Source organism: Drosophila biarmipes, chromosome 2L (genome assembly GCF_025231255.1).
Source record: "Drosophila biarmipes strain raj3 chromosome 2L, RU_DBia_V1.1, whole genome shotgun sequence".
Lineage (NCBI taxonomy): Eukaryota > Metazoa > Arthropoda > Insecta > Diptera > Drosophilidae > Drosophila > Drosophila biarmipes.
Window position 1 is genome coordinate 2,857,678 of NC_066612.1, and position 138,541 is coordinate 2,996,218.

General features: G+C 43.3%; 16 protein-coding genes across 20 annotated transcripts; 9 read left to right on the plus strand and 7 right to left on the minus strand.

Annotated features, from left to right (window-relative positions):
- The first annotated feature begins 1,748 nt into the window (after positions 1 to 1,748).
- LOC108029189 (leucine--tRNA ligase, cytoplasmic) lies at positions 1,749 to 5,992 on the plus strand. Its single transcript, XM_017101362.3, has 5 exons — positions 1,749 to 1,881; positions 2,034 to 2,872; positions 2,937 to 3,508; positions 3,571 to 5,270; positions 5,328 to 5,992. The coding sequence occupies exons 1-5, from the start codon at positions 1,879 to 1,881 to the stop codon at positions 5,763 to 5,765; spliced, it is 3,552 nt and encodes a 1,183-aa protein (XP_016956851.1). The 5' UTR covers positions 1,749 to 1,878; the 3' UTR covers positions 5,766 to 5,992.
- A 250-nt stretch (positions 5,993 to 6,242) lies between these two features.
- Positions 6,243 to 7,165, plus strand: LOC108028951 (trypsin-1). The gene is made up of 2 exons (XM_017100990.3): positions 6,243 to 6,522; positions 6,583 to 7,165. The coding sequence occupies exons 1-2, from the start codon at positions 6,245 to 6,247 to the stop codon at positions 7,136 to 7,138; spliced, it is 834 nt and encodes a 277-aa protein (XP_016956479.1). The 5' UTR covers positions 6,243 to 6,244; the 3' UTR covers positions 7,139 to 7,165.
- A 1,727-nt stretch (positions 7,166 to 8,892) lies between these two features.
- On the plus strand, positions 8,893 to 24,704 carry LOC108029148 (protein timeless). 5 transcript variants are annotated; one of them, XM_050884828.1, is made up of 16 exons: positions 8,893 to 8,962; positions 10,207 to 10,406; positions 12,597 to 12,807; positions 13,053 to 14,095; positions 14,216 to 14,763; positions 14,822 to 14,963; positions 15,380 to 15,888; positions 15,947 to 16,145; positions 16,201 to 16,328; positions 16,824 to 16,977; positions 17,040 to 17,192; positions 17,274 to 17,634; positions 17,870 to 18,122; positions 18,553 to 18,654; positions 22,777 to 23,187; positions 24,130 to 24,704. In XM_050884828.1, exons 3-16 carry the CDS (start codon positions 12,711 to 12,713, stop codon positions 24,230 to 24,232), a joined length of 4,203 nt encoding a protein of 1,400 aa, XP_050740785.1. In that variant the 5' UTR covers positions 8,893 to 8,962; positions 10,207 to 10,406; positions 12,597 to 12,710; the 3' UTR covers positions 24,233 to 24,704. The 5 variants fall into 5 exon arrangements, with proteins under 5 accessions (XP_050740785.1, XP_016956767.1, XP_050740786.1 ...); XM_017101278.3 differs by having other exon boundaries at positions 8,912 to 9,154; XM_044093951.2 differs by lacking the exon at positions 8,893 to 8,962 and adding an exon at positions 9,766 to 9,829.
- A 3,723-nt stretch (positions 24,705 to 28,427) lies between these two features.
- On the plus strand, positions 28,428 to 39,863 carry LOC108028999 (uncharacterized). Its single transcript, XM_017101044.2, has 2 exons — positions 28,428 to 28,648; positions 38,674 to 39,863. The coding sequence occupies exon 2, from the start codon at positions 38,674 to 38,676 to the stop codon at positions 39,649 to 39,651; it is 978 nt and encodes a 325-aa protein (XP_016956533.1). The 5' UTR covers positions 28,428 to 28,648; the 3' UTR covers positions 39,652 to 39,863.
- A 1,385-nt stretch (positions 39,864 to 41,248) lies between these two features.
- Positions 41,249 to 42,481, minus strand: LOC108029290 (eukaryotic translation initiation factor 4E-binding protein). Its single transcript, XM_017101488.3, has 2 exons — positions 42,136 to 42,481; positions 41,249 to 41,696 (listed from the first exon to the last, which is right to left on the minus strand). The coding sequence occupies exons 1-2, from the start codon at positions 42,278 to 42,280 to the stop codon at positions 41,488 to 41,490; spliced, it is 354 nt and encodes a 117-aa protein (XP_016956977.1). The 5' UTR covers positions 42,281 to 42,481; the 3' UTR covers positions 41,249 to 41,487.
- Positions 42,482 to 45,633: 3,152 nt separating this feature from the next.
- Positions 45,634 to 48,374, minus strand: LOC108029279 (N-acetylgalactosaminyltransferase 4). The gene is made up of 4 exons (XM_017101477.3): positions 47,787 to 48,374; positions 47,277 to 47,619; positions 46,788 to 47,216; positions 45,634 to 46,733 (listed from the first exon to the last, which is right to left on the minus strand). Exons 1-4 carry the CDS (start codon positions 48,329 to 48,331, stop codon positions 46,071 to 46,073), a joined length of 1,980 nt encoding a protein of 659 aa, XP_016956966.1. The 5' UTR covers positions 48,332 to 48,374; the 3' UTR covers positions 45,634 to 46,070.
- A 459-nt stretch (positions 48,375 to 48,833) lies between these two features.
- LOC108028995 (putative polypeptide N-acetylgalactosaminyltransferase 10) lies at positions 48,834 to 51,109 on the minus strand. Its single transcript, XM_017101037.3, has 4 exons — positions 50,577 to 51,109; positions 50,172 to 50,514; positions 49,689 to 50,102; positions 48,834 to 49,567 (listed from the first exon to the last, which is right to left on the minus strand). The coding sequence occupies exons 1-4, from the start codon at positions 51,020 to 51,022 to the stop codon at positions 48,947 to 48,949; spliced, it is 1,824 nt and encodes a 607-aa protein (XP_016956526.3). The 5' UTR covers positions 51,023 to 51,109; the 3' UTR covers positions 48,834 to 48,946.
- A 165-nt stretch (positions 51,110 to 51,274) lies between these two features.
- On the plus strand, positions 51,275 to 53,908 carry LOC108029227 (ATP-dependent DNA helicase PIF1). Its single transcript, XM_017101420.3, has 2 exons — positions 51,275 to 52,317; positions 52,383 to 53,908. The coding sequence occupies exons 1-2, from the start codon at positions 51,373 to 51,375 to the stop codon at positions 53,430 to 53,432; spliced, it is 1,995 nt and encodes a 664-aa protein (XP_016956909.1). The 5' UTR covers positions 51,275 to 51,372; the 3' UTR covers positions 53,433 to 53,908.
- Positions 53,909 to 54,000: 92 nt separating this feature from the next.
- Positions 54,001 to 55,386, minus strand: LOC108029228 (NADH dehydrogenase [ubiquinone] 1 beta subcomplex subunit 10). The gene is made up of 4 exons (XM_017101421.3): positions 55,285 to 55,386; positions 55,099 to 55,199; positions 54,312 to 54,587; positions 54,001 to 54,233 (listed from the first exon to the last, which is right to left on the minus strand). Exons 2-4 carry the CDS (start codon positions 55,178 to 55,180, stop codon positions 54,112 to 54,114), a joined length of 480 nt encoding a protein of 159 aa, XP_016956910.1. The 5' UTR covers positions 55,181 to 55,199; positions 55,285 to 55,386; the 3' UTR covers positions 54,001 to 54,111.
- Positions 55,387 to 55,594: 208 nt separating this feature from the next.
- On the plus strand, positions 55,595 to 59,050 carry LOC108029118 (E3 ubiquitin-protein ligase msl-2). The gene is made up of 3 exons (XM_017101231.2): positions 55,595 to 55,642; positions 55,770 to 57,862; positions 57,915 to 59,050. Exons 2-3 carry the CDS (start codon positions 56,032 to 56,034, stop codon positions 58,334 to 58,336), a joined length of 2,253 nt encoding a protein of 750 aa, XP_016956720.1. The 5' UTR covers positions 55,595 to 55,642; positions 55,770 to 56,031; the 3' UTR covers positions 58,337 to 59,050.
- A 168-nt stretch (positions 59,051 to 59,218) lies between these two features.
- Positions 59,219 to 60,907, plus strand: LOC108029119 (uncharacterized). The gene is made up of 3 exons (XM_017101232.3): positions 59,219 to 59,454; positions 59,521 to 59,792; positions 59,850 to 60,907. Exons 1-3 carry the CDS (start codon positions 59,373 to 59,375, stop codon positions 60,834 to 60,836), a joined length of 1,341 nt encoding a protein of 446 aa, XP_016956721.1. The 5' UTR covers positions 59,219 to 59,372; the 3' UTR covers positions 60,837 to 60,907.
- LOC108029117 (exocyst complex component 2) lies at positions 60,838 to 63,911 on the minus strand. The gene is made up of 4 exons (XM_017101230.3): positions 63,719 to 63,911; positions 63,034 to 63,648; positions 61,160 to 62,981; positions 60,838 to 61,095 (listed from the first exon to the last, which is right to left on the minus strand). The coding sequence occupies exons 1-4, from the start codon at positions 63,825 to 63,827 to the stop codon at positions 60,957 to 60,959; spliced, it is 2,685 nt and encodes an 894-aa protein (XP_016956719.1). The 5' UTR covers positions 63,828 to 63,911; the 3' UTR covers positions 60,838 to 60,956.
- Positions 63,912 to 64,339: 428 nt separating this feature from the next.
- On the plus strand, positions 64,340 to 67,758 carry LOC108029214 (conserved oligomeric Golgi complex subunit 3). Its single transcript, XM_017101405.3, has 8 exons — positions 64,340 to 64,567; positions 64,627 to 65,139; positions 65,195 to 65,679; positions 65,736 to 65,875; positions 65,938 to 66,098; positions 66,155 to 66,284; positions 66,342 to 67,084; positions 67,145 to 67,758. Exons 1-8 carry the CDS (start codon positions 64,403 to 64,405, stop codon positions 67,508 to 67,510), a joined length of 2,703 nt encoding a protein of 900 aa, XP_016956894.1. The 5' UTR covers positions 64,340 to 64,402; the 3' UTR covers positions 67,511 to 67,758.
- LOC108029215 (AN1-type zinc finger protein 2A) lies at positions 67,682 to 69,101 on the minus strand. Its single transcript, XM_017101406.3, has 3 exons — positions 68,879 to 69,101; positions 68,257 to 68,807; positions 67,682 to 68,030 (listed from the first exon to the last, which is right to left on the minus strand). The coding sequence occupies exons 1-3, from the start codon at positions 68,931 to 68,933 to the stop codon at positions 67,863 to 67,865; spliced, it is 774 nt and encodes a 257-aa protein (XP_016956895.1). The 5' UTR covers positions 68,934 to 69,101; the 3' UTR covers positions 67,682 to 67,862.
- Positions 69,102 to 105,971: 36,870 nt separating this feature from the next.
- LOC127010633 (uncharacterized) lies at positions 105,972 to 109,664 on the plus strand. Its single transcript, XM_050884932.1, has 2 exons — positions 105,972 to 106,198; positions 109,454 to 109,664. Exons 1-2 carry the CDS (start codon positions 105,984 to 105,986, stop codon positions 109,662 to 109,664), a joined length of 426 nt encoding a protein of 141 aa, XP_050740889.1. The 5' UTR covers positions 105,972 to 105,983.
- A 16,589-nt stretch (positions 109,665 to 126,253) lies between these two features.
- On the minus strand, positions 126,254 to 132,467 carry LOC108029299 (T-box protein H15). The gene is made up of 4 exons (XM_017101502.3): positions 131,986 to 132,467; positions 129,581 to 130,031; positions 128,401 to 128,686; positions 126,254 to 127,914 (listed from the first exon to the last, which is right to left on the minus strand). Exons 1-4 carry the CDS (start codon positions 132,182 to 132,184, stop codon positions 127,078 to 127,080), a joined length of 1,773 nt encoding a protein of 590 aa, XP_016956991.1. The 5' UTR covers positions 132,185 to 132,467; the 3' UTR covers positions 126,254 to 127,077.
- Between the last annotated feature and the right edge of the window lie 6,074 nt (positions 132,468 to 138,541).

A 138,541-nucleotide genomic window follows, 5' to 3' on the forward strand; every position in this document is an offset into this window, starting at 1 on the left:
AGCAACACGGTTTGTGGCATTCAAAAGCGATTTGCACCATCAGATCATCGAGATAAGCATTAAGAATCTTTGACAGAAATTGGTTAGCTTCGAGATACAATATGGTTTGGCAAGGGGTATGGGGACTTTAATGGTGGTTTGAGGGTGTTGCAAGGAAAGTACATAGAATAGAAACTGCACTATGTGGCAAGTTTTTAGTCTAAAAATTTTAAAATACAAAGACGTTGCTTGGAAGTGATGAAAAATTAAGTCTTATTTAATTACAAAGCTTAGGAGATTTTAAATCAATCATTTAGATAAAATATTTTATTAGAGGGTAGGTCTATATTTTTATACGAATATTTTAACACATTTTCTATGCTTCTAAAATGAGTTATATGAAAGATTTTCTTTTGAAACATATCTCAACGACTTATAACTAACCCGGAATTCAAGCTACCCTCAATAGCTACTCGAAAGGGTATGTGATTTTCCGCTGCTCCGCCGGAACCTATTGCTTTTGGGGTGCCGCCGGCGTCGATTGGCAATCGCTGGATGGAATCGCGACCCGGCGACCCGCTTTCTGGGCTTCCAGCTCAAAGGGCTTCAGCCCTGACAGTAGCACCCACTTCAGACTCGGATTTGGCTGCCATTTTTGGCATCTCTTGCGACAATTCGGCAATCATTTGCATATCGATGCGGCGATCGGTGCGGCTTTTCCCCTTCTTGCCGGGGAACGTGTTGGCATTTTCCGTAGGCTTCGGCAGGGCCGAGTTTCCAACGTAGTTTCCACGTTGTTTACCCCCAATTGAGATGCGGCGCATAATGAAATCGAAACCGAAAGACCGAGGGTTCAATGTTTTGTTTTCAAAATGTGCTCTGGAAATCCTTGAACAGTGTCATCGCCCAAGCGCCGATTCATTTACAAAATAGTCGAAATTCTTCCGCAACGGAGGGGAAGAAAAACAAAGGTCTGCGCAATGGAGATTATCTGTTTAAGAGGCGAAATCCACTGCCCGAGACGTGTCTCCTTGCCGCCGAGAGTCAACGCCCTCGGCAACTCATGAATTTTACTACAACTGCCGCTTTACGCACTTTTATCTGAATATTTTGTGGCTGATATTCTGTTTTCCTCTTCTTTTTCGTGAATTTCAAGACTTTTTATTAGAGTGTTGGCGAGACGGAATTTGTGCGTAAACTTAAGGATCCTGTGACGTCCAAGGGAAAATGGAAAAATTAGGCGGCAAAAATAAGCGGAGGATTGTTTCAACAGAATTGGCTAAGACCTGATCACTAAAAATATTTGAGACTAACATAAGCAAGATATAATTTGAGAGTAATATTAGTATGAAAACGATATAGACATTTAAAAGGCGATACAAATATTTTGAATCTTTGAAGGAACTTCACCAAATTTGTGCTCTAAAAATGTTATTTGTTTATTTCCTAAATTCAAAATAAGTTAATAATGTTAAAATAAAAAGTGTAGCTTTGAATTCAAGAATTAAATAGGAATTATAACATTTTTCCGGGAAAATTACATTCACTTAAAAATTACAATTAAATCAATTTTAAATTTTAATGGGAGCGCCATCTGCCGCTCAGTAGCTTTACTAAATCAAGCAGTTCATACGTACTACCAAGCAGTTTACACATGTAAAATAAAGCAGTTTACCCATTTAAATCGAAGCAGTTTGTGTAGAAAATCTAAACATATCGATATTCGATATACTTCTGCCTTGCGCATCTCTAGTTATAGCCAAATTTGGCGTGTAAATAGCCAATCTGGCAGCCCCCGTTTCGGTAAACACGTTGCACTGTTTTTGGATTTTTGCAACTGCGGTGATTTGAATGAAATAATTGTTCTAAACAATTAGAAGGAACCCTAATCGAACCGAAATGGTGAGTACCAGAGGGAGGGGCCGGTGGCCCTCCCACGGATGAGTCACCGATGGAGCCACGCGGGCAAGCCGGCTGATGCAACTTTCCGCCGGATGAGTGCACCATGCAAATGCAAATTCCTTGCTAATTACGCACTTTTCTCCCAAAAACAGGCCACCAGTGAACGCAAGGGCACCTTCAAGGTGGAGTACCTGCAGAAGATCGAGCAGGAGGTGCAGCAGCGCTGGGAGAGGGAGCGCGTGCACGAGTCGGACGCCCCGACGGCGCCGAAGAAGCGGCAGGCGGAGAAGTTCTACGTGACCTTTCCCTTTCCCTACATGAACGGCCGCCTGCACCTGGGCCACACCTTCTCGCTCTCCAAGGCCGAGTACTCGGTGCGCTACCACCGGCTGAAGGGGCGGCGCGTGCTCTGGCCCTTCGGCTTCCACTGCACGGGAATGCCCATCAAGGCGTGTGCCGACAAGCTGACCCGCGAGCTGGAGCAGTTCGGCTACCCGCCCAAGTTCCCCGACACCGAGGAGGCCGTGCCTGCGCCCGCGGAGAGCACCGCCTCCGAGGTGCCCAAGGACAAGTCCAAGGGAAAGAAGAGCAAGGCGGCGGCCAAGACCGGGACCGCCAAGTATCAATGGCAGATCATGCAGAGCCTCGGGCTGAAGGACGAGGAGATCAAGGACTTCGCCAATGCCGAGCACTGGCTGAACTACTTTCCACCGCTGGCGGTGCAGGATCTCAAGAGGATCGGCGTGCACGTCGACTGGCGGCGCAGCTTCATCACCACCGATGCCAATCCCTACTTCGACTCCTTTGTGCGCTGGCAGTTCAACCACCTGAAGGCGCGCGGCAAGATCATGTACGGCAAGCGCTACACCATCTACTCGCCCAAGGACGGCCAGCCCTGCATGGACCACGATCGCTCCTCGGGCGAGGGAGTGGGTCCCCAGGAGTACACGCTCATCAAGATGAAGGTGCTGGAGGCGCCCAAGGCGTTGAGGTGCGAATACGATTCCTTGCTGTATGAGCATTCACTAATCAAGTTTATTTACGATCCCTTCTAGCTCCATCAAGCAGCCCATCTACATGGTGGCCGCCACACTGCGTCCGGAGACCATGTACGGCCAGACGAACTGCTGGCTGCACCCGGACATCAAGTACATCGCCTGGCAGACCAGCAAGAACAACGAGGTCTGGATCAGCACGCGCAGGGCGGCCAGAAACATGACCTACCAGGGCTTCACCGACGTGGAGGGTGATATCAAGGTGCTGGCTGAGCTGACTGGCCAAGATCTGCTCGGAGTGCCTCTCTCGGCTCCCCTGACCTCGCACAAGATCGTCTACACCTTGCCCATGCTGAGCATCAAGGAGGACAAGGGAACTGGAGTGGTCACCTCAGTGCCCTCAGACTCCCCCGACGATTACGCTGCTTTGGTGGATCTGCAGAAGAAGGAGGCTTTCCGCCAGAAGTACGGACTGAAGGATGAGATGGTGCTGCCCTACGAACCCATTCCCATCATCGAAGTACCCACGCTGGGCAAGCTGAGTGCCGTGCATGCGTATGAGACCCTCAAGATCCAGTCGCAGAACGACAAGGATAAGCTGGCCGAGGCCAAGGAGATGTGCTACCTCAAGAGTAAGTGCACCCAAGTAATCATTCAAGAGTTTCTGTTACTTAGCTTATTCCCTAAACCGCAGGTTTCTATGATGGCGTGATGTTGGTGGGCGAGTTTGCCGGGCGCAAGATCCAGGATGTGAAGAAGGATCTGCAAAAGCGCCTGGTCGACGCCAATGAGGCTGATCTCTACTATGAGCCGGAGAAGACCATCATGTCGCGCTCGGCCGATGAGTGCGTGGTAGCTCTGTGCAACCAGTGGTACCTCAATTATGGAGAGCCCGTGTGGCGGGCTCAAGCCACCAAGATTCTGGAGGACATGGAAACCTTCCACGAGGAGGCGCGCAACAACTTCGAGGCCTGCCTGAACTGGCTGCACGAGTACGCCTGCTCCAGGACCTACGGCCTCGGAACGAAGCTGCCTTGGGACGACAAGTGGCTGATTGAGTCCCTCTCGGACTCCACCATCTACATGGCCTACTACACTGTGGCTCACCTGCTGCAGGGAGGCACCTTCCGCGGCGAGAAGTCAGGGCCTTTTAACATCAAGCCGTCGGACATGACTGCCGAGATCTGGGACTACATTTTCTTCAAGGAAACCCCACTGCCCAAGAAGACGACCATTAAGCCGGAACATCTTGCTGTGCTGCGTCGCGAGTTCGAGTACTGGTACCCGATGGATCTTCGCGTCTCTGGCAAGGATCTCATCCAGAACCACTTGACCTTCTGTCTCTATAATCACGCCGCCATCTGGCCAAACGATGAGACCAAGTGGCCCAAGGGAATGCGAGTCAATGGCCACCTGTTGCTTAATTCCGCCAAGATGTCGAAATCGGATGGAAACTTCCTCACCCTGACCGAGGCTGTGGACAAGTTCTCCGCTGACGGCATGCGTCTCTGTCTGGCCGATGCCGGCGACAGTGTAGAGGATGCTAACTTTGTGGAGAGCACGGCGGACGCAGGTATCCTTCGTCTGTACACCTTCATTGAGTGGGTCAAGGAGATGCTGGACACCAGGAGCAGTCTGCGAAAGGGCGCTGAGAAGACCTTCAACGATCAGGTCTTCCTGAGTGAGCTCAATTTGAAAACCCAGCAAACTGATGAGAACTACAGGAAGATGCTGTTCAAGGAGGCTCTGAGGAGTGGCTTCTACGAACTCCAGTTGGCCAGGGACAAGTACAGGGAGCTCTGTGGCGCCCAGGGAATGCACGAGGATCTGGTGCTGGAGTTCATCCGCAGACAAGCTCTTCTGGTCTCCCCGATCTGTCCGCACATGGCGGAGCATGTTTGGGGACTGCTGGGCAACAAGGAGTCCATTGTTCACGCCCGCTGGCCAGAGGTTGGAGCCATCAACGAAGTGGATATCCTGTGCTCGGAGTATCTCATGGAAGCCGCACACTCGTTCCGTCTGAACCTCAAGAACTTGCTGCAAGTGAAGGGCAAGGCTGGTAAGGATAAATATGCCACTGTGCAGCAGGAGAAACCGAATCGCGGACTTGTCTGGGTGGCCAAGACCTATCCCCCTTGGCAGTGCTGCGTTCTGGACACCATGAAAGAGTTGTTCAACCAATCGCAGTCCCTGCCGGATAACAAAGTCATCGCTGCCACACTGCAACAAAAGCCCGAGCTGAAGAAGTTTATGAAGCGCGTGATGCCTTTCGCCCAGATGATCCGCGAAAAGGTGGAGTCTGGCAAGGGAGTAGCTGCCCTGGCCGTCACTCTGGAGTTCGACGAGCGCCAGGTGTTGATCAGTAATCTGGAGTACCTGAAAAACACACTGGATGTGAGTTATCTTATTTGATTTAATATTTCCGTTTAATATACTATTATTTGCCTTCAGCTGGATGTCCTGGAAATTAAGTACACCGATGACCCCTCGGCGCCGGAGAAAACTCGCGAGGAAGTGCGTCCCGGCTCGCCCTTCATCAGCTTCTCGGTGGCTCCCAATGTGAGCGTGGAGCTGACGAATCCCATTGAGCGCTCTTCGCTCTTCCAGGTCAACACCGTCATTTCTGAGGGCGACACCGTGCAGTCCCTGCGGGAGAAGCTGGCCAAGATCATTGGGCTCAAAACGGACACGGCTAACCTGAAAATCTGGCGTTACGAGGATCCCGTTCTGGGCCCCCGGAAGATACCCAACTTCCAGGACTACAAGGCGGGAAAGACTGTGCTCAGCGATGGCAACTTTGTCCTGGATGTGGCGTCCAAGAAAGTCAGCGTGGAGCAGGGCGGCAAGCTGACCGAAGTGGGAAGAAATCTTATCTATGTGGTGGATTAAATCGAGAAGCATCACAAGCCTAATTAATTTATTCATAGAATGAAATTGAAACCTTGTAAAACGAAATCTTGGCTATTAAACTGTACTGTGAGACGCTTGTGCCCAATTCAATTAAAGTAAAACTTAATCTAAGGATGGTTAATTGTAATAGATGTCTGAAATGAACTTGAAACCAGTCTGGCTGTATGTCTAGTGACCCAATTAAAAAACTAAATGAATACCAGGCCTATGTACTTGTAATTCATGATAAATAAGTGTCGTTAAGGTGAGAGTGTGACCCATGCCACTTAAACTAGCAGTCTTTAGGGTATTTAGTGTGTCAGTGGGCTGATAGGCTGCACAGTGGTTTCCCAGCAGGTCTTCTGCCCCATGGGGGGCTATCGCTAATCCAAGAAAAGAGGAATGAATGCGGGGAACACCTATATAAGGCTTTGCTCTGCTTTAGGCCATAGCATACTTCGGTGTCTTGTGGAATAACCATGTTGGCCCTTCGCTTGTTTCTGGTGCTGCAGTGCAGCCTGTTGGTTCTGGCGGGAGTTTGTTTAATACCGCAGCCCATCAAAAGACAGCGGTCGCTTAAGAATGTGTTGGAGAAACCCTGGAGACTGTCTCCTCGCCTGGATGGTCGAATTGTGGGAGGACATCGCATTAATATCACCGATGCACCGCATCAGGTTTCCCTGCAAACTTCGTCCCATATCTGCGGCGGCTCCATCATTTCCGAGGAGTGGATACTTACAGCTGCCCATTGCACTTAGTAAGAGGAGAGTTTGCTTGAACTATCCATCGATGTAATCCATATTCCTTTGAATTACAGTGGCAAAACTGCAGATCGCCTGAAAATACGCCTGGGCACCAGTGAGTTTGCCCGCAGTGGCGAGCTCCTGCGGGTCCAGAAGATCGTCCAGCATGCCCAGTTCAACTTCACCAATGTGGACTACGATTTCTCCCTGCTCCAGCTGGCGCATCCCATCAAGTTCGACGAGACCAAGAAGGCCATAAAGCTGCCCGAGTCGCAGATGAAGTTCATGGACGGGGAGACCTGCTTTGTGAGCGGCTGGGGCAACACGCAGAACCTGCTGGAGTCCAGGGAGTGGCTGCGCCAGGTGGAGGTGCCGCTGGTCAACCAGGAGCTGTGCAGCGAGAAGTACAAGCAATACGGCGGGGTCACCGAGCGCATGATCTGTGCCGGGTTCCTGGAGGGCGGCAAGGATGCCTGCCAGGGCGACTCCGGCGGTCCGATGGTCAGCGAGTCGGGGGAGCTGGTGGGCGTGGTCAGCTGGGGCTACGGCTGCGCCAAGCCCGACTATCCGGGTGTCTACTCCCGCGTGAGCTTCGCCCGGGATTGGATCAAGGAGCACAGTGGTGTTTGAACTTAAAAACCTCTTAAATGTACCTAGTTCGGCAAGACATTAAATAAAATCAAAATTGACTAAGAATATCACATTGATATCAATGATAAATATCTTTAATTTGGTATGTTGGGGCTGCGATAGTTTAAAAAAGTTAACGAATGTGGAATTGTTATTTACTTTTATCTTTAAAAAAAATATAGAAAATATAGAAACAATATAAAAATAAATCGGGTTGTCTTAACGATACTTTAGTTTATCCTAAAGATATTATTAGTTTATCAAAACACCTTTATTAAAAACATTACAAATAAGCTGTAAATAAAAAATCATGTATCTTAAAGTAATTGTAATCTATCTTAAAGATAGTATAGGTTGTCCAAAAGAAACTTAATAAAAAAATAAATAAATCTAAGAAATTTTAACTATATATTTCATATTATGATAATTTATCTTGAAGACATTCATAATAATCTTTAAGATATTATTGCTTAGTCCAAAATATACTTCTACAAATACGTACATTAACCATTTCTTCTTAAAATACTACGTAACAGTTAATGAATAGAAACCCTAAAGTAATTATTCCGCAACTTTGAAAATTATGTATATATATTCAATTCCAAATATATTCAAAATGCCACGCGAGCAAAATAAAAATATAATCTTTAATATATTTAAATTAGCAAGATATTGACCATGTATTGCAGAACCATCGCCTGAATATTTCCGCATTGATCATTCCGCAATGTGCTCCTGCCCGGGAGCACTCCCACACGTTGCCAGCACACAGCCAACTTGCCAGACACGCGACCCTGCTGCCGCTCGCACACTCTGCCGGCGCATGTCGCGTTGTTGGCAATGAGTCCAGTTGGCCACGTTAGGAGGATGGCTGTCTGTGTTCGGTCCTCCAGCTGCTGGCAGGGGGCCTTGCACCCGGCGGCTGCCGTTCGCATCTAATTGCTTTGCCTTTCCTTGGGAGGCTTATCAGCCAGCTGCCTTGGTTGCTGGGCTGCGTCCATGTGTTACATGCGGCGTATACGCAATTAATCGCATTACGTATACGTCGGGACCACTTTGTAGGCTGTGTGCACAATTTCATAAGTATTTCTGTTGACCGCCTATGCCCTTTATTGTGTTTGTCCAGTGATAAATTAGCTTGAAAATCTTGGTGTGTGTAGGTAAATAGCCTTGGCCTTGGTAAGCCGATCGCAACTTACGTCTCTCTCTCTGGAAAGTTTTTAACTCACATATAGAAGTGGTCCAATCACTTCGATTATACTGCTGTTGTTTCACCACTGACACTTTCTTTTTGCTGGTTTTAATTATGCATAATATCTAACACATAGGAATCAATTTGGTTACAACAGAGTTCGCACAGGGAATTTTATGAGTACTTGGAAGGTGTGATAGAATAAATAACCCCTACACGTAATTGCATTTTTGTTCCTGTTATGTATTCATTTGAGGTTTTAAATACCTTAAACAAATTTTTACAGAATTTAAAAAAAAAATACCAGAATACATATTTTTTACAATTTCTGAAAAGTACTTTTACTGCTAAATAAATTATCCAGAAGTTGGAATATCTTTTTTTAATGCTTCAACTGCAGTTAGGGGAGTATCCAACCATTACGGAACTTTAAAGCCTGCACTCCGGCAACAAGTTGAATAACATTCTGACCAAGTCGAATGGCCTTTGTTGTGAGTGAGTGACTTTGTGACTGGAGAGTGCCAGCTATTCATTCCTAGCGCCGCTGGCCGGGCAAAAGTGAGCTACGAACCACCGTTTCCAGTTGATTTGCAGCAGCGATTCGGTGACGACGTGCCGAGGAAATCCGCCTAGTAAATATACTATAGTGTTCGGGTGCCCTGAGAATGAGAGTGCGTATACGCCGCGGGTGCCCGTGCCGCCAACCAATTGTTGATTCCGTTCCCAAAAGGATTATTCAACAGATCATCTGCGGCACTCAGAGCCGAGCAAAGTCACCCTGACGAAGCCTACGACCGAGTCGCTTGAAGGCGAGATTCAGCTGGGTAAAAACGTTTACACTGCACTGAGAGAAATCAATAGACTTTTAATAAGACAACATTTTTTAAATTTGGAGTGGTTTGAATATTGAAGAATTATTATTTGGTGATTTCGTTTACAATTACAAATAAAATTACAATATAAATAATTAAATATATACAATAATTTTTACATAAAAAATAATTTTTAATCCTGAAAAAGTATTTGTTGTCTTTCCAAACTCAATGGCTAGAAATTGTTTGTGATACGCGTTACATAAATCATATTTTGCCAAGTCAAAGACATTTCTCCGAGTGCACTGAATAGCTCTGACTGTTGCTGTTGTGCCCAGAGGGTTCTCCGTACTTTCCGGCGCTGGTTATTCATGGTTATCGAACATTCGCCACCGACGGTTGGCAAATAAACGTGCGGCACGTTGCGAATACACGTGAGTCGCGCTCGGCGAGAGCTTTCGGCTCGGCTCTCTCACTCAAACAGACGCCGCCAGCGGCACGTTGGCACTGTGTGAGTGGGTGTTCCGCTCAGTGGGCGTGTATCCGTGAGGTGCATTCCGTATCTGACTTCGGCGAGCGAGCGAAACCTCAGATCGCATTCAGCATTGTGCGTTCCAAGTAAGCGGTTCGTTGAGCGGGTCGAAATTTATCCAATAAACAAATATCTCACAAATAAATATCTCTGAAGTAAACAGTAACTTAATCAATACTTGCATTAAGTTAATCTTATGTGAAGTCGCGTAATTATTTGAATAAATACAACTGAAAAACCGAGCAACAATTCAGAGTCTCCAAAAGTGCTAAGCTACAGTATTGGGAGGGTGCTTATCGACTGCTCTTTCTCCCAGTGTCTCGCCTAGATTGCAATCGAAAAACTGCAAATTAATTGTTATTGTTCAAGTTGTTGTTGCTGCGCTTTACATAAGTCAAGACATGCAACTAAAGTGCAAAGAATTTTTTGTGCCGTGTTGACAGAAAAACAAAGTGCTAAATAAACACGTGAATCCCCTGAGTGCTCCTACAAGCCCAATTATAATTTTAAAATTTTCTAAAACTACTTGCAGATACTGAAGAAAAATATATTTCCACAGTGAAATTTAAAAAACACTAAAACAAGAACTGGCTCTAGTTCAGAGAAACCCAACAAGTGCTTAGAAAAGCTCACAAAACATTTATAAACAAACAGTTAAATTGTTACAAACAACTAAGTTGACTAAACACACAACTTATAAACGTTAAACAACAATAGAAAATACCCCAATTGGTAAGAAAAATAAAGAAATAATAAAATAGACAACGTAGAGATTAGACACAAATTAACTCGAATCTTTGTAGATTGGCCCGCTAAAAATTACGCTTTTTAAGCTGTAAGCTCGCCAAAAATAGCTTTCAGGGGCGCAAAATTTAAAACGTGCCCCTAAAAGAAAACTGCACTTTACATTAAAGCTGAAAACGAAACACTTTAAAATCGAAAACAATTTAAGGCAATTTAGACCAGCTCTTATGTAAATTGCACCCGTTGAAGTGGCAAAAAAGAGGCTTGGCCTTCCGCAGATTCTCTGCCAATGACAGGATAACAAACAATTCCGGGAATTTCCCCATGAGGACTGGCAACTGACAGATTTCGTCGCAGGACACAGATGTCGAGTGTGTTTCTGCAATCAGTTTGTGAGGGACCTAAGCAACCCTCAGGGCCTCAGATTTATTGGCATTGCAAATGGAATTTCTTAAATATTTATGCGAGTTCTATCTCTGCTTTCCGTTTGGAATGCAAATTTGCCTTCGCCTCAATGAATTTCCTTTTTGCGAAAGAATGAAAAATGTTCGCACTCTCTACGCGAAAAAGTGCCCAACTCGAAATTTCAATGCGCATATCATTTTGTAGTTCTCGCCTTGCCTTTATGTAAGTTGTGTCTTTGATTTCATAACCAGTCAGCGGAAATGGTATTGGGGTTGCTAGGAATCCACCATGGATGTGTGCATAGAGATGGCCAAATGAAATATGATCATCAGATGGTTATGTAAATAATGATTTTCAAGTAATAAAAATTGGTGGGTGTGGTGTATGTACCAGAGGCTTCTGGAAATTCTAAGGCGTTGTACTTTAATTTATATTTATTTTATTGGAAATCTAAAAATATTTAATTGCACACTCAAAGTGCAGTCCAAGCATTTTCTTTAAAATTTCAATTATTTCAATTTAAAAGATTGTGACCTAGTAGTTTAAATAGTATTGGGTCACCTACTTCGTAATATTACTGAACTAAAAAATAACATACGAGATAACTTAAAACTAGAGATCATAATAATAATAACAAAAATATAAAACATAAAAATTATATTTTGTATTACCACAATTAGGCTTTTTTTAATTATTTAAATATTTAAACAATTTTTCCTTCTTATTACCGCTTGCTTTCGGCCATTTAACGTGCCTTTTAACGTGTTCGCCCAAAAGAGGGCCACAAAAGCTGCATGCAGCTCAGCTGCACTGGCATTTGGTCGACAAATATAGCGCGGAATCGTTCAAAGTCAGCAACCTGGAAGCCAAACAAAGACCATAACCCACTGCGCCATCCTGCATCCCGATTCGTGTCCTATAAATATCGCCAGGGGGGGCCTTTCTAGGTGAATGCAGCCTTTGTTCCCCGGAGTCCGAAGTCCGTGGCGCCCAGATCCACTGGCTTTGTCCTCCAACTGTGTTGTTTACACAATCACCATCCGAATGTCTGTCACATGCGGCCACCGGGTGCCGCCTGTTGAGGATTTACCTGGTTATGTGATGGTTGAAGGTTGGGCTTGGGCTTGGGATTGGGATTAGGTGCCCCCCCCTTGGGGCGGAGATGGTAATGGCCCTTAAGTGTGGCTTCCTGGAATTTCGGGGCTCGTCTCGTAGGCATTCCCTTGATTTGACTCGCCGCGGGTGGTAAATGGGGACACGCTGTTGGGACACGTGTGTGAGGTGATGTTCGCCGGATTAAATGGGGAATTCATTCGGGTTTCATCCCCAAGGGTCTGCAATTGCAGCACATTGCATCGACTGCGCCCTTGATGGTCACATGGACCGATTTGTCTTGCGATTGTAACTATTTTTGGAATAAGGTGATAGGGGTTGGGCAATTAAAATTTAAGTGGATTAATCTATTTTTAAACAGGAATCGAGTTGAGGTGATTTATTTCCACTTAGACGAAGGCAAGCGACCTCAACTTTATTTTTGGGACTTTGCTTATGGTTATAGGAACAATCTAGGATTTGTTTTTTTCTATTTTTACAGTTAATATTGGATTTTTATAAAGTTTATGGTTCATATAAAAATAGGTGGTTAAAATATTCATATAAATATAGGTGGTTAAAATATTTTTTTTATTAAATGTTATACAGTACCAAGAGTAATTCAAAACAATTTGTTCAATCACAAATTTATTTTTTTTATTTAATATCATCTAATTACAGTTTCTGGACAAATCCGAAAGGGGTACCTCAATGATTGGATTCGACAATGAGCAGAAGTAGGCAGCTCAAGAATCACATCTGGAATAATCAAAACTTCGTAGAGTAAAATCGGTTATGGACTGGTTACTAGCAACCCCGCAGTTGTACAGCGCCTTCTCCTCGTTGGGATGTCTGGAGGGAGACACCTATGTGGTCAATCCGAATGCATTGGGTAGGTTCTTAAGTGATTATTTTATTATAATTGATAAATTAAAATCGATTTCATAATCCTAAAACTATAAAACGTAAAGTATTTGGAATATACTATTATCATTATAACATTCTGTTCGGAATTTAATAAATTAATAAATGGATAAAAGATATGACAGATCATATTTTGGAAATTTATCAATTATTATTTTTAGTTAACTAACAATATTTTTTGGGATCATTTACTAATAAAATTTATTTTCTTAGCCATTCTCGAGGAGATCAACTACAAGCTCACCTATGAGGACCAAACGCTGCGCACCTTCCGGCGAGCCATTGGATTCGGCCAGAATGTGCGGTCCGACCTGATACCGCTGCTGGAGAACGCCAAGGACGATGCGGTGCTGGAGTCGGTGATCCGGATACTGGTCAACCTGACGGTGCCCGTGGAGTGCCTGTTCTCCGTGGACGTGATGTACCGCACGGACGTGGGCCGCCACACCATCTTCGAGCTGAACAAGCTGCTCTACACCAGCAAGGAGGCCTTCACCGAGGCCAGGAGCACCAAGAGCGTGGTGGAGTACATGAAGCACATCCTGGAGTCGGACCCCAAGCTGTCGCCGCACAAGTGCGATCAGATCAACAACTGCCTGCTGCTGCTGCGCAACATCCTGCACATCCCGGAGACCCATGCCCACTGCGTGATGCCCATGATGCAGTCGATGCCGCACGGCATCTCCATGCAGAACACGATCCTGTGGAACCTGTTCATCCAGAGCATCGACAAATTACTCCTGTATCTGATGACCTGCCCGCAGAGAGCCTTCTGGGGCGTGACCATGGTGCAGCTGATTGCCCTGATCTACAAGGATCAGCATGTCAGCACCCTGCAGAAACTGCTGAACCTCTGGTTCGAAGCCTCTCTGTCGGAGAGTTCTGAGGATAACGAGAGTAATACCTCGCCCCCCAAGCAGGGCAGCGGCGACTCCAGCCCCATGCTGACCTCGGACCCCACCTCCGACTCCTCGGACAACGGCAGCAATGGGCGCGGCATGGGCAGCGGGTGTGGCATGCGGGAGGGCACGGCGGCCACCCTGCAGGAGGTGAGTCGCAAGGGCCAGGAGTACCAGAACGCCATGGCCAGGGTGCCGGCCGACAAGACGGATGGGTTCGAGGAGGCCAGCGATATGACTGGCAACGACAGCGAGCAGCCGGGATCCCCGGAGCAGTCGCAGCCCACTGGCGAGTCCATGGAAGACGGCGATTACGAGGAACGACAGCAAATCCAGCGGGACGAGAATGAAGATGAGGTATGTGAATGTCACCGCATATTTCAGAAAACTTATGTTGCTGATTATTTTTTTATAATTTAATAAAACTACTTCACTACGACGTCACCAACTTTTAAATTTCTTTTCAATTTTTTCCAGGAAGAAGCGGAGGAAGAGGAATACCTGCAACTGGGCGAAGCCTCGGAACCCTTGAACCTAACCCAACAACCAGCTGACAAGGTCAACAACACTACCACCCCGGAGTCCAGCCCTCCGACTGGCTGCCTGGGCAACGAGCCCTTCAAGCCACCACCACCCCTGCCGGTCAGGGCCTCCACCTCGGCACAAGCTCAGATGCACCAGTTCAACGAGTCGTCTTACAAGACCCACGTGTCGGCAGTTAAGCTGGGCCAGAAGTCGCCACATGCCGGGCAACTCCAGCTGACCAAGGGGAAGTGCTGCCCCCAGAAGAGGGAGTGCCCCTCCTCGCAGTCGGAGCTTTCGGATTGCGGCTATGGCACCCAGGTGGAGAACCAGGAGTCCATTTCCACCTCCAGCAACGATGACGATGGGCCGCAGGGCAAGCCGCAGCACCAGAAGCCTCCGTGTAACACGAAACCAAGGAATAAACCCCGCACCATTATGTCACCCATGGACAAGAAGGAGCTGAGACGCAAAAAGCTGGTCAAGCGCAGCAAGAGCAGTCTGTAAGTTGATGGAAAAGACCCACAATATACATACCTATTAACTATAATCCTATAACAGCATCAACATGAAGGGTCTGGTGCAGCACACCCCCACCGACGATGATATCTCCAATCTGCTGAAGGAATTCACAGTGGATTTCCTGCTCAAGGGCTACAGCTATCTGGTGGAGGAGCTCCACATGCAACTGCTTTCCAATGCGGTAGGTTTCGATTACCAAAGATAATATTACGAATTACTAACTTTATTTTATTTGATCGTCCGATTATATGGAAATAAATCAGAACAAGGTGAAATTTGTGAGAAACTTCTTGTTAATCGTTTAAAAAAATCACTTCAATTTTATAGTGCTAGTGCCCTGAAATGTTAATTTTTTTAAACTGGTTGAAATTTCTTGATGAGATCCTTAATGTAGACAAAATATAATCTTCTATAAAACATCTCCACGACACTATTAAATAATGATTGGTATCATAAATCTAAAAACCTTTTTACTATTAAATTGAAAATAGATTAAAGTATATTATTTATAAAGTATATTCCTCTTACTACTATATTTGTAAATGCTTACATTTTATTTTATACATTTTGAAATACTATTATTCGTATTTCCTTCAGAAGGTGCCCATCGACACATCGCACTTTTTCTGGCTGGTCACCTACTTCCTGAAGTTTGCCGCCCAGTTGGAGTTGGACATGGAGCACATCGACACCATACTCACCTATGATGTGTTGAGTTACCTGACTTACGAGGGTGTGTCCCTCTGCGAGCAACTGGAACTGAATGCTCGACAGGAGGGCAGTGATCTGAAGCCCTATCTGAGGCGGATGCACCTGGTGGTGACGGCCATCAGGGAGTTTCTCCAGGCCATCGACACCTACAACAAAGTTACCCATCTGAACGAGGACGACAGGGCCCACTTAAGGCAACTCCAGATGCAGATCAGCGAAATGTCCGATCTGCGGTGTCTCTTTGTGCTCCTGCTGAGGCGCTTCAACCCCAGCATCCACTCCAAACAGTATCTCCAGGATCTAGTGGTCACCAATCACATACTCCTCCTAATTCTGGACAATGCGGCCAAATTTGAAGGAGGCACATCGATTCGCCTATCAGAGCACATTACACAGTGAGATTTTAAATCATTATTAATATTTTAAAATCTAACCAAAATATTTTCTTTGAAGGTTTGCCACTTTGGAGGTAATGCACTATTATGGCATCCTGTTAGAGGACTTCAACAACAATGGGGAGTTCGTCAACGACTGCATCTTCACCATGATGCATCACATAGGCGGTGATCTTGGGCAGATTGGAGTGCTCTTCCAACCAATTATTCTAAAGACCTATTCGAGAATTTGGGAGGCAGACTACGAACTGTGTGATGTAGGTTATTTACTGCAAAATAATTTTCCATATATAATTTTATGGTATTTTTCAGGACTGGTCCGACCTTATCGAGTACGTCATTCACAAGTTCATGAACACTCCGCCGAAGTCGCCTCTAACCATTCCCACAACTTCTTTGACTGAAATGACCAAAGAACACAATCAGGAACATACCATTTGGTAAGGATTTCAGATGTTTTCGTTCAAGCAATATTACACATAGGGTGTTTTTGTTGTATACGCAATATATCATTCAAGTGAATCCTAATACTTTGCCGAACTATTAAGCAATTTCATTGATCTAAGACACAAATAACGTTATTAATAAATATAAATTTGAACATCTGTGGATCGTAGGGATCGGTGTTAGTGTTTTCTTTTAGAAATATGTAGTCGCATTTACTCAAACTCCTTCAGCGGATGTCCTTCAACTGTTCTTAATACTCATTCATTTTTAGGGAACCAAGTATTTATGTGATTTTTTACTGCTACTAACCATCCTTTCCTTAAGAAAGAGCTTACTAACAAAAATATACAAATTGAAACGCCTAAGGTCCAGCCTAACTTTGGAAAAAACTAACCTTTAACCTGCATTTTAAACTTAGTTAGCCAACTTAGTTTGTAGACAATGTTTGATGATTTTTACAAAACTAATTTTAATTTAAATGTTATTAGCTCTTGGTCGCAGGAGGAAATGGACACCCTTTATTGGTATTATGTGCAGAGCAAGAAGAACAATGATATAGTGGGAAAAATAGTGAAGCTCTTTAGCAACAATGGCAACAAGCTGAAGACTCGTATTTCTATCATCCAACAGCTTTTGCAACAGGTAAGGATACTTACAAAGCATATGCCACAACGGTTCTATTTTATTTTGTATTATTTTTTCAGGACATTATTACCCTGTTGGAGTACGATGACTTGATGAAGTTCGAGGATGCCGAGTACCAGAGAACTCTGCTGACCACACCCACTTCCGGAACAACAGAGTCTGGAATTGAAATTAAAGAGTGCGCCTACGGAAAACCCTCTGATGATGTGCAGGTATGAGTTAAACATAAATCCTATTAATTTTTTCTAATATCACTTTAACATTTTGCTGTATTTGTTCATCTACTCTTTCAGATCCTGCTTGATCTGATCATCAAGGAGCACAAGTCCCAGCACCTGGTGTGGCTGCAGAAGATCCTGATCGAGAGCTGCTTCGTCAAGCTGACGCTGCGGAGTGGTCTCAAAGTGCCGGAGGGCAATCACATCATGGAGCCGGTGGCCTATCACTGCATCTGCAAACAGAAATCCATACCCGTGGTGCAGTGGAACAACGAGCAGTCCACGACGATGTTGTACCAACCATTTGTATTGCTGCTGCACAAGTTGGGCATCCAGCTGCCGGCGGACGCGGGCTCAATCTTCGCCAGAATTCCCGACTACTGGACGCCGGAGACAATGTACGGACTGGCCAAGAAGCTGGGACCCCTGGACAAACGTGAGTTGAACTCATCCCACTCAAAAAAAAAGAAACTGTCATGTCGCAAAGGTGTTGTGTATACCGTTATCAACAATTTTTACTCTCTCTCTGTGTGAAATTTTGATCATGGGAATCTCGCCCGAATCCGAATCCAAATCCGTACTTCCGTCCATTCCCATTCTCATTGTGTGTCCGTCGGTGTATCTCGATATGCTGTGTGCCTCTCTCCTTCTCCTCCTTTGGGCTCTTATAGTCAACCTCAAGTTCGACGCCAGTGAGCTGGAGGACGCCACGGCGGCGAGTCCTGCGCGGTACCACCACACCGGGCCGCGGAACTCCCTCAGCTCGGTGAGCAGCCTGGACGTGGATCTCGGCGAGCCGGAGGAGCTGGCCCTCATCCCCGAGGTGGACGCCGATGTGGAGAAGGCGCACGCCATGGCATCGACGCCCTCGCCCAGCGAGATCTTCGCGGTTCCAAAGACCAAGCACTGCAACTCTATAATCAGGTAGGAACTATACCCAAAAAGTGTAGAAGAGCTTTAAACAAATTTGTATAATTCTTGGAAATACTTTAATAAATAATAATTTCACCTTGTATTCAAAATACAGGGTTTATAAATCTAAATAATTCTTAAAATTTGTCACTTAAAAGTGTACTACAATTTTTTTTTACAATGTATGATATCCAAGTTTATCTCACCGATTCATTACTTTATTGTATTTTTAAAATCATTAGCCCTTTCTGTGTTATTTTTAAATGCATTTTTCCATATCAGAATAGTTATTAATAATAGATATAAAATAAAAAAGTCAACAAAGTGATAATATTTTGTTTTTCTATCAATTCTTTATCCTATAATATGTTAAGGAAGCTCTGCATACTATTTCGGTATACTTTTAAATGTGATTGCTAATTCCTCTCCATTCATTTGTCAGATATACGCCCGATCCCACGCCTCCAGTTCCCAACTGGCTGCAATTGGTCATGCGCAGCAAATGCAATCAGCGCTCAAGTCCGGCTGGTGATCCCAGCGATTGGTAAGTGCACTTTGTCCACATGCATCCCCATACCTATCCCCATCCCCATCCACATCCATATCTTAAGCCAAGTCGCGCGACCTAGCCCAACCTAGGCGAAGACAATGCCGAAAATCTTCAGATTTATGGCACACGGCAGCCGTTAAGGCTCTCCAAAAAACTCCGAACATATTGTTAACACGACGCTCTCTCTCGGCCAACTGAAATCAGCCAGCTCCAACGTTTAGACCGCGATTTATGAACTTTGCGGCCCCTGGTACATTTACTTTCCTGTGTTGACAGTCGTTGTCGCCAGTTGCGCACTAAATGTCAGCTCCGTTTTGGCCATTGTGTCTGTCGGCCGGCCAGTCTCCCAGCCTTCCACTTAGAACTGGCGGCACTGGCGTTTCTTAGAAAACATAAAATAATAATATTTATTAAATAAATTTCAAGAAAATTATCGGATTTCACAATTATTTATAAAGGTGTCTAAAAGTATGCAGTCAAATATAACTTCGTCTGTCAAAAGAAAATTTGCGGGCATATCGGATTGAAAAAAAAGTGTTGCATACTTTTAAATACCTTTATAAGTTATTTCTACACCTCAGCGGTTTCTGTGATCGGATGAAATTTAAATTTTTTGAAATATTGTTTAAATATTTAATTTAAACCTGGAACCTTAAGCTTGTAGTAAACAAAAGTTAGTTCAGGACGGTATAGGTATGGTATTTTAATAAAGGCCTGTCAGATGACAATAGATAGAATAGCTTAGATTTTCCCAGTGCACTTAAGGCCACCGCTCGACTATCTATCTAGATGCATATAGAGTGTGTATCTCATCCGCTTTGGCCATGTGTGTCCGTATTACTCGTACTTTTGGCCAGACTCCGACTCCAACTCCGTCTCAAGACCCCACACGATCGGATTCTGCTCACCCGCTGGTGGAGCGCTCCTGCAGTTTTCCGATTCCGATTGCGACGGCTGCTGCTCATGTTGAACAGCATTTTGCATTTGGGTTTATGACTTTTTGTATGGCATTTTGTTGTTACACCAAAGCTCTCAGATCCGCGATAAATAGTCGGACCTGCCGATTAGAGGATAACGCAAAGTATATTCGGTCTGCTGCGAAACACGCCTGGATTGATTCCGAAAAGGGTGGGGCTGCGTTTAATTTGGGCATTGGAACTAGTTTGTATGATTGAAATCTGGCAATTAAGGCTTTAATTTCAAATTGGACTGTGAGAACATAAAGTATTTGATTGTGATTGCAAGAACTGAAGTGCCGAGTCTGGCTTTGACTTACTTTAGAGGATTTGATGCAGCCATATAATTTGGGTTTTATACATTGTCTTACTTTTTGGGATATCAAATTTCGTAAGCCTAATCAAGATGATATTTACATAAAATCATTAGTTTAATGAATTAATACAAAGCCTTGTTTGCATTTCGCGTTGTTTATTAAAATTTTGCAGTTGTATTCTTGCTCAGAACACATATTTGGTTTTAAAAGAGATATATACATTTTTTAACATTTTTGTGATATTTAACTTTTAATGAGGGTGCTGGCTGAATAGATATTTTTGAGTCCTTAAATAAAAGAGATAATAGGTTCGAAATATTTTTTTAATGTTTAGAAAGCCGTTTTGGTTTGTTTTGAAAACACAAAAATCTAGGATTTTTAGCTAGATTTCCATTTTAAAAAAAATGAAAATGGTTGGATGAAATATATCTAGAACCTAAACTCCCTGAGCTATACCTCTACTTTCCACTCCCTCGCTGGACCTAAAAACTAGACGTTTTTCCTAAGAATCATTTACACCTTCGACAAGTTGGCCGTGTGCGCCACAAGCGAACTCACAGCTATCCGGCAATCATGCAATCCGCGAGATACGTTGGCCTGACCTCTGTCAGCGAACCCAGCAGCAGCAGCAGCAGCAGCAAAAACCCAGCAGCCACATGAGCAACAGCGGCAACAACTGCTGCAGCAACACCAGCAACATCCAGAGCAACACGAAATGAAGTCATCGCGATTAGCACGCGCAGCTGAGACAGAGCCTACGAATGTCGGGGCAGTTGTATCTGTATCTGATGGATACCCGCTAACTGGAGGACAGTGGCTACACTCGCGCCCTGTCTGCATAAATTGCCTTTGTCGCATAAACAAGCCAGAGATAATCTCGCCGCCACAGCTGCTCGGAGTCAATCAATTCATTAGGCTTATAGGGCGGAATCAAAGCGTTTACACCGAATTAACTTTAATAAGCCGCCTGAATAATTGCCCATTGTTTGGGTAATTAGAAATCGGAGGTGATCCGCAGAGACCGCCATTAATCACATCGGGAGATGTTGACATTTAGCTGGGCTTACAATCATCTGACATCTGTTGTTGCATCCTTAGGAGAAACTGTCGTCGACCCCATGAGAATTTCCAGTGAACTGAACCAGTTTCTCGACTAAAATTTGCATATTTTTTTGGCCCCCCGATCTGCCTTTTGCTCTCCGAAGGCATGTGAAATATTCTTGCTGATATTTTATTTATTGCTGCACAAACGCCGCGCTTCCTCTGCCTTTGTCGAACGAGTTTTTGTGTTTACAGTATGTTACGGTTTCTCGGTCTTTTTTGCGTGGAAAGTAAAAGTCAAAAGTTACGCGATCTTTGGCCCCCCGGGGGATCCCCGAGCTAAAAAGGCAGTGCGTGCGGCACAGAGTGCAACCAAACAAGTTCTTTTGTTAGTTTGGATAGTATATAAAAAGCTGCCGCGGTTGCTGACTCAGTAGTTGGGTTAGATCACTGAGGATGAAGTCATCTAAGTATTTTTTATAAAGTTGGGAAATGCAGGTATTACTTATAAAGGCAACAGATTTTCCTTTTGAATTTTTTAATTTTTTAATCTCTCAAATATGAGTTATGATATAATTATATTAGATTGTTTTTGAATTACTTAGGATTCGAATTTAATATTTGGGTGATTGCTTTTTTTATTTTTTTATACTTTCACAACGTTTTTAAATATTTTAAAATTATATTTTATTTTATTATAAGGGAACAAAATATTTCATTCTCAAATAATGTTTAAAACATATAAGCCTTTAACTTCATTGCAGCAGAGGAGTAAAAGTATCTCACAGATACTTTAGGTAATTGCACAACTCTCTCAAAGCCTAGGCAAATTAACACAATATGTGGGCACGCTCCTTGGCCGTCTATTTTATTTCTTTTTCTTACTTTTTGCCCTGGGGGCGTGGGCGTTGACAAAAGGCAATTTTCCAAAGTAATTTACTCTGACGCCTGGCGAAAATTGAATTTGACATTTTTCTCATTTTTTGCTGTTATTTGCCGAGAGTTGTAGCTACGTATAAAATGCAATGGCCAGCCCACAAGGAAGCCAAAGTCAACAGCTCAGGCTGGAGTTGCACTTTTCAAGTGGCCCGTGGGCTGTGTTCGGCTCTGCAATCTGTCAGGCACAGCAGCAACACCAAGAGCACAGCAGCAACACCAAGTGCACAGCAGCAACATCGGGCAGAAGACTACTACCAAGCATATTTTTTCCATTCGGTTTTCCCAGCTTCAATTGGCGACCTTCTTGCTCTGACTTCGTTTTGGGTTTGGCCTAAGATTTGTTGCTGCTTCTACATTTTGTTAACATTTTACATTATGGCCAATTCTTTTGGCCGCCGCTGCAGAGCAATAAGAGCAGCATGCAGGCGAAACATGGACACCAATTGCACTCCGGTGGACTGCTGCTGCCACCACATCAATCAGGCCCATAAATCATTTTAATTATTAAATAAACAAGTTCCTGAAAAAAATATAACTGCAGCAGCCATGCAGTCTTGTTGAGTCATTCAATTCAGTAACTGCTACCATGGCTGTAAAGTGTGAGAATATATGGGCTCGAGTACCAAAGGGTTAATTGGGCAACGATCTGTGAGGTTGCTTTGAAAAGGGAAGGGATATATTACAATAAATGGGGAGTTGTAAAAGAATAGCAGCAGGGAGGTGGAAAAAGTTAATAAAAAGGGTTATTTTATGTAGAATATTTAAATCATTTAATAGTCAATATAGAATTCTGTGATTTTAGATCGATAAATTTTCTATTTCAGTTGACTAACCTTCCTTTCTGTGCCTCTTTCCCCTTACAGCATTGGATCCTCGTCGACCACCGTGGACGATGAGGGGTTGGGGAAGTCCATCAGTGCGGCCACTTCGCAGGCGTCCAGCACTTCGATGAGCTCGGTGAACCCGACGACCACGTTGAGCCTCAACATGCTGAACACCTTCATGGGCAGCCACAACGAGAACAGCAGCAGCTCCGGATGCGGGGGCACCGTGTCCTCCTTGTCCATGGTGGCCCTGATGAGCACGGGCATGGCGGCGGCAGGCGGAGGAGGCGGCTCCTCCGGCCTGGACATGGAGGTGGATGTGGAGGCCTCCATGAAGTCCTCCTTCGAGCGACTGGAGGTCAACGGATCGCACTTCTCGCGAGCCAACAACCTGGACCAGGAGTACAGTGCCATGGTGGCATCGGTGTACGAGAAGGAGAAGGAATTCAAGTGAGTGCGATAGAAACTGGACACCAAGTTCAAAGGAGGCCCATTTAAGAAGTCGCACTTTGGGTATTTCTAATTGTTTTGTTTTGCTTTTTACTTATGAAAAATATGTTTAAATATGTTAATTTAAATACGAGTCCCAGACAGATTTCTTCAATGCAATATTTTCTTTCTCACCTTCTGTAATCTTCCCATAAAATGTTTTCTTCATTTTATGATGCCTCCTCCTACAAGTATTCAGAAAATATTGTTTGAACAGATTTTCCTTCTCATATACATAAACCTCGAAATAGGTATTAATGCTGCGCATTTTGCATATCTCCCCTTTACCAAGTACTTATTATAAACAGAAATAGTTGTTTGACAAATTTCTTCAATCGAATTCGCCCCAGCTTTGAAAGCCTAAATTAAGATGAACAATTGTTATACATTAAGGATGGGGAAATGTACCACTGTCTAACATACTTTATTAATTTATTTTGTGACCCAAAACTCCCTAAGATTACGTTCCCATTGCATTTACCATTGGCTTTGTATAAACTATGGAGGACTTTTCGCCTGATGGCAACTGATGTATGAAGGAAATTGAGGCCGACGGAGGCGAGGCTCGAGTCAAAGCCAAGATTTCGACCCGGCTAATTGACAATTAGACAGATTGCGCAAATGGCAGGCCGTCAAGCTGTCAATATGTCCGCAAAAGCGGGGAAAATCTGGAGAATACCGGGCATGGCCGAACAGTGTCTCACATAAATTTATGGCAAGCAATTATTCAGTTTCGGCCATTTGCGGCTGCCAAACATTTGCTCCCAGACTTCTTATTCGATTCCAATGGCTGTTTTTGGCCACGAACCCAATGGAAATCGTCGTTCTTGGCCTTTTTTTGGGCGGGTATTTTCATAAGTGTGTCTTGCTCATGTTTCGACTTTTGGCTCATGATCATTGCAGCAGCGATAATGTCTCTCTGGCCTCGGACCTGACCAGAATGTATGTGAGCGACGAGGACGATCGACTTGAGCGAACCGAGTTCCGGGTGCCCCACTATCACTGAGGATCCCCTGCCGCGATAGCCCGATCAGCGATCTTTGAGTGAGGCCCACCAGCTGGAACGAATTGTACCTTTAGCAAGCAAATCGAGTAACCCTTAGTACCACACAGCACAAGGATTGTACATTAATATGACCTCTAGATGCAAAAGTATACCTGATTAATTAGAGTTAACGCAAGTCTAAGCAGAAAGTGAAGTGCATTATACGGTTACTAGACGTGAGGCTCCTAGGATTCTATTCGTATCGTATCCCTAAGCTAACCTTAGTTTCCCACTGTATTCTGTATACTTACCACATACACATGTATCAAAATGGGCAGTTCCTGGTTGAAATAGTGCAAATATACACAGATAATCTATTTACACGAGTAAGGGAGAAGAGCGTCCGTATCCGAGTCCATCTGTATGTATATCCTTAGTCGTAAGTTATGCTTAGCAATAATAAAGCTTTCTCTGTAGCCGAAAAGTCCACAAATCTCTGTCTTTGACTGGGTGCAAATCCAAATGTGAATAATGTGCAGCAAATTGGCGGAGCCGCAAGATAAACGACCGGTGGGCAACGCGAATTAAGGTCATCTGGCGGATCGGGGGAGCTGGGGTCAGGGGCTTGGCGAGGGGCCAGTCTGGGGAGACTCCACGCACGGTAGCCGATAGCACTGGGCAAAAACAACTGCACAAAATTAATATTTGAAAAAAAGAACACTGGAAAAAGAACAAAGAAATTATCAAAAGCGATTGAGCATATAAGTAGGTATAAGTATTGATGAATATTTGTCAACAATATTGGCATGATATTATATATTATTCCTTTTGATACTAATTGATTCTTATTTTAAATAGATATTTTTTGCATACCTCTTCCATGTTTCACAAATAGCATTTATTATTAATTTAAGTAGTTAAGAAGCTTTGTAGTTTAGTAATTTAGTAGCTTAGTATCTAAGTATTATAGAAGTTTTGTAGCTTAGTAGTTTTCAGATTTCTAAATCTATAATTTCATTCTTGATTAAAATTGATTTCCAGTGCAGTAAATAAAACTCAGGCCACTCGCTTCCAGTCACATATTCGGTCTTGGTCTGGCCCATACATAAATGCCAAAACATGGCTAAAACAATTACCGAAACGCGGCGGGCACAACAATCGGCCATCGGAGCATAAGCATACTACTCGTACAAGAAATAATAATAATAATTGTGGCCAATTGCTGCTTAGTTGGCTAGTTAATTGCAACACGCCAAGACGACAGTCCACTCTCTGGACCAACTCTCGATGGCCACGAGTTCTTGACTTGACTTGGCTAGGTCTCAGAATGGCGAGAGGCTTTTTGGGAGGTAGGCTAGTGATTCACTGTGGTTGGGAACCAGTTCGGAAATGGCTTAATCTAGCTGTGTTTAGTACCGTTTTGGCTGGGTTCATTTCCTCATTTTAAGTACTTTTAATTAATTGCATTGTAGGTATATGCTTAAGTATAATTAATAAATTTAATTGGACCTCCTTGTATTTATTTCAAATGTTATACGCCCACTGCTATTATTATTTCCATCAATATTTAATTTACTTAGAGCAGTTAAATTGGTTTATTATAAGGTATTGTTTAACTTCCTTATTGTTTCTTTTGCTTTTCCTTTTTGTTTAATACATATTTAATTTATAAAATTCTGCATGCCTTCATTATTTTTTTTATTAACTACTTTATTTATTAAGAGAAGCTTTACTGCTAATCAAAAGTATTTATTTTTATTTTAGTCTGTATTGAAATATACATTTTTTGAGCAGTAAAGCAAATAGTCTATCTGTTTAACATTAATCATGGAGTATTTTGTGAAAACTTAATAATAGATAAACATATTTATATTTCCTGAAATTATGATATATGTAATTATGTAACTTTTGTTTATAAATTTCAAAGTAAAAATGTTTTAAACATAATCCTCTTTCTTCTTTTTTATCTGATCTAACTTGTCCGACAATTGTGTTGGTGCACCCATGACTCCAAGACTGCCCATTCATGGAGTCGCCTGTGTTTTCCATTGTGGTGGGCTGGTGACGGGCTGGCCCACTATATGTCTTCGCCTGCAACCTGGCCCGCAACTCCTAGCCAAAATGCAGCCGGCAGTGCAATTACCAAGACAAGCAGCTAATTTTATTTGCTGTAAACGTGCGCCTCCGTCCTCAGATTTACTCCGGCCTCTTGGCTGCGATTTTCCAGTGTTTGTGCTTGTGGAGCTGACTTCAGCTTAGTTCGGTGGGAATTATTCGATGACTTTTGTTCGAGAACCCGCAGATTGCGTGTCTGGGGCACATTAGACTCCTTTGACGGGCACCCGCCGCCCTCACTCGTCAATTGAGTTGTCAGCGCCAGAAGTGAGAAAACACATTAATCGGGGTGGTCTGTGCAGTATTTTTCAAGATGAGATTGGGCCAGGGTGCTAAGTGGCCAAAGAGGCCGGGCCCATATGCAAATCGAACCGGAAGCCCAGGCGTCTGCGATTTGAAAGTGAAGAGAAGCGCTTCTCGCCACAAAAGAAGCGATTGTCAAAGGCTGCGGCCAGATTAAATATAGCACAATGAATTGGCCGATCGCGAAACTGGCTCGTTTGAAAGTTGAGTTCAAGTTCAGAAATAGCAATGGCAACAGCAACAGGTTGCTATAATTTATTTGCCACAATAAGCTATTATCCCACATGCACAAATAGTTGTCAACGGGAACGATAAAGCGCAAAAAAGTTTTTTGTGGTTTTCGGGAGGTTTAATACCCTAATCGAAGAGTTTTTTGCAGTAACTTAATTTGTTTGTGGTTGCTTCAGAAAGCAATCATTTTTTTAAATAATTGGGCATTCCCAAGATTGGATTTAAATTGCCCGAAGAAAAGTAGGTAATAATTTTGATAGGGGGCTGCCCCTAAAAGCTACCATTTTAATATAATATAAAAGTACTTTATGGTAGATTACCATTTATAAATTGATTTTTAATAAAATTAAAATAGGCAAGCTTTTTGAAGATTATGAAATAAAAATCAATTTAAGTAAAAGGAAAATATATTAGTTATCTTATCATTATTAGTATCCATTTAATATTTTTTTAACTTTAACAACCTACTTCCAAAAATCACTATACCCCCCAACTCACTAACCAACTTTTTCAAAGCAAACGGCCATCCTCAATGCCCATTCCATAATGACTTTGATCTTTAACCAGGGAACAATCGAATATTATTTTTGCATAGGCATGTGAAAAGAGACGCGAGGCGAGCTTTATGCAATGGGGAAGTGTGAGACATTTAGATAACATTTGGCCAGGCCTCTCGCCACGATACGGCTAGTAAGAGTACTCGAGGCTCTGGGGGCTGGGGAATTATTTTGGGCATTTAAAGGAGGGCCAGGAGGACAGCAGAGCAGCAGCAGCCCGAAAAGTCGTGTCAAGACAAAGTGCAATAATTCACACTCACTTTCGGGCTTGACGGTTTATAGGTGGGAACCCCAGAAAACACCAGAAACATTAGCAGCCTGGCCACATTTCAGCCTGGCGACTCGCAGAATCGACAGCCCCAACATGCCCCAGACACTCCACTGTGATTATGAAACTTTACATGAGCACGGCTGACACTTTATATAGTTTATGACTTGATAAACTCTCGCCGATCGATCCGCGAATAACCCATTGTCCAAATAAAGCCATATGCCTGCGCAGGCGCAGCGGCAGTAAGACGAAATTCAATTTACGATTTGTTTGATCGGGCATTTGAAATATGAAATGTTGGACCAATTTTGCATGGCCACCGGCGGCAGTTTTCAGGTCCCAGATTTATAGTTCAATTTGATCATGATTTATCCAAACGCCCATAAATAATAACCGCGATTAGGCGGCCAGGGAGTGGCCCCTGGCAGACCGAAATTTAATTAGCCAAGAGTTTAGAGGCCAATGGGCAGGTGCTCGAAGATGACAATCTCCGCGGTGGTTTGCATACGATTCTGGGTTTCAATCCTCTTTATGGAGCCGCTGTCGCATGGATCCCATCTTCGGAGCCTCGTCAGCGGATACCCGAACCCGCAGAGCCGGAGATCCGAAGATCCGAAGAGAAGCCTGCTTCGTTTCTTCGGGCAGTCGGCTGTTCGGAATACCGGACTTTCGGAGTCGGCGGCTACTTCTACTTGGCGTTGCATAAAAAGTGGTTCAGTGGAGCAAACGCCTTCAAACCGCAAGCATCGCGAACGCCTCTTATACGATCTCCGACTCCTGAACGCGCGGAAGTGAAGTGCAGCCGAGGATCAGGCTTCTATATCCTTAAAGAGGTGCGAGTGTAACACTCCCCTGTGCTTTAAGGTTCTGAAAAATAAATCCGTGGCTTAGTTTCTAGCCCTTGGGAATACACACTTCATTCGGATACATCATATAATTGAGTTCTAAACGAAAGTAAAGGTAAGAGAACACCTGAAATGAAGAGTAAACAAGGCGTACGTGAGCCTGTTTCTGGCATAAATTTCCAAAATCGGCGGATTATTAATTAGCTTTCGCACGAATGTTCCCGAGCATCGAATAAATCGTTTATTTATGGTGCAATTTTTGCGGCTGTGCCTTAATTTGTGTTATGTTTTTGACTTTAGAACATTTGATATGGAAAATATTTGGAATGCTTATAATGTGACAATTAGAGAAATACAACTCTAGAGTTAAAATGCGGAATGCTGTTTAAAAATAAATACTCTACTTAACATTTTAATTCATTCACTAAAATATAATTTTTTCTTGTTGTGCTAGGCATTAAACCATATTTTTCTAAGCTACAATTTAAAAAAAGTCATTGGCATTCTTGGCTTGTTGTTTATAAACGAGCTCCCTTGAAACCGAACCAGGAAAAAGTCAGCTTTAATTATTTCTTCAATTACTTATTAATTATAAGCAGCTATTGTTAACTTTTTTGAGTCTGAAATGTTATTTGAAGTCCAAATGTCAACGAATGCATAAAGAAGCCATTATGTCATAAGACTAGTTCTTTCATAAATTATACTTTATCCGATAAGCGTTCTAAACATATTTGCCAAATTAAAAATTCAGTTTCGTTTAAATAGGAATTAGAAAAACTTGATATAGAAGTCTAATTTATGAACCAATTCTGTGCTAATGCTTATGCTTTGTTTTTCATAGAATGCTTTCTATAGGCCAAATGTCACGGATTGCATAAACATGGCACCATAAAAAATGAAGAGGATCTCCACCTAGATTAACACAAAATCTAGCATTGGCTCACATTTATTAATATTCATACCAGTTTGCCTAGTTTTTGCTAAGCTCTTGCAGTGCGGAAATATGCTGTCTATAATGAATACAAATTGTGCTAAGTAGTGTGAAGAACAGAGTTCGGTTTTCATTGGGATCAGCAGTAGCCGCCATACTTAAGCTTGGACTTTGTTGCCGACTGACAATGACAAGTGTCTTTTCATTGCGGATCATTTTGATTAGGTTCCATTTAAATTGAATTGGCCACGGAAATTGCCAGCGAATTGCGCTTTAATCAGCCTGACAGACGTCACACGGTGGCAGACAGACTAATTTGCATATTAATTTTAATTGAGTGCACAGCGACCGGCAGGAGACATCCATCGATAAAGTTCATTCGGATTGAAATGGAAAATGTCAGCCCCCAGACCCGAACTCAAATCGAAATGGAAGCCGAATTGAAATACAGCCATTGCCGTTGCAGCTGCCTTCCTATGTGGTGGGTCCAAAAACTCAGGCACAGAATAAATTTAAATACAATGCAGCCACAGATTGTCCAAGCAAATGTGGTTACAGCAGAAAGTGCTCTTTCGCTCCCGAAACTGAAAGCAAGTTCGTTGCCTAAGTCTTTTGATTGATTGACTAAACGTCGGCGAACTTATCGCAGCATCATCTCCCTCTCATTTCTCTTTCTCCTCGCGGTCATAAAAACCCCACCTTTCAAGCTTCCGCTTGGCGGGTGACAAGCTTGGCAAATTGTTACACACTAACCATTCAATGTCATTGGCCAAAAAAATGTAGTTTGGCGAAACCAAAGCAAAGCAGACCCATAAAAAAATTCGCAAGTCTCGCACTGTCTTCCATCATCGAATTTGCATATGCAAATCCCATTCCCACGACTTTTAATTGCGATGAAAACACCAAAACTAGAAAAACGAATGGAAATGCCGAGAAGAAGACCTGGAACTAGCCGAACGATACAATTCTCGATAGTTGTTTGTCTCTCAGGCGGCCGAAGCCAAGGTCAGGTGCGTGATGTTTATCACCGATCAAGGCTCATTTGCAGCTTCTTAAGTATAGCTTTTCATTGACAGCAATTAATGGGGTCTAAATTAAAATTTGATATTTGATGTACCGCTTGTCAGACATAAAGAAGACATAAACTCAAGTGAATTGCATTTTTGTGCTTTGCTATCACTTGGGCACTACAAAATACTTTATTAAAGATGTCTGCACCTTTCGTATTAAAAATGAAAAACAGTTTTACTATATGAAGCAAAAGTTTTTCTTGGAACTGTTCAATTTCTTTAAAAAATATCTTGTAACACCAATGCTTCTTATAAACCTCTCTCGCAGTGTAATCATCTTAAGTTGGATTTAATAGCAACTCAGGGAATTTATTTATTTATGGGTTTTTACAAACCATCTTAGAGTTAGCGCCTTATTTATGTAAGACAGCTGGCTCTCTCTACTTATACACATAAATCTAGTAGACAAAAAACCCTTAATGGTTCTTGATAAATGTTCCCAACCCTATGATTTGTAATTCTAATTTTTGTGCATTTTTAACCCATAAATCTTTCATAATGGGTACCTTTAGAGTATACAAACTTCGCTTTACTTATCCCATCTTTTTGTTCTTATTGCCCGGCACATCTTTGCGTCTTTTAATTAGCACTTTTAGCAAGGCCATCAAACATGGCTAATTAATGAAGCAAAGTTAAATGACTCTTATTCGAGTTTAATTCGAATTCCCCGAATATAATGTGTCATAATCAAGTCAGAGCCCTGACACTTCCCCCCAGGCAAGTGGAGCAGGTGAACACGGGCCTGAAATTGCAGTAAAAATTAATAAATGTAAGAAACCAGACCGGGCCAGACCAGAAGAGAACCATGGGTGAGGCACAAGCCAAAGTCTGGGCTGCACCCAGAAATGCGTACAAATCCGTTGACATTTCGCCCGACAACCTTACAAGACACTCCGGCCGCCGAGTGGAAGTCGGAGTCAGAAACAGCGACAGAAACACGAGACGGGCCCTGAGACAGACAATTACTAATTGAGTTCCCCCCTCCGGGACTTACATTAATTACCCTCTGAGGTGCTCGATGTGGAGTGACCGAGGTCTGAACTTTGGGCCCGCTAAGGGTGGGCGTCGCCCAGTTGTGGGCCCTGGATTATGTAACTCTTCTATCTTCGCCGGCTAAATGTTCGCCTAAAAAATTAACCAAAGCCAACATTTCGGTGCAAAGTTCAATTACAACAGCAGCAGTTCGAGAAAAACAAACACTTATTGGGAAATCCCTTGTAAGCGATTCCAATATCGAAGTCCAAATCGAAGTTGAAAAGCAAACAATAACAAGGGCAGGCCGACGAATTAATTGAAAGTATTTACAAAACTCGCGAGCATTTAAAATTGAATTGAATTGAAGAGCGCGGAGAAGCAGTCAAGCAGTGATTGAGCCCAGTGGGATATTGGCTTTAAAGGCTGGAAAAATCTTCAGGCTGATGAAGGGGTTTCCACCCACTGACCTCTGGGTAATTAAGCAGGTTATTGAATATTTCTCAAAAGGGCTTACAAATACGATAAAATATCAAGGATTTTAGTAGAGGTCTAAGTTCATTAAAAAAATCCAATAAATTAGATTTATAGTTTCTAAAAATTTTCTGCAAGGTTAAGCAGCGATGAAAATACTACAAATCCGGGCATTTCCCAATATCATATTGCTTTTATTTAAACTCCCACTAGCATTTCGCAACCATCCAATTCCATCCAAAGCATCCACAGCATTTCTAAGAAGAAACCAATTTAATCCGAGCCATGGTGGCCCTGCCTCTCGTTATTCACATTTTCCCCGAGGCGTCTATTATTGTCGGTCAGTCAAGAGTTCAAATTGGCAAAAATATTGATTGTGGGCCGAGTTCAGCGCGGGTTGAGTTACTCAAGTCAGGCAGTCACGCATATGCCCCTTTCGATTTCGTTTGGATCCGAATCGGAATCTCTTTTCAGCGATTGCTCAATTCAAGCTTCGAGTGGGTATAAGTGCTATGCAAATCGATCGCCGGAGCTACTGGAGCCCAAATTCAATTTGCATTTCCCGAACGGAGTTCGTGATATGTCAGCGGGCGTTAGAATGTGTTGGAGGTCACACCGCCCCCTTTCAGTACTGGGTAGTTGACACTTTTTTCGTTGCCTGGAACCTCGCAATTAGCAGAACCTTTCAACATAAAGCGTCCAATGTCGGCTGGCATTTTGTGATGAATTTCAGTTGAGCTTTGTTGGTGGGATTTCGGCTTAATTCTGATTTAATTGCTATATCAAAATGCCACAGCCCGCAATCAGAAAACGAATGACTGAGGCAACGAACTTGATTCGAAAACGGGTTGAATCTGCCTTTTTGCTCGCCGTCAGCTGTCCGCTCCCCTCATTAATAGTTTTAACTCACCGCTTCGGATCTATAATCTGCGGATCTTAATTGTTGCTTCCTCCGATTGTGCAGTGATGTCTTGCTGCTGCTCTCGCATTTGCATACTTACCTGCTGGCACCTGTCCCGACTTATTGGAACACTTTTATTGGCATTTATATAGCGTACACATGTTACTTCTTGTTTATGCTGATTTTTCACTCTCGGTATCCAGGTCAAGTCGGCTGTCATTTGATGCAAGTTATTAGGCAATGGTCCTCCTTCTCTTCGCGCAGCTTGTACGGCTACAAATTGCGTTTTGCACTCAACTTGGCCCAAGTCGACGCACAAGTGGGCGTGGCCCGGCCACTAAGGCGTAGCTTTTGATTAGAATTTCGGTTTCGCAAAGAATAAAGGCTGCACAAAGTGTGAGCACTCTGCGAAGTTTGCCTTGAACTGCACTTCGGGGTGGGGAAGTGGTTTCTCCCATTGGAAATATTTATAAGAATTAATTCACTTAGCTTATCGGAAGTTGGTTTTATAATTGCATTGAAAAATACCTATCATTAAAATAAAAAAACGTATTTTATTATATCTTAAAATCTTTTAAATATCTTTATTTTTACCAGATTAATTTGTCAATAATTTTCAAGTGTACATTTCAAGTTTTTCTTGACATTTTCTTCGACGTTACTGACCCAATTCTCTAACTAATTACAGCTGACAATTGTTTCCACTTAACTCTTGTCTTCACTGATTAACTTTCCAACTGTTACAGATCCGGCTTGTTTTTTGTAATTAAAAAATATTCAAGGCCAACAATGGTCTTAGTCGACTCCAAGGCATTTTAGATTTCTTTAAAACTATTTTAGAATGCAATGGAAAAACGCGGCTACAAATCTAGTGAATATTTTTCAAAATGAACTAAACCATTTGTCACCTCTAGACTGCCAACAATATTTTGTAAAATGCGACTCGCTCGAACACCCGCTTTAATTGCCAAAAAGAATTTAAGCCGCCACCGTGGGTGATTAGGCAAATTAGCATTGGCCAGAACGAGACAGACCCACTCAGATAAAATCGGATTTGATCCCAGATGGATGTTGCAACTAGCCGATACAACCAGCAACAGGCAACAGGCAACAAGCAACCTGCAACAGCGTCGCTGCCTGCGAACGACATCAATTAGCGGCGTTTTAAGTGCGTTCCACATTTGGCGTGAAAAAAGCTGAAAAGCGCAAGAGGAAAATGCGTCGAAAAACGCCTCAAGTCAATCAATTTTCCTAGTTCGGTGCGGAGTGCACAGAAAATAATATTTCATTGTTGTTCAATCTTATATTTGGGCTAAAAAATGTTGTAGTAGTTTACATAGGTCTTAGTGAAATTAAAACTTAAAAAAAATCCATCCAAAAGATACTTATCTTATCACTACATTTTCAGGAACAACAAAAATCAAATATGTCAAAGACCAGTTTCAACTCCTTTTCAAAGTTCCTTTAATATTTTTTGGATAGATATAAAAAAAACCTACCTCTTTTCCCTGTGTACTGGCCAACAAGGAGGCCCGATCCCACCGTCCGAGCCTGGTCAAGATTGCGTGGCCCGATTGGAAGCCATTTGGAAAGGCAGCGCTCGAGTTACGCGCCGGCAACTTACGCAAATTTTGCAGTCCTCAGTGGTCCGTCCCCCGGACTCTGCGTATCCCCTAGTCCCCAGATCCTCGATCTACGATCTCCCCTAAGGCCCGAGTGTCCAAGCCACTAAAAGCCGCCTCATCAGAGGGAGATACCCAGCGACACACCCTAATCGGGCCATGTGTTTGGATCTCGGTCTTGGACTCTGTTTTCGAGTGCCAGACACCGTGTGCGAGTTGTCTGGATCTCGGGTTTTCAGAGATTTTTAATTGAAATCTGCAATGGTCCGACTGTCTGGCAGACAACTAGTTTACGCATTTGAAAGTGCATTTGCTGTGCTGTGCTGTGCTGGTAATTAAAAACTTGTCGTTCGATTTGATAACTTTTTTGCTGAGTACCCTTAAGCGTTTGGGGAGAGGAGATCTGAAGGAGGGGTTGGTTGGCCTTAGGATAGTTAATGGGGTTATAAAATGATGATTTAACTAATTTGATTATACGTGGGAATTTTTATTTGCCTGCCATTTAATTGCCTAAGTTTGTTGGTTGTATTTTGTGGAAATTATAGAGGCAGTAAAAAGCGCTGAACCGAGAAAATTAACCAAATAATTATTTTATATGAAGTTTCCTTAACTTTTGAGAATTAATAACTGTTAATAATTAATTCATTTTAAAAAACCTGTTTATATATTTTTATTTTTACTTTAAAACTATTAATGGATATTAATTTAACTCGCAATCAATAGAGTATTCCACCTTCAAGCGGTGCCAACACAGTTCCTTTCACGTTTCTCAGTCGGTCAACGCGGCGCATACGCAACATTTGTCATGATATGTCCACTCGGTCTGGACATGCTCATTTTCGGCGTGTAAATCGGCGGTAGAAGGATGTACAGCCGAGTGATTAATGTGCTGGCGACTGTGCCAGTGCTAGCCAGCTACCTCCCACCCCCGGGGCAATTACCAATCCGCATTCCGGCCCTGCTCTCCATCTTCCCCAGATTTTAAGTAGCGATGCCAATTGATACCAGTTTATTGAAACCCGTTTAGACGCAATGCGAAAACCCAAATACAAAACGCCCCTCGGCTAATCCGAAAAACCCAAACAAAAATATCTAAAGATTGTGGCATGAACATTGCACAACTTTCAGGGAGGAGGAGGCCATAACGTGACATCCTGGCTACCGGACCGCTGGAAACTTAATATTCATCGCACCGATTACGTTTTATGTGGCCACAACTTCTTAGCCTTTGGCTCTCGGCCGAAAGTGAGTGGGAAAATCGCAGTTTCTTGGCGTGGTCAAAGGATTTTAATTAACCGATTGGCTGAAAATCTAATTTCCGCTGGCGAGCAAAAAAGTGCCCCACAATTTCGGTGATGCAATATCATCCGAAATGTGCCACGCAAAAGTTATCAACAAATCAAAGCGACTTCGAGCCGCATTGACACACTTTTCCCGCCCGCTTTCCACCGCCCACTCCTGGGCTCCATTTCCCTGCTGGCGGAAAGTCCGCATAAAATTTATAGAGCACTGTGGACTTGGACCGGAGCCGAAAGAGCCAGGCCCAAAAGCGAGGTGCGTGAGTCGTTCAATCAATGCAATTCATTCATTGAGCCTGAAGTGGCCAGCAACACGCAAGTTGACTTTTTGCCTGCTGGCCAAGTGCCTTTCAAGTCCAGTGGCGTAGTGCAGGACGGGGTGAGAAAAATATAAGGTATTGTTAACAATGATTTAGAAAAAGGAACTCACTATGGAATTTATTCTTTTATACTTTTGTTACTTGTAACTTAAAACTATAATTTCCTTTAAGAAATAGGAAACTTTAAACTTAATCCCTTTTCTTGTCACCTCCAAAAACCCCCTTTCCCCTTCTTATGTGGCATGTGTTGTTCCCTGTTTCCAATAAAAAAAACCCCCCTTCTGTCTGCTTGGCACACGCTGTCAGCTCTGAAAAAGTGCGTTTTCGTAGTATGCTAAAAAACTTGAGCGCACGCAAAAAAGATGAAAAAACAGCAAATCGAGCCATCGATGACCAGTAAAAAAGTTGCGTATGGCTACAATTTATTGATTTATTATGGAGCACATGGCGCATAATTTATTACAAATCTATTTGAGTTGGGCCGCCAATAAGTGGTCTTAAGTCAGGGGAAATTCGTGGGTGCCAAGAGATTTATTCGCCAGGGAGGCACATAAACAAAAGACTTAGGCAACGAACTTGCTATCTGAACAAGAAATAGAATAAGAAGAAAATATAAAGAATACAATGCGGAAGCTCAAGCTGTGATTTTTGTATTTATCTACAAGTAGACTTTTTAGCAACAACATAATAAAGTTTAAGTAAGCTAATAACATACAAAGTATCTTTATGATGGCAAGTCTAGCAGCCAAAGAACTTTACTCCCTCCAAAGTCCGCAGTAAAAACTCCTTTGTAGTCATGTGGTGGCACACATAAATACATGCTTTATTATCTCCCCTTGTTAATGACTTAATTAAACGCCTTTTATGTAAACAACGGCGGGTGAGCCGGCAACAACTACAACTACCACTCGATGCATGATCTGAACCCACAACTGACACCGAGCAACGCCCACGCAGCAACAACAACTGGAGTAGGAATAGGAACCACAACAACAATGACCACACGCCACTTGGCTGCACACTTCCCACGCCCCCTTTCCGCCCCTCTGTCCGCTTTTTAAGCATGCCCCTGAGTTTGAACCTGCTGCCAGTTACAGTGGCCGTTTGTTTTTGCACCTACACGGGGAAAAACAGGTTTCAAACTTAAAAAAAAAATTTTAAAAAAATACAAAAAAAATGTACAAAATTGATATTAGAACTATTTAGATTTGGAATAGGGGTCATATAAAATATTATTCTTTGAATTCGGATTTTAATAAAATATGTAACAAAACCTAGCTAGAATCCGCTAGATTTTGTTGGTTAAAATATTGTTTTATAAAATCATAAATAAATATAGGCCAAATCTAATCTTAGGTTTATATAAGGGATGTCTGAAAATCGGATAAAAAGTATTTCGTATAAATTTTTACTTCTGATAATAATATTTGTATGATATTGTAAACTATGAGGGAAGCAATATAATTGTTATTTGTATTATAATTAAATATTCATCAATGGGTTTCCAGTTAATTTAATGTAAACTACAATTTGGATATGGAAATAAAATTAAGTCTAAATAATGCTAAGTGCCTAGTTGTTCATTGGTGGCGACTGCCACTTGATAAGTATCATTAAACCGCCCGCCTGGCTGTTCGCTTTTGTTCAGAGCGCCCAAGAAGATTGATAATGCCGCACAAAAGGAGGGCAATTTGTGTGGGAGGTGTTAATAGGACGAATGAATATAAACATCCAATTAAGTGTGGCGATTTGATTTAATTGGCTGGCGATTTATGGGGAGCTCTGAGTGGAGTGAATGGAGCCCAGACCCCTGGTGACTAGGAGATGTTTGCGATTCGGTTTGCTAATTAGCCCGGGGCTCTCTTCTGGCCACCACCCTCCATTATGATCGCCGCCTTGGGCAACGATATCTGCGCATGAAATATCACGCCAATTACAGTGGCGGTTACCCCGATCCAGCCACTTAACGATTCACAGATCCAACAATCCACCGATACACCAGCAGAGCCAGACCACAACCAGTTACTTATAACTCGGCGCACTGCGAAATTAAATCAATTAAATAAAAAACAGTGGGGCTTATAGGTCTAAAATCAATGAAAATGCTAAATACTCTGTAAGGAAATTCCAAAAAATATATAAATACTTAGCAAGTAATAAATTAAGATTAACAATATTAAATTATGACATAGATTAGGAATTTAGGCCGTAAGAATAGATATTATTAAACGGTTAGAGTAGTTGAAAATATGCATTCGAACTTTCTTAGTTTGTGTTTTTAGATACTATTTTATTAAATTCATAATTTTTGGGGATGTAAAAAAATTATTTAACTTTAACTATTTGCGAATATACCCCATTTGAAGCACAGAGTGTAGACATCTCTAGCCGCTGGAGTTGAGTGATTTTGGATCAATTATGTTTACGACTACTCATTAAATATTTATCGAATTGATTGAGCGGTTATGCGATGTCGCAAAAACAATTACATGTGTGCTAAGATATATTTCCCCTTTTAATTAACTTTTAATTACCTTCCATTTCAATTACAGATGCCTTACCACCGACTGAGTACACTGGGCCTGCTCCTACTATCTTTGGTCTGCGCCAGAGCCGACGTGGGCTACCATTACAACAGACCCACGGCACCTTCGGCTCCCTCGGGACACGGATCGGTGTACACGGGTCACCAGTTCAGTGCCCTGCCCACAGTTCAGCCGCTGCCACCGGTTCCGGCCCTTCCGCCCCTTCCCACGGCCAGGGTTCCGCTTCCGAGGAGTCGTCCCACAGCTCCTGCCACCAGCATTGTTAGTCACTATCTGCCTTCCAAGCCAGTGGTTTCCACATACATTCCACCGCCAGCGGCTTCCCCTATTTCGTCCATAAGTTTCCATGGAACGCCCACTTTCAAGCCCGTCTACGGACCTCCTTCTCCTCCTCCGTCTGTAGGGCTGAGCCAGCCGATCCCCACACTGGCCACGCCCATTGTGGTGCCGCCCACTGGACCAGCTCCCCTGAACCAAGGAGGAAACCTTCGCATCCCCTTCGGCAAGCAGGCCCTGATTTCTCCCGGAGAATCCTACGTGTCCAATGGAAGGCATCTGAAGCAGTATGCCGTCATCGAGATCATAGACAACGACATCGATGAGACGCCGGCTCCCTTCCTCTCGGGCTCCAGTTTCTTCGATCGCTATGGCGCACATGTGGGTGCTCCCTCGGGGAATGGAATCCAGATTGATTCTAGGGCCAATTCCCTGCTGCTGGAACAGCAGCAACTGGCCATCCAGCCGAGATCTCAGGGAGGATCGCCGGGAGGAGATGCCATCGCCTTGGGATCGGGTGGTCTGGGCTTTGTGCGATTGCCCAACGGAAATGTGTACCTGGGCTCCGGATCGCTGGGCTACATCAGTGGCCAGCAGCGGGTGGCTTCCCTACTGGAGGCTCGCACTCGATCGGAGTCCATCCAGGACGCCCTGCACTTCGGCCATGGTCCCCTGGGCGGAGCCGACAACCTGCTGAGGTTCAAATAGAGGGCTGAGGCAGAGGCTACCTTCCCTACCCACTCGCACATCGCCACACCTACATCTATTGAAACATGTATATTTTATTGTAAATATGTAATTAAAAAACTTTCTTGTTTGTGTAGACTGTAAGCTTGCTTAAACTATTCGAGGTTCTTGTGCGTTTGTCCTACGCGAAACATCGAAACATGATCAAATAAAAACAAATATGGTTAAAAATAGTATCAATATCTTTTAATGGGTTAAATGGGTTATATATATGGGCAGCAAAGGGATTCTTTAGGGCGGCAGATTTACATCTTATTTATCTCCATTCTGTAAACGCTATGTTAACGGATAATTTCAAAAAGATACCTTCCACAAAAAAGACACCTTCCACAATGGTTTCATTTCTTGGGTATATTTTAAAATCAGTGGCCCAAAAGTAGACTTTAATTTTTGAAAATGGCTTCTATATGCAAAACAATTAAAAAATACTAAAGTTAAAGGGCGCCAAGTTTTAAAATTATAAGTACTAATTGTTAATTTTATGCATAATATAAATGATTATTTAAATAAATAATTGTTAGTCACTAAAAAATAGTTTAAACCAAACAACTCTTTCGAGAAAGCTAGTTTTTAACTGTTTCAATTAGGTTCCAAGATTTTTAGATTAATAAACTACAAATAATTAACCACCACCAAGGGGTAATATTCAATTTTTAAATTTATTTAATATATATATATTTTTTATTAAGTAACCATAATCCATTGCCTGTTCAATTAAACTTCCGCCTGAGTAATTTATAATGCAAATGTCTCGAGCTATTTGTTTTGACTTGCTTGCGCATTTTACTAATTCAGCTTAATTGATTGCCTTATATTTATAACTCGGTCAACATCTGCTTAGGTCACACAGTATCACTATTTGCACTATCTCGTGCGGTCGAATTTTTGCACGGCGATGCGAAATCTCAAGATCTCGCGGAGCAAACACTTCGCCGACGCCTGTTTGCCATTAGGTAATTACCCATGCGCGGTATTCAAATGGGGCCGGAACGTGCCGGGATCTGGGCAGTAGTGGCTGCTCCGGCCCTAGGGATCGGTCTATCTGAACATGTGCTCGGCATAATACTTCTGAATAAATAATTATAATGGGCCAAGGGAGGCCGGGGGCAAAGGCGAGTCGTTTCCGAACTGCGCAGTTTTGAAGATCTATTTTTTGGGCTTGTTTGCCGGTTCTAGATACACACAAATGCGTTGCTGATCTCCTGTTTGGCCCGTGCTTAGTATAGATACATATGTGTTCTCTCCGATAACTGGGACACGCGCTGCCGGGGCCACTGACTGGCTAACTAGAAAAGCCGGCCGGTATTTCCAGCTGCCTATAGTGCCTGCCCCCACCCAGAACCCCCCTTCGCACTGGCTCTCTTCAAACAGTTCAACAAACTGCCAAAAATAATACTAAACCGAAACTGACTCAAGGTGAAGTGGAAAGTGTTCTGTCGCTCGCGTGGCCTCCCAAGGTTCGTTCGCTGATAAAGAAAGTAATTTGGGATTGCGTTTCTCAAATTTACAATTTATACCACCAATTAAAACCTACCAAACCAGGCGAAAACCATTCTAGTTTCCTTTTAAATAGTGTGTTTTTTTTATTGCTTTTCACTTAACACCTAGAGTTCTACAAGATACAAAGTCAATATGACCGAAAGAACGAAACAATGTGGAAGAACTAAGGACTTAGCAGCTAGTTAATGGGTATGGCTAAAGCGATGCACACTAAGCTTACAAGATCGGTTGCAGTGGGTGTATCTATTGACTAATGATTTTGGCAGTTGCTGCTTGGAGGCCCTTCGAGCCTGCCGCCTACAGGTCCAGCTGGAACTGCTCCTGATCCTCGATCTTCAGGGACTTCGTCTTCTTGACCAGTTCCGTTGGCACGGGCACGCACTTGCGGAAGGGAGTGCGGGGAGTGCCCCTCAGCAGGCAACTGGGCACGTTGGGCGGCGGCGTCTGGCTCAGCGGGGAGCCCCGGAGATTCTTCATGAAGGCCCGCTCGTAGATCAGCTTGGTGCCTGGAATAACGCGAAGATAGAAGTGCTGATTAGTCAGGCTGTCTGCGTTGCATCAGAAAGGCATGCGAAGTCCCCAGTGATAAGAACAGCTGCGTAAACATTCTTGCCGCGATAGTGAGTCACGAACCTTGGGCACATGTGCTGGGATTATCATTGAACTGACTGACTCAGGGAGCTGGCCAGGTTTCATCAGCCAGAAAAAAGGTGAGATGGGTAACAGAAGCTTGTATTGGTTTAAAGAGAAAGGGAAAACCCGTCAAAAAAGCTTGAGTTCTAAATAGTAAGGAACTTAGAAGTCTTGTAAAATTGGATTGTATCTTGTATCTTATCATTGGAAATACTCAGCTCAGCTCGAAAAACAAAATAAAGTCTTAGATATTGGAGGCTCCTAACTTTGTTGATGATATGTGGCTTGCTAATCCCTCTGCCTGAGACTTACCTCCGGGAGTGGTGGAGTACAGGGTTCCTCCGGGCGTGGAGGAGTACACCTCGGGCATCTGGATGGGGTCCGAGATGACAATCTTCCTGGTCATCACGGGCAGGGCCTGGGTGATGGCTTGACGGGCGGTCGGCGAAGCAGACATCTTTGTTGATTGATTTGTTTGTCCTCAAGTGGTGTTCGAAAAACTTTCCGCTGAACTTGTAAGCACACTCGATATGGCTGCGACAATTCGATTGTTTACACAAACTGCGTTGTTTGGAAGGTGGCCTTATCAGCTGCAGAGCTAGGGGGCTGCTATGTGTCGACCGCTGGCTGTTCGCTAGGCGATTGCTGGCGGTACTGCGAAGTCGGGCGGCATTTATACCCCTCAGATACTCGTGCTCTCGGATACTCGCGCCACACGCTCGCTCTCTCCTCGGGTTTCTTGGGGAGACTCTCTGATTGTTTTGCTTGCTTCGGTCGGCTGATGTTTTTTGTTTTTATCTGGGGGTATTTTCTGCGTAGTTTATGACAAACCGGCGATGTTGCTATTGCCTTATTCTAATAACCCCTATTGTTTTTGCTTTTGCTGCAGAGCGGACGCGGGACCGCTGCACACCTCAGACGTTTCCGAAGGCAGGGGGGCTGTCTTGAGGGGCTTCTCGCCTTGAGCTCTGTTTATCTTTAGCCATTTGTTATTGTTTAATGCACGGCAATATTATTGGTAAACAAGTTAGCCAGCAATACCAAACGGCTGTGGCATTCTTTTCTTGAAAAGCCCTCTATTATCGATCTTGCTGGGGAAATGTGATGACTCAGGTGCATCTGAGGTGTTATCAATGGGGGCCTGTAGGTGGTTCAGGGAATCTCGGAAGTACTTGCCGTCTGCTCTCTATGGGGCCATTAATTTGCACTCGTTTTCACGAAATACAATTAACTAGCATAACGACACGTAGCCGGCAAACGTTGACGCAGGTTCTCAGTGTTTTTCTATGCATGTGGGGACTCGGAGAGCATAGCAATAAAGTGTACGATTTATTAGATGAGGTTTTGGGCTAGAAAATACTCATTATATATTTTTTAGCATAACGACAATTGGAAGAAAATACTATATCTTAACTTAGGTTCATAGCTTAGTTGACATTTTTGGAATTTTTAAATTTTTTATAATTTTATTTTGCCAGAAAAAAATATGCTTAGGATGCAGAAATATTTAAAACGCCATTAAATTATATAAAAAGTCTAGAACAATCAACTTTCTGAGTCCATCACTTTGTTCCCTGGTTTATTGAGTGAAGAAAATAATATGAATTATTGATGTTTTTTTAATCATGAGATTGAAAGTTGAAGGTAATTTGCTACTGAAATTCCAGCTTTGTTCTAAACAAACTCACATACCAAAATTAGAATCCGAACCTCCATTAGTTCCCAAGTTCTTTGAGGTGGAAAAACGTATCTTGCGCAAAGTGAGCATACCCCACTGACCACAGGGTGTTCCTGAGAAGCGGCACGAGCGGTTTTCGCCATGCGGGGGCGATGTTGACGAATTTTAATCGTTGGACGCATGTAAATAGTGCTAAAGAAACTTTTGCTTGCGTCGGCGCCCACGATTCGACGTAATTCGGTTTTTGGCCCCCGGCCATTCCGAGGGACTTGGGGTTAACGTGGGGTTGCCACGTGTGTTGATCTACAGCGATCACGATGTGGGACAAGAGGTGGCGCCCACCTAGGAATCTGCACAAGGTCACCGCCTAAGCGTGCTGATATTTATGACCCGTAAACAGGGGAAGCTCTCTGGGCCTTGAAAGATTTTCCGGCCGGGGTATAACATGTGTGTAGGGAAAGCATGACCCACTTCCATCAATTACATTTATGGGGTGGGAGCAGGCTAAGTGCCAACTGACCCCCAAAAGGCAACGGTAAGCAAGGGAGCTAGAACCCAGGAAACACCGAGAATTATGCCGTGTCATCTGGCACGTAGTCCACAGCATAAACCGCCCTACGTGCCGGCAGATATGTTTATACACTTATTTTTTGGGTGAGAGACCGGCTCTTCTCTTGCATTTCCACGTCCATTAGGGCTTATCAACCCTCGAAGAACCAGTTCGGATTTCGCTTTCGGTTTCATCAGATACAATTTACCTGCGCAGAGAGAGAGACGTGTAGCCACAGTGGAGAGGCGGCAGGAGGTTTTCCTATTGCGCTGCAGCCAAGTGAAAATGCGTCTTGAGAAATTCCCCGCCAGAGGGGTGTCCTCTCTATCCGGAGGGGCTTATGGGTAGCACCTAGTGAAATTCGGCAGAAATCTGTTTTCGGGGTGGCTGACGAAATTGCACCATCCGATTGCGTGCTGATGTGCGCGGTGGGTCATTACCATTCGTGGGATCTATTTCTAAACGAGTCTGAGATAGTTGTGAATGAGCTAGACGAAGTCAACTTGTTTTTATTTTTCGGCCCGAGCGAATATCATGAAAAACGTAAACATATGGAAATGTCATTTAGCACAGGGTCTGACGATATGTGGATGCTCTGTATGATACGTGCGGTGAATAATAACCAGCATTAAAATTAAGATGGTAGCAAGATTTTGTGCTTTTTTGGCTTTATTAATAATTCTACTCAATGAAAAATAATTATTTTAGTTTAAGAGTTATGATTATCAGAAAATATCATAGTTGTCACTTTTTGTCATGTCTTCGATACTAAAGTGTTTCTTATGAAGGAAATCAAGTGTATAGCACTAGGTAGTGTATAAATTTTCGAAGAAAACTTCACAGATTATAAGAGTACAAAACTGTAAACAAGTTTTATTGACTAAATCTTTTACCTAAACCCCTCCTAACTCGCAAACTGCCTCATAATAGGGATCCTAAGACCCAAGTAAGACCCACATCGATCACATCCCGCATCTCTGTTGACGTCGATGACCCACATTCTGTGAATTCGAATGAGCAGCGTTGTCGTAGTCGTCGCGTTGGCCAAAAACTCAAATCACTTGACTTTGTTTATGCACAAAATATGAAAATCAGAGGAAATTACCAAAACAACAACATATAGCTGGTCTATAAATTAGCATGTGCTTTTGTCTGGAAGATAATGAACTGCATAGACAAGGATCTAGCCAGCCCAGATCGAGACTGCTTGACGCTAAGTCATCGCCTGCTGCCGTCCAGGGATCTTCGAACTTCGTCCTCTCCCGGGGCAATCGCGTAATTTGCGTCTTAAGTTACATCAGCTAAACAATGGGATCCTATATAGTACATCTGGTGTTGGAGGGGTTCTGGGACCTCAGGGGGTGATACCTTCTAGTCTATCTGCTGTCTGCTACCTCTTCTCGGCTCCTCTTTCGCTTTTGCAGAAGGTTCAACAGCCCCGCTGATAAGGATTCCGACAGCCGAATATTTTAATCAGAGGAAGAGGAATACTACAGGCTGTCTTAGATGCCCTCACCACATGTTCTCTCTCTTGCTCTAGGAATTTTCGGACTTAGATATAATCTTATAATACACCATCGGCTTAGTTTATTATTTATTTTCTTTTATCATTGATACGTCATATATTTATATTAATGCCATATACATATTTTCAATTATTTTTTCAATAATTTGAAAGCTTTATTTTATTTTTACAACCGATCTCTTCGGAACTGGAATACCTAAACATAGTGTATATACAGCCAATAAAGAGCAGAAGTTGAGGCCTGCGATCGGACAGAATCTTCGCTGCGACTGCGATCTGATCTTTCATCCAGATCTTTCACTTTCCGCTGTCATATATCAATAATGCATGGGGCAAGAATTAATGGAAAAATGGAATTTACTTGGCGAACTTTTCGTCGAAACCTTCACAACGATCAATGAACTAAGCCCGTGACGCGTGAGGTCCCCGAACTTAGCAGATCGACATGTGGCCTGCGGTTACTTAGGAGGGTGTGGTGTTTACTAAACAGATGACTACTTCAAGCCCACGTGGAAGGTGTCCAGCATGGTGTGGTTGAGGAATCCGAACTCCCAGCGCTGGCGATGGTTGTTCGTATCGCAAAAACTGGCCACCACCCTGGCAACACCGTTCTCCACGAATCCCTCCAGACAGCGATTGCCGTGCTCTCCGTGGTGCAGCATCTGGCTTTCCCTGTCATAGGACCAGAACTGATTGCCACCCTGACTGTGGCAGTTCCACATCCAGACGGTGGCGTTGGGCGGTGCCTCGTGGACATCCAGGCACACTCCGTCCTGGTGCTTCATCCGCAAGTCGCGGTGAATGGAGAGCTCCCAGAATTGATTGGGCTGGGGATTGGTTTTGTTTTCCGCACAGCTGAACATGCCCACCGCCTTCTCGGTACCCAATCCCATGTTGTCCAGGCAATAAACAGGATTGGCCATGTTTTGAATGACCCCGGAGGCATAGGAAGGAGGTTCCACGGGCGGGAATTTCTCTAGGAAATCGGGTGCCACCTCCGTCATGAACCAGTGGAAGCTCTTGCACTTCAAACGCTCTCGAATGCCCCGCTGGCTGGTAAGATCCCCGGGATCCACATTGTCGTAGGTGGCAGGATCGCGGGAATACACATACTGCTTGTACTCGTCCATCCAAACCTCGGCCACGCGTTTGTGGTTCTAAAAATATATAGTGCTTAGTGGTATGAAAATTAGAGATGTAATTCAACCCACCTTGGCAACGAAGTTGAATCCCCTGGGATTTCCCCTGGGTTTCATGGGTCCTCGGAATATGTGGGCCACCCTCGAGCAGGGAACATCCAGCAGCATTCCACCGCACATCCAGATCTTAAAGCTCAGCTCGTACTGCTCCCCGCCCCAGATGTCCAACTGGTCGTCGTAGCCACCCAGATCCCAGAAGAAGTCCGTGTTGATGGCAAACAAGCCGCCCATCATCACGGGACTCCGATAGGGCATGGACTTGTCCACTGCATCCTCGGGTAAGACAGGCAGTTGTTTGTACAGCATTTTCCAGTCGAAGCCCCCACGAGCTCCTGCCTTTAGGTCACCGGAGTAAGAGAAATCACCATGTGCTATGCTATCCACAATGGGGCAGGTGGAGATCTTGGGATTAATGGCTATGGGCTCGATCAGGGGAGGTAGCTGAAAGGGACAGGGCAAACATATTAAAGGTAATATTTTAATTGGGTTATAAAACCTTACCCAATTGTAGTTAACTTCGATGTGCGAATCGAAGAAGACCATTACTTCTCCGATGGCCACTTTGGCTCCAGCTATCCTGGCTCCAATCAGACCCTTTCTCTCCGGGTTTCTCACTATGGTTACCAGGTGCGGAAAGTGCTTTTCCACGTACTCGTCCAATGGATGCTTCAGAACTTCCCACTCGCTGCCATCGTCCACGAGGACAATTTGCTTTAGTAGTTCCGGTGGAGTGCGATTGATCACACTGTAGATGGACCTCAACAAGGTGTTGAAGTGCTCGTTGAAAAAGATGAACACCACACTGATGTTGGGCAACTTCGCCAGATACTTCCGAGTCTTGCAACTACAGACAGACAAAGTTAGATAAGAATAGTAATTACTGGAAACTAATATCAAGTAACAAGAGGGAAACTTTAAAAGAAGTATTTTCAGAAATTAATAAAGGCTTCTTTTACTTTTTCTATAAACGTAGTATATTAATAGATTAATCTCTTTTAGGTCTATACTCACGCCTCGTGTCTGATATCCGGCACGGATCGATTGACGGATATTCGGTCCGACAAGAGGCCATTGAAGCCGTTCATCTCGTACATTTCGGTTTCCAACTGCTTTTCATTGGGATCCTCGACCTGGACGGCCACTCCGTGCTCACCGAAACCCACACGTTTCTTATCCGCCTCCATGTACGCGTAGTCATGCCAATCCCTGCGCTCTCCCTTGGGTTCCGGCAGTCGGAAACCCTCCAATTTGTCACTCTTGGGCAAAACCACCACGGAGTTGCGATCCTGATAAGGAGGACGTGGAGCCTTCCGCGTGGGATGCACATTGGCAGCCCTGAAGAAGGGCGTTACGGGATCGCCGTTCTGGTCCAGCTTTTCTGCGGCCTCCGGGGTCTGCCGCATCCGCCGCTCGACAATCAGGGTGGTGACCAGGGAAACGCTGACGATGACCACCAGGAACATCACCACCTTGCGCACCAGGCGCTTCACATATCTCCTCTTCATGGCCATCTGGACGTCTTGCCGGCGGTAGTCCAAAGTGCTGACTGCTGGCATGGCGATGCGGCGGAGGAGCAGCTACCTGGCTGCCGGGTGACACCTGGCAAAAAGGCACAGCCATTAGTGTAATTGGGAACCTCGCATCTGAAGTGGGGGAAGCTCGTCGATAAGGCGGCGGAAGGGGCTCGATTTTCGGTTGGCCAAAACAAGCTTCTCCACTATCAATCAGTGACGTGTAAGAGCCAGATGCCGCACTCACCTGAGCAAAAGCTGAGCGAAAAGAATATTAATACTCGTAATCTAAATGTTACCGCGTGCGAATTTAAATTAACGCGCGTCACGGTGGCGACATCTGCTGGGGTATTTGCACAACTGTTGTGCACTATTTGGCAACGGAGGAAACCGTAAAATTCTAGAATTTAAGATCTCAAAAAATTCTTTAAACTTTTTTAAAAAATCAAGTTAGATTGCTTCATCTTAAATAAAATATTTTTTTTATAGAAATTAAAAACCTAGGAAATAATTTATTCAACAAAATCAACACAAAAACACATAGAAACTTATTATAACTTATTATCTTATTAATCATTATTTTAAAAATTTTTTGTTACATTTTGTACTAATATTTTTTTGAGTATCCCCGATAATTCATTTGCGGTTATACCCAGCTATTTATCCAAACTTCCACTGCTGGCTCTGTTTGTTTTTGTCGCAAATATTGTTGGAGAACACCTTGCCAAACTCTTTGCCCCTGGGCAAATAAGCCTCGAGGCACCAGACCCACATCTGGCCCTGTTGGAGCCACCGATGCCGGCGGTTGTAGTACCAATACTGGTTCCCACCGTTGCCGTGGCAGTGGAAAAGCCACACGGACTTCGTCTTAAGGCCCTGACTTTCCAGACAGTCTTCTTCGCTTTTAGTCAGTTGAATCTCATGGTCCTTCGTTAGAATCCAGTTTTGATGTTCCCCGGGACTCGTTTTGTTAGTGCAGCGGGAGAGGACTACAGGCTTAAGGTGTTTCTGGTTCAGGGAGTCCACGCAGAAGCCGGGAAAAGCCACACTTTCGATGAGCCCGAATAAAGTTTCCGATGAATCCACAAAGGGAAATGCCTTCAGAAAATCCGCAGCCACTTGGTTCATGTACCAGTCGAAAGATTTGCACCCCAGCGAAGCTCTTAGGGTCTTCAAATGGGAAAGGTCTCCTGGGTCCGGCTTCCTATAGAGCTCTGGGCTCGAGTGGTAAACGTGTTCCTTATACTCATCCATCCACACTTCAGCTATTCTTCTGTAGTTCTAGGAAAGGTATTTAAGGTATAACATTTTTATAGAAATTAATTAATTTGTAAATTAAAATAAGAACTCAATTGCAGGACGATCTTTATACCTTATAAGGTATGCCCTAAGAGACACTCACTCTAGCTTGACTCCTTGGACTCGTCTTCGGTCGCATGGGTCCTCTCCTTATTTGGCCCACTCGGGAGCAGGGTACATATAGCAACATGCCGCCACACATCCAGACCTTGAAGCTCATCTCGAGCTGCTCGCCGCCCCAGAGGTCCAGTCCCTCATCGTATCCTCCCAGTTTCCAAAAGTAGCTTCTGTCTATCGCCAAGGGTCCTGCTAAAAGGGGTGTGCGGTACGGCATGGAACCAAGACCTTCTTCGCCCTGATAAAGCGGTAGTTCCTTAATCTCAAGCAACCAATTAAAACCCGAACGTGTAAATGCATTATACTTCATATAAGCGAAGGTTTTGTGCAGGATTACATCTGAAATGGGACCGGTAACTATATTCCCATTTACAACTATGGGTTCTAGCAGAGGAGGTAGCTAAAAAATAAATTGAAGTATGTATTATTATTTCTTATTATTTTAGTTTATTAAAATCAAGTGGCTCACCCAATTTATATTGACTTCGATGTGGGACTCTAGAAAGACTAAAACTTGGCTGATTGCTTTTTTGGCTCCTATCACCTTGGCTTTAACAAGACCACAACGCTGTTTAAGTCTTACTATCTGTATTACTTTGGGAAAGTTAAACGCCACAAAGTCTTCAAGTTTTTGTCCCAAATCCGGCAGATTGCTGGCATCGTCCACGAGGACAATTTGCTTGAGTAATTCCCGAGGAGAGCGGTTAATGATGCTGGTTATAGATCTGAGCAGCACGCTGAGATGTTCGTTATGAAAAGCCATTATTACAGTCACATTGGGCAGAACCTCAAGATACTTGCGTTTTGAGCAACTAAACTTATTAAAATATATTTAAATTTAAAAATTTCCAGGATAGTATCCTTAAGAACTTACCCCAAGGGTCTGATATCGGGCAAGGACCTGTTTAGGGCTATGAGATCAGAGAGTTTGGCATTGTAGCCATGAAGTCCGTAGAGGATATCCGTAGCTTCTTTATCCAAGGTACTTGGCAACACAGCTGCTCTTCCCTGTTCACCCAGACCTGTCCCAATCATATCCTTAGTAGGAGAGTAGTGCCAATCCTTATTAGCTTCTTGAACTGGCAAGTGAAAGTTTCCATGACGAAGGACTTTCAAAATATCCAATTTGTTTTGGGTTAAGGTAAATATGGGTGGGGAAATCCCCGCCTTCTCTCTAGGCATACCCCTTTGGTTGATTTTAATGGCAATGGACTCGACTATTCTTCTGTGTATCTGGCTTCCCATCAAAATTGTGGATATCAAAGAAGCCAACAGAATGGCGAGCAGAAGGCGCACAATCAACCTCAAGTCCATATTCATAATGATCTTTATTAACTCGTTTTATATTCTATGTAATGATTTTTTCTAATCATTTTACATATAATAAATTTGTTTTCCTAGCCTACTTAATAATTTAAAATAAATAAATTCAGAATTCCAACGGAAATAAAACCCTGGTTTGGGTTCGAAACTCAGCTATGCATTTTGGTATTTTTATTGGCAACGGTCATGCTGGCTTTGGTATTTTAGAAAATTATGGCTTGAAATTTTGCCGCGACTTTGCGGTATTTAAATACTCATTTAGTACTAAGACCAAGCGCATGGAAGGTTTACAATTTTAATTTAAACTAATTTAAACGAAGTCTGACTAAAGCCCAGGTAATACCGCCATGGATCTCAACGACGCAGTGCTCACCTGTGCGGTGAACATGCAGTGGACCAATTCCGTGGGCATTACGGGCCGCAAACTGGCCTACAAGACGGCCACTTTGCGCCTGGTGCGGAACGATCTGCGGGAATTGTTTGTGGAGGTGACGCCCGAGAAGCTGAAGCCCCTGAAGTTCAAGCTGAAGGACCTCATGGTGCACAAGAAGTTCATGGCCGAGGGCAAGGCCACCTTCAACTTCAAGGCGGAGAACTGCACCCTCTACTTATCCAACGCTCCGCCAGGCACATTGATGTTCTTCCTGCGCACGATCTACATCAAAATGAATGGAACCGAGGGAGGGTCTCAGCCAGACGATGCCTCCTTGCAGAAGAAACTCAGGGAGCATCTGATGTCCGGGAAACCCAGCACCTTCGACGAAGTCTCGCCCGTCACCACTGCCGAGATGATTTTGGCGCGCAAAAAGGCGGGTTTGATGTCGAAAGGTTCAGTGACCACGCCTTCACCCCAGGCAGCCAAAAAGCGGAGATTCGAGGAGCTCAAGGAGGAGAAGGACCGGGGCAGCCTGCCAGCCGCCAAGAAGCTCTACCAATCGACCACCGATGAGTCCCTCAGACTGAGCGAAGAGCAAATGGAGGTGCTGCGGGCCTGCACCTCCGGCAAAAGTGTATTCTTCACCGGCTCTGCGGGCACTGGCAAGAGTTTTCTGCTCCGCAGGATCATCTCCGCCCTGCCGCCCGATGGAACAGTGGCCACAGCCTCCACGGGAGTGGCAGCCTGCCTGATTGGCGGCACCACTTTGCACGCCTTTGCGGGCATCGGAGGAGGAGACGCCACCATGCAGAGGTGCCTAGAGCTGGCTTCCCGACCAGCCAGTGCCCAGACCTGGAGGAAGTGCAAACGACTGATAATCGATGAGATCTCCATGGTGGACGGGCAGTTCTTCGAGGTACTACTTCTCCTATAATAATGCTTTTTATAGAGAGTTTATTCACCTTCTCCCTTTTCCCGTAGAAAATCGAAGCCGTTGCCCGGCACATTCGGCGCAATGATCGACCCTTTGGCGGCATCCAGCTCATCCTGTGCGGCGATTTCCTGCAGCTTCCCCCCGTTATTAAGGCGGATTTCGGAGCTGCGCCCAATGCCACGCCGCAGCAGCGATTCTGCTTTCAGTCCAGCGCCTGGGAGACCTGCATCCAGTGTGTCTACGAGCTCAAGCAAGTGCATCGTCAATCGGATCCGGAGTTCGTTAAGATTCTCAACCACCTCCGCATTGGCCACGTGAATGATTCCATCACCAGCCGATTGGCAGCCACTTCCAAGCAGAAAATCGAGGGAAATGGCATTCTGGCCACGCAACTGTGCTCCCACACAAACGATGCCAACTCCATTAACGAGTCCAAGTTGGAGAACCTCGAGGGGGACAAGATTTTATTCAAGGCTGATGATTCGGACGCGGGCATGACCAAGACTCTGGATCAGCAGATTCAGGCTCCCTCTCAATTGTACCTCAAAGTAAATGCCCAAGTGATGCTGCTCAAGAATATAAACATAGCCAATGGTCTGGTGAACGGAGCTCGCGGCGTGGTTGTGAGAATGGACAAGGATCTGCCAGTGGTTCGGTTCAAGAACAACCAGGAGTACGTTTGCAAGCACGAGAAGTGGATCATCAAAACCGCCTCGGGAGGCATCATCACACGGCGTCAGGTTCCATTGAAGCTGGCCTGGGCATTCTCCATACACAAAAGTCAGGGCTTGACGCTCGACTGCGTGGAGATGTCCCTGTCGAAAGTATTCGAGGCTGGACAGGCCTACGTGGCCTTGTCGCGCGCCAAATCCCTGCAATCCATTCGCATTCTGGACTTCGACGCCAAGCAGGTGTGGGCCAATCCGCAGGTGCTGCAGTTCTACAAGGGATTCCGACGCAAGCTGATGGACACAACCATGATTCCCCTGGGTCCCAAGAACAAGGACAAGAAGCCGGGAGACAGCAAGGCCGCAAACAGCACCCTGGCCAAGCTCAAAAAGAGTCTCATGAACAAGCCGCTAGTCTCAATCAGCTAAGGCGGAACTGATTTTAGGTTAGTTGAATTGTAGTGAAAAGAATGACTTAAAAGTTTTACTAATGACTAATATTGTATATCTAATTCCATTAGGAAAGTGTAATTTTTTCTTTGTTTAGAGAAAAACAATATGGTCTATAGACCTTGAATTCCTTTTCTTAAAGAAACGAAAAATTATTTCATATACTGATGCTACTTTAAAATAATATAACCTTTTACAAAGTATCACAAATTATTGTAATATTATTTTAAAGAGTCATCAATATTTCATGCTAAGTTCTTGGAGTGCTCGAATTCAAACAAAATAATGAATTTTAGAACTCAAAACCCGACTCTTTCTCTCTTGAGAATCTACTGTCTCAAATAGTTTGTAAGTTATTAAAAACACTAGAAACTAGTATTATGCACAATTGTAAATCAAACATTTGACCTTAAAATGGAATTGAGAAATAAAAACTGTAGACAAATAACTTTAAATCCTGTTAAAATATTATCGAGTAAGAAGCTCTACCTTCCGAATGCGTACATACACGGGGGTTCCACATTTACCTCACTTAAAACAGTTTAAATCAAGCTCAATCCTCGGGATTACCATTTCAGGGCGTGTATATTTAGTTATAACGGATAATGAAACTAGAAAACATCAGCTCAGATCGGCGCGTTGGACACATAAAGGCAGTTTAATGGGCGGCCTCCTCCTTCATGCCACTGCCCACGGGTCCATGGCGACGCTCCCAGATCAGGCGATGCTTCTGCTTCATGTACGCGGTCTTGGCGTTGGCATAGCCTCCCAAGTCGCCATCTGAAAGGGGAGGAAATCGATCAATTGATTGCCATTTAAAGGTTTGGACTAGGTGTCTCAAGAAAGGATTCCACTCACACTTGATGAACCAGTTCTCGGTGGCCTTTTCGTACTGTTCCAGCAGCGGCTTGCACTTGACGATGTGGTCAGGGGCCTCGTAGAGGGTGCAATCCTCGAAGCGCTGGCGCAGAATGTTCACGATCTCGTTGTCCACCATGCGGTCCCGGCGGAACTGCTGATCGGCCTCAAAGCGGCAGACGGCGTCGTCCGTGTAGCACTGATCGATCGTCGGGACGCGGCGGAAGCGCTGGTGGTACCAATTCTGCTTCTCCTGGTTGGGCTCCACAATGCTCTCTGTGGGGCAATGACAAGTTAGTCTTTGGGGGATTCATAAGATCAGCATGGGTCTTAAAAGTGCTGTTCTAATTGCAATATAGGGCCGATTGCTATGAAATATGGATAGGAATTTAAATATGAAATGTTTATTTGAAGACAAAATATTAAAACAATCAGTTGAATTGTTTGAAATGATGTTGGAAAATAGTCCAGTATAATTTCATCCGGCAAATTCTCTGCTCTCAGATTTTTAGTGATTCTAAAGTTTTAACTAGTTAAGGGAGGAATCTACCAAGTTTCCCTAAATGCTGACATCTTACTTTTCTAAAAACCCTAAATAATATAGCTTTTAGCATTTTAGCAGAGCCGTGTAAACAAAAACAAAAGCCCAGACTGTTGAGGTTATGTCATTATGTAATTGCCTGGAGTTTTTCCACTTTTTCCCTGCCCTGGCTGAAGGATACCCGTCTAAACAGGGTCCAGAGGCTCCTAAGCCCATTGTGGATGCCCATCCTAGAGGATTACGTACCGCGGAACCAAGTTATGGGTCCATCGATGACATTGAGCACCGACTCGGCGAAACTGGCCATCGGACTGCGCGGCTCCGGCATGTTCTGGCTTTTCCTCCACCTGCAATAAGGGGAAGGCTATAGGTCTGCAAATTCAATTGATTCCTTCTATTTTGACAGGAAATACGCTAAAAAACCTTAATTACTTGAAAAACTTAGTGTTAAAATTTGGAGTAGGACCGCAGGCTGGATAATCGAAAAATCAACAAGAGCCTCCCAACGGCGATTGTGAACGGTGGGAGTGGAACACCGGAATGTTTTTATTTTTTAAGTTTGAATAACTTAGGCAAGCATGAAAAACTTAATGGTTTTTGGTTTTTTAGGAAAACAATCAACTAACAATATACATTTATAGTAAAATTTAATTTATTAAAAATTAAACTATCACTCGACTTACGAATCAGCTGTTTGGCACTTTGGTATAACGGCTCTTGCGAGGAAGGGTCCCACAGTTGGTATATCGCCACGCTGCGGTCACACTGCTTCGCTCAGCACCTCGCTTGGGTAAATTTTTTTTTTAGTTTAATTTATTATTTTAAAGTGTACACTGTCCAGTGTAACCACTTACAATGCCCTGAGCCCACCAACATAAGCCCCCTAATTTTTTTTTTTTTTTGCACGTGAAACATAGTGATAAGGATATATACAGCGACGAAAAAGTGAAACCGAGAAGAGCATTCCTGTGAATTTAATGCGATTAATGAAGAAATCGAGCATTTGCGCGAGTTGAGAATGTGTGTTTGACATCCCGAGGCCAGGCGATTGCAGGTAACTAGCCAAGGAGGCAGCAGGTAGCCGAGGAGGCCGACCCGGCCAGCGGAGTCCCACCCTGCGGGGAGGTAAACAAACCACAGACACCGGCGTACAGTCCCGGCCACACGAGTAGAGCCACCATGCTGGCCCAGTCGGTGTACTTGAAGGTGACGCGCCTCTCGCTGCGCTCCGCCTCGAACCTCTCCAAGCGCCGCGTGGACGAGCTGAGCTCCGGCATCGGGGAGCTGCGCCAGCTGCTGTCCTGCGTGGTCTGCTGCCAGCTCCTGGTGGATCCCTACTCGCCCAAGGGCAAGCGGTGCCAGCACAACGTCTGCCGGCTGTGCCTGCGCGGCAAGAAGCGGCTGTTCCCCCGCTGCTCACAGTGCGAGGACTGCTCCGACTTCAAGACCTACGAGGAGAACCGCATGATGGGCACCCAGCTGCTGTGCTACAAGACGCTGTGCGTCCACCTGCTGCACTCCGCCCTCTTCGGCCAGCTGAGCGGTCTGCGGCCCCAGGTGGGCCGGGAGCTGGTGTCGCGCATCCGGCTGCCGCCCCTGAGCACCCAGGACTTCATACGCGAGGGCTCCAACATCTCAGACACGGGCGACACCTTCCTGCCGCAGCCAGATCTGCCCTTCCTCAAGGACCTGCCCACCTCGCTGCCCGCCGAGACGCCGCCCACAACGGCGGCCACCACGCCAGAGCTGCCCTACGACCGGCACCTGAATATCAGCGACATTGAGGCGGAGGCCGCGGCCACCGCCGAGCAGGGCCACTTCTCGCCACTGCCCCTGCTGCCCACGGGATCGCGGATGGGCCTGCTCGCCCACGGCGGGCAGATAGTCATTGCCACCGAGTCCTCGGAGTCGGGCTTTATGGATCACGCTTGGACGGACCAGGTGGACCTGTCCGGCGCCGTGTCGGTCTCCAGTTTTCCCGGCAACAGCACCAACTTTGCCGTGTCCTATGTGATGCCCACCGCTGCGTCCACGCCGTTCAATCCTCAGGATCTGCAGATCGGCCAGGTGGTGCAAATGGCCAACTCCGCGGAGTTGGCTGTGCTGGCTGCCGTGGAGGAAACTGATGAAACCTCTGCCCAGTTGACAGAGCTCCCCGCTGAGGAGCCCGAGGAGGCTCTGCCCACCATTGAGGAAGTCGAAGAGACCTCGATTACGTCGGAGACCCTGGCCGAGGAGCACAAGGAAGTCAATACACATGTGGAAATGCACACTTCACAACCTCCTAATCTGGAGGAGGTTCAAGAGCCACAGGAAGAGCAGGTTACTCAGAAGCGGAAGTTGGGCGACATGCAAGCAGAGTGGCAGGAGGAGGAGCAGCAGGCACAGGACAAGAACCTGGAAGAGCTGCAAGCAGCCGCCGAGGAGGAGGCGCAGGACGTGGAATGGCAGCCCAGCTGTGAGGTGCAGCAGGAGGATAACAGCACTGAGTCCCAGCCCAAGCGAAGGAAGACCCGCAGTAAGAAATCCTCGACAGCCGCCAAAATCGAGCCTGCTCCGGCTGAGGTCAAGGCCAAACTGCAGTCCGGCAAAGGGGCCTTCCGCAAGATCCGTGGGAAGGAGGCGGAGGAAAAGGTGAAGCCGCCGAAGTCCAAATGCCGATGCGGTATTTCCGGCGCGGCCAATACCTTGACCACCTGCCGAAACTCACGTTGTCCCTGCTATAAGAACTTCAACAGCTGTGCCGACTGCCACTGCGTGGGATGCAAGAATCCCCACAAAGAGGACTACGTGGAGAGCGACCACGATGACGACGACTTCGAAGAAGTACTTAAGGAAGCACCAGAGCCAGAGCCGGTGGAGCAGGCAGCAGAAGAGCCCAAGCAGGAGGAAACCAGTGTGGATATGGTGCCAGCCACGAACGGCGCCATCCAGTTTGTGCTGCTCTCCGACATGATGACCGCGCCGTATCCCGTGGTGCTGATGGAGAACGAGACCGGCGGCGTCCAGGGTAGGTTTCTATGCAGCAGTGTCGAGTCCGTTCTAACCCCATCCCATTGCAGGCTTCAACATATTCCAGGACAACAAGCCCGTTGATCCGGCCACAGCAGGCTACATCTACGTGCAGGTGCACAACAACAATAGCAAGATAAGCCTTCCCAAGTTCGCCTACGTGATGCCGCCGCCTGCTCTGCCGGAGCCACCGGCTCCATCGCTCTCGCCACCACCTCCGCCGCCGGCTCCTTCGCTCTCGCCTCCCCCTCCGCCACCGGCTCCGGAAAGGGAGGTCATCGAGCCGCCGGCCAAGAAGTTCAGGACCAGCAGGACGCGCCGGGGCAGGGCCAACTTCTCGGCCCTCGACACGGTGGACGAGCTTGTCAGTGGCGGATCCAGGAGTAACTCTGCCGCTGGCGACAGACTCTCAGCCACTGACAACGCCCACCTGCTGTTCGAGGAGATCATGTCCGGCTCGGACGACCTGTAAGCGAGGCAGCTCACCCGTAGATGTTGTTATCGTACCTTTTTTTGTTTACTGATGCCCAGAAGTTGTCCTTAAGAGGATATGTGTGACACATGTTGGGGAGCGGAAATCCCTCCTCAACTAGTGGAACTCCTTGGTGTCCTCCTCATTGATCCTCTTACTTTACTTTCTCTTGATGTCGTACCCGTAGCATATTTATTTCCACTTGCGCAGTTCCTCTATCTCAGCGAAGTCCACTCAACCAACTCCCAAATGTCTTTTAGGAGCATTCTACATCCAGAGGATTTTCCAGACTTTTTGTAACCAACCAGCAAACGTTTCTAAAACTCCCTTTTTTTTCATATGCATAAGAAACAGTCGTGTAGTATTAAGCGATTCTTCAGCTGCCGCAAAAACTATGTATTCGAGGGCAAAGCAATAGTCAAGAGTTAGGAATAATTATCGTTAAACGAACAGCGAATTATGCTATAACTTAGATGCTTTGCTCGAAGTGCGGAGAAACAATTTTTTTCCTAGGCTAAGACAATTTTTTTCATAGGCTAAGACAATTTTTTTCATAGGCTAAGACTTTTTTTTGAGCATGAATTTTTTTGAGCACGTGAAACCATAAAAACAAGGCCATATATAGCCGTATTATATATGCGAAAATAATAATATTACTAAAATATTAAGCAAAGGCAAATAAACATGAGCTTTGCTACTCTGAGAAATGTGGAGTTTCCCTCTTTGAAAGGCGGTTCGAGATCTCTGGAACAGCGTTCTCGAAAGCGAGTGGAATGAGTGCCTGCAGACCCTCCATTTCCGCTCACTTGAGTCACTCGGGCTCAATTCCGAGTTTAATCAGCGCTCCGCGAGAAGAGTCGCCCTTAGATAAGCGCTGCTGATCGTCGGATCGCCGCCTGCTGGCTGGCTCATCATTATCTCTTGATTAACGCGCCAGTCGGCAGTGCGTGTTTGTCCCAAGTCGCGAACGGAGGCAGCCGCGTTTTCTTGTTCTTTCCTCAACTGATAAGCAGAGGTTCAGCCTAATCCCCGAGAGATGAAGCCCCTGATAGTGCTCGTGCTCGTGGGCCTGCTGGCAGGCAGCTGCCACATTGCCCACTCCCAGGAGCCAGGAGAAGGTAAGCCCCATCCTGGAGCCAGCCATCCACTCGATCGCAGCCACTCACTCTTTGACCTTTGAGCAGTGGTCGTGGAGCAGGAGGCCAGCGAGTCCGATGACGCACTTAAGGTCAAGCAGAGCCAGGCCACCATCGCCGCCCAGGTGGAGGCCATGCTGCAGCACTTCCAGCAGGAGGACCCACAGGGCCTGCCCGGCGTGCCCGTGCCCGATCCCCTGGAGGTGCCCAATGTCAAGAAGAGCATGGGCATGGCCAATCTGGACATGAAGCAGGTCAAGGCCCATGGACTCTCCAAGTTCCGCATTGACAAGATGAACCTGGACTTGAAGGAGATGAAGGTGGGTCTCCACATTGATTTGAAGCTCCTCTGATGTTTAGTACCTCCTCTTTTCCAGTTCAACGGTGGCCTCCAGCTGGATCAGATGCTGGTCAAGGGGCAGTACACGCTGAGCTCCTTCTTTTCCAAGGCCAATGGACCCTTCACCGTGGTTCTGAAGAACGTCTATGCCGAGGCCACCGCCTTCTTGGCCGTCGAGCGGGACGGCCACCTGGCCACGGACCGCATCAAGATCGACATCACCTTCTCGGACATGACCATGGACTTCCAGAACCTCGGCCTGGTGGGCAGCGTCTTCCAGAGCGTGGTGAACGGGGCCCCCAATCTGGTCTTCGACGCCATGAAGCCCTTCATGCTGCAGGAGGCGGACAAGAAGCTGCGCAGCGAGATCGACACCATGATCCAGAACACCCTGGGCGAGCGCCGGCTGCCCAACTCGATAACGCCGCTGGACAGCGCCATAGCCATGGCCCGCAAGATGGTGCGGGAGAAGGGCTACGATCCGTACCACCTGCCCGATGTGAACCGCACCATGGGCGTGTTCAGCGTCCAGCTGGCCCACACCTGGATCAATGGCATCTCGAGCTTCTACCGGGTGGGAAACATCACCGCTGGCATGGCCAACAAAACGGTGTCGGTGGTCCTTCAAATTGGCACGCAGCAGGTGACTGGAGCCGGCCAGTGGGAGGTGGGTCTGGGCATGATGACCCGCGTGGGCCACGTCCAGTTCACCGTGCAGCACATCCGCGCCACCGTGGGCGTGAGCCAGTCCCTGGACACGCGCAAGCGGGCGCAGATCACCGACCTGCAGTTCGACATGGGCAACATACAGGTGCGATGCGACGGAGCGGGTACGCTGGACTACGTCATGGAGTTTGCGGTGAACGTGATTCCCAATCTGCTGCGCTACCAGATCATGGACGCCATCGAGAACCCCATCAAGCAGCGCGTCCAGGAGAAGTTCAACACCATCGACGTGGAGCAGGTCATCAAGAACATGGCCCAGAATGATTTCCAAGTTGACCCAAAGTTGTTAGGCTTGTGAGTCGTAGTGAGTAAGTGAGTTTTTGCAATCGAATAAAGATTTATCCCCAGAACGCGGGGAATCACAAGCTAGTTAAGGTATAAGCTATCTACATGGACTACGTCGGGCAGTGGAATGTGCCTAGGGATCCTTCACACTGAAGCAGAGCAGCTGCAGCCGCATGTTCCGCTTCACCCGCTCCAGAATGTCGTCTGCCTTGCGCTTCTGCTCGCCGCTCATGGGAGGATTGATGGCCTCCAGCGCCTCCATGAAGTAGTTCCTAAGGGAGGAGGGGGAATTAGTAATTGTAATCCTAGAAAGTGCATTGGGCATCCCCAACTTACTTGGCTGTCTCATTGACGTAACCCTCCAGAGAGTCCCTCAGCAGGCGTATGTCCACGTGGGCCTGAATCGCTCCCGTGAAGCTAAACCGCTGGACGCAGCTCATCAGGCGAGCCAGCTCCTCGGATATGGTCTGCACAATGGACTCCAGGATGGGTCGCAGCAGAGCCGGAGAAATACTGTAGATCTCGGAGTAGACACCGACCAGATTGTCGCAACACTCGTGGGCGTAGGGACGCAGCTGGCCGATCTCCATCTCGTGGTCCCACTGGAAACGACCCAGGTACATGGAGGGCTCTATGGTGCCCACCAGGGGATCACCCTTGTGCTCGACGTAGTCTTCCAGCAGGTTGGTAAACAGTTGATTAACCGAGTACCGCGCCGTTTCGATTGCCAGAGTGGGCAGGGGGTAACCGTATCGCACGAAGATCTCGCCGATGCGCGCGAAGAAGCTCTTGTTGCAGTACGCATAGTTGGCCAGGCAGCAGAGCATGCGCTGCTCCCAGGTCACTGCCGATCCTCCGCCGCTTCCGGCCACCGAATCTGGTTGCTGGGAGTTGGGAAATCCCAGCAGCTGCGACACATTGTGGGTGGGCGTCTCCTCGTCGTGGGAATGGAAGGCTAGCTCCTCGATTACACCGCTGAAGGCGGACAGGAACTCCTGCAGGCGCTGGGTCACCTCCCTTTGTCCATCCGACTGCGGCTCGAGGAGATTTCCCTCCCGCGTCTCCCGCTGCATGCACACAGACTGCACCTCGTCCAGCGTCTCGGTGAGCAGGGTCTCCAAGGCGGCGGGCAGCAGGGTGGCTCCTGGATACTCCTCCACGCCCAGCTCCCAGGTTTCCTGGCTGCCCAGCTTCTTGCACCGATCCGTGGCCCGCTTGAAGATGATCGAGAAGCAGAAGATGCGCACCTCGTCGATCAGCTTCTGTATGATGTCCAGAGCTTCGGAGGGCAAATCCAGACTTATGAGTGTGGCATAGGCGATCCTCGTGAAGCGCAGGCACTGCGGAATCCAGGGAAGGAACTGATGAGTGGCCGAGGCGGAGCCAGTGGGCCAGGACAAGCCGCTGGACTGCCGCAAGGCGCGCTGATCGGCGGCAATAAGGATGGCCAAGCGCAAATAGACGCAGAACTTTTCGATGGCGTTCAAAATCATGCGCTTGAAGTCACCCGGCTTGGGGTCATGGGGGCCGCGCAGCTCTCCGGTGAAGTACAGCTGGCCCAGTCGCCACAAATCTGGCAGCTGGGAGGCTGCAATGTCGCACAGCTCCTCGCAGAAGTTCACGCGACTGGGCGCCTGGCTGGGATCCCTGTTTTTGGCCTTCTCCTGCGCGCTCGTATCCTTGTTGGCGTGCTGCTCGAAGGTCTGGCGGAAGGTTCCCTCCAGGTACTTGGCCCTGGCCTCGATGGCATCCCAGGCAGGATCGATGTTGCGCAGCTTGTCGCCAATTGGAGTTCCGCTCTGCTGAAGCTCCAAACTAATCAAAGCCTTGATCAATTTCTTCTGCTGCTCCACGCTCTGCGGCATCTTTACCACCTTCTCGTGCAGCTGCTTCCTGATGGACAGAATTCTCAGGTCCACCTCCTCAAGCACCTTGCGGAAGATGAGGATCTCCGTCTTGCCAAAGAGATTCTTGGCGCGCGAATAGTCGTTGACCACAATGTCGTATTCGCCAGCCTTGGCACGTCGGTCCACCGAGTTGGGCAGGCAGAAGAGGAACTTGTGCCGCGACAGGGCGAACAGGACGGACCTGGTGGAGTCGGCCTTCTCCTTGCGCACCAGCACGTCCGTGAAGATCTTCTGCGACTCGCTGATGGTGTCTGCAAAGAAATACATGAGGATGGAATCACCTTAAGGGAAAACCCAACTCACTCTGAATGGATGTTTCTAGGACGTTCAGGGTCTCCTTGCCGTACAGCTTCTCATCCTCTTGCAGCTTGTCCCGGATGTTCATCAGCGTGTCCAGCTGGTCAATCACAGAGCCCGCATTGGACTTGAGGAAGGACAGCTGGCCCTCCTTCTGGCTCTCAACCTTGCGCTTCAGAAAGGACAGGCCCGCCTTGAGATCCTCAAAGGAGGTGGCCAGGTGGTTCTCCAGCAGGAACCAGGCCGGCGAGAAGTGCTCCTGTGACAGATCGCCGCAGGCATCGGGAAACAGGTCGCGCAGATCCTCGGGGATCTTCTGCTCGTTGCCCTCGATGGACAGACCGAGGGGATCCTCCTGCGTCAGGCCGGACTGGGCCAGGGTGCGGCGACCCCAGGCGAAATTCTGCGAGGGCGACTCCTCGATCCACACGGCGGACTCCTTGAGGGGACCGATGGTCTCGTGGTAGGCCCGGAACTGCACCGTGGAGGTGCCCACTCCGCCGCTCAGGGTGGTCACTATGATGTCCCCCTTGCCCTTGGCCGGACCAGTGCGTGCGATGATCTTGTTGGGCGACTTCCACTCCGCGGACAGCAGGCAATCCGAGCCGCAGATGTTCAGGCCTTTGGTTTTCGGGAAAGATAGGGGAAAGTCATCAGAAAACTGGGGATGGGTGCGTCGGACTACGCCTACCAATCAGATCTTGCACACGGGTGCCCAGGAACTCGCCGCGGATGATGACGCGGGTGCCAGGAGGACCCTCCTTGGGGGAGAGCCCCGTTACCACCGGCTGCGGGGCCATCGTGAGCTGTATTACCCGAAAAAGCTGGTCAAAATTCAATAAAAACAGAAGGAAACAGAACTTTTATTAATGCCGCAGTGTTGGAAAACACTAGCTTAGTGCCGGTGCTAACAGGTTGGCTATTGAATCGCCAAGCTTAGCTAGTATTTTTAGTGGTTTTGGTGGATTGGATTTTAAGTTTAATTAAACAAACTATTAATCGTTGTACCTTGTTTGGGATAAGCAACTCAATTTAGGCTTTCGTGTTCTGAAAACGAAATTAAATTTTGCTTAAATTTAGGAGAAACTATTAAGAGTGTTTCCTGTTTTGCTTAAAGTGGCAATTGAGCAACACAACAGTTTGGGAACAACCAAATTAGTTTAAAAAATTTTAGAATAATAGAAAATGTAATTATTATTTTATCGCAATTCCAAATTCCTTATGAATAAATATAAATAATATCTACGTCTCACCAAAAATGGCTACCTGCTCAGCTCTAGCCAGCGCTGTCTGCCGCAGCTGGGCATCACTGGCCACCTCCGACCTGCCATCTCTGAACAGCTGATCGATTGTTTCCCAAATCCGCCGCAGAAAAATGGATGACGTCGAACGAATTCAGAGCGAGAATGAGAATTTGCGCAAGATTCGCAACCGCCTGATGCAATGGGAGTCCAAGACGGACCCGCTGGCGGCGCTGAGTGTCCAGCAGGAGGAGCACCTGGACGTGCTGACCAGTCTGTGGCGCGACAGCGGGACATCGGTGAGTGAAATCTGGGATGGTCAGCAAAGATCAGTTCTTACCCTGTTGTTTATCCCCAGGCACCGCCACCGACCACGCCCACACAGCCAGCTCCCGGCGAAAACCTGGCAGCAACGCCTCCGCAGAACGGCGATGAGGGAGAGTTGCCAGCGGAGGGTCTGCAGAACACCAACGACTTCCTGCTCTGGTTTGCGGACGTCAGCGCGGAGATCGAGCAACGTGGCGACGCCGACTACCACAAATACCTGCAGCAGCTGGAGCAGCGCAAGGCGGAGTGCTCCCACATGCTGGACCAGATCGCGGGGGCCATGGAGCGCCTGGGCGCCCTCTGCGACGAGTATGACTTTGTGTCGCAGAAGACGAGCGCCCTCAACACGGCCAGCGAGCAGCTGATCGAGGAGCAGGAGAAGCTCCAGGAGCTGAGCCACGAGATCCAGCGCCGGCTGCACTACTTCAGCCAGGTGGAGCTGCTCAACCAGCGACTGCAGAGTCCCACGCTCTCGGTGGCCAGCGAAGCCTTCCGGGAGTGCCTCAACAAGATCGACGAGTGTCTCAACTACATCGAGGAGAATGTGAGCAGTGGTCTTCCCCTTTGGTAATCCATATCCTAACTACCTTCCCTTCCAGCCCAAGTTCAAGGACGCGGCCACCTACAACGTCAAGTACAGGCAGTGCCTGGGAAAAGCCTCGGGTCTGGTGCGCAACTATGTGACCAGCGTGATCAACCAGGCCACGGAGGCCACACTGCATCCCAAGAACGTGCCGGATGCCTCTACTGCCATCAAGGCGCCCGATGCCGCCTTCGCTTTGTACTACGGGAAGTACCAAACGGCCGCGGCGAAGGTGAAGCGCGTGGCCCAGTTGATCGAGGCCCGTTCGGAGCACAGCCAGGACTACGCCCAGCTGATGGCGGATCTGCAGCAGCACTACTTGGCGCAGCGGGCCAGCGTGATGTCGCCGGCGGTGAATCTGTCCATTCAGAACGTTAAGCTGGCTCACAAGGGGGATCACTGCTCGCTTACCCGGAGTGCCTGTGCCTTCCTGGTGCACGTGTGCCAGGACGAGCAGCGTCTGTTCTACCAGTTCTTCAGCACGGGGGCCCCACATTTGACGTAAGCTTAGAGGGGTAACTAAATGGACCTATTACTCATCATATCCTCCTTTTTAGGGTTTATTTGGAGGGCTTGTGCACCATTCTGTACGACACCATGCGACCCTTTATCATACACATCAATCACTTGGAAACGCTGGCCGAGATCTGCTCAATTCTGCGCATTGAAATGCTGGAAGAGCACGTCCAGCAGAACCGTAAGTTGGTAGAACCATTTCCTATACAGAAGCTATATTAGAAACATGCCTTTATGGTCTAGCTGCTGCCCTGGAGGCCTTTGCCACCATTGCGCATCAGCTGCTGCAGGATGTGCAGGAGCGCTTGGTCTTTCGAGCGCATCTATACCTCCAGTCGGACATTCAGAACTTTAATCCCTCATCGGGGGACTTGGCCTACCCGGAGAAGCTGGAAATGATGGAGGTTGGAGGATTACAGATGATTTAAACTGGCAGAAATATAAAGTGCATTTATTTCAGAGCATTGCCCTGTCGCTGCAAGAACCTGCCCCCTTGCGACGCTCCGATTCTCGCGCCTCCATGATATCCAGTGTCTCGAGTGTCGTGGAGACGGAAAGCGTGGACACCGCCTACAGGGTGAAGCAGATGAGTGAGTCGCAAAAGCAGCCCAAGCTAGGAATCCCAAGCTAACGTGTTTCCTCTACAGATTCCCCCGCTGACCTGCATGGCATGTGGTATCCCACAGTGCGTCGCACGCTGGTGTGCCTCTCGAGGCTCTACCGCTGCGTGGATCGACCCATTTTCCAGGGCCTGTCCCAGGAGGCTCTCAAGCTGTGCATCCAGAGTGTCTCCCATGCGGCGGGCAAGATATCAGCCAGCAAGACGCCCATTGACGGCGAGCTGTTCGAGATCAAGCATTTGCTTATTCTGCGGGAACAGATTGCCCCGTTCCGGGTGGACTTCACGGTGAAGGAAACCTCGCTGGACTTCAGCAAGGTGAAGACGGCTGCCTTTGGCCTGCTGCAGAAGCGCAAGCAGCTCTTCTCCATGGGCAGCAACAATGCCCTGCTGGAATTCCTGCTGGAGGGCACGCCGCAGATCAAGGAGCATTTGCTGGACTCGCGAAAGGAGGTGGACCGTCAGCTGAAGTCGGTGTGTGAGAAGTACATCAAGGATGCGGTCCACATGCTGGTGGGACCGCTCGTAACATTCCTGGAAAAGGCGCAGAGCCTGTTGGCTCAAGCCACTCCAGCAACGCCCCAGTCGCCGGAGTCCGCGAAAGCCAGCTACGTTTTGAGGCAAAGCCCTTGGGCCAGCCCGCAGCAGATCAGCAGTATCATCCAGGAGACGCAGCGCCTCATCAAAGCCAAGCTGGCTGTGCTGCAGCGCTCCATGCAGCTCTACCTGAGCAATCGTGATACGGAGTTCATCATCTTTCGGCCGATCCGCGTAAGCTTTGTCAAAGTTTATTTGAAGTAGACCTCTATTAACTTCTGTTTCCCGCATCAGAACAACATCATCCAGTCCTTTGTGAAGCTGGAGCAACTGCTGACCACCAATGGCTACTCCACAGATGATATGATCATCACGAGTTGTCCGTCGGCGGAGCAGGTGTCCATTCTGTTGTCCAGCGCCAGTATTTTGGCCGCCGAGGGAGTGGCCAGCTTTGCAGCAGCAGCCCGGAAAATCAGCACCTCGTCCTCGGTGGAGGGTCCGGCTGTTGGGCGCAAGCTCAGCACGTTGTCCAATAGGTCCGAGCTGGTGGAGGAGCCCAAGGCTGAGGCAGCCGCTGCCCAGGTGGAGGTGGTTCCCGCGGAAGGACCACCGCCGGAGAAGATTGCGGAGGAGCCACCAACGCAGGCCAATTCCGAATAATTTGCAATGTATCTTGTATAACTACCTATGTGTATCTATTTATGTAGCTAGCCTTGTATCATATTTATCTGTTTAGCGTTGAGTAAGATCGGTTTGCAATAGGGTCGTTTTCCCTTGTTTCCTCTTCAAAGATCCGTGTTACACAACTCTCATCTATGCTTTCCAAAAATATAGAGTTAACATTGATTTATTTTTGCTAAACCACGTAGAATGTGACGAAGTCGAAGTAAATTACCAACAAAATATTACGATAACAGAGTTTGATTAGCAACTAGTAGTTGGGCAGATTCCTTGCTGCTGGTCAAGTGATGGATATGTTGAGAGGGGGCTGTTGTGGTGCTGACCCTGTGAACTAGGACAGCAGGCACTTGTCCTTGGCGTTGCCCTGCTGGTTGCCAGCCCCGCCCACCGAAACCTGCTGGGCGTTGTTTGTGGTTGGAGCTTGGCGGTTGCGTTCCGCCGCGTCATCCTGCTCCATGATCGATAAGGCTAGGGCTCGCGCAAGGGCCTCGTCTTCGCTCTGAAATTGATAAAATCATGGTGTAAATGACTTCGGATAAAGGTCTAGAATGATCTGGGCAATCGGAGAACTTTTCTGTTTAATAAGCAAACGAAATTCTGTTCTTTTTCGGTAAAGCAATATAGGGGCTTACTATAAATGTGATGTGGCCTAACTAGCTTCTCCTCTTGGATTTGTTATAGTTATCTGAATATGAGTATTGATCTTCAGAAGATCCCTCACTCACCATGTTGCCCTGTATGTTTTGTACTTGGGTGGCCTGCACAGGCCTTGGTCTGGAATTGGTCGCGTTGCTGCTGCTGCTGGTGGGCTTGCTCTGCATGCGCCTTTCGGCCGCCTGGGCAGCCATGGATCGCGTGTCCGTGGAGGTCTTGAATATAGACTGCCATCCCCCAGTGCCCGAGGAGGAGCTGGCTGCCGCCGCTGGCCTGGCACTTGGCTGGCAGTCGTGGTCGCTGGTGTGGCGATGACGCAGGCAAAAGTTCAGGTGGCACTGGGAGCAGGTCACCGGGATGAGCTCTTTGCGCTTGCAGCCCTTGGCGTGGCAGCGATTCGTGTAGATCTTCTTGCTCTCCGACTTGCACTGCTGGTCGATGTGCTGGCCCACGGTCACGTCGGGCTCCACTCCCGGGGGCGTGGGCACGGGCTCGCGGCACAGTGGACAGATGGGCACCTGGACGTTCTTCCTGTGGGCGGCGGGGCAGCTGTGCCGGTCGTAGTTGTAGTGTGAGGCGCAGAAGACCTTGTCGCAAGAGTCGCACTTCACGGGCAGGAAATCTGGAGACGTGGATCGAAATTAATTCAATTAGCTTCCCACTTCCTGGTTGCCCAGCTTCGCGTTGTCTCACCCAATCTGTTGCAGGTTGGCTCGCTGCAGTGCTGTCCCAGGTGAGGAAACTCCATGGCTGTAAGTTCCGGTTGCTGAATTCCTTCAAACTGAGAGGTAGGGGCGCTGAAGGGCCTATTATATGGCTGTTTTTGGGAAAACTTCGAGAAACAAATTTCTTTGAAAATGACTAAACACTTCTCTCTTTTTGGTTGGCGTAGTGTGGCTGTAGCTTTGATAGTGCAGAATGCCGTTTGGGAAACTAGATATGGTAGAGTAGCGAGTGCACTCTCCGTGCTTAGCCAATACACACACCCTCGTGTGGCCTTACGTTATGATAAGTAAACGTTATACGTTACGTACGTATACTTAAAATAGTTATTTTTAATCATAGGAAATCTTTTCAAAACTACGTTTTCTAATTCGTTTTATCCAATTTTATTGCACTGCCAAGGTTCAGGCTCTAAAATTCCAGCATCCCCTACCCAAATGCCTTACTGCACTCAGCTTATTCATTTTATTTTTTATTATTTTATTTTATTTTATTTTTTATTTTATTTCTCACGATGAACAATAAATATTTAATGGAGAATGGAACAAATATTAAAAATGTTTTTTTAACTATCATTTTTAAAATTGAAAATATTATTTTTAAGGACTAGAGTTTATATGTATATTGCAAGGTTGTAAGTATATAAACATTTCCTACGGAATATATCTTTTATATTTTTATTTTAATAGCCTAGAACCTGTTGGGAATTATAAGCAATTATCTTAAAAATCCACCAAGAAAACTATGTTTTATGTTACGGTAAAGAATCATTTCGTGGGTTAGTAATTATTTTACAAGGCCACAAACAAGATACTTTTTTTAAAGCAATACAAAAAAGAAATTGACTCTTTACTTAATCAAGTTTGTGTACCGATGAATTTAAAAATTGAAACTTACTTTCGTGTTCAAGAAACAAATTATATTTCCGCATTAAGTAACCCCTCTTTCGTTTTCCACCTCCATTGCGAAGGCGACTCTTCAATCGCTTTATTAGCCACCGACCAACGCAGACCCATCGTCTCCCGGCAGAAGTCCCACCCCGAACTCCGTTCCCGTCCAGTAGATCCGTTCCGGCTTAAGCCGATACCAAAAAAGTATTGATTGCACATAATTATAGGATTTCGATACGGGCCTCTCGAAGCTCGCACAACCCACCGACCGAGGTGAAAAGTGAGCCTGCCAAGGGGGAGCCTGGGGAGAGCTGCGAAAGTAAGAACGGAACGCATAACTTGACCAACATTTGCTCATAATTAAGACCGCCAACTGGTTTGCAGTTTTCAGTTTGGCTGCAGGAGGTTCGGGACGCCTTCGTGTGCACCGCGTAAAAATCGGAAGTTGCAGCTTTGCATTTAATGCGCTTATTTTAAAGAGTGTTGAAAGCGGAGTGCTCAAAAAACTGTATGCATAAATGGTCAGGCGAAAGCAGAGAGCCCGAAGAAAGAAGGAAAATTATGGAACATAATGAGCAACTTGATGCCATATCTGACACAATTTTTAGGGAACAAAATAATGAAAACATAACCGGAATTTGATAAAGGAAAATGTTTTTGAAATGCTAAAAACAAGTCTTTTTAAATTTAGAAATATAGCTATTTTGGGAAGAAAGTTATAATTTACCATTATATTTATTTATATTTATAGTTATTATATAAAATAAGTAACCTCTGTTTCGTTGTTGCTTTGGATTTTATTTTAGAGAGCTAACATTGGGACAGTACTATTTCCTTGGTCAAAATAACAATTCATGCTACTGAAATATCAAACACTTTAGATCTATCTTTATAAATCTTTTACCTGACACAATTTCCCCAGAAAAGAATGAGGACTTCAATCTCATATTGTCACTTGCCTGTCACCCCAGCAAGTCTGCCATTTAGTTTGTTTAACCACAAAACTTGCACATTTGATGGGATTGTTTGTCTTGTATTATTTTCCTGGCCGCGTGACATGTCATGTTGAGTAACAAAGTTTTTCCGATTTGCTTCTGACTTCTGCCGTCTGACGTGTGTTTTGTGCATATTAAAAATGTGTGGTAAAAATGATGGCCTGCCAGTCGGTGTCACAACTACCGAAAAAATGATGAATAAATAAAAGTGAATCGCAATTTGACAGCCGCCTCAGCTGATCTCTTCTGACAGTTGCTGCACAATTATTCGCCTGATTTAACATTCTAGCATCCTGAATTTAAGTGACTTGAGTCCGAAGGAAAATCATCTAAAAAATCAATAAGTTTTCTACATTTTCTCTTCCACATTGCCACGCCATTTTACAAAAAAGTAAAAAAGGGCGAGGAAAAAGAAAACGGGGGAAAAGTCGGTATGTAAAAGCCAAGATGGCAGACAGGCAGACGGATAAAGTGGGGGTACCATATATATGTGGGTATATACATCGCAACGCAGTTGGAATTCAGAGCACGGCCCCAGGACAATGCCAGCTCTGTGCCCATATATCCTTTTTCAACGAAATTTCAGCTTTCACTCGTTTCGCGTACGTGACCGTGTTGCCACCAAGGAGCTGTTGAAGTGGCAAATTCGCACAGCGCCACCACTCCACTTTGGGGGGCTAGGGGTTGGGCTTCCCTTTTGGGTGTTCAAGGGGGTTCCTTGTGGGTGTTCCTGGGGGTCAGGGATGGTGGGCGGGTGCGCGCCAGGTGGGCGACGGCAAAAAGTAGCAGTTTATTAGGCGCACCAAATTAACATAGGACTACTAATGACTGCCTCGGCAAACTAACTAAGCAGGCGAAAAGTTGGTTAGGTGGTTGGTGGGCAAGGAGGGGTTTTCGGAGGTGGGAGGCTGCGATTCGGGTCCCTGGCCGTGTCCTGCTAATTAAGTTTTCTAAGAGGTGGTGGAAGTCTGCCTAAATTATAGCCCAGCTGATAAGAAAGGACTACTACTCATCACCTTTAACTGTCCTTGATAATACTCCAGAATTAGTTTTAGGAATATGAATACAATTCTATAAAATATTTTGTCCTTGGTTTAACAGTAGGATAGGTTGCGTTTAGTAACACACTTAAAATAGTAAAAAGCAGCAAGAGTGTTCCTTAAATACTACATTTTAAATGAGAAATTATATAATTTGTAGGATGTGATAGTCCATAATAAGTATCAGAATCACTTTAAATTTTAATTACAGTCATTTTCCATCACTTCAGTAAAATTTATCAGTAAAGTAATAATCAAAACCTAAAACTTGTATATTGAGATTAAAGAACTGGTTAATAGCTACAAGAAATCTGCAGATTTAACACTATTGAAAGATTTTTAAAATTAAGTTGTTTAATTTCTTTCTCTTTGAAAATACATGTACATAAATTTACAACCAACTTTTTAGATCATTTTATGGTAAATATAAAAACTAGTAACATCATTGAGCAGATGTAATATTTCTTAGTAAAATATCCTATTATTCAAAACCGTGCAGAAGTATGCAAAAAAGTATGCTACATAATTATTCAAATATTTTTAAAGAAATAATATTAAAACCTGGCCCAATAAAATTTAATATAAATATGTTTACCGTCATTATAAGAAAGCAAAATACACCGCGTCAATCCATTTATTCCACTCACCCGAGGGCGTTGAGCATTGCAATGCCGGTTGAAAAATATTACAACGCCTGCGCGGATTTACGTCCTTTTTGTTCACTTCAGACCGATTCCAATCCCCAAAGCCGACACCCCTTCTGCTGGATGCTGGAATGGAAGGAAAACGGGGAAATGCTTTCCCCGAAGCTTTTCTTTTTGCCTGCGCTCAGCTCCCCAAGGAAATCAAAGGGAAACACAACGTATGGAGCACGCTGTGGTTGCTTTAATATTTATACCGAGTTCATGTCTCTATCTCAGGAAAATTCCCCTTACAACACTCAAGTGGAAAAGTGTTATGTACGGATGAGTGTGTGTGTGTGTGAGTATCTGTGAGGGGCACTCACTCAAGGAGGCCGCAGGACGAGGGCGGAGGAGGATGTTGGTGCGAAGTTCCTTTGGTGAACTATATTTGACAATCAAGCCGCAAGCATATGTTACCCGATAATTTGCCGAAAGTTTTAATGAAAGACATGGGACTCATTTTTCCTGCCACTCTCTCTCTCTCTCTCTTTTGCGTATGTGTGTGTGCATGAGCTAATGTCCTGTTTGTGTGAGTGCGTTTTCCGCTTGCCGTGTCGCCATTTTGTTCGTGTCTGTGTGAGCCAGCATATTTTGATGAGCTCGAGAAAAGCAAGTGTCCTTTTCCGAGAATTTTCCTTCCTTCCCCGAAAGGGTGTGGGTCCTGTCCTCGGTTTATGCGTATAATTTCCATTTTATAAATGACTTTTCCGGAGAATTTTCCGACCGGCCGCAGGCCACTGTAATCACGCCATATCTGTTGAAAGTTTACAACTTTTTGCCAGCGTTTTCGGAATACAAATTGTTGGGGGACTTGCCCCCTTGCTTAGTTGCCAACTTTTAGGAAAGTATTAGGTGCCTAGTTATTGGATAAGAATTATTTAAAAATGTTAAACTCTTTCATTTCAAGTTTGCTGTCATTTCCGTTGTGACAAATCAGTTCAGTTAGTATCGTACTTGCATTCAAAAAATATAAGAAAGGCTTTCGACAAAGAAACGATAATAAACGATAATAATTATAAATGTGTAAGTATTTAAATTAACAAAATATTGTGTTTATTTAGTATATTCAGGGTTATAACTAAAGTAGTTGTTAAATGTTTTTAAATAGTTATAAAATAGTTTTTTTTCGTAGTACCTTTTTTTCATTAAGGCTTGGGATTTCTTTTAATCAGATTAAAATTATTGTTTTAATATATAAAAAATACCTTTCTTCTTTATCAGACTGTCAATCGGTTTTTTTTAAGGGCATGCTAAAAGAGTCGATTCGAAAACATGGATACACCCACAAATTCGCAGCGCATCCCGCTGGGCAGTGGAGCAGACGACTGAAAACTGGACAGGTTCGTGGTCCCTGGAAAGGGCCACCAAATCGGGGAGGACGGGGCGACACTCTGTCATACATTTTTCAGTTGTTGTTACTTCCTTGGTCCCGGTTTATGTTTTTTGCCCTGCTGCTGGTAATAAGCGTAAAACTTTGACAGTTTGTTATCCGCATTTGTTTGGTGGCTTGCAGTTTTCATTTGCCAGCTTTTTTCTCCCCTCCATATTTTTTATTTATTTTTTGGCTCACTGCCGCTGTTTTTTCCCCCCCAGCGAGCACCTGTTAAAGTTGCCGGAGTGACAGCAGCGGCACTTTCTAAACGGCTCACCCGGGAGCATCCGCATGATAAGCGTTGTTCACGAATGATCTGCCAGGTCCTCATCCTCTTATCCTGCCATCCTGTTTTTTCCTTCGTTTTTGTGGGTGTTCCAGGGCAATTAGAACAACAAGAAACATTTAAACAGATGCCTGTTATTTGCGGTTTCCCAAAACAATTTTTTCCATAACATTCTCGTACTCCGTTCAATACTTTTCTCACCTTTTTCCGAACGGAAGGCAGCGGTTAAGGGTTATCCTAACCACTTTTCCGCTTTTTTGGCTGTAATTATGAATATGAACCTTTTATTGATGGACAACTCATAAGGCAACGTATAATTGCGGTTTGGCTTTGTGAAAAAGTGGGCATGTTGACCACAATTAGGGATCACTTATGTCAAATTTTGGGGCACGAAATGAAATGCATTGAACACTTTTTCAGGGAACGTAAATTGTAGTCGAGCAATTATGGAAAGTATGTATGTACATTTATTGTTTTTAGGTTTTTTTTGTTATTTATTTATGTTGCCATAGCTTAAATTCGTCTGAAAAGTTTGTTAAAATTACTATAACTAGTTCTTAAAAATTCTTAACTGAAAATCAAACTTTCGTTGGCTTGGCGGAGACTAGAGACAAAGGTAAATCCACTTTGGACTGCGTACAACGATTATAATGGGCAAAGGGTGCTTAGAACGGAAGATTCATCTGCGATACGTGTTCGGGGTCTCTTAATCGCCTCGAAAACAACAATGCCGCCAGCAACAACACCGTATCCTTGGGCCACTATATCCTTGCGCTAGTCCTGCGACATCCATAGTCTGACCAACGAACAGCAATTAAAACGGATTAAAAAGGCAGCGAACTGATTTATGAGCCAAGGAACTCAAATAACGACAATACGACCACTGAGCCCAGAGCCACCACCGAAACCCCAACCACTGACCACTGCCCACCGACCAAGTGGCTCTATACGGTTTGGGTTCCGTTTCTGCATCCTCAACCCAATCCTGGTGGCTTCGGCTTGGCCAGCCTCAGTCGAAATTGAAATAATTGCGCAGCGAAGCAATTTAGAAGAATCACTTGCCATTTTCCAGTGCGTTCGATTGCTTCTCTTGTCTAATTGAAAACTGGAGGGAAAGTCGGCGATGGGGATTCGATTGTGCAGATACTGTATGAATCGAAGGGAAACCCTTTTAGAATTTGAAGGATTGCTATAATTGTTGTATAAATAATACGATATATAAATAAATAAATAGTTCATTAAAGTCTTAGAAATAAAATTCTCTATTTAGGAAAGTTTTATTCTATAACAAAACACAGTTTCCTTAAATCAAGACCAATTTTGGACGTGCTCTTGATTTAAGATCATTTTGACTTAATTCAAGAAGAAAGATTTCTTTTTCTTGTCCAAACTCTGTAAATCTTTTTAATATACATTTTTTGTCTCCAAACTCTGTGTGTCTTGTACATATATTTTTATTTCTTACACCCAGAGCACCTTTTAGTTATATCCTTATTACACGGTATAAATATTAGGCAACAAGCCGATTGGCTTTTGCCCGATTACGACTCTAAAAAGAAAGCTCTGTCGCTGCTGCTGGTGTTGCTGCTGCTGCTGCTGCTATTGTTGCTGCTGCAATTTGGCGCATAGATCTGGCCGAGCGGAGTCGTTCATGTATTTGGAATTTATAACCGCATATAGCGCACATAAATCCAGCAACGGCCACCAGCGTCAGCAGCAGCAACAACAAATCGAACTTTATGTGCTGCAATGGCAGTGGCCGGCCGTCCGGGCCATCCTGGCCATTCTGGCTATCCACGGCGCAGCATACCATTTTGGCCATATGCTGCCACGCCCCCAGGAGGCTGGTGGGGGACTGTCGCCAAAGCTATTGCCACTGTTAGAAATTGCCGGCAGAGATTCGGATTGGAATTGGTTTGGGTTCGGCGAGGATTGCTGTGTGTACAACGCTTATAATTGCTTGTTGCTGGTGTTGCTGCTGTTGGTGTTGCTGCTGTTGGTGTTGCTGCTGTTGGTGTTGCTGCTGCTGCTGCTGCTATGTGGCATTGGTGCTGCTGGTGGGCACGCATCTCTATCTGCGACACCAGGGGCCTCCCACGCTCGGCCGGCGTGCTGTAAAATGTAAAATTCCAAATAAATGGCCACGATGTTGCTGTGCTGCTGCCACTTAAGCGCCTCCACCATGTGTGTTATGGCCTAAAGTAAATCTTCATTAGATTTGCCAGAGTAACCAAAAGGCTGATGCTGCTGCTGCAACAGCAACAACAACACCAATGGCAACACCAATAGCAACAAAGCCATAAAAAGCAGCGCAACTGGACATGAGTATTTATGGCCTCTTTTGTTGTCATTTTAATTGATTTCAATTTTTGTGCATTGAGCAGCAGCTCCTGGCAGATAAGGATGAGTTGCAAGACGATTTCCCCTTCAATTGCCCAGACTTGTGTTCGCATGGCTTTAGATATTGATTAGTTTATGCTGCTAATTTATGCTCCCGACCCCGGACAGTAAATATTGGCTCAGAATATTCGCCAGAGAGCTCTCAAAATTCAATTTATATTTATTTCATTGCTTATTGCTTGCGGTTTGTTTGAGTAATACGGATTTTATTGGTTGTAAAAATAAAACATTTTAAGTTGTGAAAGAAAAGGTTGCTAACATAATTTTCAAACATTTTGTTTGGCTTTTGGGTGGGCAAATATTTGGATGATGGCTTTATGACACTGCAATTGGACCACCTTATTGGACTTATTTACTTAAGACGGTCAAAGGGACAATATATATATAACAAGACTTTTTAAAATATTTAGGTGTCATAAACAGCAATACCAAGTTATTTTTTTTAGGAAATATCTTTAGTAGTGTCGTATAAACCCCTTCCAAAGGATCTCAAAACTTTCCTTTCGACCCTTTTCCATCTCCTGTTAATCGACTGCGGCCCACTGCCGCCCCATCTGCTCCTTGCCAAAGTTTCCCCAAATTGAATTCAACTCAAATTAAATGGAATGTGACTCGAGTGACCGCCGAGTTCAACGTTCAAACTGATCCGCACAGTAAATGACAACAGCTGGTGCCAGTCCGGTGTCTTTAAGGCCCGAAAGTGCCACCCTCCCCATCGGTTACCCACCACTTACTCCACTCATTACCAATTGATGAAGCGCACACGGGAATAAAATAACAACAAAATGCGAAGCAAAACTTTATGAAATTTTGTGGCTGCTACCGTTTCTGAAAAATGCCTGCGGTCTCTGCCATTCCCGAGTTCGTTCGTTCTCGGCCCATAAAAAGCCCAACCGCATTGGCCGGGCCAACCCCTAATTGTTGTGGCCAGTGGCCCCATGTAAACCCGGCCATGTACCATGCAAAGCCGTCTTGTACATAGCAGTAAACTTGTGAAAGAGCAATAAAGATGATTAAAATGTAATTATCCTTAATATTCTGATGAACGCACGGCGCTCTCACAAAAAGGAAACAAACTTTCGGGCTGGTTAAATTTTAATTGATGAGCCCGGGGTTGAACTTTTTAAACTTTTTCCACAGGGGAGGATTCTCCTCCTTCCTGTTCGAGCTACCTGCAGTTGAGTGCAAATTAATTTGTGTTTTGAAAATTTGCCAAAAACTTTTGTTGCCCGGCAACCTGGGAACCTTTTTTAACGATGGGAAAATCCTGAAATAGGTCTATTTCTCGTTATTTCGTGCCAAAAGAAGTGTGCACTTGTTACGGCAATTATTGATATTTTTCCTGGGTTCATTCCCTCAGGGATTTGCACACCATGTAAAATTAGAGGGAGTTTACTCGAAATCCACCCTTTTTGGGGTGGAATTCGGTCAACATATTAATCACATATAGGCACAAAATAAATGTCCTGCGAGTGTGTGGCAAATTGATATGTACATCGGGGTATCAATTGCCTGGTGAGCAGTGCGGTTTGATTTTGGCATGGGTGGGAAATTCTTTTCCACTTTTGCGGCTGCAGGTTAAGGGAAATTGACACATGTGCCATAAATTGTGGTCGGGAATCATGTGAGTCATGAGATCTAAGGGTTTTCGATAGAAAATTAATAATCTTAAGTGACTGTTGGGGAGAAATGCATAACGATTCCATTTATTATCATACAATAAAAACTGTAACTAAATATATGTGAATTTCAACTGTTTTTAATATCAAGTCTAAAGCAAAACCCCAATAAAAATGACTAAATTAAACGTTAATTTTTCTTTGTGGCTAACTTTAATGACAATCCACTAAAGAACCCATAACTCCAAACTTCTCGATTATACGGCTTTATGCTTCGACGGAACCATAAAGGCCAATCAATGAATTTATAATATCCATCAGAAGTGTGGAAAACATTAAGGGCTGCCAGAAGAAAGAAGTGAATAGTTATGGCCCCAGAAATGTGTGATAAAATATGCAGTTTGAACTCGGGTTGGCAGAAACATAAAGAAAGGGGATACGGAAAAGCACTAAGGCCGAAAGTGTGAAGAGAAATATCAAATAGCTAAAAAACATAAAATTGGCGGCCTTTTCAAGTGACCCCCTCGCGTCATGGATGGGCTGTAAAAATATAAAAAACGCTACATGAATCCTTGTGCCGATCGAAATTAAAACGGCATTGTTCGATTGCTCCGCAAGATGGAAACACATTTTGATGGGGAATTTTCCACCCGCTGCGAAATGGAAATGGCCGTGAAGCAATGAAAGAAAATGAAAGAAAACCTAACTGAAAAGTAATAATGTGCGCCATAAGCATGCTTCCTCATTAGCATTTATAGCGCCGGCTCTGCTTTGTCGCTTAGAACTAAATATTTACGATTTAAGGGCTGTCTAAAGTGTTTGAAAATCAATTGGAGATGAGGAGATACAAATTAAAAATAACAGCAAGATAAGTACTAATTACTAATATAAAGTTAAGAACTAAGAAGGAAAATACTGATTATTTGATTGATAAGCATTATTAATTATTAATATATTAAAATCTTGGAAAAATATCATTATATCTACAATTAGTTCAAGTTTATTGGCAAGTTTACTAAAAGTAAACATTTTTTTATAATTTCTCAACCATAAGTGTTTTTCTTAGAAGTTTTTGTTGAATTTTTTTATTTTTTTAATTTCCTAAGTTTGGTATACCTTTCCTAAAGAAACTAAGAATTTTATTTTTACTATTTCTAGGGGCAAATTGTGCTTTTGCAAATACTATAATTTGTATGGTAGAGTGTAGGCACAGTAGTAAGCCATATAATTTCTCACTAATTGATGGGACCAACCCTGCGCGCACCACCCACTAAATGATGGCTGGTACGTGCCCACGGCGATATCCGATCAATATGCACAATCGGCGTAATCAGTGCGTTAGTTCTGGTGAGAGGGGACGGGGTGGGATGGGATGGTATGGATGGTTATTGGGGGGACGTATGCCGATGAGGTGTGCTGCCGTTATAACGGTGTTATGTCGTTAATGTGCAATTGCCATGTTGGCAATACCAATTGCGTTCGCACACTCGCACTCACACTCGCAATCACGCATCCAGAAGCAGTTGCCTCGAATTGAGGCTGTTAAATTGTTAATGGGGTAATTCCTTACCCAGGAGGTACAGTACGTGCTGCCTAAGAACGCAGGGGCTGGAGACTTCGTTCCTAAGCCCCCTGGCTAGCGAATAGTTGGCATATTGTGTTTAGTTGGCATATGGGTCTAGGAGTGTTCTGTCTTAAGCACCATATGTCAATTTTCAGCTAATTATGATATAAGATATTATTTAAAATATTTGTAATGAGATAGTTAAGCTATAAAGCTAGATAGCTTCATTGTTAAATACCCATCTAAGCCTTACAAATAAGCCATGAACTGGTAGGAGGACCCCAAAATAGAATCAGCTCTTGGTCGGACTTATAAAGTTCTCCATTATGGTTCCCCTATTTTTTTTGCAAGATGTAGACGCCCACCCACTCGAAGGCTGTCTGCCTTTGCTGTCTTTGTTACTGGCGGCGACGACATGTTGAAATTCGCGCGCCAATTTAGCACTTGTCATTTGCCTCTACACTCTGCATCTCCCTCATCTTTTCGTTTTGAAATGGGAGAACTGCGATGCGCAGACGTATCATTTTCATTATAAATATAACACTAGAGAGGGTTGCAATCGGGCTGGGGTGGGGTCTGGGGTGGACAAGGCTGGGAGGGAGGTCCAGGCATAAGCCACGAATTTATGACATTTTGATTTGCGTGAAATTTGCTTTTGGCACGCATGCGTCCTCCACAATCCGTGCTCGTGGGTCCACCTCAGCCACAGTGACAAAAAATCAAATATAATATTTATAATGAGAATAAGTATATACTAAAGTTACTCTTAATATCTTTATAATATATTTGTTTAATAGATCAAGGTAATATCTATAAAAAATGATCTTATAAATATTATAATACCTACTGTAAAGAATTGTTTAGATTATTAATTCATGGTGTAAGGTAAATTGTAGTTTAATTTGACCAGTTTGTAAAGTTCTTTTAGGGAACATTTATATACTATTTTTTTTGTTATAATATTTTCTCTCAGTGCCGTCCACCTCATCCACCTTTGTGTCACGTGCTGCCGCGGCTGCTCCCTCGACTGCTGCTGTCGTCGTCGTTATCCTGTTCGTTCTGTGTCACATTAAATGCGCTTAAGGCGCTAAACAAACCCGGCCGGATCTCTAGAAAGGCCTGGGCTGGATTCTGGCCGGGATTCGGGAGTGGGGACTGAGGAGCGCGGACTGGACCCGAGAGCCCACCTATGTGTGCGTGCGCTTGCCACATTTAGCGTCATCGTTGGAGGTGCCCAGAGCTGGGACTCTTCTTTTTTCCCGCTTGCCAATTAAAGCGAAATATGCGCGCATGCGCAGCAGATCCCGATCCTGGAGTGCCTTCTCCTCCAAGGAGGGGAGAGGAGAGTGTGGCCTGAAGTGCTGGGACAAAGCCCTGTATGCAACACACCATTTTTTGACATTTTTATGAGCAGGCAGCGCATATATCAAGTTGGAGCAAACACTGGAACGGACTCGGCAGTTGGATTCGGCTTGAGCTTTGGGTTTGGGTTGGCAGTGGAAATTCCTCGCATCAAGTTTTTTGTCTGTCTATCATACTCTTTAATTTTGGGAATTATTTTGGGTTTATTAGAAGGTTTTATTTTCAGTTATATATTAAGTAACCTTTGGGACATTGAATAGATTTTTTACTAAAGATCAAAATGTATTAGATAATTAGCATTATCCCTCTTAAAATGTGTTGGTGTTCCATTTGTTAAAACATGATGATTGAGTAATAAAACAAAATAAAAATCTGTTCTTGAACTTATATATTCTAAGTATATTTTCCAATATTTTTTTTTTTAATTATTCATATTTAAATATATTTTGAATAGAGTGTGTTTTACAATTCGACCTGAAAAAATGTTTCCAACTTGTCATTTATTTATTTTTTTTGCGGCGCCCACGTAGAGGTTAAGGAGGCGAGAGGCGCGTTTTGCCCGGGGGCGCCAGTTTAGTCCATTTCGCGCCTGCGCAGACAGCGTCGCAAAAAAGAAGGACAAACCCCCTCCAGAACTCACTGAATCTTCCTGCCAAGGGGACATATATCGTGCGAATATTATTTATATATGTTCCGACCACAAGGCACAAATGAAACGCAAATATTTATCACCATTTTTTGTTGTGAGCCCTCCGCCCGAACCACCTCCGATGGTTTGAGGCCTACCCCGCCCCATGCCCACTGCCGATCCCATTCCCCCCTTAACCAGGTCGAAACAAATTGAACTGTAGGTGGTTGCTGACCGCTTGGCCTCTGCTGTGTTGGCCCTTGTCATCTCCCGTTGTTATTTGCCTCATAAATTTCCTCACCGATTTTTACGCGCTTTTTTCGCGCTTGATTTGTATTTGTGTTTTAAGTTGGGGGGAAAAACTTTCCGGGACCCTGAATTATTGAACACGGCTGCGATTTATGACCCAGAGAATTGTGTGGCCAGCGGAGGGGCAAAAGGCTGCAATGGTGGTCAAATGGTAGCACAGACCCTAACCCGATTGGCTGCAATTTATTTGTTGTTGGTTATGGCCATGTCAAAATATGTGTGATATGCAAAATAATGAGTTGTTGTGGCTTACAGACCCCGCCATTCATTTAATTTTTTCCCCTTGATTTTTTGTGGCGGTTGATAAAGTTTTTTGGCATTATTGATTGGCGGCAAGAGTAAATTTGATTACATTTTTTAGCGTGGTTGGGGCTTCACCAAAAGATATATAATATATTTAATGGCTCGAAATAACTTTTTAGTTATATTTAATACAGGTATATAACTTAAATCTTAATAATATTTAAATATAGAAAATAGTTAGAAATAGCCTTTTTGGTAAACTAGATTTAAATTAGTTTACACTGAATTTCTGAAACTCTTCCTTCATATCATTAGTTGCCCTCTCTAACCAGATTGAAAGGCTGACACACATTTTTCATGTTCCAACTTAACCTCAATTGCCTTATAACACATTACCACATAACCCGGATTTCTGATCGAGAAAACAGAACAGATTGCGTGCCTTGACAAACATATAGGGGCAGAGACGCACGAAAGATACCAATCAACAGCATGAAAAATCCGAAGAAAACCAAAAATGTTTATTAAAAAATTACGTTACGTTCCCGGGGCCCTTGATGGCGATCTGTCCAGCGATCCACTGCGATCCGAGGCGATCTGAGGCGATCCGAGGCGATCCTATCCCTTCGAGAGGCTGGAGTGCACATTAAATTGTGATGCATCAATAAAATTTGCCTGCAGCAAGTTCCCAAAGCCATGCTACGAAAGTGTTAACTTCGAAATACCTCGCCGCTCTATAATTATGGATGGTTTTTCGGTATAATTGCAGCCGGGTATCGTTTTGGGTTTCTTCGGGGCTTGGGTTGCCTTTCGGCCCTCGTCTCTGGACCGGGCTCAGTCTGGTCTGGTTTTGAGTGTTTCAATCACAGCCGCTGACGAATGGCAGTCGCTGCTGCTGATAGGCCCGACCTAAGGTGAGCCAGAACCCAAATCCCTGGGCGTCTGGTATCCCCCTCTGCGGCTGTGCGTGCATCTGTATCTGTGTCCGAGGCAGTATCTGTATCTCTCCGTCTGATGCACGGCAGCCGCTTGAAGTAGCGCAAATTCATTTATCTAAAAAACAAGAAAAGAACACCGCTGCCGACACGCCAACCGATTCTAAGGTGTTGGCCGCTGCTCTGGGCCACAAAAACTAAAGGAGACCCAAGTAATTCCGGTAATTTACGAATATTCCCAAAACAGAGCACTGCAAGAAAATACTGTTGAATTCTAAGAAATATATTTAAACTGAAAGTTAACTAAAACAAATTTTTTAGGGAACATTTATTTTATAATATTTTTTAGGGTCCATAAAAGCTTGTTCTATGAGGTCCTCTTTTGGTCTACGTTTTGAAAACAAATCTTTAATTATAATAATTTAAAGAACCCATTTTTCAAACTTAAATTTTGATAATATTTTTCATGAATTTAATTATTATTATATCAGAAGGACATACAATGAAGTATTCAAATACTTGATACTAAAATATATTTAGGTATATGAAGATATTAAAAGAAATGATTTAAAGATATTTCCTAGATTTTTTCGCAGTGCCAGCAGCAAACTCCACACCGTTGTCGACGCTTATGAATCATAATCACAATTTCTTCTGGGCCTGGGTGTGTGATGATGATCAATGATCTGAAAAGTGTTTCTTGGCCGGCCAGTTGGAGAGTTGGAACTCCAACTTTATGACGCTGTTTCTGGCCGGCGGCTAAACGTGCGCTCGCCTTAATTTTCAATATGTCTGGCCGTCGACGATTCCCCGATTCCCTGATGACGGGGCCAGAAACTGGCGACTGGGTCAATGCTGATGGCCTTTCGTTTTTATGGCAGACACATAGGCACCTTACGGCCAATTTATCGAATAAAAACAGGCCTTGCCGAACCCGAAATATTCGTGAGGCATTTTCGAGGGATATGCAGGATATGCGTGTCGCAAAATAATTTAAAAGGGGAAGGAAACGGTGCGAGACCAGAGGAATTTTCAGGTTTTTTATTAAGCGAATTAGTGTTGAATATAGGAACGAGTTTGGAATTTAAAAGTATTCAAGAAATTGGGCTACAATGTATGGGTAAATTGAAATTGAAATTCACAACGGGAATGTAATAGATTATGTTAAGGCTAAAGAATATTTAAAACTTATTTACCATTTCTAAACGAATAACAATAGTTTTTAATGTATCGCTAAATGTATTAGATTCTGAAATTCAGCCCTCTATGGCCCCTCACTATATTTTGCCTCCTTTAACTTTATTTTGGCTTGTGATTTCGTAATTTGAAAGTGAAAAGAGCCCGCATATTCTGGCCAGTTTCAGCAGCTACCAATTTACTGGCAGCAGCTACACGCATTCCAGCAACCATTTACGCAATCATTAAGCACGAAGCTAATTTGTGTGCCACAGATTTCAGAGACGCTGGCATGTTGCACGTGTTGGCCAAGTCGGTGGACCGAGAACCGGGAAACCTCCTCTCGGACACTGACGGCCGAGTCGGCATAAACCCCTTGAATTATGCACAATTATCGGGGGCCCCGGAAAGTAGGTGCGATGAGCGCCTGTCCGAGAGCTGAGCCATAAAATAGCAAAAATAATTGAAATGTAATTTGGTTAAGCTGCGTTGAAGCATCCGATTGAACCGTCTTCATGGCCATTCGGATGGAACATCGGCGTGTCACTAATTGGAACTGCCTGCGAACACTTGGCGCCCAAACAAAGTAAAAAACACTCTGCAGCTAATCAAAATTCCATAAATTCATGCATTTAACGCTGCATTTTTGGCCGCATCGAATGCTGCGGAATCCGTTGGTAGTCCACTGGTAGCATCTATCAATTCGTGTTTTCAAAACATCTCAAACACCTCCGAAGATGGGAAAATATTGTGCGTGGCAAAATGCGCGTGAAATCGTAATTGCCAGCAGTGAAAATGGTTGTGCAATTACCTTGATTAGTAACGTGTGGAAAATGCTGTTTTCCTACCATGCTGATAATGTGTTGAAATGGGGATTTACTGAACAATTGATTGCTTCATGCGATTCGCTTTGTGTGCCAAGAGCATTGAAGGTCAAGCGGCGGTTTCACCTCACTACTTTTATTGGTTTTATAGAAAGGTTGAGAAACGTTAAGAAAAGGTTAAAATATTTTATTAATGATTTGAGACTGCTGATTGTAGGAAGCTCCACCTGTTGATACATATTTTTGTATTTTTGAGTCACCGAAAAAATGTATTCTGCTCCCTAATAAATTCTTTTATCCCATTCATTCAATTCAATCTCACAGCCTATACAACATTTCAATGCCAAGATCTTTCAATCACATTCGCATATCTCTGTTATTTGACAGATCACAGCTCTCAATGCTCTTGATGGCTCCGCTGATGTGTCCAATCCAGTTTTAGTCCAATTTCTATGCCAGACGAAGCCAGTTTTTAGATTACTTAATTATATATGTAGAACACGGCTAATTTATGGGCGCCTCAATCGGCAATCTTTCCGCATATCAAATGGCACAAAAGACATGTGTTTAGCTTCGAAATTGGCCCAACAAAGGCCATAAATTTCGCCAGTCTTATCGAATTTATTTTGCATATATGCCAATCAACGCATTTCACCTTTTATCGCAGAGAGAAAGAAGAAATATGGCACTTATTGATAAAAAGTATTATCGAACAAATGATATTGCAAGGCGCAGATTCAAAACACAGATACGCCTTTCATTCAAATTAATAAATATTATATTGAAATCGACGGAAAAAAGGGAGAAACAGAGGGGCAGAGACAAAAACTGATACAAAATCCATAACTCTGCCACTTTACGAGCAATTAATTTATGCGTTGACAATTCTAATGACTCCTGATATATTCTCCCATCTCCGTTGTGGTAGTTATTGCCGTTCCGATCGGCATTAATATGTACATATGGATACGAATTCACGGAGTGTGTTGGCTGTTTGGGGCCTGGACTGGATTCCCGACTCCGAACAAAGCGACAATCAAGCCGGGAATAATCATATAATATTAATAATCATAAAACGTATTGAAATGGGCGCTAACTAGTTGGTTTGATTAAAGGCCACGCGGGATGCTCACTTTCAGATAGCCCGATCCGAATATCGAGCTGTCCCCGTTCGTAATCTGATATTGTGTTAAAATATCACCGCCCGATCTCCAGATCTTTCGCCTGTGTGGTGTTTCTGACGACCTGCCGGATGACACTTTGGTTTTCTGCCCCGTCAACTGGTTTTTGGGATCAAATCATGTAAATGGTATATTACGAGAATGCGTCACAGAAGACATTACACAAAATGAATTATAAAAATATTCACTTTAAAATATATATTTTTAAGTAGGTGTATTAAATATATATGTTTTACTTATACATTGTGTTTAGTACATATTATTCATTTAATAAAAGCATTCCTTATTTATGTTACTAGGCCACTTTTTTATAAGCTACTTTTAAACATAAAAAATTAATTTTAAGTGAGTAACAATTAGCCAAAAGAAATCTTACTGCTAATAATTTGAAACCAGTTCTGAACATAAAATCTGAATAAATATTAACTGCACAGATTAGCTTAAGCATATTAGCATCAACACAATAATCTTTAATTTCGCAAAATTGCGGTGTATATACACAGGTGATAAAAGGCCTGAAGCGATAAAAAACCGAGAAAAGGATTTATGATCTCTACTCTCACTGTTCAAAAAGTATATTTTTAAATCTATTAGCAAGTCTTCTGCGAAAACAGTATACATTTTGGCATTTCGGCTGCTTAAATGCCGACTTTGTAGGGAGTGCTTTTAATGGGTTTGAAAGCGGTTTTAAAATCAATTTCTGCGAACGCCACTTGGCACAGTTCTAAATCAAGCGGAGCGCCCCAGTTTGACATGTGTGCAACATTGTCGCTGCTCCGCCATTGGATGCCCCCAATATGCCGATGCTGCATGCTATTCCCTTTGTTTTAATGAGAAGCGAAAAGGGGTGCAAAATTATTTCATAGCCTGTCATAAACGTCGGCAACGGGGCCTTTGGCCGGGGCACAATTTCATCTGCCACTTCCGAGGCACTATACATATATAACCACATATACTCGTATATATGGCCAGTCCCGACGCAATTTCCAGCATCTTCATCTTCGGCGGTGGAACAGTCGAGCGGTGCTGCGTTATTATGATCTTTTAATAGCCCGCAATTTTCTCACCTCGCAAAGTGTGAATATTATGGTGTAATTGCATCAACGCATCAACTCCTACCAATTTCAGGCTGAGGGCTAAAAAGGCCGCGCCAATTGCCAAAACCATCCCGAGCCCATGGGTTACCCAGTTCCCATTCAGCATCCCAACCCATCCTTCCGTGGGGAGGACAGGACCAGAGCGATCCAACGCCGCCGGGCCCGGCCCCATCATAACTTCTGTTGGGGCCGCCAAATGCTGTGGTCTCTCTCCAGCTTGCACTGAAAATAATGGCCTAAATCTTCAAAAGATTCAAAATATGAAATACCTTAACCAGTTAAAGATACTTTCAAGGCAATGAGTTAGTAGAATAGAGGATATTTAAAGTGGTGACTATACTACATCCTGGAATAATTTTAATCATTTATATTTATTTGGCCACAATTAGTATAATAAATTGTCTTGATATGGGTGATTTATGATCTTTAACAATCCTTTTTCCATATCAACTTTGTTCCCAGTGTCCATATGGGTCTGATCTCCGCTTGTGGGGCGTTGATTGTGGTGCAAGTCCCTCTTTTCCGAGGCATTTCGCTGCCATTTGGCCGGGTTTTGTGGATTGCCGACAGGTTCATGTTACCTGATGCGGTGTCGGTGCCTTCTCTTGTCGATCCGCAGCCTTTTATGAAATTATGGCAATAGTGCGTAATTATTTTCTGTGCTCTTAATTTTTGAGAAGATTTTTGGGGCCGCAGGAGGAAGACCTTCGAGGGTTGTCGTTTATTGAAATTACTTGCTGCATTTATGGCTTTTTCGGAGCAATAAAGCGGGTGAATAAGTCATGCGAAAATGTTTTATGTAATTAATATACCATTTTAACATGTATTTCTTTAATAAATAAAAAATAGAAAAAGAATTTTGATAGTTTTTAATGTATCCTAAAGCTTGGTTAACCTTAAAGATAATAATAATTATTTTACTTTCTCGAATTAAAGAATGTTTATCTGGCAACTTTAAGTATTCGCTCCCTCACCTTTGTAACACACATTTTCCCCATGACCATCTAGGCATAACGTCTATATCCAAACCAATTAGAGTCGCATTTTTGCAGCCAGGTAAGTTGCTCTAATTTGCGTACAAGCTCGTGGCTGTTGCTGCTGCCACTTTTGTGATGTTGCTGCTGCAGTTGCTGCTGCTGCACGCATTAGGTTCACACCCAGCAACATTTTACTTCGCACATTGCACACGAGTTGTCGCTGCAATGCAACGCTTGCTGCAGGTTCGCAAAACCAGAACATCCTAGCAGCAACACTGGCTGCTCCCGTTGCCGTTGTTGCAGCTCTGGCTGCTCTCGATGTTGCTGCTGCTGCTGCATGGGCTGTTGATACCAATTTGATGGCATAATTTCAGCATGCCCTGCGGCCATATAAATTTGTATGTTGCTGTCGTTGCCATCGCCCTGCTGATGTTGCTGCTGCTCCTGCTGCTGTCGTCCCTCCTCACGGGCTGCTCTTGTGTGCCGAAGATGTGGCAAATTTAATGCCAAACAGCGGCGGCGGCCTCGCATCCTGGCCGGGATTTCAATTTTATGCCCAAAAGGTACGTCAACGTGGCCGGCTGCTTGTCTTGCTTGCAGCACGCCGCATAATTGTCGGACCTCAGTCGGCTTGATACCCATGACGGTCATAAAGTGAGGCAATTCGTAAGGATTCCTTAGTACCCTAGGAAAATTAGTAATTTATTTACTAAAAATTTTAATTTAGTAAATAGATCTTAACAAAGTAAAACAATACGTTCTTATCCCCAAAAAGGATGTTAATTGCACTTTATGATATTTGAAATTTATGTTTATTACTAGAATTTATGTTTGGTTTTTAGAATACATTTAAGTATTATCACTCGTTTTACATAGGACCTTAAACACTTTTTGTTTTAGGCACCTAAGTATAAGAGCCTAAATAAATTCTCTGTTAAATTGCTAAGTATCCCCTTCTTCGACCTCCTTCTTTTATCCTTATCCATGGTAATTACGATTGGCTAGTGCAGAGATCGCCTGGGCATCCCATCCGTTCGCCTGGATGGCCACGCTTGATGACCCCCGGAGGTGTTAAAAATTGGAAAATGCAAATGCATAAAAATAATTTATTTCGCTAGTTGCACTTCTAAGTTGGTGCCGCCATCAGCCGCCTTGTCGACGCTGGGATTATTCGGCGGGTCTGGATACAGTAGCTGACACAATTGTCATTTCGGTGGTTCCACTGGCTCCGCGGTGTAAATACAAGAGAGGGTAAAATTCTAGGTTCATGGAAGATAAATATTTGTAAATGAGGTGATTTTTTTCTGTTGATATTTTTATAACAGAAGATAAAAAATTTAAAAATTATTTTAAAAATACAGCTTAGAGAGCATAAAATGTAAACAAAAAGTTCTTAGATAACTGAAAAACTAAAATTTGCTTTAAAAAATGTATTGTTTTACCCTTATTTGTGCATAGTGCAGCCATATTGGCCGCGAGAAAATCGACTGGAAGATTTATGCCGCCTTGGCAAGGCGTTCGGCTACTGGTTTTGTACATACACTTTTATTTCCATACCGCAAGGGTTTTAATTTCACACCAGACGCCGGTTGCCAGTTGGCAGTTTCCAGTTTTAGGCCGCATTGGCTCCATCCTCGGCTCCTTGTAGTTATGTTGTCTATTATTGGCTGTCAATATAAATGTCAAAACGTGGCTCTTAATGGCCTTTCAAAAGGCCGCTCTCGCAAAGCCGGCTTTGGCTAAATTTAATTAAAAAGATTGCCTTTGCCCGGCTTCCTCTTGCCGAGAAAAGAGGAAGTGGAATTCAATTACAGCCAGATACTTGGGCATAAACAACCTCAAGGCTAATTAACTGCAATTTCAATTAGTTTTTCCCCAACAATATTTCATCAGTCGCTATATTTCTCTGTGTACTCAATATATATGTGTATCTGGTTATATGCCAGCACCCACACCCACTGCCACAGACAAGGAGATGAACATAAACGCTCTGTTCGATCGTAAAAAACGTACTAAAGTTGTTGGTAATTTGTAAAAGAGCGCGTCGAAAAGTTTTGCGGCACGAAAATGGTAGCCAAAAAATGTTGTGTTATGTGGTGCCGCCATTTTGTTTGTGGGTGGGCCCAACACATACTTATATATCGGGGGTATATAAATGGGTAGGGTGATTCACGGGGTAAATTGGTAAAGGAAATACTGTATTTAATTCGAAAGTTATTGTCAAAATACAAAGAATCTACGTGATGGTAAGGCAATAAGAAATAATATTTAAATATTATAGCCTTTCACTTTCTTAAATTTAAAAATAATATTAATAATAATGTTTGTATCTTTTCTGTAAAAAAAAATCGTAAATATTTTAGGGATACGCTTTATATTGCTTCTTATATAGTTACTTTTATGGTATTGGTTTCACTTCTTATAAAAAAATAAATTAATATTCTATTACTTTTAAAAACCTATCTTTATTCAACTGTTCTTCTCCTGGATCACCCTCGTGTGCGACTCAATTTATATAAATATGTTCATCTCGTTTGCTCTTTTTCGGGTGCGAAAAGGGTTTTGATAAACTTTTTACACATTATATGGGTAACATTGCCCCGTCGCCCAAGCCCTTAACCCTCTTTTCCGCGTACTGGGTGTAAAAAAGTTGAAAGCAGACTTAATGGCGCCACTTGCGCTTAAAATTTATTTTATGATGCGCACGCTAAGCCACAGTTGAATTTTAAAATACACCCACATCCTGGGCATCCGCATCCTGGCCGCGTTATCCTTGAGGGAAGGGAGCCCTTCTGCCCGAGAGGAAAAACTCTTTCGAAAAAGTTTCGCGCTACTTTTTCGTATGGGGTTGAGGCTGGCATGGGATGGGTACTTTTGCCTGGGTGGTGTGGAAAATGGCATGTTAGCATGTGCCTTGGCTGTCAAGAACGCTGCGGGGCTTAACGAAAGGATTTATGTATCAACGCTTTAAAATTTGGCTCAGATAACGCGCGTTTAATTGGCTCGGGGAGCGTGTGCAGGCCGGCAAAACTTATCCTGGCTCCTTGCGGCTCCCGGGTATTTCCCATTTTCCATTTTCCCCTTTTCCGCCGACTCTCTGGGGCTCGTATGATTTGCGCATTTTTTCAAACCTCCCATATGTATTCGGGTGTGCTAACTGCTCTGAAATCTTTTTTAAAACTGCGTGTTGCGCTTATCTGAGTTCTAGAAAATTGAGTGTTGGTCGGCTGAGGATGGTGGTGGGGTTCCAAAGGTTTGGTTTTTGTTTTAATTTAGAAAATATACATTAATGTGTAGATTATAAATATTCAACAAAAACAAGTTTTTGTGATCTATGGACTTGAAATAGATTAATATTTTTTTAATAACATGTTATTATAATCTTTACGATATAACAAGATAGTTATTAAATGCTTTCTGCTTTTTAATATACCTCAGCACATTAAGCAATAAATATCCAAGTTATTCCACTCCATTATTTCCCTATAATAAGTATTTTCCGGGTTATATCCACATTTCCAATATGCCTTTCCTAGCCACACTTTAATCTTCCGCTTGAGCTGCTCCCGTTACGGTCTTTTAGACTGGTTTTATGGCTTATGCTCCTCAATTATGAAACCCACTTTGGGACAAATAAAAATCATCAAAAAATCCGCATTGTTCAATGAAAACTCCCATCATCCATGTGAAAGGTCTTCGCGACCTTCAAAGACTTTGGCAATGGGCAACTTAACACATAATACAGAGCAGAAGTTCTTAAGCAAATAAAAATTAGTCTTTCGCCATAATCAAGTCATAACATTGTGAGGAGCTGATATAAGCAGCTTAGTCCCAACAAAAGTTGAGTCCATTGCAGAGGTTTATGGCTCTCGCTCACTTTTTCGTTACCCCTAATCAGCTTATAAATCCGTTTTTTTTACCTGACAAAATAAAGTGTTAATTTGTTTGAAAATCAAATCGTATGCAAACTAAGTTGAAATATGTTGCGCAAAAAAGTGATCGACTCTCAAAATCGTGGCAGCCAACATGGAAATACACTTTAACCGGCGATAAAATGCAATAAATTAGAATTTAATTAAACTAAAAGCCGGAGCGTTAATTTGGCTGGGTCCGAGTTTGGGCCAACTGGGGAATTCTTTGGTCTTTCATAAGCGGGCAGTAAAAATGTCAAAATATTGTGCTCGGCCCGGACCAGAAAAGCTGTCGGGCTGTCAAGCGTATTCAAAACCCTGGTCTCATTGTCATTGCCATTCAGAGATTCCCCGAAGCACTGAAAAAAAAAATTCAAAAACAAATAAATATTAAAAATTATATATATTTAAGATTTGTGAAAAAATGTTTATTTAAATTTGTATATCAATTGTACTTGTGTCAAGTAGTAGTAGTTTTTTAATACGGAGATGTTTTAAAAATTAACAAAAATTATTAGTTTTAAATGTGATTATAAATGCAATATATTTTTTTATTGAAATATATGGTACTATTATTATATTTTTAAGCTTTTAAATATTTTTAGACCATTTTTCTGGGTGTACCGATCGGTGGGACCCGGTGCCCAGGTGGGTCCATTGTTGTGCCTCGCTTCTAACGCCTCACTAAACAACACGAGCTTATGTCCGTAAACCTAATGAACGGATTAACTATCCCCCGTGGCCGCTCTCCACTCCATGGAGATCCAGAGATATTTCATGGTTTGCTTGGTGCTTTGTCTGGGAGATCTTACATCGGATCAACTTCGGCCGTGTGTGGCAAGGTGATAAACTTTGATATTTTAATGATATTTTCAACAAAACGCTCGTTGCACATAAAAACATCGCCTTTTTCCCTCACTCCTCGACCACTCGCCTGGTGTGGCATTGTGGAAGAATTGTAACTGTTCGGCCTAAATCGGTTTTGCTTTATGGCCCCCCAGAGCATCGGTATTGGGAATATCCATGCGGCATTAAACTCATTTTACAGGTGTTTAGTGATTTATGAGCTGTAAAAATCTCAATTTTCAAAGTTGTTACTGATATTTGGCAGCATGTGGGATCAAAATTGGAATCGCATAGATGGAAACTTACAATGTAGGAAAAGTGTCATTTCGATTGAGAATATGGGTGCAATACAGGAGTTTTTTCATGGTTGTGGATCATAGTGGAAATTTGATTTCAAATATTCCTCTGTAGAGTTATGTAACTTTTATAAATTTAAGTTGGGACTTTGAACCACTCCTAATTATTTTCAAGTTTTTATACCTCGTAAATCCGTAAGAAACAACAATTTTATTTCGTATATTTAACGCTCTTTTGGCAGCCAAATTCGAAACCAGCTCTCCTTTGTTTTCTGGTATTTATGTAAATTTTTGGAAGAATTTTAAACGTTTTATTGGATTTATAGAAAATCGAATAGCTTCCCTATCGATCATCTCGAATATCATCTTTCCCCCTTTCTAAATCTCTGACTTGAACGCTTCCAAAGGCAATTTGAATATGTTTTCCGATTCCGATTCCGTGTAACACGAAACTCTTGCCGCTTTTTATTTCTGGAATATCGTTTACAGTAAGAGACTGATGAGTTTTTCTTTTCAGCTTTTATGGCAATATAAACGCGACGATTAAAACGTAAAAATCAACATTCAAAATCATGTTCGGTTTAATTTCGAATCGAATTAACGTGGATACCGTGGCCAAGTAAACTGGCTGGGCAGCGGAGCGTCTATGTGGCAGCTATCAGCCATCCAGGCATCCAGCCATCCAGCTATCCACGGCCATGTCAGACAATCAACTTAACCAAGTTAGTCAACCGGAGTTGGTCATTCCATTCGGCGGCTAATAAAATGCCTGAGTTATCCCACACGAGAGGCAATCGCGCCTCATGGCACATCATTAAAATCAACGTTTACATACGGCAAACATCAATGCAGACAACAAAACTATTTTAAACTGCAGATAAAAATCAGCAAAGCGGCGCACACACTGCGAAACAAATGTGCAAAAATATTGTATGTATAATTTACATTTAAACGAAAGCGCGAAACACGAACACGTCCGTCTGTCCATCCGTCCGCCTAAAAGATTCAAGAAAAGGGGTGCTGCTGCTGGCCAAGATTGCCCACTTCCTCCTGAGCCGCAGCTCATTTACAATTCCAATTATGCACAACATTTTCTAATTACACGACGATCAACGCTCTGGCGAGGAATGCCGGAGAAGCAGCAGGTGCACTGGGAGAAACAGGAAAAACTAGTTACCAAACATAAAGAAGTAAAGAGAATACAATGCTTATAAAGTGTTTTTGGAACACTTTCCTTGGTTTGCTTAAAATGTCTACTTTCGCACATTTTAGAGTTCTTTATTTATTATTTTTCGGTTGTAGTAAAATCCCTTCCTATTCCCTTCGAACTCATAGATATTCTTGGGTTCTATTTTGAATCGGTTTTGATGATAACAATACAATAAAGAATTATATTTTTAAATGTTCTTAAAACCTTCTTCAAATTTAAAGCCTTGAAATATTCATGATGTTCTTAGGAGGAAATAGTACATACTTAAGGGTCCTTAATGGAATTTCTTTCTTTTGTTGATGCTGTGGTCATCATAATAAATATTGTTTGCTAATATGGTAAAAGTTTCTAAAATATTTTGAATATTTTTAAATTAAGTGAATTAATTTTATCGTCGTAAAAATATTTCTGTTACACCCATATATTTTGTTTTTCTTCACTCTTCATTTTTATGTTTTATATACCCTAATATTTTTCCCAGTGCATACTGTAGCACACACATTTATCAGCGACGTCGTCGCGCTGATTTCATTTGACTACCAAGGCGTGGGCCGAGTGTGTATGGATATGCCCGCTGGTCATCATCACCTGGCCACCTCCTCCTCCCCTCGGAAGCCGAACGCTCCTTAATTATCGTATGGTTTTAATGTGCAGCTAATTGTGTTGCAATCATATTGCCGTACACTGAGCAAGTATTTTAATTGCCTTGCACTTAAATTCAATCATTTTTCTCGCTGCTCATTTCGTTTTTGCATTTGTTCGCTGCATTTTTATTTCAATATCACATTTTTCTGTTTCATTTCTTCGTGCATTGCACATACGCCCTGTGTGCTGTACATACAGTGCGATATGTGCTGCATGCAGCATATATTTTTTTCAACAGCTGTTAAATTAGTTCAACACTTCAGTTGACGGCATGTTCCATTGGCATGACATTCAACTGACAGTTGGTAATCTCTGGCATGTTGGCAATTTCAGACAGAAACGACGGACGGACGGACGACCGACTGACAGACTGAGCAAAATGTGGATGTGGATGGGATGATGGGCTGGGCAGGGGGCGGTGGACTCTGCTACTGCGGGACGAGCGTGCACTGGCAGAAAATAATTAATTAATTGCATAATTAATTCGACTGTGCTTTGAAATAGAGAGATTATGACGCGGATTTTTAGACGGGCTAGGCAGAGGAATGTGCACTGAGAAAAATTAGGTGAGTGACGTGATTATTTCCCCATGTTATACTAACATGTTATACAAGTAAAGTTGAATTTATCTATTTAATTAAGAACTGCTGAAATAACGGGAAATAATAAAAAATGTCTTCGTAGTTACTTTTCAATACATTTTAGAACGATTTTATTTCATTCATTGATCTTTGGGTCTTTAAAATATTTTGAAATTTACAAAAACAATTGTCCTTGATTCAGGGAAAATATTTTTATTGGGTAAAAAGAGAGTTTACAACTTTTTTTGATAACATTCTAAGATACTCTAGCATACATGGAGTGTGTGGCATTTGCAAGGAAATAATGCAGGATATTATTTCAATGATTTCTAAGAGTGTTAGCTTTAAGCTCCTATTTTTTCCCCAGTGCACCTACTCGCATGCCTCAAGTTCAAGATGAGTTGCATGCACTGCTGCTGCAAATAAAATTGTTGCACTTAAGCAGTTGCAACAGCAAGCGGCAACCTAGGCCCAGGGATTTGGACAAGGGACTCGAGAGCTCTCTACATTTTCCCGAGACCCGAGGGCTGCTTGTAAATATTCACGTTGATGTTTTTATTATGATTAACATAAGGGGTGTGGCCGAGAAAAGGGGCGGTGCTGCCATCTGCGGATTATCGAGCCATTTAACCAAACACAATTACCGCACGACAAGCTCCTTTTCTCTTTTTTTCGGGTTCCGATTTCTGGATTTGTGAAACCCGAATGGCGTGGGTGCCACAGGCAGTTCGCTGTGAAATGCCCCTCGTGGAGGCATTTTTTCAATGCCCCTTCGATGACGACGCTGCCCCAGACGCAGCGACGACGTTTGGGGGTATAGTGAAAACCACCTGCTGTGCGCCGGACACAGGACCCAATAATCAGTTAAATGGCCGCGAACGGGAGACGGACAGGATTTGGCCACAATGAACACGCCATAAAGCAAAAGTCAAACAAAAAATTAATAAAAGCGAACACGGACCCCGGCAGTCTGCGTTCGCCTCCGAGTTCTGAGTGCTCCGTCTCGGGACCTGCAGTTGGCCTTTTTGCATGTCGAACGATCGATCAAAATATAAACGAGGGTATGCAAATGTTAGGGGTCTCGCCAGCTAAGGGCACTCAGAAAAAATGTTGTGAACTTAAATTTAAATTGGGTATTTTAGAAGCAAGTAAATACGAATGTTTTGGATTAATCCATTAAATACTGTATTCAATAAATGGTATTTTAAAATATTCTCGACGATGGATATGTTAAAGCAATAATTCATTGATCAAAGTATTTCTTCTTTAATACATATTATTTTTCCTGTGCACTCCTGACTCGTATTCGATGAGGTTCAGTTGCAAAGCTGCTTATACGCATCCTTATGAATGCTTCTATAAAACGGAGAAACATCCACAAATACCTTGGGCATTAAAAGCGCATATAAAACTGTCAAATTGTTTTGTGCCTTTCGAAAATTATGAGCCTTCATTAGCGTACAGCGTGTATGCAGTTTGTTAAGTGAAATTGAAAACACCACTCGGTGCGTTACCTGGCATCTGATTCGAGGGTCCTCTGGAATTTTGGCCTTAACACTCGGGTTTTATTCGGGCCTACTGTGCTGTCCATATTTTGGGGTCTAACGCATGTGTTGACAGCTTATTAATGTTCCGCCATAAATCGAACTGAAAGTAACAGACGGCGATTCGCGTTTTCGATGGCAACATTGTTGATATTGATAGGATTGAGTTCGAAAGTACAGTGGCTTGTAATGGAATTTAAGGTATTTTATAATATTTATAAATAACGTGCTAAAGAGATTTGTAATAATATTGATTTAGATATTGGCAGCAAATAGTGTGACCGTTTCTCTTGCACAATTGAAATATTGCAGCTTGGCCACATTACAGAGACCTCTAGTGGCGTAATCCCGGCCATCAGCTGCATGCTTTAAAGTGGACGTTGCTCCTTTCATAACTATTTCAATCAAACTCTGGGTGGTCTTCGAACAAATGCAAAATTTGTTTTGCAAAATTGCGAAACACTACTCCACACCACTCCCCCTTTTTACAAAACTCTCATCGCAGACCGACCACGAGAGCTGTAATGCTGTCAGATCTGACAGTTATAATTGCCCCATCATAACGCTGCGTCATGTCTATGACAATTTAATTGTGGCCGGGCTAGGAAAGCGCGCAATTACATGTCGACCGATGGAGTGTAGAGTGCAGTGCACAGGAAAACGGGGAAAATAATAACAAAAAATTAAAATGTAATTGAAAGCAAAAATTTGCATTCACCATTGCCGGCGGACGGCCTTACACCCAATTAAAATTGTTCACACGTTCGCATAATTAATACTCCAATAGAGAACTTGTCATCTTGTCGGTCGCCTCGGCATTGTCTGGCTCCCGATTCCTGGGCATCAAAGTGCAAATTTGCCACAAAGCCGTCTTCTGCGAAGGTCTCCCCTCATTATGCGGCTAATTATGATTTTTAACGAAAACAGACAGCCGTTTGACAGAAATGGGCGGTCGGCCTGACAATATTTACGCATATGACAAATAAAAATGTTGCAAAAATGCAACAAAAAGTGAGAATAGGAAGGGGAAAATGGCACTGAAAACAAAGGGGGGAAAGGCTGAAAACCAGGCCGCCGCCTTTTCCTTTGACTGACAGACAAAGTGTTGCTTGCCATTGGGCAGGCAAAAACTGTCATCTGTCAATTTGACAGTTTAACTAGGTAATTAGTATGTGTGTGCACGGACCGGTGTGTGTAAGTGCTGTGTGTGTGTGGCGACTAGAAGCGCGTCTGTCAGTGGGCAATGAAGCAAGCACTTGAGTCTGCCACTGATTCTTGGAGGCCCCAAGGTACACAGCAAGAAACGAGAGTTAAAAGTTCTTTAAATTAAGATGTAGGTTAGGGGAACATAAGTGAAAATTTGCAAAGGATTTTCTGTTTTATCTTGGGAGTTTTATAAATATTGTTAAATTTTCAGTTTTTCCCCAGATTCTGAAAAAGAATATTTAATTCTATTGAGTTTTTAAGGGGTATATTCTTAAGTGAGTATATTACTTTACATTTACCTGTGGTATTTTTCTCAATATTTCAATATTTAATATTTGCTGGCAGTGCATTTTCCGGCTGACTGCTGAGACAGGCCGCCGTTTCTCGGGGAGTCGGAGTCTCGGAGGCTGGGACCGGGCGAAATGTCTCTCTTCCGCTTGTAATTCATCATTTGACATGGGGCTGACTGCACTCGGCGCTGAACGCAGTGTAAAGTGATATGCGGCTGCGATGATCCGCAGGCGCGCACTTCCTGCTCCCCGACTTTTGGCGCAACTTCTGCTGCAACTGCAACTGCAACTGCGAGTGCTTTGCTACTGCTACTGCTGCAATTACTGCAGTTTTAAGTGCTTGACTGCCAACTTCATTGCGGCGCATCGTCATCGTCGCGTTTGTCATTCGCATTGAAATGGAACCAAACAGACGAGTTCGCAAATAAATCATCTTGCCTTAAGTCTGAAACGCGCCCATGCCCATCCTGTGCATCCTCCGCTCCACTTTACGGCCGCTTTTCCACCGCTTTTAGTTCGCCTTTCCCCTCGACTTTTATTTATTTGTCTTTTAGGCGTTTCGTGTTGTTGGCAATGTGGCGGAAAATTATGTTGTATGGGGATTCTGTGGAGGGAGTCCTGCATAGCTGATTTTTATGCAGGCACTTGCGAATGACTTCTCTGTGGGAGCTTAGGTGCGAATAATTTTAACGTTTTTATAAATATGGGTTTTTCATCTTACCATTTAATTTATATAATTATCACTTTTTTAAATTTTTTATTTAGAAATTAATGATTCGGCATTATTGATTATTTACATTTGGATAAAAACCTTGTTAAAAATACCCTTTTCTGAGGTTTTTCAGTCGTAATTCAGTCAAAATGAGGCGCACAGCATCCAGACCGACGGTTTTAAGCAGCTATCTATCTATTCCAACGATCCCCAGCACTTTTTAGGAAATTAATTTTTGGAAATTTTGTCGCATTTTTTCAAGGGCCCAATATCATGTTTTTTTTTAACGAAAAATGGCCAAAAATTAATGTATCCACATTTCAAAGCCAATCGATAGGGAATTTAATTAGGAGATCAACGAGGTATCACACTCCATATTTTCACTTTATTTCGCAATAAAAAACGGCCAAAATACTGTTTTTTAAGAGATACATTGAGAGTAGTATATAAAGTTAAAGTAAAAAGTTAATTTCAAACATAAAAAGATTACTACAAATCATTAAATATAAAGTAGAAGCCGTTTGATGAATTAAAAACTGCTACAAAGAACTCCTTTGAAGATAGATTAAACAGGTACATCCCAAGCCCATCTTCAGAATGCCCCTTCATCAGTCGGCACATCTCCGTTTTTGTACCTCTTGATAGGTATTAATCTTCCTGGCAAGTGCAGTCGGCTGCTTAAACTGGAGCAATTCATTTAACAGCTAATTAGCCAAGTGCATAAGCCACTAGAAAGAAGGCAGGATCTACACGGATCCCAGAACATCCGCATATGCAGCCCATCAACTTGCCAGGCGAGACTTAATGAACTGTCTTTAACTATCATTTCGTATGCTTGCAGCAGCAGCAGCAGCAGCACCAGCAGGCACATCATTATTAAAATCACCGGTAATCAAGTTCAAACGTCAAAAACGAAGAAAAACAAAAGAAAGAGGGGCCGGGGGAAAACTTGTATAAAACTAGAACAGGCTAAGGCGATCAAAACAACATCGAAACCGATTTAAAATCGATTAACCTGTTTCTCTGTGGCACTTCATAAGCCAGGCGGCCGCCGAAAAACGTGTGCGGCGGCAGCAACATCACGGCAGCAGCAGCAACATCACCGCGGCAACAGCAACAGGTTGATTTACGGCAAATTCTCACATGTCAGACGGCGGCGCAACATCGAGTTAAATGCGGCTGCAGCCCAAAGAAAAAATCCAAAAAATAATAACAAAAAAGAGAGAAGAACACAGAAATGTTGCCGCCGTGGATGCCGCCTCTTTTATGCCGACAGAACGTTCAACAGCGAACACGCCCACAACGGAAAAGGTAAAGGGTAGCAAGCACACCAGCAACACCAGCGATCCCAGCAGCAACACCAGCGATCCCCACAGCAACATGAGCAAGGTGAGAAAATGTTTGATTAGAATTTCGGGTCGAACAAGATAAGATACATTTCTCAGATCGGGTAGGTAAGGCTTTTGAGTTCTTCGTATACCTACAGCAGACCAAAGCCTAATGATTGTTGAGATATCTCAAATTGACTTTGGCATTGGGATAAATTAACTGGGGATTTATTGAGGGGTTCCGTTTATTATATAGTTATTCTTTCTTTGTACATTTCCAAGGGAGTTTGGGAACAAAAGCAAATGAGGTCTAAAGGCGTTTGTATCTGTTTATATATGAAATACATTTTCATATTTGTAAATTGTTTCGCCTAAAAGCCCATGTGTTTTATAAACATAAATGGTTATACATTTATAATATAGGTATCTGCATAGATAAAATGGAATACAATTCTTCTTTAAAATTATTTTATTTTATTCTCGGCGCGTGGAAGGCGTTTTACTCTTACAAAACATCCCACACTTTACCCTACTTATAAGTCCCTTCTTTCTGCCCCTGCCAGGCTAATCTCAATTTCACGCCCAATTCTTTAAAAGTGAAATTTTAATTTATTTAGCGGAACAATTTTATAAATTGCTCTCATTGCCGACGGTCCTAAGGGGTTGGCTTTAAAATGGGAGGGCTCTCCGAGTGGCTAGGCCATGTCTATATATCTGTGGATATGGAGGGAGCCGGACCCAGCAAGGGTTGTTAATCCGGCGTAACTTCGGCGTTGTTGCTGCTGCCGCGTGTGCCAAGTTGTGATATTTCGCACATTTTACCCCTTGATTCGGCACTGGGCTCTCTTCGGGCAGTGGGGTTGCCTGTGAGCAGGGTTCCTCAGCCGACAAATAAGGGGCGGTGAACCCTCCACCAGCGGGGTTGACTTAATCAGCGGAGCTTCCTTTCTGTTTTGGCCCAAGTTGACAGTTGATTTTCGTTGTTATCTATGGTCTCATTAACGGGGTAAATCGCCATACATGCTTCAATGACTCTTGACTTTGTTGTTACTTTGGCCGTTAAAATCAGTCAAGTTTGAAATCAGTTTCAGTAGGGCAAACCTACAGAACGGAAAACGGGTCACGAATCAAATGGGGGAATGATTTAAAGTTGGCCAAAGTTTAAACATTCCGCTGGCGATGGGGGCAGGTTTTGGAGTCCTAGAGAAATCGTGATACGTTTTAACAAACGTGATTGGGTTTTTAAAAAAATGTGTCAGATGCTTTTCAGACCATATTTTATCTTTGACAGGAAAGTGTGGATTTTTTTAGGAGTCTGGCTTTAAAGGCAATGTAAATAAGTTCGCAGATAGCCCACCTTTGCGGGTCCAATGAACTCGGACATCTTATGACATATGTCCCGTCGGCTTTGCGAAAATTTTAATAATTTAGTTTTAATGTGTCTTTTGTGTGTGCAAATAATGCAATAAATCGACGACACGCAAATGGCTCATTAGCCGTGGCGATGCGGTGGCATAGGAGGAGTGCTGCCCCTAACGCCGTGTGGCAATTAATAAACTTTACAGCTCATTATTAAGCATTATTGTCTTTCAACATAGGCACATAGGCACTCCACTCGACTCGGCCGGGCCGTCCTGCTACTCGCCGTTGGTAATAATTGCCGCACAAGCAGCGGCCCATATTAGTCGCAGCCATAACTCATTCCGACCCATCTTCGCATCAATTAAAAGAGTAACATGTCCGCTATCACCTCTCCATCTGTGATGATGAGTAAATTGCATGCACCTCGATAACGCTTCAGTTGTCAATGCAATCCCGAACCGACTAGCTGCTAAATTATATGCTGTATAGGTAGGTACAAATGCGCCTTATGGCTGCAAATTCTGAGCCAGACAATGGTCTTCGGAGTGTGTGCGAACTGGCGGCTGCTTTCATCACTTTGGGATGTTCTTTTGAGGTTTTTACTAGGCCGGAACATGCAATCCATGGGATACAAAGGGGTTATGTGGATTTATGGCCAAAGAAAACGAAAGGAAATGGTTGATAATCACTTGTAAGATAACTAAACTTAAGAAATAGTATTTTAATAAATATTGTTTGTAATCGAAGAAATCACAGATATCAAACGTACGCTAGTTATTTAACTAAAAATATCATATATAGTTTATTTTCGGTTCTTGTTACTATCTTAAATTCTTAAATCTTTAAAAATATATATATATATATTTTAGTTTAAATTTTGTATCAAAGCCAAAACAATAGTTACGAGTACTTGAATGCGTAGCATATGCAGAAAGCAATTCACCCCAATGCCGAATAGAATGTCATTTAAATTTTAAACAATTCGTACAATTTATGCAGACATATGTTGCCATTGTCTCGATGCTCTTTTCGTGTTAACACTTTGTAATTTCCCGGTGCGGAATCAGTGAGCCGGAATCTTGTCAAGTGAAAGGTTCACGGAGTAGGCCATAAATCAATCCACCGGCCGTAGTAGATTTGTATAAATTTAAATTGAGTGACAAAACAGGAGGCGAGCTAACTTGTTTGCGATTAAATGATGTGTAAAATTGAACCGTTAAACATGTCCGTAGGGAGAGCCCTTGTCCTTATAGAGGGGAGTGCTTCCCTTACATTTTTCTTGAATCACGGAGACAGCCTCTCGAGTGGCCCTGCTGATGTATGCAAATTGCTACGAGACTGCGCCTGGCCGCCTGATAAAATATTTGCCGTGTCCATCTGCTGTCATATTAAAACTTAACAAACACTCGGTCAGGGCAAATGCTTTTGACACATTTGGTAATTGTCATTTACGGACACAACTTGGCCAGAGAAATGCCGGCCGAGAAGAAGCCCAAGCCAAAGCCACAGCCTCAGCCGCAGCCACAGCCACATCCTCATCCGAGTTGATTTGCTAATTGCTGAATATGTCTCCAGATAATCAATGTTTAAAATTTGACACTCTGTACAAGCACAAGTCCAAGTCCAAGTCGGGATGAAACAGTTTTACCAAAATTGACACGACAATTACTGGCGACCGAGAGGCCGGAGAGGACAGGTCTTCTATGTAACCAGACACTGAAAGAAAAGAGTTATTATTGCAGAGTCAGAAATAAAATGGTAAAAATATATTTGAGGGATTCGGAGAATTTTATAATATTTTTGTTGTTGTTAAATTAGCTGTATTAGTAATATAAGTTGTATAGTAGTATTAGTAGTATTAGTATTATTAGTTGTATTGGAAGAATTAGTAGTAAAAGTAGTATCTGTAGTATTTTTGGTATTTGTAGTATAAGTAGTATTTTTGGTATTTGTAGTATAGTAGTATTTTTGGTATTTGTAGTATTTGTAGTATTAGTTGTATTAGTGATATTAGTAGTAGAAGAGGTATTACTAGTAGTAGTAGGTATAATAGTAGTATAGGTATTAATAGTAGTATTAAGTATAATAATAGTAATAGTGGTTTTAGTATTAATAGTAGTATTAGTAGTAGTAGTAGTAGTAGTAGTAGTAGTAGTAGTAATAGTAGTAGTAGTAGTACTAGTAGTAGTAGTAGTACTAGTAGTAGTAATCGTAGTAGTAGTGATAATAGTAATAGTAATTGTAGTAATAGTATTTATAGAGTAGTAATAGAACATTTTTTAGATATGCGAATAAGATATTTTTTTAGAAGCAACCTTTCAAGGACTTTCAAGCTTCCTACTTATAATACTTTCTTTCCTTCATAGAATTTTTTTTAGTGCCTGCCTTATAGCCCCTTATGCTCAGCTGCTCATTTGGTGACCACAGCGTGTCGTGTGCTAACAAGCCGGCTTGTCTCCTGTCCCCATTTCTCGGGTCCTGCCAGTCAGTGCCCCGTGTGTCCTGCTGCGGATGTGTTACTTTTGGGCTGTCTTGAGCAGTTATTGTTATTACAATTGACGTGTCGCAGAGGAGCAGGAGTCGAACCCTTTCTGGGTCCCCGTCCCCTGGCCATCACTCATTTGCGGTTGTCGAGCGTCTGCTCCTCGTACCTCCACTAAGCTTTTGCGGTTGGCATTTCGCATTTTTTACTACTCATAATTAAAAGCGCATTAATTAGTGGCCGAGCGTTGCCAACTGCTGGTCGTAGTGCCTTTGTAGTGCCCATTTGGTGTCGATAGAGAAGCGTTGATGTGTCAACCAAAGCAGCAACAGCAAAGTGCCACCTCCTTTGATCTTTTTATATGGCTGCAATGTGGGGGAAAATAAAAAAGGAAATAAATTACAGGGCGGAATGCAGCTATAGGGGTATCAAGTGGGCAAGGACGATTTTGAGGTGCCCTTCAATAAATTCAGTCACGTAAATACAATTGTTCCATCTCAATAATATTACAAGATTACAAAAGGTTATATTAATGGAAATATTTAAATTCTTTAACTATACATATTCGAATTCTTTTTACAGCGCATTCTGTCAGTCCCATAAGCCGAACCATTCGGAATCTCTATCCGCAGCCAGAGGAACCCACAAAACGCACTGACTAATGCGCGACGATTAGAAGCTGAGCCAAATATATGGCAGCATATATAGTATCTATATAGTATCAACTCGACTCACCCGCACACAGAGAGGCGGCAAAATCTCTTTGCAAAATGTCGCCGACGACATTTTATTTCGCCAGATTTTCTCGACTAATTTTTCATTTTCTTGCCCGCAAATGCGAGTACAACCAGCGGAGGAAAATGCAAAAAGAGGAGGAAATAAGAAATACTAAAAAGAAAGCGCAGAGAAGCCATGTATCCCATAGATACTTATTTATACAGGGACTTGTGTGCAGTTGGCAGGCAGCACAAGGCACAATTAATCACGGCCACTGGGCGAACGGGGAAAACCGCAGCAATGTGACAAAAATTCCGCCTGATTTTGTCTTAATTAACGCCAAACGCTTCAATAGCGATAAAATATGCCCCAGTCGAAGGCCCAACTCCAATTAATGCCCTGCAGCCCGGCCTCATCAGTCAACGCTCCTGTGACTCTGCGAGTTTTGTTTGCCTTGCCCGGCTCGACTTTGCGAAATTCACGCATCATTCGCACTTTCGGTGGCAGACAGAAGACTTGCCAGGCCTGCCCAGGCCCGCAAAAGTATTTAATTGGACCACACAGAATTGGCCCAGAGCGGTAAGCGGCGTCACTATACCTCTCCGGGATTTTGGGGTGCTTTACCAGGGTTGCGAGAATATGAAATATGGTATTTTGCGTTTATTTTTTGTGTAATACAGAGGTTCAGGGTGATATTTAGTCAATATCAATATTTAATTTAATACTTTATTATAAATAGGGATTATACATTATGTCATCATGATTTAAAAAAAAACCACGAAATAAATTTACATAAAATCTTAAAATCTGATTTTAGGCTCGATTTTATTTCGATTGATAAAATTGCAAATTGAACCTTTCTCCTTTTACCCCTTTTTGTCTTTTTCACAAATCTCCCTTTTTTGGGAACTCAGATGCGTCGCCAGTTGAAACATTTGTCTTATTTTGCGCTGACAAGTCGGGAAGCTGCTTAAGTTTCGAGCGCGGTGTAGGTGTCTGCCGGCTGCCGCATCTTTGGGGGTCTTATAAGTCGTTGAACCACCGGGTGGCAAGTGGTTCAGTGGCTACTGTCAGCTCTGTTATTTATACGTATAAATCGCCGGCCAGAATTAGCATGCGACAAAGTGTAATTTAAATTCTGGCATACAATGTATTTGAAAGTGGTTTAAATGAAAAATGGAAAAGCAATGTCTAAGGGCACACAGAACGAGTTAATAAATCATTAATATCTATGATCAATAAGAACACTTTTTTTAATATTTAAAGATATTTGAAACAGTTTAAAAAAATGATTGTAAAACAGAGTGTATATGTCCTAATGGTAAAACCCAAATTTTTAAAACCAAACCTATATTTTGAGAGTAAAACTTCCATGTTAATAATATCAAAAATGTATTTTAAAACTTGTATGTTCATTTTAAGTTTATAGTGGAACAGAAGTGCAGTGTAAGAAGGTATTGAGTGGACCAGTTGTTGGCTGTCAAAATCCATAAGCAAACACACTTGTCACCTTCGACTTCTACTTCTACCGCCGTGCATAACTTACCTTTTGAGGGGTATTAATGAAGCTGTCAGTCAGTCGGCGAGTCAGCCAGTAATCCGAAGGGTTCCGAGTGAAAGGCCACTTTCAAGCAGCGAGCGTCTCGACTTTCTAGGGTCCAAAGGAGCCCCATCTGACTCATCTATGACGTGATTCACCCCACTATTTCTGTACAGAATTTCATAATCGAGGCATTCATCGATCATTCGGTCGGGGCACGTCATAATTCGCTAGAAAAGTAGGAGGATAGTAATAAAAAAACCAACTCGAATCATGTCCAACTGTCGCTGGCTCTGTATTGCGGCAGACAATAGCCGCATTAGCCTCCCACCGGATCGTGACTGCACATTGTTTATAAGGTGTGAAAATATTTAAGACTTTACATGAAAACGTTTGCCTACAAAACTGTTGATCGTTGAAAATTATGATTGATGGCCGCGATTCAGTGCGCAACAATTGATTCGACCGAAACAACTTGTCGTCCTTTCAAATGGGTTCCCTGTTCTCTTTTATATACCCACACATATACTCTTTATGAGTAAGCCACTTTTCCGTAGTTATCATAAAATAATTGCCCCAAGTTTATGACTCGCACAGATTTATGAATTTTTCGGCGTCCAATCGATCAGCGTTTGTCAGCTGCCCATGTGGGTGGCTTGCTTTTTGGACCCACTGTAGCCATTGTGCCTGCGTGTGGGTTAGCCCCGGGCCAAGAGTATCGGGTTTTTATGGCCACCAAATCTTCGGATTCGAAGGGGATAGCCCTGGAGATGGCAGAAATAAATGTCACTTGTGATCGTGGAGAAAAATGAGTATAACAATATTGAAATGTGATAGATCTGATAAATATATATAATATAGTAATATATTTCAACATATCTTAGAAAAAGCTAAACTAAAAACAAGCTGGCTAAATAAGTTCAATATAAAATATATTCAATATAAAATAAGATATACTTAATAAAAGAATTTCATAGATATTAATCTAAGTCGGTATATATTTCCTCCCGAGAGTATCTCCTATTTCAGCCAGCACCATCAGTTTCCCTTTCTAGTTTCAGCTTCGATTCTTCTAGCTGTATTTATAATTATTTTTTTATTTTTGTGGGACACACCTTTCACTTGAGTGTGGCCTACGCACAAAATATTTGGTGTGTAGATTTTGTTTGTTGATTGCCGAAATCCTAAAAGACTTGTCAATCAACACAGTTGACAAGGTTTCCAATCGGTTAATTAAGAGTTATGATCGAAGAGACGTGCATAAATTGTGCGCCAAGTTGGGCTACTGATCGTGGGGCCGTATCGGTAGATACATACGCAGATAACAAAGCCCGGACTTTGGCAACGCCCTGGCCTCCGAGTGGCTCCAACTTGTCAAAAGCTAAACTGACTTCCAGCCCGACTTTTTGCTGGGAGTTGGCTTGAATTGTTCGGCTTTTAGCACCCCAAAGCGAAATGAACACGTTACAACCGCACTCACTTCGCATGCAGATGTACGTGTAATACTCTACAGGTGTGCTCAATATTATAGCAAAAATTAAAAAAATAAAACCATTTCAAAATCATCAATCACTATTTAGTAGATAAATACAAAATTGTTATCAAATGGTTTAAGTAAAATAAAAAGTTGTGATTTAACGTTGTAAATTAAAAGTCAGAGTAAGTATTTTTAGCTGGTTAACATTTTAAACAACACATTTTTAGCTAGTTTTTTAAGTACTAGGTGCTGCCTCTCCTATACTTTTGACCCTGGCTGTATTTGCATCTCCTGACATGGCACTCGGCTTTTATCGAGCAGCACAAATTGAGTTTATTGCGCCGCCGCCTTATTGCTGGCAAATTACAGGTCGGCGCTTTTAACTTTGTGGCAGGATACACTGCAACTAAAACAGAAGGGGGCTCCTAATGAGCCAGACCAAAGGTTTTCACCATTTTACGTTTATGGACAGGCATTCCTGGCTAAAACAAATGTAGAAGTTTCTAAGTAAACATGTTTGGTAATCATTTTTAAAAGTTTTTTTATATAACCAAAAAAGGTTTCCAATCGTAAACAAATAAGTAAAATAATTGTATTTTAAATTATAAAATTCAACATCAATGTCAGATAAGAATGTGCACTTTATTGGGTACTTCCTTAGTATTTAATCTTACAAAACCCGGCCTGTAAACTTAGTTTATGATACCTCTATCATTTCTCTCGCTCTCTGACTCTGGCTCTGAGAAATGCTCTTAATTTTTTCTCACCTCGTTGCATTATTTAACGCAAATTAAAATAATTTGCGGTTCCGTTTCAGCGGCCGCTGCCCCAAGAAAATAAGAAACAACCGAGCAGCACAGCAATCCATCTCTTGCGCGTGGAACAGGTTCATACTTCAGTTCGACTTCGACTTGGACTCAAGTGCGACAGTCCAACAAATTCAAGTGCAGCACGCATACGGAGCCGAAGAGAAGGCCGAGGAGAAAAATGGGAAAAAATATTGCAATTTACATTTGCTGCAATTATGAAAATGAATTGGAAACTTGAGGCAGCAGCGGCAAAAGAGCTGAAGAAGTTGCACCAAGGCAGCAGCAACGTCAATGTCGGCTGGCCACCTTATAAATCGAAAGCAAACTCAACTACGCTTATTTTTTATACTCTCTCGAAAATAAAGAATAAAAGAAAATATAAATTTAAAAAAAATATTTTGGGCATCGTCAAATTTAAGGTTTTAAATGTGTTAATGTTTAAATGTGTTAATTAAAAGTGTGAGCTTTAATTTGTATCCATATTCTTATCATTATCTATATGTATCTTTAATGGATCTTAAAATGATAAAATGAATTCTGAAATTACGATGTCGCTTGGCAGTTTGTTTTATGCAAATTCAAATATAATGTGATAAGCCTTTTAATAACTCTGTTGTTGTTAATATTTGTATTAAGTCGAGCTTGAGTGAAATTTCTTGGAACGGATTTTGATCGATTGTGTGCTGAAAGATGAATTAAAATGATTAATGATTGCTGCACTGAAAATTCTATGTTGATTAAGTTAATTTGTTAGGACCATTTTGATTAGTAAAATGTTAAGCGAGTATTTTACACACTTCGAGCTCTATTTAAATTAAATGAGTTTTTCTTTAATTACTAAAATGTTTTCCATTATGTTTGGTATTATCATTCTTGCGGAACTGTTTATATAGATATCTCAATAGATTCTAATGTGTGGTTATATACGCTTAGATACATTACTTTTTAGGGTATCTTATAGTTCGTGCATTCGTCTATATAAATTGCTTATTACATTTTGAGCACTTTTTCCTTCTTTCTGGCTGTCTCTTTGTTTGCCGTTTGCTGCTTCCGCACTTATTATGACAGGTGACAACACTTGAGGCGCGCCAAGAAGGAAATGAATGTGTCGTTGGTGCCGCGGAGCCCCCCATCCGCACCCTTTGGAAGGTATATGGGGAATATGTATACGGTGTACTCTGCATTTATGGATGCCCCTGACTGCCTGGCTTAACACTAGGGGTGTATTATCCACTAAGTTGTTTTTAAAAGCAAGACAAGCCATAATTTCTTTCTTACTGCGAACTGGCGGCGCGGCAAAACTTGTTAACTGCTTTTGGCATGCAAATGAGACATTAGTCAAACGCAGTGGCCCATCGGCCGGGTCCGCTGGATATCGGGCTATATATAGAGCTAACCCCTTCGCCGGCGGGGGGGCCATAAACAAATAAACACATTTAACCCCTTTTGGGGTTCAGCTGGTCCTGCAGGACAAGCCATCCAGTGCCCTTGCCCAGTCCCACCTGCCGACGCACATGGCTTAGACAAAGGCATTAACAAATTTACTCCTATTCCGTTAATAGTTTGGCGCCCTGGCACCCAGCATTTGTTCATGTTTTCCTCCTGTTTTTACGACACAAAGGGCCTGGCATTATTTTTTCACCTTTGATGTTTATTTGTTTGCCACCCTGCGCGCCGAATTGCATGTCAGTCAATCCAGGGTAATGCCTAATAGACTGCATTGTTGATAAGAAACTACCATATAACACAAATCAACACTTGGAAAAGTGTTTTGCCCCCCTTGGCCATCATTTCGCTCCCGTTTTCATTGGGCCGCGCTGACAGAAAATCAATTGCAGCCTGTAGTAGCTGGAAAATTCATCCAACATATTTTCTTGTTGACAGCAATTTAATATTATCGCAAAGTTATTTTCTGCACGGACCTCAAGTAGCGCATTCCCTACGAACATGCAAGGATTGAAAGGGGTTTTGGGGAGGAGTGCGTGCTGAGGTTTGGGGCAGAGCCAGTACAAATATATACATTGTAGTCGAGATGTAATACAAGGAATCTAGATATTCTGAATATAGCAAATAAATATTCAAGTATTTCTAAAGAGAATTTATCTATCATAATATTTGGCATCTTTAATGGTATATTTTTTAAATACTTTATTACGAATACTGGAAAATTACCAATATCAATTCTGTTTTTCTCTAGATCCTTTGCAGCTGTTTCTTTTTCTGTATATAAAGACTTCCATTTTAAGGATTAGTTCTTGGGTCCCCGGCATACCTTCTTGGAGTTCCTTATTAGCGAGGGCTTTTTACTGCCTTGTGACTCATAAACCACAACACGCATTCAATCATCCGATCCCAATCCCAGCCTCACACCAATCGGAATCTCGGTCCGCAAACAGGATTTTACTTATCATAAACAAGATGGCGCCACGTGTGGTCCTTCTTACGAGCATCCGCGAATGGCTCTAAATCAAAAAATGTAAACAAGTGCAAAAATATCAATAAGGAGTGCGGCCGGGGGCTTTGGGAGCCCGAGTGGAGCGCGAGGATCCGGACTCAGCATGTTGTACATTTAATTTTCAACTTTTGACATATTTATGATAACTTGGGTCATTTACGTGCAACCTTTGTCTGGTGGTTCAGCAGCCCCAGCAATACGATTGTAACGCGACGAAGACGGCGATGCCAGGTGAAAGAAGTCGGTTGCGCATGCGTGGCAGGGACACTGGGAAAAAGGTTTTAGGAAAATATATAAGTAAGAAAAAAAGGGTACGTCTAGGAAAAATTAAATTTATTACTTAAAAAAAACATGTTTTCTTTAGCATTACATAAATATCTGTTTGAGGTTTTGACGTTTTTATCAAAAATCTATTTTATAATTTTAAAATATAATCAACTAACAAATTTTAATTATGTAGTATGATATTTGTTCCCCAGAAATGTTAAAGCATTTATAAATAGATAGGTATAATTATTTGATTGGTTTCTCTCAGTGCCCCACTTGAGGATCCGTGGCACCGGCAGACGTTCGGTCAGCCTGCCGGCAGGACATCGTTTAATTGCGAACAAGTTTTTTAACACGATGTCGGACAACCTCCGGGCCTTGTTTGCATAAGAATCAAGTGACTGCAACATGTTGCCAGCTGAACTCGTTTCGAATCGCCCGATTATCCTTTATCCCCTCGGGATCCGCACGGTCCTCCTGATAATGAGTCCTAACCATTCGTTTTATTGATCGCAGCTGCCTGGGGCAGCGGAATATTGCGGCTCGTACAATTGCGAGTGGCGATCTCGGGGCGGTGATAACGCGCTGAAAGCCACACCAAAAATTAATTAATTTATGAGTCCGTCATCCGGCGGCACTCTGAATGCTGAGAAATGCCTCGCTGATGAGCATAAAATTGCCACGCCAGAATGCCATAGAGCCGGAATACCAGAGTGCCGCGCACTGCACATTGCTAACCCACATTTCGCATGTGCCATGGACACCATAAATTCCCCTGCAAATGTTCATGCTAATGAGCGACACGCTAACTGGGCCAGCTCAACAATTGCCGGGGAGCCAGGCCGAGACGGCCGAGAACATTACCGACCGGGCCAGGATATGCATAGTCGGGTGCTCTATCCAAGGATGCACCGGGAGAACCGGGTGTCCAAATAGGTTGTATTTAGCATTTACCGGAAGAAAATGGGGACAACATTAAAGGTTATAAGGATTATTAAAAGGTACTTTAAAATTCTCAAACAATTCATTTTCATAGCATCCTTTTAGGCACCTTTGTAAATCTATTGGAATATCAAGTCAGTGAAGATATTAAAATCTAATTATACACTTCGAAAAATGTGTTTGTTGGTAACCAAAACAAAACATGTATTTCAACTTTTATTTTGATTACTAATAATCAAGGTTTCTATATTTAAAAAAATAAATTTTTTGTAAGATCTTAAGGCTTATAACTCGAAGTCTAAATATATTACTCATATTAAAAATTTTTTAAAGTCTATTAATAATATAAAATCCATTCTATAATATATTATGTACAGATTTGTACATTAGTGTTTTCTTATTAGGAAAAAGGGTTATATTACAAAGCCAAATGTAATTTTTCCTAGTGCTCTTCCTGGCTGCGACTGTGGAAATGACTATGACGGCGACTGCGACTCCATGGCTTAGCAAATGAAGCTTGAGCAGGCCATGTCCTTGCCTGGCATAACTCATAATTTTTCATTTTCCGCCCGCTTTTCCCCGCCGCTTTCCCCTTTCCCCAGCTGCGGACTGGACGGCCCACACACGACCGACTGCCAGGTTTCCTCAGCGTCTGCGGCTTAATTTACACTTTTGTGCCTGGGCGCGTGTTTATCGCTCACACAAAATCTCTTTTGGAAACTTGCACACACCTACGACGGGGGCAGGGGTGAAGGGACAGGGATCGGGATAGCTATAGGGATCGGGAGTGGGTGCTATATGTGGCTATATGCGCTATATGGCCAGGCGGCCGAGTGCTGCATTTTTATAAGCTGCCAACATGCGAAAATGGGCTTTAGCAGTTGTTATGAGTGTTAACACTCATGGATATGCCTTGGACCCACAACCGGTAACCGGTAACTGCCGACCGGGGACTCTCGTATATTTCAGACACCGCCACCGCCACCGAAACGGAAAACGAAACCAAAACGAGAACCAAGTCCAAGACCCAAGACAGGGCCAGGTTCCGCAGTTCTGAGCTTTATGACGAATGCTGTGGGATCGAAGGGGTATATATGTTTCGAGATGGTTGGGATCACTTACAAAAGGTAATAATTAATATTATCTTAAAGAATTGCTCGCAAGGATACGTTTTATATTGTAAAAAACAAACTATTTGATATTCAAAAATGTGTTATTTTTGTAGATATATAGGTATTAGACTGAGTTTGTAGTCTAGTGAGTATTATTAAAATAATAAGAATTTTACATTTTACACTTTTAGATTTTTAAAATCTGCTTATTTAGCCCTAAAAAGTATGCAATGTTATTTGTTCTTCCAGTCTTGTACGTAAAATATGGAATTACATTAAATTCCTTTAGTTTCTATTTAGTTATTATTATAAAAATATTATCCCAATTACTGGGTACCCAATAGTCGCATCCCTGGACCTTCAGCCTTCTCCTATAACATTTTCAGACTGGTGATATAATATTTTTTACAACTCCCTCCCTTCGCCCTTCGCTCCTGTGGCTGCGTGCTCAGGCCTGGCATTTGTAATTTGCTGTAAATGTTGTAAAATGCCTGGCGTGTAATTTAATTAATAACAAAAAAAGCACAACAACACTCGAACACGAAATAAAAACTGGGTGGCAAAAAACGAGCAGTGAAAGTTTTGCAGTTATTAGTACGTTATAAAAATAGTTTTCGAATGGGTTTGTACTTTTGTCCCTGTGCCCCAAACTCTTTTCTATCCCGAAAACCTTTGGCGTGGCTTTTATGAGCGTGTTGCTAGGGTTTGATTGTGGGGGAAGGTGATATGGAATTATGAAAAATGTCAACTGGGTTGGTCAACATTTGCATGGCTGCTCTTTGATGTGGGCTTTTAAATTTTTTGGTGCAAGAATGGGGTGTGTGTGCCAGTACTTATAATTACCGAAGGAGTAAGAATTAAAGCCGAGGTATAAATTAAATATGTTCGCGTTTTGAAAAACAACCAAATCCTTATAAAATAATTGACGACAAACCAGCACTGCTCGTTACCAAAACATGATAACCTGCTGTGACGAAAATGTACAAAAGAAACATGGTTTTATGAATGAACCGAAATTCGTTTTGGGGACGATCCGATGCGAACCACTCCGCTTCGATTCGATCCGGCGAGACTTTTTGGCTACCTGGGTCTCCGAGAGCCACACACGTCATTCATAATCGCCGCTAACAAATGTTGATAAATGAACAAATTATTAACCGAATTCGGTGTTTGTTTTGGAGGTCTCCGCGGGTCGCTTGATTTAAATAAATTGTGCCATTTATCATGGCCAAGCAGCAGGCCCGGACAAAGCCCAACAATATTATGTTGAAACCATTGGCTAGCCGAACTTTTTCATATGTAAATGGGGTCGGGAGACCACCCGAAGTCCAGCCACCATCTACGTAGATCCGTGTAGATATAGGAAAATCTTCTAAGCTCCGTGGAGAGTGCGTTATTAGCCCGGCTCGCTTATCGATTACTAATCGTGATTAAGTGCATTCCATTTGGGATGCAACATGTTGCACACTCATGCTGGACGGAGCCGAAGAAGGTGAAGGGGGCGCGAGGAGCAAGACAAATTAATCGACGCGATCAATTCCGCGACTCTCTGGGCTGCTGATTTCGATCTTCGACACTTTTGTGACCAGTATGCCCAGTATCGCGCCATCCAGTACCCGAGTATCCCCTGCATCCCGTTTTTGGCCAGTCATTGCCGCTGGCTCAGCATTTCTGGCGGTGTTAAATAGCTTGTTTGTTCAGCTCCCCACACACAGCAGATACTCACGGATACTCCCGAGTGTCTAACACTGCAGATTACACTGGGGAAAAAATCTATGAGCTCTACAACTTCCTCTATGAATCGTTATGTATTTATTTACTAAGTATTCCATTCCATATAATTTTTTTAAATATAAATGTTCTATAGAACCATTTTAAATATATAAGATGGTAAATGTCTAAAAATTAACTGATTAAAAAATATATTATGTCATTGATCTCTAAGCCCTTTGCATATGGCTTATAAATATTCAGGATCTATTAAACAGTATTTAATTTGACAGTTGTTACATCTTCAAATAAACCCTCTTAATATTTTATTTCGGGGATCTTCATAAGTATTATTTTTCCCGTGCATCCACGGGATTAGCCGCCTCAAATAACTCACGACCGTTGCTGAGACTGTCAGTTAGTCAGGCCTCTCAGTGGGTTTTATTAGCACTCGACATTGTTGGGTTTTTGAAGTGTGTTCTTGCTTGTTTGCGCTGATGTTGCAACAATGACGCGACACAAACGCGGGGTACAGAAATCGTTTATGGACACATTTCTGGATGGTCATGCCCGGGGCCAGGCACGCGTCAAAGTTGATCCGGGGTCTCCACTCTCTATCTGCATTCGATCGCCCATGCAATGGTGCAGCCGATCAACCATTTCTGGGTCACTCAGCCGGCGAAGGTCTCAAAATTCAAAACTCGCCGAGACTTACTGACTCGACCGAAAAGCAAAGAAGTAGTAGAACAAAAATAAAAGCTGCGCTTCCGTTTCGCATGGGGGCAGTTCCAGGAACTCAGTCAAATGTTTTCACACACTCTCTTACATCACACTTGCCGTATCGACACTTATGGCTATGAATCGAGGTGCATACGATACGATCCGAATATATATAGGTAGCTCTGTGTATCCGCCGATCGTGTGACGGATGGAGCGTGCAGCGCCCGTTGCTGACGACAAAACTGCAGCGACTGCAGTTCTGCGCAGCGGAAGAGAGTCTCACAACAAAAATGTCAAAGTAAAACACACACCACATAGTGTGACAACAAAAAGCTGGCGAAAAAACCCGCCACAAATTGTGCTGAAAAATTGCGCGGGCACAGGAAAATTATCTGGCCAAAATAAAGTACGGCAAAACTGGAAAAACTTGTTGCGAATCTTGCCCAGAAAGAGATGGCGACTATGTGTTCGCGATTCAGTGGTAGTTGTAGACGCTTTTCTAAGCGGCCAACCAAGACTGGTTGGCTGAAAACTTTCGTGGGCTTTATTGGCAGTTTCGGTAGTGTGGAAAATATTTGGCTGAAAATTGTGCAAATTAAATTAACGACATGGCGGCTTTTTGATATACGTGTGCAGGGGAATTGTTCGTCGTTATTTCGTTAGAGTGGGTTGGGTGCAGCCCACCCGAGAAAGAGTTTAGTTATCGGGGGAGGGTACTAGAATCAGTTTTATATTCCAGGAGGTCTATGAGGTCCATTAGAGTCCTTTTCCATAACAGATTTTTATAATACTTTTTTATATACATAAAATTTAAATCCATTTATCCATTTAATTTATTTTTCTAACAGCACTAAATATAAAGGTTTTTATTGGTGAATAACATTTTTAGAAACATTTAACTACATCAGCCCACCATTATCTGAACTCAGGATAGCATCTAGTCGGCTTAAAGGTGCTGTAAATGGAATTTATTCGCCAGCCGTTCACATGGATTTTTGAGCGGCCTGTGGGGTCGATCCGCAGCACTCACAGACACTCAGAGCCACACTCACATTCACACCCATGGCACTCGCAGCGGGTGACAGGCGTTCCATAATTTGGACGGCTGTTCATCAACGGGCCACGCAGCCAGCCACGAATCCATCAACAGTGGCGCCTGAGTTTGAGTCTGGCTTTCGGCTTTAGGCCCGAAATTACACGGGAAAAAATAAGGAACAGCATAGAATATTTTTTAAAATTTATTTTAAAACTTATAACTTCTAAAAAAGGTACTAAACTAATTTTTGAGATACATTTCTTCATCGAGAAAAGTTACAATAAAATGTGGAAAGTCTAAGAGGTAATATATTTATTTTAGATATGACACCAATTGATTGTAGAATTTTCTCCAAGTGCTAAGTTGCATCACTTGTCTCTCCGAACTGTGCCACAAATTAATGCATGTAATTAATAACGTGGCTGGCAATTGTGCCTGGTTCGTGGAAGCCAGTTCCTGCCACCAGGTTTCTTCTATTTTCCATTTGCTGGCTCTTTTAATTTTGTTTGTGGGCTGGATGCTTCACCCTGGTGTTAATGGGTGTGCCTTCCATTGTTGTGGATTGGTGGATTGTCCACAGAACTGGGCCTCGATTTTTGTGTTTTTTCCCCGTGGCCATTAATCACAGCATCTTACAAGTGCGATCTAGACCTGGGCAAAGAGGTCTCTTCGAGTGACCGGGGCTCGGGTTTAGGGCGTTGCGAGACTGATATCAGGTAGCACTTGATTGGGATTAACCTTCTACGTGATCCTTTTGATTGAATGATGTATGAACGGTGCTTGGGCGAAACACGTGTAAGTTGATTTCTTGATAAAGGGAGTGGGTGTTGTGGGGTTCTCGGAAGGATTACGACGTGAATTGCGTAATGCAATTAATATTCAAATACCTGGAGACCTTTAATGGTTTTATCATTATATTATACATCATTTCGTTTAATACTCCATTTTTGTTTTAATAATCATACAATTTTTACTATTATTAAAGAATACTATTCCCTTAGACATTTTAAAACTAAATCACCTTGAAGGGAGGACAATTACTAAAATATACCTCCGAAGTTCCCCAAAGGCTAGAGGTACGTCCCTGACATCTCCCACAGCTAGATGTGAGTTTTCCAAGGACTCTCTCCTGGCTCCAGGCTCAAGAACCCAAAGATTTCGTCGCACGCCCGGCAGTGCGTCCTTGAGATGCTTAAACCGGGGTGCAGTCATGATCCTCAAACTTTCCCAGCGGCAACAAAAACTTGTCACCAGCTCCTGTCGCGTGTCCTCAACTGAAGCAGCACGACGACTACTTAAACATTCTCCCGACTTCGTCTGTAACAAAACAGAAATCCGTAAGTGAATCGCAAGACAATATGGGATCAATAAAATTTTACAATCGCTGACGACTCCCGCGGATTTGAAGGATTTCTTTAGATTTTCGGATGGAAACACGCGTACGCAGCGAACGAGATGCCCATTATGAATTTCGTAAATGCGCGTGTCAAATGTCAAACACTAAAAATCAAGGTGAGCCATTGCCATTAGTTGCTTTGCACCTCAAGGACACTCTAGGCCATAAAGCCATTTAGGCCCGATCAATGCCTTTATTGTAGTGCCCTAAATGCCCATAATGAAGTGCCACACGCAGTTAATGGGCCTCAGTATTGGCAGCCTTGACAACCCGACAAGGTCATATGGGTGTGCATATATATACCCAAAAAATCACTGGTCTTCTAATTATTTAAATTACTTACTTATTCGCAATTGAGTTGGCCTATGCTAATGTCTTCATTTGCCCTAAGTACTTCCGTTCTAGTTTGACGACCACCCCATGGGATTTCTCCCTCTCCCACAACACCTCCTCACTTCCTCCCCTTTTCATCGCTCATTAATCAGTTGGGAAAGTAAGGTGCCTTCTGATGTGGTTTTTGTGTTGTGTATATGAGGGGGTATATTCATTTGATTTAAATATGTTAAAAATTTAAAAACTTCCCTATTCATAAATAAAAATTTAAAAAAATTTAATACAGATTCATAACCCATTGCATTACTTTTTAAAAATACGGGCACATTTAAACTCTAAATAGTTAAACTTAAGTAATTATTTATTCTTAAATAAAAATTAAAAAATAATGCTTTTTACAGATTAAAAACTAGTTTATAAATTTGTTATTTTACCATTCAGAGTAACTTTCATTCGACTAGGCCCTAAAAACAGCGTATTTACTGTGGTGTTTACTTTGTCGCCTGCCGCCTTAAATTTCGTTTTACTATTGTTTGTGCCCATAAAAAAGGCAGCAAGAAGTCCCCTTTTCAGTTGCTTCTTTTCGGTTTCGAATCATTTAAAAGTGTACATCATGTGGCCATTAGCTTTGATGTTTGATGTGCCGAAGGGAACCTCCCCCTAGGCCAATTACGCATATTATTTGCACAAATTACGCATGGCAAATTATTTGTTCATATTTTATTGGACTTTCTCGTTATGCGTGGGCGGCGACGGGCACGCAATCCACGGATCCATGAAGACTCGGCTCTAACAAATTGTTAACAACTTGATTATGCGTTTAATGGCGAAATTGCAGCAGCGGAAATCGGAGTATACAAACGGGCTGTTGGTATATAGACCACCCCCATTTCATTTTTTACTGCCCTCGGCCACCATAACTTGACCATAATTGCGTTTTTCCTTACTATACTATATGCTTTGGGCAATTTGCTGCCACATCAGAGGCGACAGTTTCGCCTGCTGCCCCATCAAAGGCACCCAGAATACACAGAAAAAAAAACAGGGAAATGTGACGACGACCACATGAAAGCAGCCTGCAACATAAACATCTACTTAATGATTTCCTACACCCAGAAAATATATATCTTTAAATGAGTCGGTGCCGCTCTGTCTTCAATTCATAATTCAGCAGGGCGGGAGGCGATTTCGTTGTTGTTTACATAGTAAATTTATACTTTTTTACAACTGTTTCCATTATTTTAGTAGTGAGTAAACACGGCCACATGTGGCACATTTTTGTGCGGTTGCAGTTGTGAACTTCAAAGTCTCGAGACGAGCAGACTGCTTGGCAACATCCAGGGAAGATATCATAGCCCTCGCCTAACCCAGCTCTATTCCATATCCTGCACTTGAAACTACTTTTAGTTGTCATCTTGGGGAAGTGTAATATCAATTTCAACTGGTTAGGGGTATTAGATAACTACAAAAAGGGTTTTTAAGTGCGGAGATATATCTGAAATATATCTCAAAAGAGTCTCATAAAGACTTCTAATAACGAAATATTTATCATTTTTTATTGAACAAGTACTTTTTCAATTTAAAAGCACATAATTTGTATAGTATATATATATATATATATATATATATATTTCCTTTTCGAATCAATAGCCCATCGATCATTATTTGAGACCTGTTTTTCTGTACCTTTCCCAAAGATATCGCATAACAAAGTTGGCAATTACATCTCGTCACCCAGAAAATAAAAGACTCGGCCGTTCCCACGCCAACTTGGGTCCTGAATGCACGATATGTGTAACTCGAAATACTGTATACACATATTGGGAAATATGTTTGGCCATAAAAATGACAAGTGCCGAACTCGGAGGAACATCAAAGCCTCGTGAGGCGTGTGGCACGTACACACATGTGGCAGTAATAATGAGACAAGTGCAACATACTTGCAAAATGTCATTTGGTGTCACCGGCACCAGCCGAAAAAATATATAACCGAGTGTATTCCCATCAAAAATTGCCTTCCCTTGGCCGTTTGGTGGTTGAACGCGAAATGTTCCCCCTGGAAATTGGCAAATGACAGAAAATTCGCTTAACGATGCGGATACATCTATATATGTGGGTAATTTTCCAGGGGCTGGTAATTTCTCAACCTTTTCGTGCCACTTCTTTGTTTATTTACCAACTCAAAAGTTTGGCGAATTCCCGTCCACCTTGCACTTGCCATCTCTGGGGGCGTAGTCTTCGAAAACCTTGTATGGCTGAAACGAAAGAGCTGACAAAGTTTCGCTAAAAGCAGCAAGTTCAAGACTGCTTTTTTAAGTCGGCCCTGCCCTTCTGCTTGCGCTCTTTCAATTTTGTTTTTATTAAGACATTATTAGCAGCCATATTTATGAGACAATCTTCTCATTTTTTGCCCATACAAATAAATCATTTAGTCGTTGACTGTATTTTTTACGATTTTTGCATAATTTATACCAATTAAAAAGAAAGAGAAAACAACTAAAATGATTCGTGTCGAGCCCGCAGATTTTTTCATTTACAACTCCTCCTTGCCTTGTTGGGTCTTAAGTATATTTTCTACCTTTCCCCGAGAAACACAATCATTTCGTAGCTGCTAATGAAGTGAGTTTCTGTTCGCTTAGTTTTATGTCAATTCCAGCCAGAAGTTAATTTGATTTCTTTTTTTTTTGGATTTTCATTTGCATGTTATGTGGCCGGAACACGTTTTCTGATTTTTACAAATCCGTTCGATGCTGTTTTTTCGCTCCCAAGGTATCGCATATCGTACACCACTCACATATCTTATGCTTATCTGCACTCAATGGCAACGTTTCATCAAAATGTCAGCGTATATCATAGAAATCAATAAATTTCAACTTGCCAATGCACAGGCGAAAAATAACAAAAATGTTTATCAATTTATTGTGGCAGCTTTTTGCATACCGTTCGGTTCAAGTCATATTTTATAAGCCGTCCGAGAATATTAAAACAAAAGAACCCGAAATGAATGCGAATTTATTTAAGGTAATTTATTTTGCAATGCATGGTTTTTTAAAAGTGGATACTATTTTTGCGAGCTTTTATGGGCAAAAATAATACAAAACTTACGCACAACCATTTAAAATATAAAGCTAGAGTATAATATTATGTCTTTTTAAGCTGTTTTGTAATTTAATTGGGCTTTTGGTTTCCATCAAGTGACCATCCAGAGCCACATTCTCACACATGTGGGCTTTTCCCTCCGAGTCCGACCATAAAGTCACACATTAAGCACACGAGATTTAACAGAATTTGCTCATTTCGCACTAATTTGCAACTAATACCCAGGGTCTGCAGCCAAGCACTGACCCCAAGACAAAGGCCAGTCCGAAATGGGCAATTGTCTGAAGAGTTAAGCCTTTTAATCAATTGCCAAAAATACAAAAAGGCCCAGACGGCAGGAGCATACGTACATTCCTTTTCCCCAATGGGGATTTCGTTCACTTCGTGCGGCATTATGTTCTCATTGAGGGGACAGGCCAGGTTTAGTTTTGGTTTTCCCCTTACGGATTTTAATGGCACCCTTTGGCCCGGGAAAAACTGAGCCTGCTCAGCCCGCCTCACACCCAACATTATATTATAAAAATCAATTTCTCCCGGTAATTACAGTTTTGTGGGGGCGTTACGAACAATTTGACCTCTCCCGAAAAACAACCAAAATTATTTTGTTTTTCTCCTCTGCGGTTGCATGTGTAAAATGTATTTGAATATTTGATGAGTTTGACAAGTTTGATTCGTCGGCAGAGTGACAAGCCGATAGACAAAGGTTCGCTCGAAGATATCGGGTAAGCGGCGTATGACAGGGAAATTGTTAATGATATATGAGTCTCGTTCTCCGATTTCCCATCTCGAGGGCTCTGCATATCCGTCTAATTGATTTCGCTGTGTGTCCAGTCTAGCATGTTACTTGGTCAGCAGCCCGACAGTTGGACAGTTGGACAGTTTTGTAGGTCCCACCCCGCGGACACGGGTTGTGTTTATAAAGTCATTACCCGGCAGCCGGCTGGAAGCAGGGGACGGAGTGGCTCACAGTTCCATTCTGACCCCAACCTGCACATCATCGGGAAAATCATCAAGTCTTGGCCACTTCTTGTGGCACTTCTTTTATAGACAATAGAGCTTTACGAGTAGAACTTTTCTCTTATCACATATCTATGAAAATATAGTAAAGGCTGCAACAAAAAATGCCAAGGTATTTAGTTATTTAACATAAATAAAATCATCACTATTTTACATTTATTTAAATATAATAAATGTTTGTTTAATATTTATCTTTTATAAAAAATTAAGTACTTAGACGCATAGCATTTTTTACTTCTGTAATATTCATATTTTATACCTTAAAATATATATATAAATTATTTAAATAATATACAAGACATATAAAAAGGCATAAAACATGGTAGGTACCTTTGCAATTTATAAAATACCAACTGTAATATTTTTCCTATTGATTTTTATGCAATTTCACGTAATGACAGGCGGCAGCGAACAAAAAATGTTAATTTCTACAAATTTTCACCGTGGCGCCAAGGTGACAAGGGATTTGGTGGCACCGCCGTGTCACGGCTGTCCATAAACTCGCACTTTGTGGCACACGTGCCGCGGCACTTGGGCGCACGTGCCCCGCCCCCTGCGGCCGCCCCATCTACCGTTAGACATTTTGCCCGATCATGTTTGGGTTAATGAGTGGGGCGTGGCAGGGGCAGCGCTGATTGTTGATTGCCGGTTCAACTTGCAACGCGCCTCGAACGCGTGGCCACACCGCACATTCGGAGAGTCATGTCTCAGAACTACATTTTTTTTTAAATGATTATGATGAAATAAAAATATTAAGCAAATTGATAAAACAAAAACGTGTGCAGTACTTGAATTTTAATTCTTTTTCTGAATATACTGACTCTTTTAAGCTCTTTTTTTGTATAACTATAAAAGGTTTATATATTTTCAAATGTATCCAACTTGTTTATTAAAAAAGGAAGTTGTAAATTTCCAAAATATTGTATTATATTTATTTAAACTATTGGTTCCTAAAAGTAAAGACTCATTTTAAATTCAATTATGTTATAATCGCCTTAAATCTCCCGAAAACTAAGCAAACCGTATTGTTTCACGCCCCGAATCGCCATAATTCACTTGAAAAATATGTTTGATTTTAATGGGTTCATTTTCGAATCGATTTCCCTTCGCCGGCATAAATCAATTCGGGGACCGGCCCACCCACGCCCACCAATTAAGTGGCTCAAATATTTACAAACTCCCCCGGGAAAATTTAAATATTTTGTCACTCCTTGTTGGACACCCGACATTTAACCTTAGCCCACCAGTCTGCTGCTCCCCAGACGCCCCATCGCTGGGATACACCGTGAACAGTGTGCATCTTTATGGCGTGGGGTGGTGGGGGAGCACCAGAAGCCTCCGAGAGATCCACAGCTGCGTCAGCATCATTTACATTCAAATTAAAACGAAAACGGAGCAGAAAACGCCAAAGGAAATTTATGCCAAGGGAGCTCGACCCAAGCCCAGAGTTTCCCCATCTTGCTCGCCGGCAAATGATGAGTTTGTTACCATTTTCGTGTGGGGCGGCGCTCTGTTTGTTTTGACACTTGGATCTACATGACTACACGGATCTTTGGCGGTCTCGGCCTATAAATTACCCCGACATTTGACATATGTATGTGCCCCTGCCCGGCGTGGTGGTTGCTCCTGTAAAGATCGCCGGCCGGCGATAGCCTAATGCTTTGTTTGTTTTTCCGATTAGTTTGTAATTAACTCCGGTCGAAGATCGCCGCCCAGAGATATCTACATAATTGTGGACGAAGGTATAAATATAAATTTGGCAAGTGAGGTGCCAGATAGACAAATGCCGATAGCACCTTTTTCAATGAGTTCACCATATAATTAGAGGAAGTGTTGTTATTATTTTCCCTCCCCCCGAAGATGCTTATCCGCCAAGTTAATTTCTTTATAATTAGGCCAAGAGGGCCAGTAGTTTTACCTATATATAGTTATCAAAAAATGCTATTATTTCCGATTAGTTCGGGCCCTCCATCAAAATGGGGAAAAGTGGAAATTTCCCAAGGCTCTCGAAACGATTTTCGTACGCTTATCCACACCAGAAACTCAGACCCAACTCCAGTGCCCAATCATCCATCAAGACTCCACTTAAGACCCAAGACTCCGGCGTGTCAATCGAATTTTCTGAACACCCGAAAATCCCAATGAAAAATTTCACTTTGAGTGACCATGAAAATGCATTCGTTCGAACACGAGAGTGTGTGTGTGTCTGCGTATCTGTATCTTGCTATCTCTGTATCTGGGCTGTGCGTTTTCCAGTGCCCCGTCAGACTGCATTTCGTTTTTCAATTTGTTCTGCCGGCAAGGCGACACTTGCACCCAAGGAATTACGCCTATGTGGAACAGGATATATCTGCGATACTGTGTGAGAAATTGAAACAGGATTTCTGGCTGCTTTGCATAGCTGTGAAATCGAGTGTTCGCCAAGGCCTTATAATGCGTAATTTATGTGGGGTACTTTTTATAAAGGAAAAGTAGCGGGTAATAGGAGTCTAGAAGAAACTTGAGATGCTGCGGAAATTGCTGCATATTAAGTCACAAATGACTCAGAATTTTATGCCTGAAAATATAATTGAAAAACCGTTTCAAGAAGGAAATTAATAACATTCCGTAGACCATCTTAGATTTCACTTTCACATTTAAAAAACACCAATAAAAAGATATTTTTGTCCATTTTGGTTCACATATTTTTATTTATTTTTGATTTGTTTTTGTTTGTTTGTGTTTTTTTTGTATTTTCCTTGTTTAATAGTTTTTGTTTAATATTTGTTGTTTCAATAGCGTTCACATTGAATACAGATTATGGTTTTACTCTCCTTTAATTTATGCTAAATAAATCTTCTCGTCTTCGCCGGATAAATAGAACTAACTGAAGCGTCTATGAATTTATTGTTAATACTATGAATATACCTTTAGACGTAATAGCATAACTAACGATTAATGTTTACACTATATAGCTATATATAGTTTACAATCGTGCAGCGTTTTATTTGTATATATTTAATTTCTTATTTTATTTGCATAGATTTTTGAGTGAATTTCGTTCTAACTTTACACTGAGATGAGTTTGCCTTGAACAACATTGAAACATTTGTACAATAAATTAAACTAAATTACAAAAATTCTCTAGGGGGAAGTGAGAAGAACTGTACAGCTTATAAATAATTCAAAATTTTTACAACAAAGAGAGAGAAATGTTTCCTTCGATTTTTTAAGTATAAACAACAAATAATTTACAACATTCAAAGAGGTTTTCTTTTTCGTTTAGTTTTGCACTGAGTCTAAAAGTCGTCAGTAAATTTAAGAAACAACAAAATGTAGGGCAAGCTTATTGCATTTTGGCAAAAAAAAACAAATTTAAACGATAAATTTTTTAGTAAGTTTTAAAAATTGTATAATATTTTTAAATAGTCTTTTGAAAAACGTTGTATTTTTGGGTATATTTTCGGTATATTTTCAAAACCTTTTTTGTAAAGACGACTTTTAACCTCAATGCTTTGTTTTAATACTGTTCGTGGCAAGAACTTGGTGGCTTGGGGGCGGCTAGCTTAGTGGGCGGGGCTGCGGGAGGCGTGGACCGCTGGTGGCGAGCCGGCGGCCGAGGACGGTGGCCCCTGGCCCTGCCCCTGACCGCCGGGCAGTTGGTAGGGACTGAAGCGCTGATACTGACGCGGCCGCATGTCTGGAGATGGGGATCCCGAGGACGTGGACGAGGGCGTCGAAGCGGTGGGCGGGGGCGGGGGCGTCCGGTTGGCGGCCATCGCTGCTGCTGCCGCGGCCGCCTGCGCCTGCGCTTGGGCCTGAGCGGCGGCTTGGGCGGCGGCGGCCTGCTGATTGGCGCTGGCCAAAAAGCCGGCGGTAAGTTGCGGCCACTGCTGCTGGAACATGTGGAAGGCGCCCAGGCCAGGGGGAGGAGGAGGTGGTCCTGCTGCCGCGGCCGCCGCCTGATACATTTGCGGCATCATCAGCTGGGCGTACGGGGAGTTGCCCCCGAACATCTGGAGGTGCTGGCGCGCCTTCTCAAAAAGCGCCATCGAGGAGGGATCGCCCTGGGCGGCGAACTGTTGCATCAGCGGATCGGGAAAGAGGCGCAGGGGCGAGCGGAGCTGCTGCTCCAGGAGCAGGGCCTCCATGGGATCGCGGTCGAAGTCGGTGAGGCGGGAGGAGTCGCGGAAGCCCTTGGCAAAGGGGTTCGAGTCGATCTTCAGCTTGGTGATCAGCTGGTTCTGGTAGGCCGTCACCGCCGTGAAGACCGTCTCCGGGAACACGTAGGTCTTGTGGTCCAAGTCCTGCAGTTCCTTGGGGTTCGACGGAATGCTCTGGCCATGGCTCAGCCGCACCAGGTGGATCCTGGGCTGGTAGCGGTGCATCGAGTTCAAAACGATCTGGTGGGGAAAAGAAAAGGGGAGAAGGTGGCATTGTAGTAAGTCGGTTGAAAATGGTATAGGGGGCTTATGAGGATTGGGAGAGAAAATGATTGATAAAAACCCTTTGAAAAATTTCTTAAAATGTCTTGAGTATAACAACAAAATCATAAACAATTATAGTAAGATTGATTTTCTAAAAAAATATTTGTTTGTGTTTTAAAAAGAGTTCCCTAAATACTATCAGTATAAAAATAATAATAATAAATTCTTTAAATAAACAAACTTTAAAATTCAGATAAGTGCAAAGGACATTCAATATGAATCTTTAAGTAACTTTAGCTACTTTTGCCGCTATGCCACATTAATCAATGGAGAATATCTTGCTGTTCTGTTCCCTCAGACTTATCAATCATTTAGCACTCGCGGCTAATCGCCACCTCAGCATCGGTGTGTCTCAGTAACCGAGCATCTGGGTATCTGAGTATCTCAGTGTCCGCAACTCACCTGTCCGTTCTTATCCATTTCGTTATTAGTCAGCTTCACCTTCTCGAAGGAGATAACTTGTTTGCGCAGCGCCTCGCAGCTGAAGGGACTGTCGGGATGGGCGTAGAGGCGGGCTGGGGGGGCGGGGTCGGCCTTGCCGGCCACCAGCCAAGCGGACCGGTGGTAGGCGTACCGGTACCGCTTCGAGTCCATGGGGATGATGTCCATGAGCACGGCGTAGCGATCGGCGGGCTGGATTTGCCTCAGCGGACCCGAGAAACTCACGCGCACAGTGGGGAACATGCGTCTGGAAGGGGTAACAAAGAAAATTAATTCGATTAGATTTTCGTCTATTATTCGACATATTTGGGGGATTGCCACACAGCTAGTTAAGTCCACAATTTATAGTCCTGGTCCGGGGGCTTCAACTACACATTCCCATATTTTCTTCCTGCTTTGACAAGTGCAGACAATGACAACAAAAGCGGGACTCTTCCTCTCTGCCAGACGAAATCTGTGTCTCACAGTTCAATATCCTGTGGTTTAATGTGTCCCTCCAAAACCCGGTGACATAACCTCGGGGACCGCCCTGATGTCTGCGACTTCGAGGTGTGATTTTTACAATATCATTAGGGTGTCTATCCATGGGACCTGTGTGCGTGTGGTAAGGTGTGTGGACAACCCGTGGATATTTGGATTGAACTTGTTCCCATTCTCCCGCTGACAGCAGCAACGCCCCTAGCTCTGATTTTCCTCCGGCAGGTGTACAAATTTTCCTGCTTTTTGCACAGTCTTCAAAGAGCGGACCCCACACAGTCTCTGAGATGGCATGAAATTTTTGTTGACATTGCAAAACATTCGCAGAGCCAATTTAGGGCCAAAGAAGATTTTTTATAATGAAACAGTAACAGTTGATTTGGAAATAAAGGAGTTTTCAGGAAAAGTGATGAGCGGGATATTGAGGCAAATAAAAGGGAGTTTAAACATTTCTACAAGAAAACATTATGGTTACACAGTGTGTTGAAAATATTCTAATAAATTAAATTTAAAATAAACCAAATTTTGCCTAAAAATTTTCAACTATCCAAAAAATCTCCCACGTTGCTCCCCCATTTTAGCTAATGCCTGTTTGCACTGCCAACTGACTGGCTGACTAACTGATGGATGGATGGATGGCTGGGTGGTTGCCCAAGATGCTTACCTGCCCGTCTTGGTGATGATCATCTCGGTGCCCAGATCGTGAAAGCGATCCCACAGCTCTTTGGTCTCCAGGTGGCACTGCACCGGCTTCAGATCGTCGCAATTGCAGGAGCCAACGATTTTGGGTGCCTTCTGCACCGGTTCGGGTGTCAGCCGCTCCTCACTGTCCTCCGTTCCCGGGGACTGGGGCGGCGTGGAGCAGCGTCCTTGGCTGCTGGTGGAGCTGGTGTTTAGCTGCGATTCGGCGGAAGCTGTTTGTGCCACGGCGCCACCGCTGTTGCGGCTCTTTTGTGCCACATTGTTGTTGTTGTTGTTGTTGTTGTTGTGGTGGTGCTGGTGACTGTGATGGTGGTGCTGATGGTGGTTCAAACGTCGCGCCTTGGTCGGCGGCTCCTCGGCATCGCTGCAGTCGACCACATCAACGTCAACCTCATCCTCCACCGAAATGGGACCTTAAGTGACACAACAGGGAAAAGCGAAAATTGAAAATTAAATGTGAATTACAGGCATTGGCTGGGCTTAAGCTAGATTTAATGAAACAAATGCACGAGGGAAAAAGCGCTGGGTATTATGAAAGAAAATTATTCGGAAAAAATCTAAGCCTTCTAATAAAATTATGGATTTAAGATCTTCTTAAACACCATATTTTCTATACATCACTTCGTTATTGATATATTTAAAACTTAGAATTTTATGCATACTTTCATTCAATTAATTGTCTTAAAATTTCTCAAATTATTCCTCTGAAAACATCACTGATCTCTTCATAAAATTACTAAGTTACATTCCATATTTTAAGGAATTTTTCCATTATTTTAATGCAGAAAATCACAGAGTATTCCCTTGAAAACCTCACTAAACTCTTTATAAAATCACTACTTTTCATCACAAAATCTCTCAGATGTTTTCCGACTATTCAACGATTTTTCCGCTGTGCATTTGGCCAACTGAGCCGCTTTTCCGTTGACAACATCGAGTGTTAAAGCTGATTTCGCGGCAGACAGCGTGGAGTCGTCTCATATTCTTGGAGTTTCCGCTTCGCTTCGCGTTACGATTGAAGATACAATGAGACAGTGAGGCGACCGCTCGCTTAATTGGCAAACTGAACACACATCGGCAATTAAACAGCCCGAAACTCTAGCTGCGATGGCTCTTTTTCATTGCATAAACCGAAAAGTCGAGGGCCTCAAGGTGTGCGCAAAAGTTGATGAATAATATTAATGGCCATAGGGCCAAAACGAAGCATGTCATACGCTTTTCTTCTTTAGGCCAGAAACGATAACGAAGTGATTGGGCGAACCCAAATGCCCTCTTTGCAGTAGGTGACTCCAGACGGTAGGTGTCAAAATGCAAACTAAGCAAACGGAAAACGACGGCAACAAAAGGCCAGAAGAAATAAACAAAACAAAAATATGAAATTAAAAAGCTGCATATTTGATAAAAGATCGTAAAGTATGAACGCCTTTGTTTTGGTTTCGACCGTCGCTAATTTTCTGCGCCTCGTAAAATTAATAAAACGAAGCACATTGTTGAAAATTAATTAACATAATTAGCAGCCTTTGTTGGCGGCCGCTGGAAATATGAGTTCCACGCGATTAGATGCTGTGCACAATTTGCATATTATCGCTGCAAGTGTTTGGCATTCATGCTTAAATATATATCTGATCTGCGATCTCTGGCGCGGCTAATTGCGAATGCCGTCGGCCAGAAAGAACTAGTTATGGCTTTGCGAGCGGGCTCAACGCCTGCTAATTGCCAATGGCAATTAACTGGAACTCTGCGCACCCAAAGCGACAACAGTAATTTAATAGATTCGTTGTGCAATCAATTAGCGATTGTCTTGTGGCTAATAATGTTTGCATTCGCCGGTCGAGCTTGCGGATTATCGAGTTGTATCTTTTTACTGAAATTCTTTTTATTTCAGTCACTGGCAATGAATTTTAGTTTTGTATCTCTAAGTAGTCCATAAATAGTATCCTAATATCTTTAAAGTTCAATTTGGTATTAAAAAAAAACATTAAAACCACAATTTTTAACTAGCTATGTATCTATCTCAGTTAACATTAATGTTTTATATGTGTACAACCATAGATCTACTTATTTACTATAAATATCTAATATATTCAATGTATTTTTACATCTCTTTTACTGTTCCCATCGGCAAAGTATCTTTAGGATACATTTTGACGCATCTTTAACCAAACAAGTGTATTTTTATTATATTAGATACAAATTAAGTATCTTTCAGTTTAAGACCGTATGAAACCCTATTTAAGGCGTGCCACTCATGTATTTTTAAAAGTATCTGCTAGGTTATTATAAGAAATACCTACTAAGGCTTCGCCTAATTCCCTTTGCATGAGCTCCTTCCCATTAAAGCTAGCATATAAATGTATCTCGACTTACTTGCACTGCGGATGGAGGACTCCCGACTGGAGGCGTCCTCGCGGGCCATGATGGCGGCGATGGAGAAGTCCGTCGCCGAGCCGGCGGCACTTTTGCTGGCGGTGGTGGTTGTGGTTTGTGCACTGGCATTCGGGGCGGTATTTGCGGGGGCAGCGGGCACTACGCCGTTGCACAAATACGGATGCGAGCCAACCAGCATTTTGAAGGGTATCTCTTCGTTCTCTTTAGGGATTTAACTGGGCAATACCTGGTCAGGTATTTGGATATTGTATCTGGTCACTTGTCAACACTTGGCACTTATAAAGCTAGCTGCATTTTCAGCACTTTTGGCTGGGTACGGGATCTCAGGGGGTTTTTCTTGCAAAGGTGTTTGTATCTTGCAGATCTGTATCTGTATCTTTATATCTTTGTATCTTTCTTTCTGTTGCTCTGGCGCACGCGAACTGAGTATCTCGCGGACTGAGTGTGTGCGCAACGGAAGGCAGGCGACGACGAACTGAATTGTGTCAGGAAATTGTTGCCGCTGAGAAGAGAAGCCGAAACGACGGCAGGCGCAAAACTCGGGAAACCAGTTTTCCCTCTTATCATGCCCGGCCAAGTGCAAGCGAGACATCCATATGGCCTACCCTTAAAAATGCGAGTGGGAGCGGCACAGCTATAGGGCACTCACCCGCTGAGTGAAAACTCTCTCGCTGGTTTTCCAATGGGAAAAGCGGCGGGGGAGGCAACGTGCGACAGAGAGAGAGGCGGCGCTGTCAGCAGCTTGCGCCCCTCTCTTTCCCTCTCCACTCCTCTCTCTCACGCGAACGCGTCATAACTCATTTACAATTAAAAATGTCGGCGCTTTCGCCTCTCTCGCTTGCTCTCAACGCCCCCTTATGCTTGCCTCTCGCTCTAGCCCTCTCTGGCTGCCCCTCTCTTTCTCGCCCATTTATGAAGTGCCAACGTTTGGCCTGCGGTTTTTCTTCGCCTTTTTTTTAAACAACTTTTCGCCGTTGTCGTCGCATTCCATTTCCTGTTATCTCCTCTTCTCACGGTTTCTTGCATCTTCCGTTTTGAGCGGCTGTTTCATTTCGTTCCCAACACGTTCCGTATCTCACTCAGTGCTGAGTGAGTTTTTGTATCTTTTTTTCCTGTAGTTGCATCCTGCGGTTTTTTGTTTTTTTTTAGTTATCTGCAAGGACATGGACCTTGAGTCAAGGTTATTGCAATCAGGCGTTGAGAATTTATTAGTTTCAGCGTTGAAAATGTTAATGGCATATAAATAAGAAATTAAAAAATAAATGTTGACTTATCTTAAGCCTCTCTTTTTATTTGTAACAAACTTTATGATACAATAACATTTTTATTTATAAAATTTTTTTATTTATAAGTAAAGATAAAGAAATCGAGAATACTTTTGAATACTTAATTTTTTAGCGACGGCAATATTATTCATTTAGCTTTGCCCGTTTTACCAAGTAATTGTAATGCTTCACAATCAACCCTTTAAAGAGAACCCATAATTAAAATGTTTGCCATGGCGACCCACCACCAGAGAAGTTCCCTTAGCAAAGCCACTAAAAAGTAAATAACAGGGCTCCTTCCCATTTAGTAACGCCCCATCAATGAAACATTTTTATAATAACCCCTGGAATTAATCATATTTTGCATGCTCTACTACAGAAGTCACTCCTCTGGAAAATTCCCCTATCATATTTACAAATGTCAACAAATCGTTATGTTTCCCAGGCCAAAGTCAAGACCTTTGTCAGTGCCAATTAACCCGCTAAAAAATGCAAAGAAAATGCGGAATGGAGAAAAAAGAAATTCGTACCAAGTGACAGTTCGTCAAATTCATTACGTGTCGTCGAGGGCCGCCAATCACACAGAAAGGAAGTCCCGAGATCCGGAACCCGAAGATCCTTACTAACTAACAAGCTGACTAATCCCGCTTATCCTGTGCGAGGAAAATATCTGCTGTTGTGTGATTTCAGTAATTTGAGACATTTTTTACGTCGGGAGAGACAAAGTGGGCATGTCACTTTGACATTTTCACCCTGGGAGAAATGGTGAAAGTGGAGGGGGAGGGATGCGTCGTGTGTGTTCTGGTTACAATTGCAGTCAAGTTTGTAATTCATTTTTTAGAGCATTTATTTTTAACAAAAAGATAGCGGCATAAAGTATATTTTCTGAAAATATACTTATAACTAGTGCATTTTAAGCATTTGTAAAATATAGCTAATTGGTTTTACCATATTAAAATAAAAACCAATATGTCGCCAATCTGTAAAAGGTAATATTTGACTAGCTGATGTCTAAAAACGTTGCTTAAGTTGAAACAATATAGAAACAGCTTATAAAATAATTTAAAAATATTTCGTATTACTGCAAAAACTAAGTATAGATATTGGAATACCCACGAATACTCCTATTACTTTGCCCTTCGCTGTACATCTACATGTGTGTCTTTTTAGGTGGCACTCGCGTATGTCACCAAAATGTCAAAAGCCAAGGAAAACACAAGTTGTGAAAACAAAGGGCAGCCGCTCCGAAAAAGTGGCCACTTGGCACTTGTAAAAATAAACAATTTCGCTTGTTAATTAGTGCGGCTAACTGTCCTCGTTCGACTTTCTCCTTGTTATGTCCTTTCCCTCTTGAAAACTCAAGTATTTGGCCCTCGGCTTTGTCGGCAATTTATAATTTCTTCGATACTTTTCCTTTTTTTGTTAACGATCGCTTTGGGTAATCGAACACTTTCACTTTGATTTCGACCGACATGGAAATTTCCTCTGGTCAATGGAAGGACATATTTTCCTGCTCCAATTTTCCCGGGCGGTCACTTTGATTGATGATGAACGGCAAATAGATACTAATGTTTTGAGCTGGATTCAATTTCGTTTTTCACTTGGCCCACTTGAGTTTCCCTTATTTTGTCTGCGGCATTTCCGCTTCTTAAGTTCATATAACACTCTCCGGGGCTTCGATTGCGAAGGGTTTATCAAGGGGGTTTTCTTTCCCTTCTTTGAGCACTTGAGCCGCCCTGAAGTGGGAGGCACGTGTTCTTATTACTTTTATTTTCATATATCATTTCCATTTATTCAAGGGGTCTCAAGACGGGGAAGTGGAGAATTTCCGCTTGGCACTTGCCGCGACTCCGAAGCTGCCCGATAAGCATTAAAAGCGGAAGCAACCCAAGCACTATTGGGTTTCTATTTATAAGGCGGAATCGCGGCAACATGTGTGCTGAGATCTGGAAATACGAAATTGGGTTAGGTATCACTGCTTGTAATACAATGTATTGCATGGAAAAGTATCGTGTTGGGGCTATCTGATATTATTGTAAAATTCTTATCATAAGAGCATTGCCATTTATTTATTTTTGCATTTATGTATGTCGAAAGTACTATGTTGAAGACTACGAGCCAATATAACAACAGAATAATATTTAACTTTAAAATATTTAAGGGAACTCTACATTAATTCGCACATTAAATATTTCCAGTTTACTATTTTAACTATTTATTCATATTTCCCATTTTTACTCGTTTTATTTTACCCTTACGAAATCGTGTTTCAAAATTAATAATTCATAATCCAATGGAATCCTTATTCTTCTCCCCAAGATCCTCAAATCACATTAGGTATTTCCCGTTCTTGGTGCCGCTTTGTCTGGCGAGGACATTTGCCAAATCATCTTTCATCCTTCACGCATCTCCCTCGTGTCCTGCGGCCTGCCCGCAAATATTTACCAAATATTTTCCATTATTTTCAGTTGTTTGCACTGAGAACGCCCACAAAAAATGGGAAAAAAGAATATTTCTGGGTGTAAAAGGCGGAAGAGGGATGGGCAACCGGTTTGTCTGGCTGTTTTGTTCTGGAATTTATTAATGAAACTCATTGGGTTGGGCTTGCTTTTTGGGCTTTGCCCTGGGGACCCGCTTGTGCTGGGTCTGGGTGCATCTTCAAACCGGGCCGACGCTTTGATAAATGCCCGACAACCTTTGGCTACCGGGCCCGAGTTTTTCCACTCATTTTTCCTCTTAGCCCGGTAGCAATTCCGCTAAAAGTTGGCCACTCGCCTCCTTTTTCCAGCACTTTGTTTATGCAAAAAACCACAGAGGACCGCTAGGAATTGTGGCGAAAATTTCCGGGAATTCCCCTTTTGCAGACACCATAAATCTTTGCGTATCTCCGAGGTGGCTTTTTGCAACTATATACAAACGTATCCGTATCCTACGTGTGTGCAGTAACAATTGTCACACCTTTCGGCGGCCACTCAGCAACCCCCTCGTCCTCTTAACCCCTCTGCGGTGCTGTGTGTGTAATTTGACTCATTAACAAACCGAATCCGAGCCTCAATCTCTGGCTGTGTGTTTCTGAAGGGTTTTCGGCCTGTCTATGCCACATAAATCACAACTTAAACGATGCGTAATACTGCGGCCCCAGATCTTGGCTTTATTTATTTGTTTTTTTGTTCTGCTCTCGAAATTTATGTCATTGTCGGGCAACGCCTTTCCTTGTTTTCCCTTCAGTTTTTTAGTGTTTTCCCCATGCAATTGGAGTCGAAGCTCGGGCACTGGCTTAATCTTCACTAAAACGCCCATTTTGTGCACCTTAACACTAAATTTACATATCCAGCCGGGCAGCTGGTGGATCCTGCTCTTTTTATGGCCCAATTACAGACGGCGATTTCACATTGAAAATCTTGACTCTGGGGCAGCTGCAAAATCAGCGACTTGGGGATTGTGTCTTCAAGATGCCGGAGATTACCCCAAGTGCCCATAATTGCAACGGGCGAAATGAGTTCACTGGGAGTCGGCAATTTGCCGGCAATTATTACCCAATCCGCTGCGGAGGGAAAACCGCAAAAATTATAATGAAGTTTCATAAATTATCGAGAATATTGCACAACAGTGAAATGTCAAATTGGCAAAATGTTAAGAGTGCAAGGTGAACATTTTTTATAACATTGTTTTATAATTTATTTTAAGGTGCTATTGTGATGCAACATTTTAATAATCATGTCCTTTTTTTACATTTTAAAAAGACTATTAAATTATTTTCCTAGTTTCTGGTATTTACATCTATTGCTTGTTTATTTGTATAATTTTTTTCTTATTGTTAATTTGCGTATGCAAATCCCTAAAGTATTTGCCCTACGAGCGGCTCACTTGTAGCGGCAATTTCTGCGAATTCCTGGCACTTCCTGGGGCAGGATCAAACGCACCGTCCTCTGACAGCTATCCACCACTGCGGTTGATCGAAGGACTCCGCTTTTAAGGTGTCAATTACAACAGGTCCCAGGATATATACACTATATCCTCTGCCATTTGAACTCGACCGCCGGGGGGAGTAGCGTTTTTTAGATTGTTTGCCGAAGGAGTCCTAAGCCGCTAAAGGCGCAACACCCACTTCTGCCCAGGAGCTGCAATTATCCCTTTTGGCCAGCGCCCACCAACTGCGACCCAGGTGCTCTCGGCTCATAGGTAGGCCAAAAAGGATCTGGCCTAATCCCTGGGCAAAAAGTGTGAAAGTAGGAAGTCCACTGCGCCTTTGCACTTGCCGCAATCTCGCTTTCATTCATTGCACAACATAATTGAGGGTCTCTAATTTCGGGTTGTCGTACACCCAAGAGGTGGGCGGGTATCCCGGCATTTATATAGATTGACTTCTTAGCGCCTGGAACACGTGCAGCAGTTGATTAATGAAGCCGAGGGCCGAGGAGGCTCTCTATTGCCATGCCACAAAATGGTGGTTCCAAAAGATCGTTAAAAAAGACACGAAGCGCGGCAGCCTGCAAATGTTGCACATGTCCTTTTGTCATAAATTTAACCGGGGCAAGGAGGAAAACAAACAAACCAAATGTCCTTTATGTATTCTGAAGGCACAAGTCAAGTCAAGCTGAACCGCTTGCTCTAAATGGAATTCAAATGGAGGACGACAAGGGGAAGGCTCCTCGAAGATGCTGCTGCATCTGCCCAGAAAAAGATCAGGCTCGGTCCTTCGTCCCTCGCACGGAGTCCTTTTTGCCCGGCAATAGATCATTTTCCACGCTCTGGTAGTGCTTCCCCCGGCATTATATTGAAATTTGTTGTGTTGTGCCAACAAAATATTAGAAAATTTCATATTTGATTTGCATTTCAGGCAGCGCAGCCTTTCAGATATCCTATTCCTCCATTGTTCGACTTTTGATGCGGTTTTAATGAGCACTCCATAGTTTCGGAATCGGTTTTCCAGCTCACATCAATCATAATTAGGCTGCTTGTGTGTGGTTTTCAGGATGCTGTTTTTGGTCTGTGCCCAAGATGGTTGCCATTCCTCGGATTGTGACAGATACAGGATTGATTTGGCGGGTTAAATGGTATATAAGGGTGGGTAGACGGGGTTTCGAGGCACAATCATCATTGGGTGATGATCCTGTGAGGCATTTTAGTGGCTTTTTGTTAGGGGTTAGTCGTATATCTATGTTTATGAGTTAAGTGGCAGGATGACAGGAAATACTGTGGGATTAAGTATGGAAATCGAATAAAATACATTTAAAATATTTTTGAAATATTTTCTTGCTTTTAATAGT

Bases quoted from the DNA above. Each gene is read 5' to 3' on its own strand.
- LOC108029148 (XM_050884828.1), top strand. From the start codon at position 12,711: ATGGACTGGTTACTAGCAACCCCGCAGTTGTACAGCGCCTTCTCCTCG. The intron at 16,146-16,200 runs GTAGGTTATTTA...GGTATTTTTCAG, and splicing joins CAGACTACGAACTGTGTGAT to GACTGGTCCGACCTTATCGA. The intron at 16,329-16,823 runs GTAAGGATTTCA...AAATGTTATTAG, and splicing joins AATCAGGAACATACCATTTG to CTCTTGGTCGCAGGAGGAAA.
- LOC108029117 (XM_017101230.3), bottom strand. From the start codon at position 63,827: ATGGCCCCGCAGCCGGTGGTAACGGGGCTCTCCCCCAAGGAGGGTCCT. The intron at 63,649-63,718 runs GTAGGCGTAGTC...CGAAAACCAAAG, and splicing joins CCGTGTGCAAGATCTGATTG to GCCTGAACATCTGCGGCTCG. The intron at 61,096-61,159 runs GTAAGTTGGGGA...CTCCTCCCTTAG, and splicing joins TACGTCAATGAGACAGCCAA to GAACTACTTCATGGAGGCGC.
- LOC108029228 (XM_017101421.3), bottom strand. From the start codon at position 55,180: ATGCCGGAGCCGCGCAGTCCGATGGCCAGTTTCGCCGAGTCGGTGCTC. The intron at 54,588-55,098 runs GTACGTAATCCT...ATTGCCCCACAG, and splicing joins ACCCATAACTTGGTTCCGCG to AGAGCATTGTGGAGCCCAAC. The intron at 54,234-54,311 runs GTGAGTGGAATC...CTCCCCTTTCAG, and splicing joins CGAGAACTGGTTCATCAAGT to ATGGCGACTTGGGAGGCTAT.
- LOC108029227 (XM_017101420.3), top strand. From the start codon at position 51,373: ATGGATCTCAACGACGCAGTGCTCACCTGTGCGGTGAACATGCAGTGG. The intron at 52,318-52,382 runs GTACTACTTCTC...CTTTTCCCGTAG, and splicing joins TGGACGGGCAGTTCTTCGAG to AAAATCGAAGCCGTTGCCCG.
- LOC108028951 (XM_017100990.3), top strand. From the start codon at position 6,245: ATGTTGGCCCTTCGCTTGTTTCTGGTGCTGCAGTGCAGCCTGTTGGTT. The intron at 6,523-6,582 runs GTAAGAGGAGAG...TTTGAATTACAG, and splicing joins ACAGCTGCCCATTGCACTTA to TGGCAAAACTGCAGATCGCC.
- LOC108029119 (XM_017101232.3), top strand. From the start codon at position 59,373: ATGAAGCCCCTGATAGTGCTCGTGCTCGTGGGCCTGCTGGCAGGCAGC. The intron at 59,455-59,520 runs GTAAGCCCCATC...ACCTTTGAGCAG, and splicing joins CTCCCAGGAGCCAGGAGAAG to TGGTCGTGGAGCAGGAGGCC. The intron at 59,793-59,849 runs GTGGGTCTCCAC...CCTCTTTTCCAG, and splicing joins TGGACTTGAAGGAGATGAAG to TTCAACGGTGGCCTCCAGCT.
- LOC108029189 (XM_017101362.3), top strand. The intron at 2,873-2,936 runs GTGCGAATACGA...GATCCCTTCTAG, and splicing joins GAGGCGCCCAAGGCGTTGAG to CTCCATCAAGCAGCCCATCT. The intron at 3,509-3,570 runs GTAAGTGCACCC...CCTAAACCGCAG, and splicing joins GGAGATGTGCTACCTCAAGA to GTTTCTATGATGGCGTGATG.
- LOC108029214 (XM_017101405.3), top strand. From the start codon at position 64,403: ATGGATGACGTCGAACGAATTCAGAGCGAGAATGAGAATTTGCGCAAG. The intron at 65,140-65,194 runs GTGAGCAGTGGT...CTTCCCTTCCAG, and splicing joins TCAACTACATCGAGGAGAAT to CCCAAGTTCAAGGACGCGGC. The intron at 66,099-66,154 runs GTTGGAGGATTA...CATTTATTTCAG, and splicing joins AGAAGCTGGAAATGATGGAG to AGCATTGCCCTGTCGCTGCA.
- LOC108029215 (XM_017101406.3), bottom strand. From the start codon at position 68,933: ATGGAGTTTCCTCACCTGGGACAGCACTGCAGCGAGCCAACCTGCAAC. The intron at 68,808-68,878 runs GTGAGACAACGC...CCACGTCTCCAG, and splicing joins GCCAACCTGCAACAGATTGG to ATTTCCTGCCCGTGAAGTGC. The intron at 68,031-68,256 runs GTGAGTGAGGGA...TATCAATTTCAG, and splicing joins AAAACATACAGGGCAACATG to AGCGAAGACGAGGCCCTTGC.
- LOC127010633 (XM_050884932.1), top strand. From the start codon at position 105,984: ATGCCCCAGTCGAAGGCCCAACTCCAATTAATGCCCTGCAGCCCGGCC. The intron at 106,199-109,453 runs GTAAGCGGCGTC...GTTCCGTTTCAG, and splicing joins CACAGAATTGGCCCAGAGCG to CGGCCGCTGCCCCAAGAAAA.
- LOC108028995 (XM_017101037.3), bottom strand. From the start codon at position 51,022: ATGAATATGGACTTGAGGTTGATTGTGCGCCTTCTGCTCGCCATTCTG. The intron at 50,515-50,576 runs GTAAGTTCTTAA...TAATAAGTTTAG, and splicing joins CCCGATATCAGACCCTTGGG to TTGCTCAAAACGCAAGTATC. The intron at 50,103-50,171 runs GTGAGCCACTTG...TTTATTTTTTAG, and splicing joins TCGAAGTCAATATAAATTGG to CTACCTCCTCTGCTAGAACC.
- LOC108029290 (XM_017101488.3), bottom strand. From the start codon at position 42,280: ATGTCTGCTTCGCCGACCGCCCGTCAAGCCATCACCCAGGCCCTGCCC. The intron at 41,697-42,135 runs GTAAGTCTCAGG...GCGTTATTCCAG, and splicing joins GTACTCCACCACTCCCGGAG to GCACCAAGCTGATCTACGAG.
- LOC108029279 (XM_017101477.3), bottom strand. From the start codon at position 48,331: ATGCCAGCAGTCAGCACTTTGGACTACCGCCGGCAAGACGTCCAGATG. The intron at 47,217-47,276 runs GTAAGGTTTTAT...TGTCCCTTTCAG, and splicing joins TCGAAGTTAACTACAATTGG to CTACCTCCCCTGATCGAGCC. The intron at 46,734-46,787 runs GTGGGTTGAATT...ATATATTTTTAG, and splicing joins GATTCAACTTCGTTGCCAAG to AACCACAAACGCGTGGCCGA.
- LOC108029299 (XM_017101502.3), bottom strand. From the start codon at position 132,184: ATGCTGGTTGGCTCGCATCCGTATTTGTGCAACGGCGTAGTGCCCGCT. The intron at 130,032-131,985 runs GTAAGTCGAGAT...GTGTCACTTAAG, and splicing joins GTCCTCCATCCGCAGTGCAA to GTCCCATTTCGGTGGAGGAT. The intron at 128,687-129,580 runs GTAAGCATCTTG...TACCCCTTCCAG, and splicing joins ATCATCACCAAGACGGGCAG to ACGCATGTTCCCCACTGTGC.
- LOC108028999 (XM_017101044.2), top strand. From the start codon at position 38,674: ATGCCTTACCACCGACTGAGTACACTGGGCCTGCTCCTACTATCTTTG.
- LOC108029118 (XM_017101231.2), top strand. From the start codon at position 56,032: ATGCTGGCCCAGTCGGTGTACTTGAAGGTGACGCGCCTCTCGCTGCGC. The intron at 57,863-57,914 runs GTAGGTTTCTAT...ATCCCATTGCAG, and splicing joins CGAGACCGGCGGCGTCCAGG to GCTTCAACATATTCCAGGAC.